This window comes from Lactuca saligna, chromosome 5 (assembly GCF_052625555.1).
Source record: "Lactuca saligna cultivar CGN05327 chromosome 5, ASM5262555v1, whole genome shotgun sequence".
NCBI classification, from domain to species: domain Eukaryota; kingdom Viridiplantae; phylum Streptophyta; class Magnoliopsida; order Asterales; family Asteraceae; genus Lactuca; species Lactuca saligna.
In genome coordinates, this window is record NC_136421.1 from 263,088,387 (window position 1) to 263,212,586 (window position 124,200).

General features: G+C 37.6%; 10 protein-coding genes and 3 long non-coding RNA genes across 31 annotated transcripts; 6 read left to right on the forward strand and 7 right to left on the reverse strand.

Annotated features, from left to right (window-relative positions):
- Nucleotides 1-22,525: 22,525 nt before the first annotated feature.
- On the forward strand, nt 22,526-25,011 carry LOC145047649 (syntaxin-43-like). Of its 3 annotated transcripts, none has more exons than XM_078995978.1 (8): nt 22,526-22,593; nt 23,261-23,537; nt 23,646-23,735; nt 23,900-23,977; nt 24,094-24,171; nt 24,267-24,332; nt 24,433-24,513; nt 24,674-25,011. In XM_078995978.1, exons 2-8 carry the CDS (start codon nt 23,274-23,276, stop codon nt 24,779-24,781), a joined length of 765 nt encoding a protein of 254 aa, XP_078852104.1. In that variant the 5' UTR covers nt 22,526-22,593; nt 23,261-23,273; the 3' UTR covers nt 24,782-25,011. The 3 variants fall into 3 exon arrangements, with proteins under 3 accessions (XP_078852104.1, XP_078852102.1, XP_078852103.1); XM_078995976.1 differs by lacking the exon at nt 22,526-22,593 and adding an exon at nt 22,609-23,043; XM_078995977.1 differs by lacking the exon at nt 22,526-22,593 and adding an exon at nt 22,907-23,171.
- Nucleotides 25,012-25,402: 391 nt separating this feature from the next.
- LOC145046607 (uncharacterized) lies at nt 25,403-26,617 on the reverse strand. Its single transcript, XM_078994894.1, has 2 exons — nt 26,533-26,617; nt 25,403-25,827 (listed from the first exon to the last, which is right to left on the reverse strand). The coding sequence occupies exons 1-2, from the start codon at nt 26,615-26,617 to the stop codon at nt 25,403-25,405; spliced, it is 510 nt and encodes a 169-aa protein (XP_078851020.1).
- A 940-nt stretch (nt 26,618-27,557) lies between these two features.
- LOC145046608 (uncharacterized) lies at nt 27,558-29,176 on the forward strand. The gene is made up of 3 exons (XM_078994895.1): nt 27,558-28,970; nt 29,040-29,091; nt 29,151-29,176. Exons 1-3 carry the CDS (start codon nt 27,558-27,560, stop codon nt 29,174-29,176), a joined length of 1,491 nt encoding a protein of 496 aa, XP_078851021.1.
- A 15-nt stretch (nt 29,177-29,191) lies between these two features.
- LOC144997981 (uncharacterized) lies at nt 29,192-30,585 on the forward strand. The gene is made up of 3 exons (XM_078957830.1): nt 29,192-29,506; nt 29,586-30,061; nt 30,127-30,585. The coding sequence occupies exons 1-3, from the start codon at nt 29,202-29,204 to the stop codon at nt 30,348-30,350; spliced, it is 1,005 nt and encodes a 334-aa protein (XP_078813956.1). The 5' UTR covers nt 29,192-29,201; the 3' UTR covers nt 30,351-30,585.
- A 414-nt stretch (nt 30,586-30,999) lies between these two features.
- LOC144998571 (uncharacterized) lies at nt 31,000-31,640 on the reverse strand. Its single transcript, XM_078958316.1, has 2 exons — nt 31,355-31,640; nt 31,000-31,269 (listed from the first exon to the last, which is right to left on the reverse strand). The coding sequence occupies exons 1-2, from the start codon at nt 31,508-31,510 to the stop codon at nt 31,033-31,035; spliced, it is 393 nt and encodes a 130-aa protein (XP_078814442.1). The 5' UTR covers nt 31,511-31,640; the 3' UTR covers nt 31,000-31,032.
- A 441-nt stretch (nt 31,641-32,081) lies between these two features.
- Nucleotides 32,082-35,372, reverse strand: LOC145047650 (importin subunit alpha-1a-like). The gene is made up of 11 exons (XM_078995979.1): nt 34,931-35,372; nt 34,461-34,557; nt 34,290-34,381; nt 34,071-34,202; nt 33,805-33,990; nt 33,559-33,722; nt 33,381-33,459; nt 33,177-33,305; nt 32,969-33,096; nt 32,485-32,880; nt 32,082-32,381 (listed from the first exon to the last, which is right to left on the reverse strand). Exons 1-10 carry the CDS (start codon nt 35,138-35,140, stop codon nt 32,496-32,498), a joined length of 1,602 nt encoding a protein of 533 aa, XP_078852105.1. The 5' UTR covers nt 35,141-35,372; the 3' UTR covers nt 32,082-32,381; nt 32,485-32,495.
- A 10,158-nt stretch (nt 35,373-45,530) lies between these two features.
- LOC145046609 (uncharacterized) lies at nt 45,531-46,260 on the forward strand. Its single transcript, XM_078994896.1, has 3 exons — nt 45,531-45,651; nt 45,756-45,873; nt 45,915-46,260. The coding sequence occupies exons 1-3, from the start codon at nt 45,531-45,533 to the stop codon at nt 46,258-46,260; spliced, it is 585 nt and encodes a 194-aa protein (XP_078851022.1).
- A 2,047-nt stretch (nt 46,261-48,307) lies between these two features.
- On the forward strand, nt 48,308-52,049 carry LOC145047651 (uncharacterized). 16 transcript variants are annotated; one of them, XR_013682306.1, is made up of 8 exons: nt 48,320-49,515; nt 49,659-49,767; nt 49,939-50,167; nt 50,245-50,356; nt 50,432-50,487; nt 50,878-50,945; nt 51,081-51,159; nt 51,849-52,049. It is a non-coding gene; the product is annotated as an uncharacterized LOC145047651 (long non-coding RNA). The 16 variants fall into 16 exon arrangements; XR_013682313.1 differs by having other exon boundaries at nt 48,308-49,125; nt 49,229-49,325; nt 49,422-49,515; nt 50,245-51,159; XR_013682314.1 differs by having other exon boundaries at nt 48,308-49,125; nt 49,247-49,325; nt 49,422-49,515; nt 50,245-51,159.
- A 2,175-nt stretch (nt 52,050-54,224) lies between these two features.
- Nucleotides 54,225-55,128, reverse strand: LOC145047655 (uncharacterized). Its single transcript, XR_013682319.1, has 3 exons — nt 54,981-55,128; nt 54,522-54,888; nt 54,225-54,345 (listed from the first exon to the last, which is right to left on the reverse strand). It is a non-coding gene; the product is annotated as an uncharacterized LOC145047655 (long non-coding RNA).
- Nucleotides 55,129-55,288: 160 nt separating this feature from the next.
- LOC145047653 (pentatricopeptide repeat-containing protein At2g03880, mitochondrial-like) lies at nt 55,289-57,572 on the forward strand. The gene has a single exon (XM_078995981.1). It carries the CDS (start codon nt 55,694-55,696, stop codon nt 57,341-57,343), a length of 1,650 nt encoding a protein of 549 aa, XP_078852107.1. The 5' UTR covers nt 55,289-55,693; the 3' UTR covers nt 57,344-57,572.
- Nucleotides 57,573-57,782: 210 nt separating this feature from the next.
- LOC145047654 (calmodulin-binding protein 60 B-like) lies at nt 57,783-61,238 on the reverse strand. 2 transcript variants are annotated; one of them, XM_078995983.1, is made up of 8 exons: nt 60,935-61,238; nt 60,771-60,846; nt 60,641-60,693; nt 59,996-60,486; nt 59,475-59,635; nt 59,192-59,392; nt 58,974-59,082; nt 57,783-58,228 (listed from the first exon to the last, which is right to left on the reverse strand). In XM_078995983.1, the coding sequence occupies exons 1-8, from the start codon at nt 61,024-61,026 to the stop codon at nt 58,176-58,178; spliced, it is 1,236 nt and encodes a 411-aa protein (XP_078852109.1). In that variant the 5' UTR covers nt 61,027-61,238; the 3' UTR covers nt 57,783-58,175. The 2 variants fall into 2 exon arrangements, with proteins under 2 accessions (XP_078852109.1, XP_078852108.1); XM_078995982.1 differs by having other exon boundaries at nt 57,783-59,082; nt 60,935-61,236.
- Nucleotides 61,239-71,548: 10,310 nt separating this feature from the next.
- LOC144997635 (uncharacterized) lies at nt 71,549-72,849 on the reverse strand. The gene is made up of 2 exons (XR_013659876.1): nt 72,413-72,849; nt 71,549-71,847 (listed from the first exon to the last, which is right to left on the reverse strand). It is a non-coding gene; the product is annotated as an uncharacterized LOC144997635 (long non-coding RNA).
- A 12,290-nt stretch (nt 72,850-85,139) lies between these two features.
- Nucleotides 85,140-87,363, reverse strand: LOC145047656 (calmodulin-binding protein 60 B-like). The gene is made up of 8 exons (XM_078995984.1): nt 87,172-87,363; nt 87,007-87,082; nt 86,828-86,880; nt 86,263-86,753; nt 85,932-86,092; nt 85,649-85,849; nt 85,436-85,556; nt 85,140-85,356 (listed from the first exon to the last, which is right to left on the reverse strand). Exons 1-8 carry the CDS (start codon nt 87,258-87,260, stop codon nt 85,304-85,306), a joined length of 1,245 nt encoding a protein of 414 aa, XP_078852110.1. The 5' UTR covers nt 87,261-87,363; the 3' UTR covers nt 85,140-85,303.
- Between the last annotated feature and the right edge of the window lie 36,837 nt (nt 87,364-124,200).

Consider the following 124,200-nt stretch of genomic DNA (forward strand, 5'->3'; position numbering starts at 1 on the left):
AGAGAGGGAGGCGGAACCGAGAGGAGAGGGGAAGGAGGGAAGAACCGAGAGCACGAAGAGACAGAGAGGAGAGAAAGGAACAGAAGCGCGCAAGAGACAGAGGGGAGAGAAGGGACAGAGCGCGACGCGAACAGAGAAGCCGAATAGCGAACCGAGAGGCGGAGTTAGTGAACCGAGAGGCGGAGTTAGCGAACCGAGAGTGGGGGCGGACCGAGAGGCACTGAGAGGCACCGATCGCTCGGTTGGTCTCGGTTCTCTTAGCCACCAGAGGCTCGGCCTCTGGTCTCTTAGCCACCAGAGGCTCGGTCTCTGGTCCTAAGAAGCCTCTCATTCCGGTTTCGGTTCCTAAAGCCTATTTTTTCTCGTTTTCGCCCCGTTTTAAGCCGTTTTTGACCCGGTTAAGGGCCGGAATGACCCGAATGTTTCCAAAAAGTTACGGGAAACTTTTGAGAGAGATTTGGGAGAGATTTCTCATACTTGGAGAGATTTGGGAGAGATTTCACATTCTTGAAGAGATTTCCCATACAAAGAGATATTTGAGAGAGGTTTCACATACTTGGAGAGATTTAGGAGAGATTTGACATTCTTGGAGAGATTTCTCATACAGAGAGATATTCGAGAGAGATTTCACATACTTGGAGAGATTTAGGAGAGATTTGACATTCTTGGAGAGATTTCTCATACAGAGAGATATTCGAGAGGGATTTCACATACTTGGAGAGATTTAGGAGAGATTTGACATTCTTGGAGAGATTTCTCATACAGAGAGATATTCGAGAGAGATTTCACATACTTGGAGAGATTTAGGAGAGATTTGACATTCTTGGAGAGATTTCTCATACAGAGAGATATTCGAGGGAGATTTCACATACTTGGAGAGATTTAGGAGAGATTTGACATTCTTGGAGAGATTTCTCATACAGAGAGATATTCGAGAGAGATTTCACATACTTGGAGAGATTTAGGAGAGATTTGACATTCTTGGAGAGATTTCAAGTGTGGCATTTGTGAGTGTTTGGTTACGTAATGCGAGTCTCTTGAGCCCGTTAAGTCATGATTAAGGATTCCACACACTCCTAATGAGTATGCAACATGGTTTTCATCAGTTTAATTCATTGATTAGTACTAAGGCTTAGGAAGTTTTTAACACAAAACTTTTCTCCAGTGATGTTTTCCCATTAATATAGCAAGTTATACAGTACGAACATAACACAAACCCTAATACACAAGGTTTAATAGGGTTGACCGGCTTGACTTGATGACTTGACTTGACTCAAGATTGACGATTGTCATATCATCCCCCCGTTAGAGGAAATTTCGTCCCGAAATTTAAATTCGGCTGGGACTTCAAGGGTTTGGGAAAAGATGTGGATACTTTTGCTTCATTTGATCTTCACGTTCCCAGGTAAACTCAGGCCCTCGTTTCGCGTTCCAACAAACCTTCACTATGGGGATGCGACTTTGTTTTGTTCTCTTGATCTCTCGATCCATGCTCTCGATGGGTTCCTCCACAAAGTGGAGATTTTCATTAACTTCGATTTCTTCGAGTGGTATTACGAGTGTCTCGTCAGACAGACACTTCTTTAAGTTGGACACGTGGAAGATAGGGTGCACATTACTAAGTTCTTGTGGTAGTCGGAGTTTGTACGCCACAGGACCAATCCTAGCAAGGATTTCGAACGGACCGATGTACCTTGGGTTTAGTTTCCCCCGTTTACCGAAACGTATCACCCCCTTCCAGGGGGAAACCTTTAGTAGTACCCGGTCTCCAACCTGGAATTCTAAAGGTTTGCGTCGCTTATCCGCGTAACTCTTTTGTCGATCACGAGACGCTTTTAGTCTTTCCCGAATTTGAATGATCTTTTCTGTGGTTTCCCTTATGATTTCAGGCCCAGTAAGGGTGCTATCAGGGACTTGCCCTCTGGCTAGCTGAGTATCTCCAACTTCGGCCCAACACAGTGGTGATGTACACTTGCGACCGTAGAGAGCTTCGAATGGAGCGACTCCAATGCTAGTGTGATAACTGTTATTATAAGAGAATTCGATAAGCGGTAGATGGGTATCCCATGCTTTACCAAAATCTATCACACAGGCTCTCAGCATGTCTTCCAACGTCTGGATGGTTCTCTCGCTTTGTCCGTCCGTTTGTGGATGGTAGGCCGTACTCATGTCTAACCTGGTTCCCAGAGACTTTTGTAGGGACTGCTAGAAACGCGAGGTGAATCTACTATCTCGATCCGAGATAATGGATGTTGGTACACCATGTAGTCGCACGATCTCCTTAATGTACGTCCTGGTCAACTTTTCCATCTTGTCTGTTTCCTTTATTGGCAGGAAGTGCGCGGACTTGGTCAATCTGTCCACAACCACCCATATGGTATCCATCCCACCTGATGTCTTAGGCAGTTTGGTTACGAAGTCCATGGTTATTCGCTCCCACTTCCACTCGGGTATATCCGGTTGTTGAAGTAGTCCTGATGGCTTCTGATATTCCACCTTGACCTTGGCGCAAGTGAGGCACTTGCTCACGTAAGTAGCAATTTCGGCCTTCATGTTTGGCCACCAGTATAACCTTTTGAGGTCTAGATACATCTTATCTGACCCCGGATGAATGGAGTATCGAGTCTTGTGGGCCTCGTTCATTACAACGTCTCGGTACCCACCGAACTTCGGTGTCCAGATTCGATTCATGAGATAACGAGCTCCATCCCCTTTGACTTCCAAGTTCTTATCCATCCCCCTTAGTGCTTCGCTTGTCACGTTTTCTGGTTTCAGGGCTTCTAATTGGGCTTCCTTGATCTGGGTGGCCAGTTGGGAGTGGATGGTCATGGCTAGGGATTTTACTCGGCGACCCGAGTATTCTTTCCTGCTTAAGGCGTCGGCTACTACATTAGCCTTGCCCGGGTGGTAGCGAATTTCACATTCGTAGTCATTCAATAATTCCACCCATCTTTTTTGGCGCATGTTTAGTTCTTTCTGATTGAGAATGTGCTGAAGACTTTTGTGATCAGTAAAAATGGTGCACTTGGTGCCGTAGAGGTAGTGCCTCCAAATCTTCAGGGCGAACACCACAGCTCCCAATTCAAGGTCGTGGGTTGTGTAATTAACTTCATGTGTCTTCAGTTGTCTGGATGCATAAGCGATGACTTTTCCCCTTTGCATGAGCACACAGCCGAGGCCTTGATTTGAAGTATCGCAATACACCACAAAATCATCAGTTCCTTCTGGAAGAGACAAGACTGGTGCGCTGCATAGGGCTTGCTTTAGTGTCTGGAAGGCGGCTTCTTGTTTATCTTCCCATTCGAACACCACTCCTTTCTGAGTCAAGGTGGTGAGAGGCTTAGCGATTTTGGAGAAGTTTTGTATGAATCTTCGATAGTAGCCTGCGAGTCCTAAAAACTGTCGGATTTCTGTCGGCGTTGTAGGTGTTGACCAATCTTCGATTGCTTTGATCTTCGAGGGGTCCACATGTATTCCTTCTTTGCTTACTACGTGGCCAAGGAATCCTACTTCTCGGAGCCAAAATTCACACTTTGAGAATTTAGCGTAAAGCTTCTCGGTCCTTAAAACTTCCAGAACTAGTCGTAGGTGATGTCTGTGCTCTTCTTCGCTCCTCGAATAGACCAAGATATCGTCGATGAATACGATGACGAATTTATCCAAGAAGGGTCGACATACTCGATTCATCAAATCCATAAACACCGCGGGCGCGTTAGTTAATCCGAATGGCATCACTACAAACTCATAGTGCCCATAGCGAGTTCTGAATGCCGTCTTGGGGATATCCTCTTCTTGAACTCGCAGTTGATGATAGCCCGACCTCAGGTCGATTTTTGAAAAGTAGCTGGCTCCTTGGAGCTGATCGAAGAGGTCATCGATTCGGGGTAGGGGATAACGGTTCTTGATAGTGAGTTTGTTTAGTTCTCGATAGTCTATGCACATACGAAAAGACCCATCCTTCTTCTTTACAAATAAGACTGGTGCTCCCCAAGGTGAGAAGCTTGGCCTGATGAATCCTTTGCTCAATAGTTCATTCAATTGGCTGGATAGTTCTTGCATTTCTGCCGGTGCTAAGCGATAGGGAGCCCTGGCGACGGGGGTAGCTCCTGGGATTAAGTCGATCCGAAATTCGACTTGTCGTGCGAGTGGTACACCAGGCAGATCGTCTGGGAAAACATCCGGGAAGTTGCATACTTCCGGAATTTCTTTGATGTCTTTCACCTCCTGTTTCTTGTCTACGATGTGGGCTAAGAAAACCTGGTATTGCTTTCGGAGGTACTTTTGGGTTTTAACACAAGAGATGATTTGTAGGTTCGCACTAGGTTTATTGCCATAAACGGTGAGAACGTTGCCATTCGGCAGATTGAGGCGGACGGCCCTTTCGTAACATAGAATGTCGGCACGATGAAGGCTTAACCAATCCATACCAATGATTATATCGAAGCTTTTTATGGTGACCGGCATAAGGTCGATTTTGAACAAATGGTTGTCTAGAGTGAGAGTACACCCTATGTAAATATCATTAGCGCGCTCAACCTTTCCATTTGCCATTTCTACGATGTAAGAATCTTCTAGTGGTTGAGAATTTTGCTTAAACATATGTTTGAATTGGTGACTTATGAAACTCCTTTCTGCCCCACTATCGAAAAGTACGCATGCATAAGAGTTATTGAGGAGGAACGTACCAGTAACCACAGAGGGATCCTTGACTGCTTCTCCCTGCCCTAAAGTTAGGACTCTCCCTACACCCCCAGCATTAGGGGCTCGTGCCTTGGGGCAGTTCCTCCTGAAGTGTCCCGTTTCACCACACCCATAGCAGGCTTGGCTTGCTCCAGTGTTGCCAGTCGTAGCGACTTGTGTGGCGGGTTGGGTAGTCGCTCTACAGAATCGTGCAGTGTGCCCCTTTTTGTTACAGTTATTGCAGTGTAACTCTCGACAAGCACCGTTATGGTGGTAGTTACACTTGTTGCATTTGGGAAGAGTTCCTGTATACTGTTTCGGTGGCGCTGGTGCGACAGCAGTAGTGGCGGCGCGAACAGCAACAATCGGTTGCTTTTTGGCGGGGTCCTGAATTGGTTGTTTCCTTTTATTGCCCCAGAACTTCCTCTTGTTGTTCCCTCCTTTTGTTCGGTCGGTGGTGGTTATCACGGTACCACGGCTAGCCCTGTGATCTATGAGTTGTTGTGCCAATTCCTTGGCACTCTCAAAGGTAGTGGGTTTCGAGGCCAATACACTATCTTGAATCTGGGATGACAGCCCCCAGAGGTATCGTTCCACCTTCTTCTCTTCTGGCGTGACCATTGTTGGACAAAGGAGTGCTAGGTCATTGAAACGGGCAGTATAAGTTTCAAGATCAGTGCCTGTCATCCTGAGGTTCCAAAGTTCTTCTTCAAGTTTTTGTATTTCGCCCCTCGGGCAGTACTCCTTTAACATTAGAGCTTTCAAATCCTCCCAGCTGATCGCGTTAGCTACTGCAGGAGTAAGTGACTTGACTCGGCCATTCCACCAAGTAAGTGCTTTTCCAGTGAAAGTGAATGCCGCAAACTTGACCTTGCTCGCTTCGGGACAAGCGCAGATTTCAAAAACTGCCTCGGTCCTTTCGAACCATTGAACCAGTGTGATAACGCCCCCGCTTCCATTGAAAGGATCGGGTTTTCCATTCGTGAAGTCTTTGTAAGAGCACTCCCTCGTACGCCCCGTACTGTCCCCATGAATGGAATTCGTAGCTCCGGATCCAGAACCGCCGGAACCATGGGTTCCCATTTGCGACATTGCTGCCGCCACGGCTGCCGTTACTGCAGCCTGGAACATTGCAGGATCAAACTGCGGAGGTGCTGGTGGAGGCGGCACGGGGTTGTTGGAAGGCCTTGGTCTTTTCCTTGGTGGCATGGTTCTGTCATAAAAAAAATGACTAGACGATGAGACTTCAATAGTGATAACGAGTCGAGTGTTACTGGTTTCATCCCTCTTGTATTTTATCATAACTTTATTATTCGTAAACTGTTTGTGTGATCAGGTTATGATGTATAGTGCCAAACATTCAATAGATAAAACACATGCCAAATTTCATTGATAACTTTTAGTACATAACGTTTAGAGAGAAAAGTTTGACCTCATAAGGGTCTACATTACATCATTACAAAAGGTAGTTTTTGGCATTACAAAAGCCCTTTGAATTAGTGTAATCACACAGTCGCAGGGTCGACCTACATACAAGGAGTAGCACCAACGCGTACTCATAAAATTCTACTACCAAGACGGGAGAATAGCAACGAGTTCTAATCACTGCGACCCTTCTTTGACGGAGGCTGCGATGATGTCGATGCGCCCTGTAGTTCCGCCAATTTGCGTTCGGCTACAACCATTCTCTCTTCGAGTGCCATGTATCTTTCCCGATACTCTCTTGTTTCTGCTTGAGCCGCGAGAAGGTCTCGAATGAGTTGGTCTCGGTGATGGGAGTCTCGTTCCAGGTTTCTGGTGCGATCCGTAGTAGACTGTACAATGGCGCTTAACTCCCGGACCTGATCTGCCGTTGTCCTACCACGATCATCCATTCTTGCCATTCGTTGTATCGTGACGGGGAGAGCCCTATCAGCCGGTCCACCATGAGTGAGATCATAGTAACCTCGTTGGTAGCCATAAGGTGACCGTTGGCGTTGTTGTCGGCTCCATCTTTCGATCGTTGTTACCCAAGGGGGTTCAGGTCCGTTGTAACCAAAACGGTGCGCGGGTACCCTCGCGATGTAGGGAGGGTTGAATACTTCTGGTGGTTCCTCCGCTTCGTTCCCAACCATGACTACCTCATCACCTTCCTCTTCTTCCTCTTCTTCCTCTTCTTCCTCTTCTTCTTGGTCGTCTTCCTCTTCTTCCTCTTCTTCTTCCTGTTCGTCTTCCTCCTCGGGCTCCTCCTCGGGATCCTCTTCGGGATCTTCCTCGGGTTCCTCTTCGGTATTCTCCTCGGGCTCGTCTTCAATCCATCCCGCGTTTCCCTGATTGGGAAAGTAGGGGTCCCCGGGTATGTGAAATCCTGCCATGTCGTCTGCACGAGAAACAGGGTTAAGAAGTATGTATCGGAAAATAATAATTTGGCGCTATAGAAACGTACAAATACTCCTATAGTATTTTTAAATGTTTATATTTGGTTCTTAGCGTGTTCTTTATGGAGTGTTATTAGGTTTTCAGATTTGTCGCTCATTACGACTATTCCTTAGTGTGCGTGAGTCACTTCTTGGACGGATATAGTTGATCAGGCTATATCCTTCCCAGAACTGATTACACATGCTAAGGCGTATTAATAATGTTCGACTCCTCCTCTTTCAATTTATGTTCTCCTAAGTTATGACACCATGCTAGTATAGAATGCATGCAAGTATACTTTAAAACAAGAAATTATTTGTTTTCTAAAAGTACAACTCTTTAAATCACTTTAAGAATCAGAGACTTTTAGTCCCAAATGTGTTTATAGTTTGTATATCTTATGTGGTTGACATACTTAATTCACTATAAACCGTGCTCTGATACCAATCTGTCACACCCCCAAACCAAGGATGGCGGAAACGTCCGGGGGTGGAGGACTTCATGTATAGCATCATAACCACAATTTTAATAGTAATTTAAGCAAACACAACCAACATATATATAATTGAAAAAGTTACATCACTTGTATGAATTACATGTTTCCAAATCAATTACAATATGTTGTCAAAATGTGAAAAGTTTGACGCCTTAACGTCCCATCCTCAAAAGCACTTGATAACCTGATTAGTGTTTTCCTGTGAATACAAGTTGTTTGAAAAGTGTCAACACAAAGGTTGGTGAGTTCATAAGCTTTTATTAATAAATTTAGTAGAAGTATTTCACATGTAAATGTCGCGTTTGTTTCAGAAAAATCCGATATTTCCCTTGAAATCCGAGAAATGTAGCCTTATAACCAAGACTAGAGTGTATGAGAAATCATCGTTTCTTAGTAATAATGTTGTGAGTTTAATATGTTATGGAAAGTAAATTTCTTTTATCAACCTAAAACCTACTTCGGTTTTATGAAACCCCGTAAACTTCATGAATTGTTATCCCCCTAAGTGAGTCGCTATAATCATACTGTGACTATGTGAACCTGCCACAACGTTTCTCAGGCGTCGCGAAAATGAAATGACATTTGTCACCCGTAGACCTGCAGGTCCCACTGTAGCTAGCAGCAAGGTGTGGGGTGTCAAACCCAATATAGATCTATATACAAGTATCACGTTCTCCTTCAAGGAGATTCTGATTATAACTACCAGGAATTATATCCCGCACTCGGACGTACGGGGAGAGAGAGAAAGAGAGTCTCACAACATAGGTTAACAAGTTTACGTGAAATGTGTGTGAATATAAATCTTTCTTGTATGGATGTACCCTTTTTGTACGAGAGCGTTGAGTGATGTATCATAAACTATACCTATTATAGTTTATCTAAAATGTATGTAATATGTATGAATTCTTTTATGGAAATGTATTAGTATTGTTAATTTATCAAACTATACTTTTTATAGTCTAATAATACGTGTTCCAAAATGAATGAATAATATTTGATATTTAATATGAATGTCTTAGTTTCAGTTCATAATGATAATCTAACAAGGAAACACATACAAATACTAAAGCTTATGATTATACACTTTGCTCAACATAATACAAAGTGTTATGATATTTACATGCTGTTGGCAAAATTTAGTAATTCTGCCCTGTTTTGGAAAAATCATAGAAAAATCATACGAAGTCGAAAACTAGATCCGTAAATTCTGAGAGTTCACAAAATGTGTCTAGTTTGCTCATAATTTTTATCACAAATTAATACGACCTCTAACTTGGGTGAAAAAGTCCAAAATCACAGACTGGTCCGGATTGTTGTTTGAAATGATAGGCAGTTTTGTAAAAATCACCATAAATTGTAGAAAAATCGTATGGAGATGTGCAAGTAGCCATTTTAAAGCTAAAAACTTGAACTATTTGCACCTTGTACAGTTTTGAAAACAAAAATATTTAAGATGCCCAAAACAGTCCGTGAATGGAGTTGAACTTTTCTGATGAAGGCTGTTAGAAAAATTTAGATATGTTCTTAGTGTTTTAACTTGTATTTCCCCCCTGAAAACTTGAGAAAACATGAAAATGTAGGGGTATGAACTCACCTTGAGTGATTTCAGTAGATTATTGTTGAAGAATGGAAGTGTTTAATTCAAGAACACTTGGAGATGCCTTGAAGATTTTCGAGAATCTAACATCATAGTTAGGGAGTTTGTGTAAGCAACCAAAGATTTGAGTAGAATGAAGTGAAATAGTAATAGGGAGGATGAATTTTTACTTACTAAGTGTGGATGAACACTTTAAATCAGCCTTGGATCTCGAAAATTTGTGTAGAAGAGTTTGAGAGAAAAAGTGGTGTTTGTTACTTAGTGGAATGAGAGAAATGAGAGAAAATGAGGTGTGTGGTTGTTTGTTCCAGCTCAAAAACGTGGGAGTGAGTGAAATTTGAGTGTAAGGGAACATTGAAGTGACATAGGTAAGGTGGGGAGGTATGGGGTGGTTGCTTGTGTCATAAGTTAAGGCAAAGTCAACACTCTACCTTAAATAAATCCCCCATTAGATCTTTATTATTTAATTAATGATTTTTATAAAAATGTGTTTAAATTATGAATATTTAGGGTTTATTATGTTAAAATAAAATTTCTGGAGAAAATCCCGCTTTAAAATCACGAAAAACGGGCTTAAAATGTTAAAAATATCAAAAATGGGCTGAAAATGACAAAAATGCGAAACCTGGCCGAGGTTCGGCCCTCTTATGCTGAACCGAGAGAGAGAGGGAGGCGGAACCGAGAGGAGAGGGGAAGGAGGGAAGAACCGAGAGCACGAAGAGACAGAGAGGAGAGAAAGGAACAGAAGCGCGCAAGAGACAGAGGGGAGAGAAGGGACAGAGCGCGACGCGAACAGAGAAGCCGAATAGCGAACCGAGAGGCGGAGTTAGTGAACCGAGAGGCGGAGTTAGCGAACCGAGAGTGGGGGCGGACCGAGAGGCACTGAGAGGCACCGATCGCTCGGTTGGTCTCGGTTCTCTTAGCCACCAGAGGCTCGGCCTCTGGTCTCTTAGCCACCAGAGGCTCGGTCTCTGGTCCTAAGAAGCCTCTCATTCCGGTTTCGGTTCCTAAAGCCTATTTTTTCTCGTTTTCGCCCCGTTTTAAGCCGTTTTTGACCCGGTTAAGGGCCGGAATGACCCGAATGTTTCCAAAAAGTTACGGGAAACTTTTGAGAGAGATTTGGGAGAGATTTCTCATACTTGGAGAGATTTGGGAGAGATTTCACATTCTTGAAGAGATTTCCCATACAAAGAGATATTTGAGAGAGGTTTCACATACTTGGAGAGATTTAGGAGAGATTTGACATTCTTGGAGAGATTTCTCATACAGAGAGATATTCGAGAGAGATTTCACATACTTGGAGAGATTTAGGAGAGATTTGACATTCTTGGAGAGATTTCTCATACAGAGAGATATTCGAGAGGGATTTCACATACTTGGAGAGATTTAGGAGAGATTTGACATTCTTGGAGAGATTTCTCATACAGAGAGATATTCGAGAGAGATTTCACATACTTGGAGAGATTTAGGAGAGATTTGACATTCTTGGAGAGATTTCTCATACAGAGAGATATTCGAGGGAGATTTCACATACTTGGAGAGATTTAGGAGAGATTTGACATTCTTGGAGAGATTTCTCATACAGAGAGATATTCGAGAGAGATTTCACATACTTGGAGAGATTTAGGAGAGATTTGACATTCTTGGAGAGATTTCAAGTGTGGCATTTGTGAGTGTTTGGTTACGTAATGCGAGTCTCTTGAGCCCGTTAAGTCATGATTAAGGATTCCACACACTCCTAATGAGTATGCAACATGGTTTTCATCAGTTTAATTCATTGATTAGTACTAAGGCTTAGGAAGTTTTTAACACAAAACTTTTCTCCAGTGATGTTTTCCCATTAATATAGCAAGTTATACAGTACGAACATAACACAAACCCTAATACACAAGGTTTAATAGGGTTGACCGGCTTGACTTGATGACTTGACTTGACTCAAGATTGACGATTGTCACAAGCACAAAACACGACCACCTCAACCCAGCCACACAAGCAAAACCATGTGCGCATACTATCATATACAGGCATATATAAACATCAAACATATATGTCACACTGATCATAAATCATAGAATTCTCCTTTAACTAGAGTACCGACCTAGCAGGTCACTAACATACCAATCCCTATGGATCATAAGAGCATAACATACGGTTTACCCTGATTACGATTTAATAGATCATAACCACATGTAGCATACCATAGCAATAACAACTAAAAGGTCGGCCTTGGTGCCGTAGACCCTATCGATATATTGAGGATAACTCACCTTACAGATGTCGACTCGAAAGGCAAACTCCAACTCTCGGTTCACTTGACACAGGCCCCACCACCTATCGTCATAGCACAACATACTCATAAGTCCTTAAACTTATAAGGTACTCCATAACCTACTAGTCAACCCCTGGTCAAAGTCAAAGTCCTCAGTCAAGGTCAACAGTCCATGTTGACCTTAACTCGACGAGTACCCTTGGGTACTCGTCGAGTTCTCTGAAGCACATCCAACTCGTCGAGTTCCTTCGAATCTCGATCAAACCTTAAGGCCACCTGTCGAGTTCCCTCCTTGTAACTTGATAGATATACATGCAAACGTGTCCTGGTTAAAACTCATCTGACTCGCTGAATTGCTCTTCAACTTGTCGAGTCTTATGGCAATCTTCAGCGGACTCGCCGAGTTGTTCATCCAACTCGTCAAGTTCACGTCCATCTTCATGTGACTCGCCGAGTCCATTCAGTTATTTTATCATGCAGACAACTTTTAAGCCATGGCAAGGCCCCAAATTGTAGATCCAAATTCCTAAGGCCTGCTTATCACGTAAAGTTGCAAACTTTACGTGCACGCAAGGCCCCAATGTCTCAAAAAGCCCAAACTATGCTTGAAATGGGGTTTTACACATGGGGAGGGGCTCAAACTTGCCAAGGCTAAGAACTTTATGGTCCTGCAATCCATAGAGAGTTCATATCTGAAGTTACAACTTCAGATCTTGGCTCATACTCTAGGAAATGACTTTATAACCCAACCAAGAACCCTAATCTCCAACCAAGGAGGTCTATAACGAAATAGAAAAGAGGATAATAGCTTGATACCTTCCCAAGAGATGATAACTAGAGTAGATACGGATTTTCCCCAAGCTCCTTGGTTCAAACCACTTGCTTCCCAAACTCTTTTCACCAAAAACCTCTTCCAAGGCTTCAAACACACAATGGGCACACACACACACACGTATTAGGTTTTGCTAAGAGACTGCAAAGAGGCTGAAAGAGGTTTGTGTTCCCTTAAATAGGGTGCACAACCCTGGGATTTAGGGTTTCAGCTGCCAGCTCCTACTCGTCGAGTCCCAATATGGACTCGTCGAGTAGGTTACTTAACCCGCGATCTTTCCCGTTGCTACTCGACGAGTAGATCAACCAACTCGTCAAGTAGGGCTTAACCCAATAACTCATATTTAGACAATAACTGAGAATTGGGGCGTTACAACTCCCCCCCCCCCCACTTGATCTAGACTTCTCCCTCGAAGTCCACTAGAATAAACAATGTCAGGTAATTCTCGCGCATCTCCGCCTCCGGCTCCCATGTCCACTCAGATCCCTTATGATGTTCCCACTGTACCTTTACTAAAGGTATTTTCTTGTTCCACAGAATCTTCTTCTTCCTTTCCAAAATAGCCACAGGCCTCTCCACATAGTTCAAGCGTTCATCGACATGAATGTTATCCAACGATACCACTGCCTCCTGGTCCATAATGCATTTTCACAATTGCGAAACATGAAATGTGTTGTGGATCCGGCTAAGCTCCTCCGGAAGCTCTAACCTATAAGTCACCCTACCAACCGTGGCAATAATCCTGAATGGACCAATGTAACGGGGACCCAATTTTCCCCTCTTCCTGAAGCGGATCACACCCTTCCAGGGTGAGACCTTCAGAAGAACCATGTCACCCACCTAAAATTCCAGCTCAGATCGGCATCGGTCGGCATAACTTTTCTTCCAATTCTGAGCGTTCTGCAGTCGCTGTCTAATATGCTGTATTATTTTGGTAGTTTGCAGAACTACCTCTGTCCGACCCATTACCCTGTGCCCAACCTCACCCCAGCAGACTGGGGTCCTACACTTCCACCCATACAGCAGCTCGAAAGGCGGGGCACCAATACTGGAATGATAGTTGTTGTCGGCGAACTCTGCAAACGGTAGGTGGGAATCCCAACTCCTACTGAAATCAATAATGCATGCCCTCAAGATATCCTCAAGGGTCTGAATGGTCCGCTCACTCTGCTCATCAGTCTGCGGATGGAACACCGTACTAAAATGCAGTCTCGTACCCAGTTCCTCGTGGAACTTCTGCCAAAAACGGGAAGTAAACCTGACATATCGATTGGAAACGAAAGAAACTGGAACCCCATGGCGAGAGACAATCTCTCTGACATACAGGTCGGCCAACTTCTCTGCAGACGAACTCTCCTGTATGGCTAGGAAATGGGCACTCTTGGTCAATCGATCCACATGGACCCATATAACATCGAACCCCCTCTCCGTCTTCGGCAACTTCATGATGAAATCCATTGCGATTCGTTCCCATTTCCACATAGGAATCTCCAGAGGTTGCAGCTTACCATGCGGCCTCTGATGCTCGGCCTTGACCATCTTACAAGTCAAGCACCTCTCAATAAACCAAGCGATATCTCGCTTCATGCCAGGCCACCAATAACTCGAACTCAAATCACGATACATCTTGGTGGCTCCCAGGTAAATCGAACAACGAGACTTATGAGCCTCCTCCATCACTGTCTGCCGGACCCCTCCGGACATCGGAACCCAAACCCGACCATAACGGGTCAACAACTCGCGACTATCCTGAACAAACCGGGCTCTTTCGCCCTTAATCCTCTCAATCTTCCAGTTCTCTGGTCTCATACCCTCAATCTGAGCATCCCTGACCAAAACCACCAGCGGGGAATCCACGGCTATCCTCATACACCTGGCTGGGGTCGAGGACCCAGCTGACTTGTGGCTCAGAGCATCCGCAACCACGTTCACTTTACCAGGATGGTAAAGGATCTCACAATCATAGTCCTTGACCACATCCAGCCACCTGCGCTGCCTCATGTTCAGGTTCGGCTGATCCATGATATGTCTCAAACTCTTGTGATCCGTGTATATAGTCCAACGGACCCCGTACAGATAGTGCCTCCAAATCTTGAGAGCGAAAACCACTACTCCCAACTCAAGATCATGTGTAGGGTATCTCGCCTCATGCGGCTTCAGCTTCCGCGATGCATAGGCTATCACTCATCCCCTCTGCATGAGGACTGCCCCCAAGCCTGTGATGGATGCATCACAAAATACCACAAAATCCTCCACTCCCTCGGGGAGTGTCAACACTGTCGCCTCGCATAAACACTGTCGGAGGGTCTCAAATGCCCTCTACTGCTCAGGGCCCCACCGGAAATCCACCCCCTTCCTCGTTAGACAAGTGATGTGTACGACAGTCTTGGAGAAATCACGAATGAATCTCCGATAATACCCTGTTAAACTCAAGAAACTCCTGATGTCTGAGGGAGATTTCGGAGTCTCCCACTGCATTACTGCCTCCACCTTGGCCAGATCGACCAAAATCCCCTCCTGGTTAACGAGATGTCCTAGGAACTGGACCTCTCGTAACCAAAACTCGCATTTTGAGAACTTGGCATACAACCGTTCTCGCCTTAGAACCCCCAACAGCTCCCTAAGATGCTCCTCATGCTGCTCTCGAGTCTTGGAATACACCAAGATATCATCTATGAACATGATAACTGAGCGATCGAGCATCAGTCTGCAGACTCGATTCATCAGATCCATGAACACCGTTGGTGCGTTGGTGAGCCCAAACGACATCACCACGAACACGTAATGACCATAACGAGTCCGAAACGCGGTCTTCTCCACATCCTCCTCCCTCACCCTGACCTGGTGATATCCTGATCTCAAATAAATCTTGGAAAACCAAGATGCACCCTGTAGCTTATCAAAAAGATCATCTATCCTCGGGAGTGGATAACGGTTCTTCACTGTTAACTTGTTCAGCTCCCTATAGTCAATGCACATCCTGTGCGAACCGTCCTTCTTCCTGACGAAAAGGATCGGTGCTCCCCAGGGTGAACTACTCGGACGAATAAACTGCTTGCCCAACAGCTCCTGCAACTGAGATGATAGCTCGTGCATCTCAGGCGGTGCCAGTCGGTACGGTGCCTTGGCGATAGGGGCCCCACTTGGCACTAAGTCGATCCTGAACTCAACCTGCCTCTCCGGAGGCACTCCGGATAACTCCTCCGGAAACACATCAGCAAATTCCCTCACCATCGGGACCTCAGAAACTGAGAGTTGTTCTCTAACTCGCGTATCTACCACATACGCCAAATAACCAGCACACCCGTGCTGAATATACTGTCGAGCCCTAGCTGCCGAACAAAACCCTGATCCCAACCTAGTGCCCTCACTATATACTACAAGTTCTCCCCCACTTGGGGTTCGAACCACCACCTGCTATCCCTCACAGTCGATAATGGCGCCAAAACGGCTAAGCCAATTCATCCCTACAATCATGCATACATCCCCCATGGGGATAGGAATCAAATATATCAGGAAGGACAACCCGAAAATCTCTAACTCGCATCCCTGGTAGACCAAAGAAGTAGAAACCCCATGCTTGTTGGCGATCGAAACTCGCAACGTACACACAAGATCATCTATCGGCACACTGAACCCTCTAGAGAAGAACTGAGATACAAACGACCGACTAGCCCCCAAGTCAAATAATACCAGAGCGGGCAAAGAATTTACTAAAAACGTACCTAATCACTGGTAAAATCAATAAGTATAACACAAATACAATAACTGAGACAAAGAATAGTAACGTACCAGCAACCTATCTGGTGCTGACTTGGCCTCCTCGGTCGTGAGTTGGAAGGCGTGACCCTGAGCCTTCGGAGGTCCACCTTGACTGGCCTCCCGTCTCCAATCCTCACAGTAGCAGGAGCGGAACCCTGCGCCGTCTTGGCGGCAAGCTGCAGACAGTTGGTCTTCACACGACCAACCTGATGACAATGGTAACAAATCCTCATATCTGCGAGAGGGCAGACTAACGGTAGTCCCTGGCATAGTGTCCGTCCTTTCCACATTTGTGGCACCCACCTCCTGCTCTACAAACTCCCAAATGAACCCTACCACACTTTCCACAAGTGCGGCTCTGCTGACCCCAGACCGTGTATCAGTGTCCTTAGACCGCTTAGGCGCCAGCTGATACTGTGTCGGTGCCAGACGTTACTCATTCAGCTGCCACTCTATCTCCAACTCACGCTGCCTCGCGGCTTCCTGAAGGTCCAGGAGGGTATCACATCGCTATGTAGACACGAACTATCGAATATCAGTCTTGATCATACTCAGATAACGAGTCATCTGAGACTGCTCTGAATCGAACTCCGGGCAAAACATAGCCCTCTCCGTGAACATACGAGTAATCTCTATCACAGACTCCTCATCCTGTCTCAAGGTCAGAAACTCCTATGCAAGCCACTCCTACTCAACGCGTGGAACGTAGCGGGTGCAAAACATATCTCTGAACTGCTCCCAAGTAACAGCAGCCCGTTGATCATCAGTATACGACCCAGTCGTCAGCCTCCACCAGTCCTTTGCCCCAAGCCTCAGCAGGTTCAGGGCACACCTAACCTTTTAGTCAACAGGACATTAGCATGTGAAGAAAGATCCCTCCACATCAGACAACCACCACATAGCACTAATCTTATCATGCGTACCATCAAACGTCGGGGACTTCGTATTATCAAAGTCCCGGTACAGGAAAGCCCTGTCGGCTCCTCCTCCAACCCCTACCGCAGTTACAGCCGAAGTAGCTGCAGCGACAACTGTCTCTGCTAGAGCTGCATATCGCTCACCAAAGTACTCCCCTATCGCAGTCTTAATCGACCCAAACATCCCTGGCAGCTGCGCTCGGAATGCAGCAGCAATCTTGTCGTGCATGATCTCTCGAATCCTGGCATCCAACTCCTCGGTCCCTATCTGACCCACGGTCTTAGGTGCTACCGGCACCTCCAACCCTCCGTCTCCCGACCCCTGATCCTGATGCGGATCCCGAAGCAACACGTCTCGTCACCACCATACTGAATATATATATATAAGCCATCAGATAAATAACATAATGTCGGGAGACCAAAACCCCAAACCCTAGGGGTTGTGATTTCCTTGCTACGCGTATGGGTTCTGTGCTTTCAGTAGTACGGGCCCATACTACCTTCCACACCTACCCATATTTGTCTCAAGTATCACCACAACTCCCTAACAATATCATTAATATAGAAATGCGCCGAACCCTCACTTATTGAGGAATATCAACTATCTCGCATCTAATCTCACCACTTCTCATGACTTATACATCCATGAAACTTCCATCATCCCCTGCAGCGCTAGTGCATGCTATGTGACATCCCCAAAATCTCGGCCAGAAAAAACCGATTTTCATTTATGCTTTTAAAATAATTTCAGAGTAAATCCTTTTGATTTCAAAGAGTTGCGGAATTTGTTCCCAAAAACAAAACGTGATAAAATAATATTTACCAAAGCATTTCATAAAAGAAATGTATTTTCATTATATAATCAAAACTCGGGATGTCATGTTCCGATACAGACCATAACGCATAAACGATAACATTACAAGTCATTCAACAAATATATACATATACAGACTTGTAAACAAAACAACTTGATGATTCATCCATCTTATGCCCTTGCGCCACTTCCTGTAATACAAATAAAACTGAGTGGGTCAGGCTTGGGAGCCTGGTGAGCATATAGGGTTTTCAACCCACAATAAATAATTATATTTAATTCCACCATTCAACAATAACCCAATTACCCATTCCCGTTATTCTCACTTTACGTCCCTAAAACAACTAATACAAGGGACCTAGTCTTAGAATATTTCATCGGGGCGATAACACATGCATTCGGGGGTTTTCGGGCAATATATGTCAAATAAGGCAACCATGAGGGGGATGGAGTACAACGAATGAACACCCAAGTTCATTAACACCTACAGGTGGCGAACCTGCTAGCGTTCCACAGGACTGTCTAGAAAAGTCTGTGGTCGTCATCTAAACTCCGCTAGATGACAAAATCAAAAACAACATCGAGGCCTCTCATCTGTTTATCACACAACTATCTACCCATTTTCTACCCAACATATTAGTAGATAAAAATATATATTTTTGTACATAGTTTAAAACCTCTATAGCATTCTCATTCAATACATATTCCAAACAACAGATGAGACACATACACATAACACGTATTCCACAGAGAATAAATCATATCTTATGAGATAGAAGAAAGTGAATATACATTCACACATATAACAACAAAATATACACATAACACGTATTTTGTATAAAATACTTCATAATTATGCATTAGAAGAAAGTAACCACACACTCACTTGATCAGAAGATGATCGGACAGCACTAAGGCTTATAGAAGTAGTATTCTTCGGCAGATCTGGAAGATCTTCACAAAAACTGGACTCCTCGCGGGCAGTGCTTCGGCTCGGGAATCGCACTTCTCGGGATCTTCGGGGTTTCGGACTTTCTTCAGGGCTCGGGAATGATATCGGGGCTTCGGGATAATTCTTGCACGAAAAACGACGCAAAAACGCGAGAAAAATGGAAGAAATAAGCAAAGAACTCGGTTGCCCTCGACATCCTTTTATAGGGGGCTGGAACTTCGATTTACGTTGGGCGTAAATTGAAATTACGTTGGGCGTAATGAGGATAGGGTCGCTGACTCCCCCCCCCCCCCTCTTTCGGATAATATCGGTATTTTATATATAAATTAAATATCGAAAATATTTAATAAACTTCAAAAATTCATATCTTCCTCATACGAACTCCGTTTTAGATGTTCTTTATATCCACGCGTAGGTGAGACTACGCTCTACAACTTTCGCTTAGACTCCGTCAGCTAATTTTGATATTATTTTTATTATTTATTTTTAGTAGGCCAGGATAGAAAAACTCCGTTATAAATTCATAACTTCTTCATCCGACGTCCGTTTTCGCCTATCTTTTTATCGTTTTACTACTATTAACGAGACCTTCGATTCTCATTTAGATTGTTTTGGCTAAAAACTGCTCGATCTGAAATCGAGTATTCAGGCTGCATATTGCTAAGTCGAAACTTCGAAAAATCATAACTTCCTCATACGAAGTCAGATTTGGGCGTTCTTTTTATGCACGCTCTCGGTTTAACGAACTCTACGAATTTCGTTTGGATCACTAAGGCTAAATATTTCTCTAATGTAAATTTCACTTTTTACGTCATTCAGCGTTGTCGGTTCTGTCGCGAAACTTCGACAGGTCATAACTTGTTCGTTATAACTCGGATTTTGGCATTCTTTATATCTTCGGGATCCTTGTTTCGACCACTACATCTTTATGCAAAGATATAGGGCTTATCTCGTACTTTAATTTTGATGCTTATTTTATTCTTAATTCATTAAATTATAATAATTAAGAAAATAAACACATAATTCACGTAATTCACATAATACTCAAATATTTCATCATTAATACTTCAAAAAGAGTTACAAGGGTTAACCTAGACTATTACATCAATGATAATGTCTAACCTATAAATGCGGGCGTTACATGCTAGCTTCACATAACGTTGGACCTAATAGACTTTCGAATATCCAATCCTACCCGAAGGCCGAATCAACATTCTCATGCTATAAGGTCTTTATTATGCACAGTCGTGATGCATACACTAAACATCCACAGTTATGATGTCAATTCCATGTACAAGAGACCCTAGGCTAATAGGCATCATGCAATCAGGCAAATCTATCATATGATTCCTGAAGATCCCTAGCCTAGCAATAGCATGCTGTTCTAACATATCAGAATATCAAATAACTGCATGGTATTTTGGGGTTTACTTACAGGCTCCGGCTGATCGTACCCTTTGCATCCTCCATCCTTTATTTTGAAAAACATTTTAAAACTTAATTTCGAAAATCTCCTTGATTTGAGATTAGATTCACACGAGTGTTCCTCCAATTCACTCAAACTAAGGCTCTGATACCAACTTGTAACAACCATAAATTTTACGCCAAATTTAAACTTTTTCAATCGTGAATAAAATCAAACAAAGTCTGTTTACAAAAATGTTTTCAAATCCAAATCCATCAGAGTGTCCCAAAACCATAACATTAGGATGAGGAGCGGTACGGTCTCGCCTTCGCCTTTCCACGACCTCCTGAAGTACCTGAAACAATAAACTGAAAACTGTAAGCCCGAGGGCTTAGTGAGCTACCCCTAAAATACCAGTACCACACTGACAATACCATATTAGTAATAATCAGTCAATCAACATGCATACTGGGTCATCGGCCTGACTGGACCGCCCTACCGGGCCTACAGTCTATCTAAATCTATCCCGAGCCTTCAGTATGACTGGTCCGCCACGTAGGCCTATAGTCTCCCCGGACTGCTCATAGGGTATATTGGCCTTCAGCACAAAACAGGACCGCCTCAACCCAGCCACACAAGCAAAACCATGTGCGCATACTATCATATACAGGCATATATAAACATCAAACATATCTGTCACACTGATCATAAATCATAGAATTTTCCTGTAACTAGAGTACCAACCTAGCAGGTCATTAACATACCAATCCCTATGGATCATAAGAGCATAACATACGGTCTACCCCGATTCCGATTTGACATAATTTTGAAATTGACAATTTCTACCTAAATTATTGTTAAATGTGGTCCGTGAACAAAGCTAAAAATTGAAGATTTTTTGGATTTTCCGGATTGAAGCAAAATATTTATGCCATGTGTTAAGGGGAAGTTTTAGATGGAAAAATTCCGAATTGAGCGCTTTCTCATTTCCTTTTTGGTTTTATAATCATCTTTCGATTATAAAAAGGGAGAGAGATTTAGATATGTAAATTCGAAATTTGAATTTTTGTAAAACAAAAATCAAATTAGAAATTTCGATTTTTTATTTTGGAAAATACCAGACCATTGGTTTTTTATTTCGGTTTCGGTTTTTCATTTTTTTAATATATTTTGTTGGGGTTTTTTTTTATTTCATAGATTTTTTTCATTAACAAATGTTGCTAAAATTTAACAAAAATAAATAATTTGCTAAAACATAATACAAGAGGAAATTTATTCACATTTAGACATTAAACTTTTTTAGAGGGAAACAAACTTTTGATTTTGTTCACATTTAGTCACTAAACTTTTTTATATTATCTATTTGTCACTGAACTATTGAAACTGTTCACATTTTACCCTTATGACCAGTAACAAACAATCATAAAGGTACAATGTGAACAATTTTAATAGTTCGGTGGCAAATAGGTAACGAAAAAAAGTTTAATGACTAAATGTGAACAAAGTCGAAAATTCGTTACCCTTTCAAGTCATTATCCCTTATTTATAAGGTTGTGATCTGTTCTCGCGTTCTCAACCTTTTAGGTGTTCTCATTTGATCATACTCCTATATATATATATATATATATATATATATATATATATATATATATATATATATATATATATATATATATATATATATATATATATATATATATATATATGTTAATGCGAAAACGCGAGAACATATTTTATCTTATAAAAATTAAACACATGTACTATAAAAAATAAATTTATTAACAATAAATTAAAGATAATAAGTTTACATTGGATTGTGTTATAATAATATAGATTTAAAAACGTTTTTAATAATTACTTTTTTATTTCACGTTCTTTACCATTTTTAAATTCACGTTTTCATAATAAAAATGTCAAAAATCATATTTTGTTAATATGTCTAAGTTTCTCATCTATTATCGATTATCATAATGTATTTCAAAATTTGGATGAATTATTGTCCAAAAAGATGATGTTGAGGTGGCATAATCTTATAAGTTTTTCTTATTTTCGCAAATTATTTGTATTTTCGTATTAACCCTTCTCTCTCTCTCTCTTTATATATATATATATATATATATATATATATATATATATATATATATATATATATATATATATATATATATATATATATATATATATATATATATATGAGGTTCATGTTATTTTCTCTTATGGTTTTAATTTGTTCACTTAAACACTTAAAAATATGTTTTTTTATTTTTATATTTTAAATTTTAATTAAAAACAGAAAATTACGATACAAATATAAAAATTAAAATATATTATTTTTAAATTGTTTTTAAATGGATAAATAAAATAAAAAATATGATGAACATAAAATGTTAGTTATGTTTTGTATCGATTTTTATAACAAAACATAACGAAACAGCAAATGAGTTTATGACGAGGTGTGCGTTTACAACCGAGGTATCTTATGTAAAACATAATTGAAAACAATTTCTTCTTAATTTCATCACTGTTCGCTCCTCACCACCTCTTGATTTTTTCAACAATCACTTACGTACCAAGGAATTTTGTTCTCTGATCACTAATAAGATCATCGCAATTCACCCTTATATTGTTGTTCATCGACTGTGATGCTTATTGGAATCGTGGGATTTGAGGGCAGTTTTTTCGTATGCATTGAACTACTCATCGTTTTCAGGGAGGCTTTTTTTCTTCAATGGCGACAAGGAATAGGACATTTCTTTTTAGGAGGTACAGAGACGCATTGAAAAGCGTTAGGGTTCCGTCAGGTCGTCCCGCGGTTTCCTCTAGCTCCGACGGTGGTTCGGTGATCGAAATGGCTGACGGTTCTCTGCTTAAGCAAAATCGTTCTTACGCTCCTCTTAGCACAGAGGATCCTGGAACTTCCTCGTATATCCTTCGCGCCTCATTTGCTTTTCTGACACTTTATGAAATATGAAATATCCAAGCTATGGCTTATATTTTGATCTTCAAATTTCGAAACAAAATTGTCTTTCTTGTGTACTTGCACATCAGATGTATACATTTCTGCTTATTACCTTCAAAATTGTTGCTCTCATGTGCTTGTGAACCCCATTTAGTGAAGTTATGTTGTCCATTTTTGCAGGGTGGGGACACCAATGGTGGGTCTCCCTCCAGCTTGGGTTGATGTATCTGAAGAAATAGCAGCAAACATTCAAGTTGCAAGGTCAAAAATGGCAGAGCTATCAAAAGCTCATGTGAAGGCTTTGATGCCCTCATTTGGGGATGGTAGGGAAGATCAGCACAGGATTGAAGCACTTACACATGAAGTAACTGCTCTTTTAAAAAAATCAGAGAAGAGATTAAGAAAATTATCTGCTGCTGGATGTGCTGAGGATTCAACTGTCAGGAAAAATGTCCAGGTATAATAATATAACGCTAACTTTCATCGTGGATTTGAAGTTTTTATATTAATTTTTTAATAAACAGAGTTGTCATATGAAACCATGTATGTTATGGTTTTATGTCAGCGATCTTTAGCCACTGATCTTCAAAGTCTTTCAATGGAACTTCGAAGGAAGCAATCGACATATCTGAAACGCCTTCAGCAGCAGAAAGAGGTTTTCCCTAATTATTCTCTTTTAATTATTGACTATTGGAATCCATGAATGAATGGAATGAAAATAAAGTTGTTTGTTTTGTGTGGTGGAATCAATGGAATGGACCATTGTGGATGGAAAATATGATTCCTTCAGTTGAATAATATGTGGCTTTTTTCATGTAGGGTTCAGATGGGGTTGATCTAGAAATGAAATTAAATGGAAAGCATTCTATAAGCGAGGATGATGGTTATGATGATTTGGTATGTTCATTGTTTTCCTTTTTGCATTAATCTAGCTATCTAGGGTTTTAATTTCACAGATTCTACAATCCTTCACTTCTAAACAGGCTTTCTTGACTTGAAAATTATTTATCTAGGGTTTTAACAAACATCAAATGGCCAAATTGAAGAAAAGTGAGGCTTTCACAGCAGAAAGGGACAGAGAGATTCACCAAGTAGGTGCATGAGATTTGTGTTTATTTTTTTTATTCGTTCAAGTGCATTGCAATTTTTGCATTTACCTAACTCTCTCTTTCTCTCTCCTCCATAGGTGGCAGAATCAGTGAACGAACTGGCACAGATCATGAAGGATCTTTCTGTCCTAGTAATTGACCAGGTCAAAGCCAATAGTTTTTTTTTTTTTTTTTTAAATAGTAACACTTTTGCCATATAAAGGCACAATGTTTATACTAATAAGACTTTTTTTTGGCAAGCAGGGAACAATCATAGACAGAATAGATTACAATATTCAAAATGTTGCAGTATCTGTGGATGAAGGACTTAAACAGCTACAAAAGGTTTGTCTCTATCCTTCATTTCACCTTATGAAATGCTGCTTTCTGCATTAAGTAAATAACAAAAACTCAAACACCCATATTATATATAGAGTTTAGTGGATTAAGTCAAAAAGAAACAAGAGGTACTAGAGCTGTGATGATGTTGGTATGATATTTGCAGGCAGAGAGAAACCAGAAACAAGGCGGAATGGTGATGTGTGCTACAGTGCTTGTCTTCATGTGTTTCTTAATGTTGCTTCTTTTAATCCTCAAGGCGATTCTCTTCTGATCCACGATCCACATGCCGGATGCATGGGAGATCTCTGATTTATTTTTACACAAGGGTCACATTGGTGTGTATAATTGGGTTAAGTTGCTTTCATTGTATAGAGAGAATTTTATGTTATCAGCTCTTTCCCCTAAGAAAGGTTTTGTAGTTTCAGATGAATTAAGGTTTGATATTCAAATGTAGAGTTTACTAAAACAGTGATTTATAACAGGTGTCATCGTTTATAGAAACTTACTCATACTTATAACATGTGTTCGTCAAGTTGCAGATCAATCCAAAAAAAAGGTTGTATTAGGCTGGAGGGAGTGGTGCCACTGAAACCGCACTTCCTCCCCCGCCACATCAGCGTCATGTCACTTTTTACCACTCAAGTGTGTGGTGCCACACTTTTCATTTCTTTTATTATTATTATTTTTTTAAGTATTTTAATTTAATAAAACTTCTTTTTTTAACTAATTTAATTTAATATACCTTCTATTTTAATAAAAAAAATAATAAAAAAAAAACATAATTCTTCATTACTTGAAAATTAAAAAAAAAAAAAAAACACAAACACACACACACATGATATTTAAATAACCCTAGAAACTTAAAAAGCATAAATAAAATAACTAAAGGAAACTACATAAAGTCGTTATCCGAGAACTCGTCTTCGGGGTCATCCGGTGGATCCAAATTAAGGTTAATGTTTTGAATCCCATAAATGTGTTCCACCAAGTTATTGCGAAGATTGTGAAATGTTTCAGTGCAATGTATCTCTACTTTCTTGTTTATATACTCTTCACCACCAATTTCTATTGGCTGTGTCTCTGGTATGATTTCTTCATCGTCAAACGTACATATCACTCTTCCTTCGTCTTCAATAATCATGTTATGCAATATAATACATGTAAACATGATTTCTTGAAGTTTTTCCTCGCCCAAATAAGCTACTGGTTTTTTCAATATGAACCACCATTTCTTCAGAGCTCCAAAAGCACGCTCAACATCCTTCCTAGCTCTTTCTTGAGCTCTCTTGAATTTCTTTCGTCTAGAACCATGTGGAGCTGAAAACGATTTAACAAACACAACATACTCAGGATAGATTCCATCGACCAGATAATAACCATACTTATATGGCGTTCCACGCACTTGAAAAGAAGAATCTGGTGCGGATCCATCATATATGTTGTTAAATATTGGTGAACGGTTAAGAACGTTGATGTCGTTAATCGAACCAGGAGAACCAAAAAAAGCATATCAAATCCACATATCTTGTGATGCAACTGCTTCAAGTATTACTGTTGGGTGACCATGATCACCTCGGGTAAATTACCCATGATATGCTGTAGGGCAATTTCCCCATGCCCAATGGAGACAATCTAAGCTTCCTAGCATTCCAGGAAACCCATGCACACTAACATGATGAGCTTGCAATTGCAAGATGTCATTACGTGTAGGCTTATGTAAATATTTTGGACCATAAAACTGAATCACAGTTTTGCAGAAAAAATGGAGATTGTCTCGTACTATCCTAGCAGACATCCTAAAACTTTCGTCTAACGCATCAGACGGAATGCCATATGCTAACTGACGAAGTGCGGTCGTGCATTTTTGTAAGGGAGTGAAACCGGGTGTACCTCTAGCATCGTAGCGTTGTTGGAAAAAACTGCACTCCCTCGTTACATCTTCAACTATACGTTCGAATAAACCTTGGTAAGTGGCATTCTCTGCAAAATAGTCTTGCACCAAACGTTGGTTGGCTTATTTACGATTTCTGTAAATATATCTTCGTGTTCTCTGTTGAGAACTTGCAGCTGCGTTGTTACATACAACGTTGCATGTTTGTTTCGCCATTTGAACACACGTAATAGCGGTATCAAAAATAGTCTAAAATTCTTCAGAAGATGAAGAAGATGACATTTTTTGGAGAGTGATTATTTAAAAAAAAAAAAAAATGAGAGAGAGAAGATTGTGTTTTGAAAAAAAAAATTAAGTTTGATATGTGTATATATATAGGAAGGAAAGAAAAAGCAAAAGGAAAATAAAATAAAATAAAATAAACGAATATTGCATTGAACGGTCAAAAAAATGACCAATCAATCACATTTCACGGTCTTCAAAGGCCACACCGCGGTCTTAACCGCAGGAAACCGCACCCTGGGGGCAGTGTTCCCTGCTGACGTGGCAGCCAAGTGCGATCCCAAACCACACCACACCGTGCAGCCTTATAAATTGGGAAAAAAAAAATACTATAAAATATTGTTTCATAAATATGGGTAAGCTGATTTAGTTATGACTTGTAATTTAAAAAATCTCGGGATAATCACAAAACTTTATCATGTGATTATAGATAACATAGGAAATGACCGGATTTATATTTTGAATGATGGACTGAAAAATAAGTTGGAAAATATTTCAGAAACCCAACAAACAAATCCAAACTTTCAAAATATTATCATAAAAAGGTGGCATTTAGTTGAAGGGATAATGACTTCAGAGGGTAACATACTTTTGATTTTGATCACATTTGGTCACTGAACTTTTTTTCGTGCTCTATTAACCCTTTAACTTGTTGATTTGTGCAAATTTTCCCCTTATGACCGGGTTTAGCCGGTTTTAAACGGTTTATTGATCCTACGTGTATTTTTTTATCTTACGTGGCGAAAGAGGTGGCATGTAGGGCCCGATTTTTCGTCTCCGTCTCATTAAACCACACCCCGAAGTCTCATTTGGTCCTTAAACTCGACTAGGTCACAAAATTCTCCATCGATCATTCATCTCCTTCAACCGTTCTATGGCATCATCTCCAAATCCTACTGATCAGAACTTCATTGTAGTGGATTTCCACTACAATGGTCAGTTTGCACCCAATCCCTTAGTTTACTTTGATCCCGACAGAGCATCAGTGCGAGATGTTGACTTCAGTGGGTTTGGGTATGAGCAATTCATGGAATTCCTTCACAAGCTCACCAAATCGAGAAGCAAAGACATCTATTTCTGCCTTCCACAAGAGTCTTTAGGTCTTGGAATTCATACACTGGTGAACAACGGTGATTACAAGGAATTTTTGGATTTGGCGTATGCTAATGACAAGAGAATGAATGTATATGTGGATCACCATAATGAACCTATCTTCGACTGGATTAAGGCTGAGGAAAGTGAAAGTGAAAACGAAGACTTAGATGAAGATGAGGATTCAGTTATTCAAGATTCATATTTTGTTGATCATGAAGAAGATGATGCTACCTATCCATTTCCAGCAAACAAAACTGCACGTGATAGATTTTTAAACATCCTTTGTGAACCTATAGAGAGTGAAGATCAAGATGATGAATACGTGCCACCCCAGTACCCTGTGTATGATGAGAGACAGCCATGGGATCAGATGAAACCAATTATAGGTATGCGATTTTGTAACCCTACTGAGCTTAAACATATGTTAAGCAATTATGCAGTTGCTAATGGGTATGATCTATGGTTTGAAAAAAATGACTCTGATAGATTGTTAGTGAAATGTTGCAAAAAGAATAAGTCACCATCTTGCCCTTTCAGACTATGGGCCTCCTGGATGGGTAAAGAAAAGACTTTTCAGATCAAATCTCTAGTGAATGAACATAATTGTTGTAGGGTGTTTAAGTTTGGGTCAATTGTAACTTATAGATGGATAGGGAAACATTTTATGAGTCAAATTATAGAGAACCCAAAAATGAGTGCAAGGAAGATGAAAGCTAAAGTGTCAACAACATTCAACATAAATGTGAGTGTGGGGCAATGCAGAAATGCAAAGAAATTTGCATTACAAGAGATTGAAGGAAGTTTAATTGAACATTATGGGAGATTGTGGTCATATGGTGAGGAAATTATCAGGTCAAATCCTGGGTCTACTGTGAGATTGGATGTAGACATCATGCCAGATTCCACAACTTTGTTTTCTAAGTTTTATGTGTGTTTCAAAGCTGTAAGGGATGGTTGGTTAGAAGGGTGCAGGCCTGTAATTGGGCTTGATGGTTGCTTTTTAAAGGGTATAGTTAGAGGAGAAGTTATTTCAGCTGTTGGGAGAGATGCAAACAACCACATCTACCCTTTAGCATGGGTTGTGGTATGTGTTGAGAATAAAGAAACATGGAAGTGGTTCATAGATTTGCTTATGGATGACATTAATGGTGGTCTTGGTGCAGGCATTACCCTTCTTTCTGATGGACACAAGGTTAGTACTAGGTCATTTTTATGCTTCATTTTTATGCTTTTTCACTCATAATGATGTTGTGATTTGTAGGGGTTATTACAAGCAGTTAAGGAAAAATGTCCAGAAGCTAAACATAGACAATGTGCTAGACACATTCTGGCCAATTTTAATAAAAGGTTTACTGATCAACAATACATAAAGTTATTTTGGAGGGCTGTAAGGGCTAGTACTGTCGAGAAGTTCAGAGGTGTAATGGAGAACATCAAATCTATTGATACTCATGCTTATGATTACCTTATAGACAGAGATCCTACTACCTGGTCTAAGGCATTCTTTCAAGAAGGAAGAGACTGTGATGCAGTGGAGAATGGGGTCAGTGAGAGTTTCAATTCTGCTATTAGGCATGCTAGAAGGAGACCTATAATCACTATGCTGGAGGAGATTAGGTTATTTGTGATGGAAAGGATATACACTCAAAGAGTTGAAGGAATGGAATGGGATTTGCTTATATGTCCAACTATTAGGAAGCGTATAGAAGATCTGAAGGTTAAACAGAGGTAATTATTTTACTTTAATATGCTTATGTTAATTATGAGGATGTGTTATTGATTCACTGATGTTAATATGCTTAAACAGATTGTGGGGAGTTACTCCTTGTGGTTATCAAAAGTATGAGGTTAGATTCACTGATGTTGCATATGGAGTGGATCTAATTGCAAAGAAGTGTGCCTGTAGAATATGGCAACTTACAGGGATACCATGCTTACATGGAGTGGCAGCAATATCTTACTTAAATCATGATGCTGAGGCATATGTGTCCCAATCATACACTACTGAGGCTTACCTAAAATGCTACAAATATAGCATTAATCCTCTCAATAGTAGTGAAATGTGGCCAGATGTTCCATACCATAAGCCTTTGCCTCCCAAAAGAAGAAGATTACCTGGTAGGCCATCTGTGAAAAGGAAGAGGGATGCAATTGAACGAGAGTTGAGTGGATCAAGTAGACAAACTGTCTCAAGAAGGGGTAGCATAATAAAGTGTGGTATTTGTAAGGAACCAGGTCACAACAAGAAAAAGTGTCCATCTAACCAACAAAGCAATACATCAGGTGAATATTTTTAAAAAAATTACATCATTTGAACAAAGAATTGACATTTTAATTTTTGTTTGCAGTACCAAGTTCATCCAGGGGCAGTGGAGCAGACCCAAGTTTATCCAGGGGCAATGAAGGACCACCACCTCCTCCACCACCACCTGCAGCCCCCATGCCAAGAAGAAGGGTCCCAGTTAGTAGAAGTGGAAGGAGGAAATATTCTGAACGGATTATCAAACAAGCATTAAGGAGGCAGATACCTGGGGTTGGGAGCAATGCAGATAACCCTTCAGTTATTGATTAATTTAGGGGATAATAGTGGGTGGGTAGGAATATCTTTTGTAAGGCAGTTGTGATGTAAAGACAAAGTAGTAGTCTTTTTATTATGCTTTTCTATGGTACTATCAAGTAGGTGTATGGGCACATGGTGGCCCTTCTTTTGTCTATGCAGGAATCTTTTGTGTTACCTAGAAACTACTTTTGTGTATGCAGACAAAAACTTATATAACTGTAGAATATTAATGGCGTATTACAATGAATCCAACCACCACATTCACTTACTTTTTTTATTATATGTATTTGTTATATGTATGCTACTTTGTGATTCCATTCCAGTCAAAACTAATTCTTTATATGCATGCTACTTTGTGATTCCATTCCAGTCAAAATTAATTCTTTATATGCATGCTACTTTGTGATTCTATTCTAGTCAAAATCAAATATGTATTCATTGTTATATGTATGCTTCCTTATGATTCCATTCCAGTCAAAAATATTTCTTGGTGATTCCATTCCAGTCAAAGTTACTTCATTCCATTCTTTGTGATTCCATTCCAATCAAAGTTAATATGTATGCAGTTAATATGTATGCTTCTTTATAATTAAATTTTCCATTACAATCAATGTTACTTCATTCCATTCCAACAAGAAGTTAAGATAACAATTCTATTCTATTCAAACAACATCTTTCAATACATCATGTGACTTCATTTCATCATATACACGATGATCAGAAAAAGAAATCCAATGGTAAACTTATATATTTTCTCCTTCATTGCAATGGCATCAGAGTACTTTTCCTTCTTCATTTGTTCCATGTCTTCCTTCACCTTCTCTACTTCGGTCTTCAATGCTACTAATTCAGCTTTCATTCCCTCCACCACTTCCATCAGAGGCATCTGTACAAGTTCTACATCCAACCATTTCCAATATTTGCATTTACCCTTCCACAATAAAATTTCAAAGTGAGATTTCAAATCTGGAATAAATGAATCAGAAAAGAGGGGAAATTTAAGTGAAATTGCTTACCTCATTGCACACCATGAAATGCCTCCCTGGATTCTTTGGTGTTGTTGATGTTAGAATACGTGCAGGGAACCCACAATCACAAGTTTTTGGATCATTCACTGTGGATTTCTTGCTTGATCGATTGAGGGAGGATGAGATGCTGTAGGAGGAAGCCATCGGGTATTAGGGCAACGGGGTATTAGAGCACAATAAATGAACAACAAACGCCCCTCCTTTAATAACAAGAACCCTAGATGCCAGTTAGGATCAAAACTGACACGTAGGATCAATAAATTCATTGAAACCGGCAAAAACCAGTCGGAAGGGGAAATTTTGCACAAATCAACAAGTTAAAGGGTTAATAGAGCCCGAAAAAAAGTTCAGTGACCAAATGTGATCAAAATCAAAAGTATATTACCCTCTGAAGTCATTATCCCTTAGTTGAAAACTAGTAACCCTTTCGGATTTACAAGAATAAAGAAATTTATGACAAGACATTTCCGGAAATGAATAAGAAATGGTTCATTCACATTAATTCTCCATAATCACGTGGTTATTTTTGTGACTATCCAAAAATCTAGCATGTCTAACATAAAAACGTAGCACCGTTAAAATGATATTAAAGATTAATGACATAGGTATTGTTAGCCACACTAATTACAAGTTATTAGGCAGAAGTTCATTTTACAATTCCAAAGCCATAATTAAAACGTCAAAAGGCGATAAAGCTAAAGCTGTCAACAGAAAGTAGACCCAAAAAGTGTCTTCATAACTATAATCTTGACTAGTACATATAGGGAATTGGTAATTCTCAAGTAAGTGGCAAATAAGAAATACAAAGCAAAAACGGGACTAAATCCATAAATCCCAATGTCAAATAATCAAACAGAAATCTAACTACTTTACATAATTCATCAAGACTCCAGTCATCACTGGTAAGATATTGACTCCAAACAGTTAACAGAAACCCTCAAAAGTCAAAACTATAATAATACTGGACCACCACCCAGGTCAAAAAAAGAGCCCTACTTCAGAAACGATGAATCACCTGAAAGAATGGAAAGAAACATCAAACATCATGGAATGAACCATTCCATTCCTTCCCTGATTCCATAATATGAAAGTAAAAGGAAATGTACATGTATATATACCTTGACTTGAATCAGTTAAAGGTGAATCCACCAGAGGGAACGGAAACATCAGCACCTCCAAAATGGAAAGCAGCAGGCTGAGGCTGAGGAGTTGCTTCGCCAGGTGGCATAACATCATCCTCTTCATCCAACCAATACGTCTCAAGAAGCTTCACTGCTTTCTCATATATCTCATTGTTATCATGACTCTGTAAATTCTCTATTTTCTCCAATCCTTCAGCATCATCAATCATTTGTGCATAAACATTTACATCCCCAGATTGCCCCAAATTCTTTTCAGCTTCACCAACCTTTAAAATGTTCTCAAGCCCCTCTAAACACACTGTCACTATCCGTGGGTCTGGACAGATCAGCAGGTCACACAAAGGTTTGATACACCCCTCACTAACTAAATACCTGCAAAACACTCATCATTTTATATTAATATCTAGAATAAAAAAAACAATCATACAACAAAAAAAAAAAAAAAAAAAGTTTTTCTCACTTAATTTGGTCGTGGGTTCCACCTGAAGTAGCATTTGAGATGGCCCATGCAGCCTCTTTCTTGATGTCAAATTCAGCAGTTTGAAGCAAAAGAACAAGAGGACCAATGATATTTGCTTCAATCACTATCTGTAAAAAACATACAAATACCAGTCAAGAATGCAAAGCTAATTAATAATATATACACTTAAATCTGGACAAAAATTTACCTGAATCTGCTCCTTATTGCCAGCAGTGATGTTTGATATAGTCCAGCAAGCTTCCTTCTTAATGCTCTTTTTGTGATTACCAATTAACAGGTTCAGAAGACAAGGCAATGCTTGAAGATTGATTATATACTACAAACACATTACAGAGTGAGTGTCAAATAATAATATTCTTTAAAAAAAATATATTACAAAATAAACACCTACCTGAGTTTGCATATCATCTCCAGTAACAATGTTCCCAACTGTACGAAGAGCAGGGATAAGCACAGTTGGAGAAGCACGACTGAAGATACAAAAATATATGCATATAACAGAATGTTAGAAAATAAAAAAGGATTCAAGAGATTCTAACTTTATTAAAAAAAACAAATACCAGACTCACTTCAATAGCTCAACCAATCTTGGACATACATTTGCTTCAATAACAGCTTGGATTTTATCATTGGTGCCATCAGAAAGATATGAAAGCGCCCAACAAGCATCTGTCAAGACTTCATCGTCTTCTGAACGAATAAGTTGCTGTAGAGCCGGAAGTGCAGGTTTTGTCTGAAAAACTCAAAACAAACCAAAACTATTGATCAGGGTTTATGGTTTTAGGGTTTAGGGTTTAAGGTTTTGAGAGACTAACCTGATCAAAAGAAGGTTGTGGTTTGCCCCTACAAAAATTGGAAAGTGTCCAAGTGGCATTTCGCAACATAGATAGCTTAGCCTGTGCGTTTAATTGGGAAAGTAAAGGAATCAAAGCTCCTTGTGAGAGTACAAGGTCACGACATTTAGGGGAATCACCAGCCACATTCCCTAGGGCCCATACAGCCTACCATGTACAGAGTAACAGACAATCAGATATTGAGTAGATAGAAATAGAATATAAAAAATTAAAAACAAGAAACATACCTGCTCCCTAACATCATCACTGGGAGATGCAAGAAGTTTCACAAAAATCGGGACAGCTCCATGATCAATCACCACCTTTGTGTGTTCAGATGTTCCAGAGGCAATATTAGTCAAAGCCCAAGCAGCCTCAAACTATAGAATACAGGAAGTGTATATTGTTATTATACAAGAGATATGAGATTCTTGTTTGTATTTCTGTTTTATGATGTTCTATTTCACCTGTAGTTGGGGGAAATCCTCCCTCACAAGAAACTCAACAAAGCGAGGGACAACACCAGATTGAATAACTTCTTCGATTGGAGGGCTGCGTTCTGATTAAGAAAATGTAATAGAATTAGCAATGTAAGAAGTAGGAGCAGTATATTGAGATAAAAATGATAATGGTATTACCTATTGATAAGAGTTTACGAAACTGAGTAGTGGCCTCAAGCTGCATATTGTTATCATTAGAGAAAACTCCAGCAACCATTGCAGGAAGATTTTCCAACTGCAATTTGAATAATCACAGTAAAATTCAGCGCATAACATCAAGAGCTCGTACTAGTACTTAAAAGCATTTTCTATCTGCAATCAGTATAGAGCTAGGGCATAGGGTACACTCAGGAAGTAATGATGCTACAAAGAAATACTATACCGACACAACTAAAACCATGTCATTCGGCCATGTTTATCGGCGTAGACTATATCCTAAATACAAATTCCAAACGTCATCCGAACCAATGTCGATTGAGCTACAGTTCCTAACAGCAAGACAAACAGAAAACCCTAAAATTCCAGACACAGCACAACAGAGTAGCGATACTACAACGTAAATCCAGCAAAATTGCATACAGTATGACCGTATTACAAAATCTAAATACCTTCTTTTCGGCGGCGGAAGCAGACTGAACGGGCATGGCGAACTGGCTAACAGTGACTTCGCGTCTCTTCTTCTGCAAACTTTCTTCTCTCCGGTTCTTACGGATCTCGACCATATTGTCTTCTCGCCTCCGGCGCCCTTCCTCGGCATCAACCGCCACCTTGTATCGGTTCCGGCGAACCTCCGTTCTGGCGCTAGGTCTCAGCGACATCGTTACAGTTCCTAGCGATAAAGAGAAAACCCTAGAAATAGGTCAAGGGACTAGAGATCCTTTGTATGTATATCTAATACCAGGAATTCAGTATCGATCAAATGTCGAGCGGCAATGGTCTATAAAGAGCGAGTGAGGGTTTGGTGTTTTCCGCCGGGGAGAGATAGAGGAAGAGAGACGGGCGGGCCAAAAAGAAAGCTTTATTCGTAGGGCTTTTTCAAATTTTGAATCACCAAACATGTACTACACTCATTAAATGTAGACTTTCTTGAGGTGTGTTGTTTAATTTTTATTTAATAAACTTAATTAAGATAGAAAAAACTTCAAAAACGGTCCCTGTGGTTTTTGAAAATATTAAGTTTAGTTTCTAAGTTCAAAGAACCTTACGGATCGTCTCTGTGGTTTCAAAACTTTTAATGTTTAGTCCTTCCGCTTAACTCCGTCCGTTTTCTGCCGTTAAGTGAGGGGCATTTTCGTCATTTCAATACCAGGGATCATTTATGAGGTTGTTTCTATTAAAAAAAGAATATATATATATATATATATATATAATTATTTAATAAAAGGGCCCCACCTTCTCTCTCTCTCTCTCTCTCTCTCTCTCTCTCTCTCTCTCTCTCTCTTCTCTCTCTCTCTCTCTCAACATCCAATTGTTCAACCATCTCGGTAAACCCGTTTAACTCAACGAGTCAAGCGAGCTTCTTACATAATGAAAGTCAATTGGCTCAGCCCCATAATGCGATTCCAACCTTATCCCCATTTTGATCTCGCTATTCCCCGGAAACGACTGAATCTTTTTCATCCCTCTCAAGTATTTCACATGAGGAGCGTATTCATCGTTCACATGTTCAGTGGTGTTAAATTCATTCATGAACAAAATCGCATTCGGATCAATTTTATGAACTCGATTGAAAAACAACGACGACGTGTTCTTCCCGAGTCTTTTCTTGAAGAAGTTATGATGCAGATTCTCGTTCATCACATCCCAACCAATCAACCTTCCTTTATATCGATTCACCACCGAATCAACTCTTTCTTCTTTCTCGATGACAAGCTAGCTAAATAACCACTGATATTTGTTGTTGTTGCCTTCCTTTTTCTTCTTCAACTTTAATCGAGAAAATCTCCAGCAGAGTTGGGTTTTTCCGACATTCAAGAGGGCAACAACCCCCTCCCATTTGACGGGAATGGAAAAGATGCAAACTGAAGAAATTGACGGGACCTCCGGCAATGGTTGAGCCAATCACAAAGGGAGGGAGAGACACCAATTTGTGGCAATAGGAAAACGGAAGGGCCCAAGTGGCAACGATTTCCGATCAAGGGGGTGTACCACCGATGCTTGATCCGATTGAAGAGTGGAGAATAATGGAAGTGACAGCTATCGTTGATTTCTTCTTTGACTTGGGCTATTCCGGCAGTGAAACTCGAAGGGAGGGGGCAGCTGCAGTCGCCGATCAAAGTAGGGTGTTTGGGGGTTAAGCTTCGATGGGAAAGGTGGATAGGGGGTTAGATCGGAGGCGACAGTCCCCATTCTTCTGCTTCGTTTTTCCGGTGAACCAAGGTTGGAAGGGGTGATGGCGAACAACATCGATTCTGCTTAAAACAGTTGTTGAATTCTCTCCCTAACGATTTCTTTTCTTCCTTATTCGAAGATTATTGGAGAGACCTGCTCTCGCCAGACCGTCGCCACCACCACCGGAGGAGCTGCCTCTCTATCCTAAATTTGTAATGCTATCCTCCCTTGGAATCAGCTAAATTCGATTCTACTAGTATCATACAATAAACCATTTCCTATGAATAGAAAAGGGAATGGATGATTCTAGTGTCATGGGGTTTTTCAGTACATATTGTAAATGGAAAATGGAATCCCCTGAACGATTTGATACTATTGTGGTGTTAAAGAAGGAAGATAGTCTTAACCTGATAAATCCTTGTGAACCCATCAAAGTTTTTGATTAAGATGATGAAATATGAAACAGATTGAATAAGGATTTGAAAGAATGGTAATCAGATTATGTTTTTTTACCTGATACCCAATTGGAGATTAAGATTCTTGATCTAATTCTATGGCGTCCTTGTACAATATTTATCGAGATTCCAATTTTGTTCAAAGTGTGTCTGTTGGTGTGAAATGTATCTAAGTTTTTGTTACGAAGAAGATGATCGTGTGTATGAGAGAGAGAGGGGGAGTGGGGCCCTTTTATTAAATAATTATATATTTTTTTCTTTTTTTTAATCGAGACAACCTCATAAATGGCCCTTGGTATTAAAATGACGAAAATGCTCATCACTTAACGGCAGAAAGCTGACGGAGATAGGCGGAAAGATTAAACATTAAAAGTTTTGAAACCACATGGACGATCAGTGAGGTTTTTTAAACTTGGAGACTAAACTTGATATTTTCGAAAACCACGGGAACCGTTTTTTAAGTTTTATCATTAAGATATTTAAAAGAAAATGATTTATGGAGTTGTTAAAACAACTTTAGTTTTTTTTTTTCGTGGTATACTTTTGGATTGTTCCGGATTATTTTGGTCCATTCAATTTGAAAATAATATCATATATCTTTATATTTATTTTTTATTTTTTGTATTTATGTTAATGTTTGTGACATCCCCATTTTCACGGCCAGAAAACACCGATTTTGTTTATGCTTTATAAAAAACAAAGTTCTTCTTTTAATAAAAATGTTACGAAATTCGTTCCCAGAAAAACACGATAAATACGTTATTAAAACATTTTCGAAGAAACGTATTTTATTCATTTTAAAACGTTTGGGATGTGATCGTCAATACACGAACATAAGCATAAACAGAACTTACATTTATTTACACTAGTGATCTACATCTCTTTAATCTCTCAGTGTAATGTGACTTCATATCAACACATGTGATACAAATAAACTGAGTGGGTCAGGTTGGGAAACCTGGTGAGTACATAGGGTTTTCAACCCACAATAATGTAATTATTATGTTTAAACAATAAAACAATCAACCCAATTACCCATCCCCATTATCTTCTTTACTCTTAAGGATTTATCCTAAGAGTCATCTATTCTGCATTCGTTTATTCCGAAGTCCCTTACTTCCAGGGTTATAGGACTGACACTAAATCCATAGCTGCCAATGTTCGTTCATAAAGCACTAATTCCATAGCTGCTATAGTCTATTCATCGGGTACTAAATCCATAGCTACCAGTGTTTATCTAATAGGTACTAAGTCCATAGCTACCAATTCCTTAACAGGTACTAAATCCATAGCTACCGGTGTTTGTCCATAGTTGTCGATGTTTATTAGTTAGACACTAAGTCTATAGTTGCCAATGTTTACTCACATCATCTTTTATCTCTCATCATTCATCTACCCGTATCATACCCAACATATTCGTGTATATAAAATACGTATACAATTTAAATCATCTAAAACATGTATAAAAGCGTTCATCCAACATAGACAACAAGTATACATATAATATGCACACATAACACGTAGTTTATATAAAATACTTCATATCTATGTGTAAAATGAAAATAACTATGCACTCAGTTGAAAATGTGGTGATTCCAAACTCAGACAACGCTTCACTTCTTGAAAAAAAAAAAAAATTCCTTCGACGAAACCTAGTATTATTACCACTAGAGTTTAGTCTATTATTCACCGAGACTAATTAATAGTCTAGCTATTATTACTATTATATAACCGTTAAATAATACTTATATAACCCATAATAATAGCCCAATTACTTATTTCTTAATAACGTTAATATAATTAAATAAAAATTATATTAAAAATAGCGTAGGCGTAGCTCACTTACAACGGGTTTTATAGAAAACCAGGCTTTGCTTGGAGCAGCATTCCCATGCGGAAAAGCTCTTCTTCTCGGAGCTATCGAGCACTCAGGGGCTTCCGCCTTGTGCTAGGGAGGTTCCCTAGGCTTTCCGGGGGGTTTCGGGGCTAGAGAGAGGTTCTAGAGAGAGAGAGTAAAGAGAAGAAAGAATGAGAAAAGTGTGAAGAAAATGAGGGTGGGAGAGGTTCTATTTATAGGGTGAAAATGGATGAACTTGGTGCCACATGTCACCATCTAGTGGCAAGACTTTGGGAGAAAGCAATGGCCAAGATTGTGTCACATCACCCATTTTCGCACAGCACACTTCCGACTTCTAAAATCCGTAACTTTCACATACGACCTCCGTTTTTGACGTTCTTTATATCCACGCGTAGGTAAAAATAATATCTACAACTTTCATTTTGACTCCTTTGGCTAATTCTCGACCGATCTTAAATTTAACAGTACGAGGCGCTTAGACTGTTAAATGACCGCGAAGAATTCGTAACTCCTTCATACGGACTCTGTTTTCGTCTGTCTTTTTACTGTTAAGTTCCTATTAATGAGATCTTCAACTCTCATTTAAGTCACGTAAGCCAAAAACCGCTTGAACTAAAATTCGAGTTTCGGGTCGTGCACTGCTAAGCCGAATCTTATAAAAATCATAACTTCTTCATACAAAGTCAAATTTGGGCATTCTTTTTATGGATTTTCTCGGTTTAACATATTATACGACTTTCATTTAGATCACTAAGGCTAAAAACTCCTCCATTGTAAAATCACTATTTACGCTTCCCGGTGCCGTGTTAGTTCCGTCGTGAAACTTCGATGGGTCATTACTTCTTCGTTATAACTCCGATTTCAACGCTCTTTATATGTACGAAAACCTTGTGACATATTCTACAACTTGGTTAAGATTATTTATTCTAAATAATCTTTTGTCGAAAAGTCATTTTCGACCCCTATTACCTCTAAATTGACTAACACTACAAGAAAAAGTCGATATAGCCACGGAAAAATTCCATAGCTAAAACATGATATTCCATAGTTAAACATGATTAGCGATGGAATTTGCTACAGAGCAATTGCGTAGTTAAATTCTTCGTTAGTAAACTTTCGTTATGGAATCCGTAGCACCTTTGCAACGAAACTTGCAGCGGACTTATTCCGTAGTAAAATAGTTACAGACTACATCCGTAGAAACATGGTAAGAAATTAACTACAATTTTATCTGTAGCAAGTCCATAGCGAATTAACTACGCTCCGATCCATAGTAAATCTGTCGCAAGTTAACTACAAACTAACTTCGTCGCTAGTTTCCGTAGCAAAAATTCACTATGGTTAATGGCGTAGCTAATACCCCGTAGTAAATTTAGTACGACCTAATTCCATAGCAAATATTTTGCAGTAAATGCACTACGCTCTACTTCCATAGCAAATATATTGTAGTAACTTTACTACAACACACCTCTCTTAGAAATGTTTTATAGTAAATTTACAACAGTTTACCTCCATTGCAAACTAAATGTGACGAAATATATTCTGTAACAAAATCCATAACAACTCCATAAAAAGATACACAGAAACTCCGTAAAAATAACAATAGAAAATATTTATGACATGATTAATTCTATATCAAAATGCATACAAAATGACTAAAAAAATTCCGAAGCAAATTTATAATAAAATCAACATTACGAAATTCCAATAAGAAATAATAAAAATTACATAAGTTCTTAATAAAAAGAAATAGTTTATCATCGAATGAAATACTACCTTGTCCAAAACACTAATAAAACTAGTCTAGTGGCCAAACTCAACTAGAAATCCTAAATATGCAATAAAAAAAATTTGTCACTGGTTACTTGTACTTCTTATATCATTTATCATGTTTCTCACATCATTCAAGTCCATCCTTTGTTGCTCTATGGTTTCCTCTAGTTTCTGAATCTTGGTCTGAAGATGATGTTTTTCAGAAGTTGTATCCGGTGAAGTGAATGTTTGAGAAGAATTTTCACGCAAAATGGACCTGCCATATGATATGATCCAAGCCCATAAATTATTCTCTTACAGTCATGTCCTCCGAAAACTGTATAAAATAGTTCATTTTCATCAACTTCCTCTCCCAGCAGTGCCAAATCCGCACGTCGTGACACAAACAAATCCTACAATGTTATTGTTGCATTAATATAGTAAGATTTTTTAAGTCCTGATTATCAAAGAAATTAAAATTAAGCTTACATGAACTTCTTTAGCTTTGTCAACTTGAAACGTCTTTCCATCATTGATTCTTGAATACATCATAACATGATGGAGCTTGTCCCGTATATTCCTCGTACGTTAATACAATACGTATGCCAAATCTCACCACAATGGGGTGACAACTTGCACACTGTTACCAAAAAGGAGCTAACTGATATTACAACCTCTGTCAAGCGTATAAGATGATAGAAAAAAGGAAGGGGCAAGATCGATCTATATTGTTATTAAGAAATACAAGTGTACCCATAAAAAAACATGTGTAAGGAATCATATAAGATGATCTAGGGAAAAACAAAACAGAAGAAAAACGATGTTATAATTCGTTATGGTCTTTTTTAACATTTGAAAGTCGATGGTTGATATTGTTTTAAAAAAAAAAAAAAAAAAAAAACATCTGGTTGTAAATAAAGGTCTAAACGCTGATTTTGGTCTATTGCTTATTTTTGTTTTTGATAGCTAAAGAAGATGATCAGTGAAGAATATAAAAGCGGAAAAAAACATACTTGCTATCACAAGGCCTGGAAGCACCGAACAGTTGAAGCAGAGGCACACAACAAAGGATGTATAGATGAATAGTGAAATTCTCCTTTGCGTGGGCAAGTTATGCCTAAGTAATGGGGGAGCGGTTTTGAAGGGAGTGGATATAGGGAATTCTGTTTTCCCGGGAGTGGGATACGGAAATAAATTTTTTTGAATATTTTGGAAGATTTGTTTTGCCGAGTGTTGAGATAGGAAATTCAAAAGTATATATTATTTTTTCACTAATGTACAATAAATGAGAGAAAATATATAAGGGACAAAAGTAATTTACGTGGGCTAGATATACATGGAAAGGATTTCACATATATGAGGAATATATGTCAACTGGTCAAACCTTAGGTGTAGGGTAATTTCGTCCATTTAAGAAAATAAAAGATTATTGTGGGATAGTCGACTTTTATTGGAGTAGTTGCATTTTTCTTGTTTTGGGAGATTGGAAATATGGTATACTGGGATCGATAAAGGCAGGAAATGGAATTTTATGTTTTGGGTTCTCTTTAATCAACTTCCATCGACTTTTGAAGCAGGGGCAATTCAGTCAAAATATGAATGGAAAAAATGTTTTTTGTCTGTTTATATCATGTTCCTTTCCTGTTCTGTTAATGAAGAAATAAGAAATAACTATGGGTATTTTGTTAATGTTTGTATTAATTAATTGGATCGAGTAAAAAATGGGTTTTATATCAATTTCATTTGGGATTTAATGGACTATAGGGCAATTTTGGAATTTTCTGCACTGGTGGATTTTCGAGTTCTATATTGTTGATTTTTGCAAATCTTTATTGTTGGTTGAGATTTAAAAAAATTGTTTGTTACAATCAGGTTTCAAAAGAAAATTGATAAACATTATTAACAAAAAAGTCATATATATATATATATATATATATATATATATATATATATATATATATAAATAGTTAAAAAAAAACTAGAAGTTTTTGAAAAATATAAAATTTTGAAATTATACCTATTCATGAATGTCATAATGAGATTAATCTTCGGATCTCTTTAATCAACTTCCATTCCATCGCATTTTGAAGCAGGGGCAATTCTGTCAAAAAATGAAAGGAAAAATTGATTGTGTCTGTTTATATTATGTTACTTACCTGTTCTATTAATGAAGAAATAAGAAATAACTATGGGTATTTTGTTAATGTTTGTATTAGCTGCAAGTATTTTATTATGTGAGATATTAAAAAAATGGTGTATCATAATATCTAAAGAATTTGAGGTTTTGACTAAAGGGTATTTTGGGTATAAGTTGGATGGTGTTGTTCTTTATGTATATTTGTAGCTCAAGGGAGATTTTTTGATCTAATTATATATCCTGTTTACTGCACCAGTCAGTAAAAAATGGGTTTTATACCAATTTCATTTGGGATTTAATGGACTAAGGGCAATTTGGACAAAATTTCAAAAGGAAAAGTTTATTGGTATGTTGTTATTCATATTCCTGGATCATGAATGATAATAAGAAGAGAAGGATCTTTAAAATGTTGTTGATTGGATTGAGTTGGAATTTAAATGCTGGTGTAATTCTTTGTTTAAGACTACAGGGCAATTTTGGAATTTTATGCACTGATGGATTTTTGAGTTCTATGTTGGTGATTTTTTTGGTTACTTTAAAAGGAATTAATGGGAATTCGTTTGGTAATTTCCCTTTTAAAATTACTAAGCATTTATGTTTGATCATGATTTTCTTAAGGATTTAGCTTTTGAAGTGATTTTTGTCAATCCAAAAATTATTTTTGAAAATGTTCATCAAATTTAACGATATGCATCAATTGTGAACTAAGAAGAGCTATAAGGAAAAAGAAAGGGAAAATATGTAAAAAGTTAAGGTTTGAATACAATAATCAAGATTTTTGACTTAATGTGTTAAGTAATTCTACTATAAACCTACTGAACAAAAACGGCCAAATAAGATTTAGATTTGTTAAAATCTTTTTTTTTTTTATAATATAGTCACATGTCTACTATTAACGTTTAAAAACATTATTATTATTATTATTATTATTATTATTATTGTTGTTGTTGTTGTTGTTATTATATATTATTTAAATTGTAAACAAAATTATATTTGTATAACAATTTCCAATTTAGTTTAAGCAAAATTCAATTCAAATTTGGGTCCGGGGCGTGGGTGTACTAGATCTAGGTAAACCGGATATTTTACCCGGAATTGAGTAAAATAATTGGACTTGTTAATCGGGCTAGAACCAGGTTTAAGAAAGACCTAAAATTGATAGAGTTTTTGTTATGGTACGTTCAATCAACCTATTAGCCATCAGATACCCACAAAAAAAATATTTCAAAGAAATCTTCACTATGATCAACGAATATGACTTTTTGTTCCTAAAAACCAATACACTGCCATTAATCAACATAAGATTTTTAGGAACTAGAATAAGAACATGGATTGAAGTAAAAGATAGAAAATCATTAGCCTCTTATGAACAAACCCATAATCGGTTCTAATTACCTATTTTCAATTCCAACTAGTTCCGTACGCACTTTATCCGGTCCGATACCCAGAATAGAACCGGAAGAGGCTCCCCTATACTCGTCCGATTTCGGGATTTTTTAGGTCCTATCCCAATCAGGTCGGGTTCGGATCCAGTTTCATCCCTACAAACGGTAGTTGGTTTTAAATAAGTCATTCATGTTAGTCGACATCAGTTCATCTGATCATTCGTGATCGTTTAATGGGTTTGTACTTTTTTAGAATACCTCAAACACTTAAAAACTTTATTGGAAAATTTAGTACAATAATAGTTATGGGTTTTTATGTAATATTGAATAAGTAAAATTTTGATTCTGTAGCAAACATTGTATCAAGTTGGGTACAAACATTGATCTATAGAAAAAGTTCATAGAAAACTAGCTATGGATTTTGATTCTGTAGCAAATTTGTAGCTAGATAACTATGGCCTTCAGTTCTATATCAATTTTGTAGTAAATTAGCTATGGATTATGATTCCGTAGCAAATTCTGTAGCAAAATAACTACAGACTATCACTCGTAGTAACTTCTGTAGCGAAATAGCTACATATTATGATTTCGTAGCAAATTCCGTTACAATCTAACTACGACTTCTAATTTTGTAGCAAAATTCCGTAGTTATTCAATTATTACCTACGGAATGCAATTTTGTAGCAAAATTACTACGGATAGCCATTTCGTAGCATATTCCATAGCAAAATAGCTACGCATTATACTTCCATAGCAGATTTCCGTAGTTATTTAGCATTTTTCTAGTAGTGTAACCCGGATCTACGGGCGTTACAATGTTTTTTATTAATGGAAAACAATGTAAAAACCTTCGATTAATCCTAGGTGGTAGGCAACTAATTAGGAGGTGTATACTAATTGGGAGGTGTATACTAATTAAGTAGATTATAACATGCGGTGTGAAAAAATTAAAAATAATCCTAACTAAATTATAACTTTCATAGCTTAATTATTGAGCAATGATTATAAAAATTTAATAATTAATAAGTATATACGTTTTGTCAATAATATCATAATGATATAATGATTTGTTGAAATTACGAAAGTATAATGGTTTGAATATCCGATAGATAATTTGTATTTGTATATATGTTAGACAGGAATTATATAGTGACAATGGGGTATTGGGTTGGAATCCAAGAACCAATTCTGTTTGCAAATATTTACGGACCACAATCTATATCAGACAAAGTAACCTTGTGGAAGGAGTTGACATAGTTAAAACAAGACAAAGGTAGGATTTGGATATTGATGGGTGACTTCAACGTGGTTCGTAGACCAGACGAAAGATTCAATTCGATTTTCTGCGCCAGATCAGCAAGCGGTTTCAATAACTTCATTCACAAGAGCGGGCTCATTGACATGAAAATGGGTGAGCATCGGTTCACTTACTTTGTAACGGTGATCTCAAATTAAGTAAGCTGGATCGTTTTCTTGTTTGTCTAAAGTTTATCGATCTCTTCCCATCTGCAACAGTGACAACATTATCCGGGGAGATTTCAGATAATTGCCTTATTCTACTCTCCACCTCATGGAGTGATTTCACCCCCCTCCCCCATTTCAAGATGTTTAATTTCTGGCTTTCAAGAGACAGGTTTGAGAATGTCTTCATCAAAGCATGGAATACCTTTGCAGGATACGGCATCCCATATTTGTATATGAATGCCAAATTAAAGTGCATAAAATAGGTGATATGGGCTTGGCATTAGATCAATCAAAAGAAGAGGCAGAATTAAAAAGACTTAAAGAGGTGGTTCATAAACTTGATATAGAGGCTGAAAGCAGGTTGCTCTCCGTGGAAGAACTAGAGATTCGAAGGGTGGGTTACAGGGATATTATTGAAACGGAGAAGAGGGTGGTGATGGACGCAAAACAGAAAGCAAAGATATGGTGGGTGGCAGACGGGGATGAGAACTCAAAACTGTTTCACGGGCTCATTAATAATAACAACAAAAGAAACCGCATAAATGGACTCACATGATGGAAATTGGTACACTAACCCAATCATGATCAAAGCATAAGCTTTCAGATTTTTTCAATCCAAATTTCATGAAAAATGGCCTAACAAACCCATCGTCCACAGTAACTTGTTTCGCAAAATTATAGATCAGGAAAATTGGTCTTAGAAGCTCCCATCACACTACAGGAAATCAAAAATGCGGTTTGGGCTTGCGGGAATGACAAAATCACCAGGACCTGATGGGTTCACTTTTAAATTCATAAAAAAATATTGGGATATTTTACTGGGGGATATTGCAGTTGTGGTGAAGTATTTCGAAAGATATGGCAAGATTGATCCTTATTGTAATTCTTCCTTCATATCCCTTTTAACTAAAATCAAAGACCTGCAACACTTACATGATTACCGTCCAATAAGTTTGATTGGGTGTCTTTACAAGATTCTTGCGGTAAGAATCAAACAGATTATGGGACAATGTATTGACGATGTATAAACAACCTATGTGGCGGGACGAAACATACTAGATGGACCCTTACTCGTTAATGAAATATGCTTTTGGTCAAAAAAAGAAAAAAAAGAGGATTCTACTATTTAAAGTAGACTTTGATAAAGCTTTCGATTTCGTTAATTAGGGATTCCTTGACAACAATCTAATTTAAATGGGATTTGGTGAGAAATGACGAGGATGGATAAAAGGTTATTTAACTTCGTCAAAAGTGTCGGTATTGATTAATGGAACCCCCACGGACGAGTTCACATCTAAAGGAGTTCGTCATGGTGATCCATTGTCACCATTTATTTTTATCACAACAATGGAAGGATTAAGAGTTGCGATGAAAGAAGAGTGCATTAATGGAGCTTTTCAAAGACTGTAACTACCAAATGGAGGTCTAATAATATCACACTTGTTATATGCCGATGATACATTATTTATCGGCGATTAGACTGACCACAATGTAAAGAACTTGGTCTTAATTTTAAGATGCTTCCACATATCTTCGGGGTTAAAAGTCAACTTCAATAAATCAAGAGTTTTTGGTTTGGGGGAAATACGGATGAGGTGGCTCGATGGGCATGTCCTCTTGGTTGTGAGCCCGCAAATCTATCATTTAGTTACCTTGGGGTGCCCAGTGGTGCTAACATGCGACTAAAGAAACATTGGCAACCGATGATTGAACGGTTTAAAAAAAAATCACTTTGTGGAAATCAAAGACTTTGTCGTTTGGAGGAAGGCTCACACTCATAAAATCGGTCCTTGGGAATCTTCCACGTACTTCATGTCTCTCTTTGTCGCACCTGCTGGTAGAATCGATAAATTAGAAAAACTAAGGCGTAATTTCTTGTGGGGTGGTTCGGATGGCAAGTCCAAGATACATTGGGTATCTTGGGACAAGGTTGTCACTAATAAGAAAGCAGGGGGACTTCGAGTAGGATCAATATGGGCAAAAGCCATTTCATGCATACATAATCTTGCGGGTAAACCGAACCATATATTCTCAATGAAAACTTTGACTGGTGCATGAAACGATATTGCAGGCTCACAAAAAGATTTGGAGAAATATGGCATCACAACTGGTATGGTATTGGAAAAACAATCCGTCGGGAATAGTAGATGGTGGTGTATTGGTTCACATGGAGTTTTTTAATGAGTTAGAAAATAAGGAAGGAAAAAACATATTAAGGATGGGTGGATAGTGGAAACCCAGGGAGTTTTCATATTATTTTTATTTTTTAAATAATAAAAATGTAATAAATTAGTTAAAACTAAATAAACAAATGTTATAATAGTTTTTTTATGTATATTAATGATCAAACAACCAAAAAAAATATATCATAAGTAGGGGTGTTGATCGGTTAATTTTTCGAGTTTCGGATCGGATAATTCAGGTTTTTCAAGTTAAAAAAATTACCCGTTGCCTGACCCAAATTAAATTCGGATAGTGGGTCGGGTTTGAGTAATTCGGGTATTACCCAAAATATATCTTTATCTTTTCTATATTATTAAACATATTGCATATTTCTTGAAATTTAAAAGGTAAGACACATCTAGTAACACATCCTTTTGATAATTAAGCTGGGAATTAAACAATATTTCATTCCTCTATTTTTCCTTTTCCCAGACTCACAATTATTCACCAAAACCCTAAATCAGTCGTCGTCTCTAAAAACATAGCACCTCCTCTTGAACCGATGCTCACTCCTCCTACTTCCTAAACTACAATCGCTCTAGCAACATCTCTTATATCACCTCTACTCTCTTCAATCTCCAGTATCCATCCGTTACCACAACCCTTTTGACGCCTCTGTTACTACCACCCTCCTGACATCGTCGTTACCACCACCGGTGTCCGCAACCCCCTATGTCTCCCTGCTTCTACCTTACGTTGAGACGAGAAACACTAACCTTATCCCGCTGCCACCGTCAGACACCATTCACTTGAAACCCTAACCCTAAGTTGTCTCCACCATCACCACCATATGTCACACACCATAAACCAGAAAAAAACCCATCATGAATTGATTCTCACTCCCCCTTTGTCCCACGCCACCATCACACTAACAACGCAACGCCACCCATTTTCCACCATTACACCACCAACAGTCTTTTATCGACGTCTTTATGCAATATATGTCGTCACACTACTTATCCGTCTACTGAATACCACACTGACGATCCTTTTTTTTATTCAAAATCTTAAAGATTTTGGTTTGGATTCTAAATTGGTTCTAAAAATTTATGAGACTTTTTTACAGTAAAAAATGCCCCTACGAACTAAATGGCAGAGTCACTCCGGTGTCCTTCAAATCATGAGCAGTTCCATCTAGCTACACGGACCCTTGCATCGGCTTTGTTAACCAAATTTACCATCCAAAAGTGGATGAAATGTGAGTGTTTGCTTGAACTCGTTATTTTGAAGAATCTATGAACTTGTTTTGGTTTCAGCTTATATCTGGATTCAAGAATATTACGTATTTTGATTTTTTTTAGTAAGTGTTTCTGGTTCAGTTTGCTTGGATGTGATTAATCAGTCATGGAGCCCCAAATACCATGGAGCCCCATATTTGGTACATGAAGATAGCTTATGGTACTACCATGTTTGGTACATGAAGGAGTTGTTTGTGTGTTATAATAATGAAAGTAGTTAATAACTTATTGACTACTCTTTTATCCTATTTGTAAGTGGGATGGTTTGATCCTCAAGGTTTCTCAACCTTTATTTCTACCAATTGGAGCACGACTGATATCCCTTACTGACGGTCTTCCTAACTCCTAAGGTATTTCATATATTGTGTTTAACATGTGTAACCAGCAATAATATATGTTTTATTATTAGTTTTTTATCAGTTAGGGGATGTTTTTATCAATTTTTAAGATATGTTTTAATCATTGTGTTTTGATTTTATAACTCGATTTGCAGGTTGAAAAAAATTATGCCCCTGATGAGCAAAAGAAGTCAAGACCAAAAAAATGTTTTATTGTCTCCAACGTACAGAATAACAACTTGAAGCCTTTAAAAACGCCCCACAGTTTGTATTCTATTTCTTTATTGTTGTAATAATCAACACATATTTTTAGCATTCTATTTCTTTATTGTTGTAATAATCAACACATATTTTTCGCTTTTTCTAGCATCCTACATTTGTATTTTCTATAGCTTATATCCATGAATCTTATTATGAATTCTTCAATCTTAACAGGTTTGAGGTGGGTGTGAGATTGTGAGGTGAGACAGTAGCACCAAGATGCAAGTTGTGAAGAATTGAGGAGAGTTAGTGGACTCGAAATAGGAAGAAGGGAAACAAATCAATGTTCTTTCTTTTGTGGTTGTGTGAAAATAGTTCCTATCTTGGAGGGCCTAACTCAAATAATGTTACATCCATGGTGCAATCACATCCCTTTTGCCTGATTTCATGCTTGCAGATCAAGGTGTCATCTCTTTTATTTTATACTTTTGTTGCAATATTTGCACATTACATTTAAAACTTTAATATTTCATATGTCAGAAACCTCTATCGATTACATAAATATTGAAGAAAATATATTAGTTTTTTTATTTCTATTGCCAAGACAAAGAAAGTAGAATAATCAACGAAAAAAGGACCATCTTTTCCCTAGGTCTGTGTTCTTTTCTCTCTTCTTTTCCCTAATCTCAAAACACCTTCAATCATCTAATTCATTCACCAATTGCAGCCACTTTTTACCTTGATTCACGTATCAACGAAGCTGTTCTGCTTCGATTTCAGATGGTGAGGATCTACCTTCCGTTCCATCCTTATTGTTCAATGTGAATGATGGTGTGATAACTAAAGGAATTGATACCAGAAAACCAAGTAGTGGTTATAGGAAGGTCTAAAATCTTATGTTTTTTGCTTTAATATGTTTACACTTTACATACACAAATACTTTTAAAAAATTACATAGTCTTAAAAAAATTGATTGTTTGTGATTGTGTATATGGAGATGCTCTTTTATTGATATTAATTCCATGGAGATTCTTTAATTTTTAAACTTAAAAACATATCACTTAATATCTCTTGACAGAATCCTCTTTACATTATTTTATTTGTTATTTATTTTCTTTAATTTTCAACCGACTACGTTCTTATCTTATTCTTTATTGTCAACCATGATTGAAGAGAATGAAAGGTCCTCTATCCCTTAACGTCGATAGCATGGGAAAGGAAAAACTATTGGTTTAGTGACCGTAAGTTGGTCTTCTTACCTTGCACTTTCCCCCCTAGAAGCCAAAAACAGAGTTGAAGTTTTTTTTTTTTGAGAAATGTTTTGACTTTCTAATTATCGTGTTGACTTTTGTGGTTTTTTAACTATCCGTATACAGGTCATGATTTGATGATTCACACAGTTTCATCTTTCCAAGTACTAACTCGGAAACAAAAGATAACAGATGTCCCTAATGAGTAAGTCTTCATATTATTTTTATTTTGTTTATTTGTATGTATATGTATGCTACAAAATTGTGGATATGTTGGTAATTTTTAATTTATGATTATCTTATATGGTTGCAAACCATATAATAAAGTGGTACAGAAATTGAAACACATATTCTTTTGTATAAAACCCGTCCATGTTCTGTTGTTGCTAGTTAAGTTCCATTAAGTATGATGCATGCTTCAAAATTATTATTTATCGAGCTAAGTGATATAAGTGATATAAATTATTTTAGAAATACAACCTACTCAAGTTTAATCAAATTCAGAAGTTATTTCTGAGTTCTATGTTACTCTCTATCAATTTGTTCATAACTTCAATTTTTTAAATAACTCTTAAGTATGATAAGTTTCTTAGTTTTTATTAACTCAAACTTTTTGTTTTTGGATGTATATTGATATAGATTTTCCTGATTGCTATATATATATATATATATATATATATATATATATATATATATATATATATATATATATATATATATATATATAACCACACATGTATGTGATATTTTCTTATTGACAAGGGTTAAAACCAGTTGAATTAATTATATTTTTATGTTTTGATGATAAAATCCTTATGTCAAATGCAAAGTTGATTAATTCATCTATTAAGTGTTATAAAATCTGTACCTTCTTTTTCCAACATATCTTTGTAGAAACATAGCCATGGAGTATGAAGCAAGAATCAGAAGAAGACGAAGGTTCTCAAAACAAGGAGAAAAGAAGTATGCTATTTTTTTTTTGTTTTCAGAAGTGCATGTTACATATGCTTGTACTCAATTGCTTGTGTTGTGTAATTTAGTATAAAGATTAATGTAAGTATTTTATTTAGTATGCATGAATGCTTAAGATCTAAAGTCGCATTGCCACATAAGGTCGTATATATTTTTATCGGTAAATAACATCGTTAGAGAGGCCTCATGAAACAAAAATTTCAAAGATATAAAAACTCTAGGCATCGAGACAAAATAAATACGTTATTTGAAAAATAGTGTATATATATATATATTGAAATTTATGAGAAAAAACAAAACATATCTCTTTTATTACTATTAGATTCTTAGCTAGATGTATAGATAATTCTATTATTACCCATCTTTTTATTATTTTATTGACTGTTATGGCCTCATAACTAGGAAAAAAGCATTTTCAAAAATTATAAAAAGAAAAGGAGTATTGTTGGTATACTAATAATATAACTAGATTAAAGTGTAAGGGGAAAATAAATGCATAGAATGTAAAGGAAATGGTCTTTATTTGATCAAATCTTAAAAAAAAAAAAAAATACACCAAAGGGAAAAATAACAATATAGTTTGTGTAGTTGAAGCTTGATTCGGTAGATTTGCATATTTGTGATTTTTTGTGTGTATGGTAAAAATTGATTTTTTTTATCTATTTTTTATAATTATTTGTCGGTCATTTTACGCAAAAGAACTAATCGTCTCGAAAACTAATTTATCCGTATCCATTGTTTAGCGCGGCTAAACGGCTATTATGTGTGTGTGTGTATATATATATATGAATTGCACCTGAAAATAAAATTAATGAAATAAATACTTCGTGCTTTATTAGTAGTGTATATATACACAAATGTTAGTTAATAATACTTGAGATATTAAATAATATTTTAACAGTTTAATCTAATACAATAAGATGCTAAAAAAACAAATACTTAAACATCTTAGTTTAAAAGTTTAAAATATTTAAGATAATTGTAGCTATAAGTTTTGTCATGTTTTGAAGTTTTGTTAAGATAATGACTTTGTTAGTTACAATAAAAACTAAAATTTAGAAAACAATTAAGTTTTAAAGAACATGGTGATATATAAACAATTGGTTTTAATATTGTTAGTTTCATACTGTCATAATAATAAAGATTCATGTTTTACGATAATTAGTTTAAGTGTGATCAAATATTTGCTACTGAGTACAAGCTCCACAAAAAAAAGAATTTTTAAACTAATTCGGGTATACCTGAAACCCACCAATCGTACCCTATACCCGACCTGAAAAATCGGGTTACTCGAATACTCGAAAAACTTTCCCGTTACCCGACTTACTCCACCCGATACCCGAGAAAATCGGGTGGGTGATTTGGGTATCGGGTAATTTCGACGGGGCTAATCATAAGGACTGTTCGAGTTAAAAAAATCGAAATCAAACACGCAAATTACCTCAAACCATAGAGACCATCTATGTAGTTTACTCTAAAACCTGCTTGATGATGTATTAATGTTGTATTAGTCATACTAATGTATTTTGTTTTGATATTCGTTGTGTTTAAATATTTCATACTAGTAATGTTAATTTTTTTAAAAAAGTTAACTAATTTACTATTTAGGTCCCTGCTAATTGTCTACTAACCCTCGACTAATCTCGTGTCTCTAGTCAACAGGCTTATCAGGACCTGAAAGACATATAAGCAGGTGTGTTTGTTTATTTTAGAGTAAATTACTGAAGTCATTACAATGGTTTGGTCACAATTGCACGTTTGTTTTTTAATATATATTTTTTTTTGCACTCGGATCGTCCATATGGTTTGATTTTGTTGCGTTTTTCATCCCTTACATACAGAAAGTTAGAAACCAAACGTGCAAGTTTGACCAAACCATAACACGAAAAACGCAACAAAATCAAACCATATTTAAAAAAATAAAAATAAAAAAATAAAATAAAATAGAGACGAGGCTGTGCTCTCGATTGTTGCTGCCGTCCGCTGTGAAGCCACCGCCGTTAGCCGTCTCCTCCCCACTGGCCGGAGATCGTCACAGCCCACAGCTGCACCGGAGACCTTCGTTCCTGCTTCTTTCGTCTTTTTTTTTTCCCTCCTGTTGTCTCTTTCATTCGTTTTTTTTTTTTTTTTTTTTTTCCTGTCTAAGCTTCCTTTCTTCTCCCTTTGTATTCTGGTATATGATAGAATTAGAACTCAATAACTCTTGGCTTCTTTTTTTTGATGATGATGGTGGTGGCGGCAATTTGATGGAGTGATGAAAGTTTGAAGATGAGTAGTTTATGGTTGATTTTTAGCTTCGTTCGGAAACTCTCATGGTTTCTTTCAACTCCTCAAGTTTCTGAATTCTAGAGCTGTCACCACCAAATAACTTGCCATCCAATCTTCATCTCTATCAGCGACTTTTGACTGATATTTGCTTCTACAATTGTCAATTTTAGCATACAACTGGATTAGGGTAAACATTATGTTCATATCTTTTCTTTACGTTTCAATTTTGGCAGCCAAAACAAAATCAGGAATCACTTTTTTTTATCGTTATGATGTTACTTGTATATTATTGTTTATTTTATATAAATAAATACATTTAAAACTTACACTTTCTTTATCTGTCTTTAAGGTATTCTGTCCATCCTGGAAAGATCTGTTCAATTTCTGTTCCTCTAGAAATGAAGTTTAGCATCAGACGATATCCAATTATTGAAAGGGCAAATGTCAGAAAAGTATAGTCCAATTGCCATAAAAACCTAAATATAAAGTTTGTGCCTATTAATTAAAAAAACATAGTCAAAATTCAATTCCACCATAGACATTATACAAGAATACCTTGGAATCTAAAGTGCAAACTTGCCAGCTTTCCACGTTCTTTATCAAGTTCCTCTTGTAATCCTTTTATTTTTTGGTCATATGTTAATTGAAGTCTTGCAAGAGATTTGTTTTTCTCCTCCAGCAAATCAGATAGCTCCTAGAAGTTATTCATATATCTGTCTTTAAATTCATTCATTCATTATTTACTTATACTTTATCAACACAAGTGTATGAGCATTTATTTGTTACCTTTTCATTGCCTTCACTGCTTGAATTCCCATTCTTATTCGAGTGTGAAACTCCATTTCCTGATGCATCTTCTTTTAACATCACACCATTTTGCACCACTCTCTTTCCAAAAGAATGATTTTTCTGCTGTCATTTAAGTAAGTTAAAAGAAAAACAACCAGAAACTAGTTATCCATATAAAATGAAAATAAATATATATGTATATTTAAACAGGTTGGCAGGTTGATTTCATGTCAAAATTTTCCCTAACCCAGCCAATTTGGGAATCATAACAAAAATCAGGAATGGAATTGTATTGTACTGATTCTTTGAAGTAAATATGTATCACAAATTAGTTTTTATTTTTCTGCACTTATTGAGCAATTTTATAATTTCAAGAATTAATTGGGTAATTTTTTGAAGTAAACTCAGTTTGTATTTTTCTGTACTTAGCTTTAATATTGAGTGATTTTAAGTGATAAAAAAACTATTTTTTGCGTGAAATAACAACATACATTCAACCATTATAATATATTATTGTTTTTATATTATATTTATTGAAAAATAATATAAGAAATGTGGACGGTTTTGAAGATTTACTGATTGGAGAGCAAAAGCGAACAGGGGAGCACTCCTGTCTAAGGTGGTTGGTGGGATGACAAAGGTTTTGAGGCTGAATGTTTTGTTTTTAATCTTGGAATTTGAGAATCGAGTTGGGTAGACTGAATAATTTGATGTCAATGCACTCTCTTATGCCAAAGTGGAACCAGATCCCTCGAGCATCTTGGGGAGTGTTCCACAGTCAGTTGCTCTTACAATCACCGAAACTCATTTCCCCTGCATCTGTATGCCTGATATTCACTCTTTCGACCACCGATCTCATTCAAGACTATATCCATGATGGAAACATAAACGCTGCTCGCAAACTGTTTGATGAAAATCCCGCATCTTGTAATACAGTCGCTTGGAACTCCATGATCACTGGCCACATCAGACACAACCAAATGCAGTCCGCTCATGAACTATTCGATAAAATGCCCATGAGAGATGTCGTTTCATGGAATACCATGTTGTCCGGTTTTAACAAGATCAAAGATCCACACAAACTCCACCAACTGTTCTTGCAAATGAACAAAGCTGGCGAAAGGCCCAACCAATTCACATTTTCAACCATAATCAGCGGTTTCTTGAACACGTTTGATGTCTTGGTTCCGCAGCTTCATTCTCTCATTCTTCACTCAGGCCTTCATTCCAATGTCTTCGTGGGGTCAGCATTGATGAGGGGCTATACCCATTTAATGGATCGATCTAGCCTATGCCGTGTGTTTGATGACATCCTTACAAAAGATATCAGTACATGGAATGCATTGCTTGTAGGCTACATGGATTTGGGCTTCATAGCCGATGCACAGATAACCTTTGACATGATGCCTGAACTTAACATCATTTCCTGGACCACCTTAGTCGATGGGTACATCAAAAACAGAAATATCAACCAAGCACGCCACATGTTCGACAAAATGCCACAAAAGAATGTCGTCTCCTGGACTGCAATGATCAAAGGGTATGTCCAACAAGAAAACTACACCAATGCCATACAACTATTCATCTCAATGCTAAATTCCAACACGTCTCCCAACCATTTCACCTTTTCAACTCTCCTAGACGCATGTGCAGGTTGTTCCATGTTTCTCCTTGGAAACCAGCTTCACTCATGCATTTTAAAATCAGGATTATGTCAAGAACTCGTCCTCTCAACCTCCCTCATCGACATGTACACCAAATGTGGCGACATCAAATCTGCATTCACCATATTCGACTCCATGAAAACCAAGAACACGGTTTCATGGAACTCCATCATTGGAGGTTGTGCAAGGCATGGATTGGCACACCAAGCTTTATCTGAATTCAAGAAAATGACTGAAAGTGGTATGAAGCCTGATCATGTGACTTACATCAATGTACTATCGGCTTGTGTGCATGGAGGGCTTGTTAAAGAAGGTGAACACCATTTTCATTCAATGGTGGAAAGATACGGAGTTGAAGCAGAGATGAAGCATTATACTTGCATGGTGGATTTATATGGGAAAGCAGGTGAAGTTGATAAGGCTGTGAGATTGGTGAAGGAGATGCCTTTTGAACCTGATGTGGGTGTGTGGGGTGCATTGCTTGCTGGTTGTGGGTTGCATTCGTGTTATGAGGTTGTAAATGGGCTTCAAATTTTGGGAAGAGACTATTCGAGTATTTATAATATGTTAATAAAGATACATAGTGAAAAGGGTTCGTGGAGTCATGCAATTGAGATGAGGGACAAGGTGATTGAAAGAGGTGGTAGGAAGCAAAAGGCTGCTAGCTGGGTCGAGTTTTCCATTGGTGAAAGCTAATTAAAAAACATGGTAAGAAATAGTATTTGACTATTTGTATATACTTTCTATCAAAAGGTTTACTTAGGATTGTATGTTAAACAAAAACATTAGGAACAATTTAGATGATTGTAAAACGTCTTAGAAAATTGCATAACCTTTTGTACCAAGAAACAAGGAGTCAACGAGGCACTCTCAAGCCTTAACTCTTAATCAAAAGTTTGAAACATACACCATTTGAAAAGCAAAACACTTGGGTGTAATTTTATTCATGTTAGATATTTTATGGAGTCGTTCCCTAAAGGGTGTGTTCATATTTCAAGATAATCACATGTTGCTGGGATTTAAAAAAAATGACAACTAATATTGTGAAACTAAGGTCACAAGTTCGAGTAAGCTCGCTTTATCTGACTTCTAACAAATGCTAAATGAACAATTTGACGTAAAAAAATACCAAAAATATAAAACTAGTACTCATTCATTAACAATTTCATATAAAGATTACAAGAAAGAAAAAAAAACACTAATATTGATTTTGATATCATCATGGCATTCTACTTTTTGTTTGTCGTTTGAGAGAGGTACTTTGGTGGTGGGGTTTGGAATGACATTCACCACTTGTTGTTTGGTTTGACACTTGATGGTGAACAACAAAGGATATTTTGAGAATAGTGTTTGCAAATCAGATCAATATTCATATATCAACATAACTTTGCAAGTTACATGAGACTATTATGAGTCACTTTTTTAGTATTCTTCAATGCCCTTTATCGCTTGGAAACAATAACATTCTTCGTATCAGCAATGAGAAACTTACCCCTTACTTTCTTCACCTCAATTAATCTGCCATTCTTTATTCTGAAAAATTAGAAAATGGATCCAATTCTGCCATTCTTTGTAGTTGATCTGTAATAAGGTTTTATAAGCAACAATAGATACTATATATAGTATACCAAAAATCAAAATATCTACAACAAAACATGAATGATGAGAATAAATCTAAACTAACTAGCAGTTCTAAGGCAACTCTGTTGGATATAAAAATGTTGTTTTAGTGTGAAAATGTATTCCAACCAACCATTAAAAATGATGTTTTAGGAAGGAAACCATTAAATTCAATACAAAAATAGTAGGATCGAATTGGTGAAATATTATTCATCACACAAAAACACAAAAAAAAAAGGGTTTGAATAGTTTCCTTTCATTTTGTGGGATATTATTCATCAGAGACCCTTTTTTTGTTAAAATAATAGTATTTTAGTTGGTTTGTTATTTTTTTTTATAACTATTATAATTATTATATTAGAATTTATATTATTAAAATATGATTTTAGTATGGTTGCAAAATTAAAAGTGTTTTAGTATAAATTTTACATAAAAATAATGCAAATTTTACATATTGCTCCGGCGTTTTATTTAAAGAAAGAAAAAAAGAAAGCAGGATGATTGGTAAAAAATCATCACCCATAAGTTTAGTTATTGGAAAAAAGAGAATATAGAAAAGAACGCAAGATTTATACTAATCTTCCTTCCTCTCTAATTGGGAGGAATTGGAGAGAAAGATTATCCTCTTCCTTTTCTTTTCTTTCCTTTAACGAACTCGAGAGTGGAACATTAATGTTAGTGTTGGAGTTAATTAGTCTAAGATCACCATGAAGGTTGGTTGTTAGCACCGGTGTTGCAACCATTGATAAATCCTCCATTGGTAACATCCCCTCCAAATCTTTGTAAATTTGTTGCTTCAACGCTTCCACCATAGACTGCAAATCATAATAGAACCATCAGTTTAATTTTACAAAATGACTAGGGTTTACTAAAAAAGAAAAAAGATTATAAAGTGTACAAAGTCTTGAGGTATGAAATACAAACCTTCTGGAAATCAGTAAGCTCATTCATGGAGACATGATATTCACCATCAAAGGTTGCACCCACAACCTCCAAAACAGAATTGAACAAAATCCCGATCCCTTCTGCAACACAGCTGTACATGTACAGCTTCTCATCTAAAACACAGGCTTTCGCGTGTTTGATAATCGTCTTGCAGTTGTTGTTATTCGGCCCTCCAAGTAGCTTTATTATCCAATTTATAATTATAGTCATATTCATCCATGACATGATTATCCAAACAAATATGTAAAAGAGTATCACTTACCCCACATACTGAGGATTTTTTGGTGTTATACATCTGTAGGAAGTCTTTCACAGTATATATTTTGTGTGATGCCAATAGCCCTTGCAAAACTCCATCTTTTGCTATCCTTTCCAAGCGCCATATATCATCACCCAATGTTGGAGGATGGTGCTTCTTGTATGCTGAATCATGCAAAAAAAAAAAAAATAGTGATTCCTCTTTAATTTCATGGTCGATTGTAAGAAAGAGAGGACACCCGAGAAAGATAGCATGCATTTATAGCATATTTTGTGGACCCAACTGAATCAAAAGGGGACACCTTGTTATTCCGAGTTGAATATGCTCCCATAAATGGAAATATTGCAAGCGTAGTGAGTCTTAAAAGGGGTATTATAATAGTATAATACTATAATCATATGCAATACTTTCCCATATAAATCATTAAATCAAGAAGCTCGCACCATTTTCATATATATAGAAAAGCTTTAGAATCTAAAGAATGTAGAAGAGATCGATGTATAAAATATAAAACGGGATCTTACACTCTCCTCGCTGGTCTTTTACCACGAAGGCTTGGCTCTTAGCTTCCTTAATTCTGACTCCATGAGTGGCATTTTGGACTTTTGCCCCTAACCTAAACGTCCTGTTCCTCCTCCAGCATGAATTATCAGTAAAAACGACATCGCCTAAATCAGCAACCCCATCTTTCAGAGTCGCTACAAGATCCCCAGTCAGCAATGGCCTTTTGCCATCTCTTGCAGATACAACTTTGGCATCAAAATAACTCTCAGGCCAATCTTCCTCATCATCAAAAGGGAAATCACCATCAAGAGGAACAACCACTATCTTCTGTGAAGACAAGGGTCCAAATGACACCATCTCATTGGAATTGGTATCAAATAACCCTAGTTTTATAGCACCCCTGTCCTCAGATTCTATCCTATTTCCAGTGAAAAATGTAGGAAGCAGCCTATTGAGGAAACGAAGCTGCAAGGATGGTGTACTAGACGTATCAAGTGCATCAGAAGGAGATCTATAGAAAAAAACAAGAAATACACAACTTTTACATATGCCAAATAAACCATTAATTAGCATCCATCAAAATCTTATATAAAGATAGATAATATCTGGAGATGACAAGTGTACACCCCCATATGAACAACATGAACATGAGATAGAGATACAACCTTGGAAGTGTACCAAAGAAATTTTGAAATGCAAGCTGCACCCCATCTTGCACCTATCAAAAGAAAATGTAAATGTGTAATGAATTCCAAAACTGTTAATAAGTTCACAAAGAAGACATGATCATAGTACCACTCCTCGAATTAATGGTTCCAGTCTTGCCTCAAATTCTTCATGAGAAAACATATGCATCACATTTCTAACATTGCTGCAAATGAAACATATATCAAGGAGATTAATTTGCAAGTCAAAACTCGTAAAGTTATTGGAAGTTGTACAGAATCTGAATCACTCACCTTGAAGACCCACTTTCATTTGATTCCGGATTAGGAAATCCAGAACTATTTCCTTCTTCCTCCTCCTCACTTAAGGGTCGTTTTGGTACCATAATACACCAACAAGTTATGACAATATTAGGAATCAATGCGATGTTAACTGTAAACTGCCAAATAAGGGTCTTTTATAGGGAGATGCATATGACTGGAAGATTGTATGAAACTTCCAAGTAAATCAATGTGTACCTCAGATGCAGGTGACTGTTTGTCGTTTAATGAGTTTAAGGTGTAGTGTCCAACACCATATCATTTTCTTGTTTCTTTTTTATAACAAAATATATGTCTCTGCACGCATGGTTAGTCAACATACACTTTTCATTTTTCAATAAGTACACTAATAAAAATTCTCATAGCTTTTATATACACCCTTCCATTCCAAAAAAAAGCGTCCTTTATATAATTTATGCCATTTTAACATTGAAAGTTAATCTCAGATGAGCCAAAATTTATTAATATTATATTATCGGACCATGCAAACACGGAAAGGGACCTTCCCTAGCACTTAAGTCCCATATACAAACGAGTAATGGGGTCTTCTTTTCTTTCTAAAAGTAACATTATATGAAATTAAGTAATAACTATGAAAGTTCCAATATTTCGTAGATGATGTATGGTAATTCCTTCGACCCAGTAAAGACAGAAAAAAAGGGTCAAAACCGTCTTATCATAAAAATAATGTAATGTACGGTTTGAAAATCGGAATCCACAGCCCTAATTATTGGCCCCACTAAAAACAAGTAATCGGCGGGAAACAAGTGTAGAGGAGAATGAACGCGTAGATCAACGAGGATTGCACTATTATGGTTTTACGAAGAAGTTTAGTAGAAGTTGCAGAAACGCGTAGGACTAACTATTTGCATTTGCATTTGAACTTCCTTTTTTACAATAAATACAAAAAGCTATGATTAAAAAAAGTGTTAATAACTTAGGCATCAACAATTCAATCAACCGTTTAATGATTATCACATCATATTTTTACGATTTATATAATTCTATTATTATTTTTTTATTACAATGAATTGAACTCCACAAAGTTCAATAGAATGTAATTTATAAAATGTAATTTATAGTAATTATTTAAAAATTTAAAAAATTTATTTTTCTTATTGAAAAGTTTAAAACTTCAAATCCATTAAATGCCAATATAACATCTCATAATGATAAAATTTCATCTATTGAATGACACATAGACCTGCCACATCGTTCAACTCTCTCATTGAACTCACTATTGTGATGCTCTTAATATCATAAAAACCCTATACTGAGATTTTTTTTAATTAATCCAAACTTTTTTTTTCTTGTAAATAACTTCATAATTTTTTATTTTATTTTTTGGATTCGGTTTTCTCAAGGTATCCGTAAATTTTCAATTTTAGACAACAAAAAATCCAAAAAACCCATTTGTCTTTTTTCTTCGAAAACACCCTTAACTATTTTCCCCCAAAACCATTCCCATTTGACAAACTTTTTATTTTGAAACAACTTTTTGTTGTGGCTCATAATTCTTATGGTTTTTTATATTATTTATGATGTTTTTAATGGTTTTAACATTAAAATCTAAAGGAAGCATTTGATATTTTTTCAAGACAAGAAGAAATATGTTGTTTCCAAGTTTTATTAACAAAATGTATATCAAAATCTGTTTACGTAATGATCAAAGATTGTAGCATGTGGAGAACATATGTCTAGTCTGGTCTTACTATGTTTCTAACCGGCTAAAAACATTATGAACACTATAAATAACAACAAGAAAAAAATATTCGAATTATGAGTAAAAAATGTTTATTCAAATGAAAACAAAAATTGAGTATCGGATGAATATGATGTTATTATTATGGATCAAAACACTTCTAAGATTAAAAATGTTTATAATGTGCAACACATGAAAGTTGAAATTAGATTTCATAAAAAAACTTAATGAATTCTCCAAAATACCACATATTGCAGTATACATACAATGCATACAAACCAATGGCTAGCGACCTCATGTCGTTCTGTTTTACTCACAGCCTAACGCCATTATGTCATCAACAGTTGACTCATAACCTGACATCGTTCCGTCATCAACAATGAGTATCAACGTTGGCGACCCATTGTTGTTCCACCACCAACCGCTCAACAGTCATATAAACACATTATACAACCAATCAGTCAACAAATAAAGACTATACTAGCCTAATCATTCATTTATACTTTATCCGTACTCTCAGCCAACATGAAAACTGTATCGAAGCTACTGCTAACATTGGCGGGTCGCCTTATAAATGCGTAGTCATATGTAGTCGGAAATAAGATAGATAGTTAAACTATTATTCCTACCCAAAAGCAATATACTAGACAAGAGCCATGCAATAAAGTCATATAAAGAGTTTTAAGGCTATTTGATTATAACTACGTTCAACTCGGTCCTAATACATTCACTTAATGATCTATCAATACTAACATATACCTCAACCAAACAAAATCTGGTAGATATATTAACACAAGGTTATCCTAGTTTATCAAACACTACTAGAAAAGAACCCTTTAATGACGCGCAAACAATGACACAAGCTAATAGAAGACACAAATTTGTGCGCGCCCTAAAAATTAGTGCCAGTTTTCCAAAATTTTAAGGATAGAGGACACGCATTTATGTGTGCCCTAAAATTAGTGTCCAACAAAAAAATTACAAACACGGAGGGTGCTTTATCTCAAATGTATGTCCTTTACACATGCCACTTTATAATTTTTACCAAACCCACGTTTTTATCACAAAATCGCAGGTACTATTAATTCTAGGGCTTCGATCATTCAAAACCAATTTCTGATCCACATGAGAGCTTTGTAGTCGACGACCTGATCAACCTCGCTTAACCTCGCCGGAAACCTGTGTAGCAAGGGGAAAAAGCGAAATCCCAAATTTTTTGAAAACCCTGTCTCGTTCTCTTTTGCCTTTGTTCTCCATATTTTTTCTGAACATTTCCACATCACCCAGTTCAAACACGATTTAGGTTTCAAATTCAAGCAAAAGGATGGGAGAATTAACAATTGACTTTCACGATAATCTCTGGTCTATCTCTTCCAACTTTCCCCGATTCCATCGTTATCACTCCTCACAAAAATCTCCATCGATCATGTTGAGTTTTCTCCACCGGGTAGTCCTCTCGAAGATTCTATGTTAATATCGGCTTATCTGTTCACACGCCATGACTTGCCTCTCTTCTTCTCTACATATCTAAATAACGACATCTACAGGTACGATTTACTCCATTGCTAACTGGAATTCCTTCAACTTCTTTTGAATGTACTCATTTTGCATCTCTATTATTTTTTATTTCATGGTTCTGCAAGTTAGGGTTTAATTATGTTGGGAAATTTTCATGCTCAGGGAATATTCCAGATGTTATGTAGCTTAACTGTTATGCAAAGGTTTGTGTTATTTTGTTCTTTCTCCTAATTCCCAAGTTCAATTGATTTCTTATTATAAACATAAAGGTTATATATCCTTTTAACTACTTTGTATCGGCCGTTTTTAGTTTTTTACAAAATTTACTTGATCTTTTTCAGGAGCCTGATACATAAATTTGTCTAAATATGTTGGATGCTTTGAATGAATGTCTACAGGTTGGGTCAATAATCATTGTCTTTATTTTAGTATGTTATTGATGCTTTGCAAGCAGTTTGCATCAAGGAAGCTGTAGGAGCGAATTCCTTGAACTCTTTGGAAGAAGAAACAAGTCTGATTGGGCTTACCTTTGGGGGGTTATCTATGGTCTAAGGTGATTTTTGAGTTTGAGATATAAATTTAAATAATTACTAGACTCTTTGTATTTATTTTAGTTTTGGATTAGATCATTTGCATCAAGTGTGGAGGCAAATCAGAGATGCATGAATGGATGATGGATCTAACAGTTGAAATAGAAGGTGATATAGGAACTTTGGAAGAGGCTTTGGATAGGTTTACATGTATTGAGATTCTGGATGATAATGCCAAAAAAGAGAGGAGTCATGAAGAACTGAATAAGCTATATGAGACACATGAAAGGCTTCTAGATCTTGTTTCATTATTTTGTTATGTTCCAAGAACAAAGTATCTACCTCTAGGGCCAACAAGGTAATATATTATTGCATTAATATCATCAACTATTGTATTTTTTATATTGAATGTAGCAGAAGCTTATTCATTTGTGTTTCTAGATCATCTTTCTACTTCCTTCTTTGGTTGTTACTCACCTCACAGTTATACTGCTATAACAGATATCTCCTAAGAAGAAGTGCTCTAAAATTGTTTATGGTTGACCGGTCAAATTTCTTCTTTGATTTTGGGGTATTTACCATCACAATTTCATCTTTATATGTTTCTTGGTCAACTATACTGGTGACATTCTACTTATAAAGTGGTTTAATGTTTCTTGCTTCAGACTATGGAGGGTAGAAGGAGTGCATATTGAGCCATTGTTCAAGCACATCCTTCTCATTTGAACAATATATACTTGGCTACCCAGGTTTTTATGTTTTTTCCTTTCTACGACTTGGACCATATATGTCAAATTGTTAACCAAATCGAGACAAATTATATTAGCTTTATGAATCATTAATCATGAACTTAATCACACATAAAGTTTCTAAAAATAAGCATTCTACTAATATTTAAATAGAATATATTGTTGAGGATGGTACCCGTTGTCTTGTCATATTAATTGCTTATTAAGACTTCAGATGATACTTCCAATGTAACATCCCAAAAATACGAGCCAAAAATTTTCATTTTTAAAACACATACTTAGCAAACATTAGAAATAAAACATTCACCGATCATATCATTTCATAAAAGATGTGCGTGTTTGGAAACCAGTTTATAAAAACATAACAAAGTCAGAGTACAAATCCCCAGGAAGATCTCATAATGTAGAATACAAGTGTGTGTGTGATGTGCTGCTACCGCTCCAGCTCCTTCCCTTTCGAAGAAGCGGTACCTGAAACCAAAACTGAAAACTGTAAGCACGAAGCTTAGTGAGTTCCCCCATCATACCACATACCATACAATCACATATCATACATATTGTCGGGCAATTCTGAGGTACCCGACTTACCTGGTACGGCCATTCTGGGGTGCCAACCCACCCGTGTTAAGCCGTTCTGGGTGCTGACTACCCATGTCAGTCCATTATGGGGTGCTGACTACCCATCGGTCCTAACGATCGATCTTCGGGGACTATTTCACCCCTACTGTTACTAGCACATATATCATAACATAACATAATATCAGACATATCTGGGGTGCCTAAACTATCCTTCGGTCCTAACAACCGAACTCAGGGACTAGTCCCCTCCTACTACCTCTATCGCATATAACATAACAAGCCAGCATGCGAACATATCATCACATACTGTCAGACGTACCTGGGTTGTCTGACTACCCTTCGGTCCTAACGATCGAACTCTACTACTATCACATACAACATATCGTGCTAGCATATAACATATCAGGTAGTAGCAAACCTAGATGATTTTACAAAGACAATCATCTATCATACATCTCCTACTGGTGGGCCGGCATTGTGGCCTTGGACCCACCGCTACTGGAAGGTAACTCACCTCGAAAGTAACAGCTGAAGTCTACTAGCTGAGTGTCTGACTGCTGGATCGCAAATCCTCCGGCTATAAACCATAAACATAGGTCAACTCCTTGGTCAAAGTCAATATCCATTTGACTGGACTCGCCGAGTCATGGCATAGACTCGCCGAGTCCTTTTCCTATTAACCCGGTTCTACTCGACCAGTCATTCTTCCCACTCACTGAATCACCCTTAACTCATTACTTGGGACGATTGAACCGACTCGCGACCCGAATCGCCGAGTTTGAAGAACAACTCATCGAGTTCCAGGCAATCTTCATAGGACTCGCCGAGTTGTTCATCCAACTCGCTGAGTCTACGGCCATCTTCATGGAACTCGCCTAGTTCCTCCTTGGGACTCGCCGAGTCCCTATGACCCATTTCCCATATAGGCCAAATCTGAGACATGCAACGCTTCAAAACCATAGATCCATGTTCCTTGAGCATGCTTATCACGTAAAGTTGCAAACTTTACGTGCATGCATGGCCCTATAAGCTCTTAAGGCCAAAACCAAACTCTTAATGAGGTTATACACTCAATGGGGACGTCAATCACTTCAACCACAGAACTTTATGCTACTAATTCATCCAATAAGTCTAGATCTGAAGTCCTTTCAGATCATTAAGCTCCACACATGGAGTTTGGTGTTTTAGGGCTTGAAACACACCAATTTGGGACAAAAATGGTAACTAATGACCTAAAGATAAAGGTAGGGACTTTTCTACCTGAATGGAAGCTTCTCCCTGAGTAGAGTTTGGATTTACTCCTTTCGTTGCACTCTTCAACCACCTCTTTCTTCTTCTAAGCTCCAAACCTCCTTCACAAAACCAAAAACACTCTCAAGAACAATATAGGGGCTAGGATCTCGCTCTACTGATCTCTGGAAGTGTTAGGGACAAAGGAGGCCAAGTTAGAGTGTTTAAATAGGGTGCAAACACCCGGATTAGGGTTTTTGCCCAACCAGCGCCTACTCGCTGAGTCCGATGACCGACTCGCCGAGTCCAAGGTCCAACTCCCGTGCCTTGTCCCACTCCTACTCGGTGAGTTGGCCCATCAACTTGCTGAGTCCAAGGCAAGATGCATTATTATCATTTATATATTTTTAAACGGTAATTAGCAAGGAGTACGTACCGGGAACCAGGTGCTACATCCTATTACAACATTGTACATTGAGAAATCTACCTGATTATAGCAACGCTATGTAGAAAGAAACTGAGTATAATGCCTTAATAAAAAAATTGAAAAAAGAATGCTTTGTAATAGAAAGCAATTCGAATAGGATGCTATAATAAGCATATAAATGAAAGTACATTGCTATTTCTCACCAAAACTTACTTTATTTGAGGACTCATATGACTGTGCTTTAATCTTTTCCTTAGAGACCGGATCAACTTCTCAGCATCAGAGAGGCGTCTTTTAAGGGATGAAAGTGTGCATATGGTTGGTTGTCAATGGCTAGAAGAGTGTTTTGAGAAAGATGAGATGCTTCAAGAGGATGAATATATTATGAAGACAAGTGGTTTGATGGAATCAACATTATATAAGTAAGTTCAAATATTCCTTCTTATTCAATATTGATAAACTATAAATTTGAATCATGCAGTTGATGATATTGAAGACATGAAGAGACAATAAAAGGCATAATAAGAAAGGAGAATCTACATTTTATGTTTATTTAATGAATATAGCATACTACTCATTGTTACAGAAATGATCATTTTTTTATAACTGAAACATTATATGCAATTTTTTTTCTCAGGTTGGGGTTACAAACTTCAATACACAGGTGATGATATTGATGAAATCCGTGAAGAATGATCGAACTTTTTTACCGACTTCATTTACCGGTGATATTTTGTATCCACAAACAATATAACAATGAAATGTTAGGTAACATTTGTCTTTTGACATGTGATGTACAATGTTTTTGTTAACTGTGTGAAATATTACGTAGCATCCTCTTTTGACATGTAATGTACATACAATGTTTTTAATAACTTGTTTAACATTTAGATGAAATTGAATGTTTGGTATATGGTATTTTGAATTTTATGCAATGGATTATATTTTTTGTATATGATATTTTATTTTTATTATGATAAATTAAATGCAAATTTAATTTAAAAATTAATAAATATATAATTTTTTTTAACATTTAAATTTACGATATGCAAAAATGTGTGTCATCTTCATTTATGACATGGCCTTTCTTCACAGGGGTTTTAATGATACTCATTGTGTGTCATAAATGCGTGTCTTCTATAGACGACGCGCAAAAGCGTGTCGTCTCTCGTTATGGCAGGGCCTTCCTTGACACACATTTGCGCGTCATCTGAGCGTTTTACGACACACATTGCACGTTGTAAAAGGTTGTTTTTCTAGTAGTGACATAATTGTATATACTAACAATACAATTACATCATATCATACAAAGGATATATATTGTTACACGTAATATAATGAGAAAACTCACTTGAATCTAGCAAGCAGAAAGTCAACAACACTCCCCGTAACAAAACAAACCACAAACCACCTAAGACCAATCAAAAGTCAAACCTCGATCCTTAGTTCAAATCCATCAAAGTTTAAACAAAAGTCAAATTGGTCAAAAAGCCAACAGGTCAATGCGTCGCAACCTAGCTCTTGGTCGCGTCACGGGCACTAGGCGAAAAATATAATCGTCAACCCAACCTCATAGCTGCATCGCGCTTTTCGAGCAGAATCCTATTTCTTGTGAAGTACTTAATCCTTCAAGACCAAAAATCAAACTTTCTAGAACTCTTCTACGGAGGGTCTTAATGGATGACTTTTCTCAAATCCATGGCTCAAACATATCCAACTCTAAAACTAAGTCCAAAATAAGTCAAAAAAATGCTTACAACTTCATGTATGGAGGAAATGGGAAGATAAACATGCACTCAATACACCACAATGGGTCCAAAATATCAAACCCACCTTTGGACCTAGAGTTTTCAAAACTCCATAGAAAATCATGATAAAAGGAACCAAATAAGATTATAAAGTTAGATCTAACAATCATAAACCATAAACTTTAAGACTTGATCACTTACAGAGCTTGAAAAGGTAACTAAAAGGTAGGAATTCTTTCGATCTTGCTTCACTAGGCACCATGGAGCTTGCTGTTGGAAAGAGTATCTAAGGTCATTAACCATTGGTAATATTTCTAATAATAACAGGGTCCTTTCGGGCTACCCTCAAGACCCAACTTGAGTAGAATTAATAAAGGAGAAATTGGTTTATTAGTTATTAAGGTTTAATAATTAATTATAAACTAATTAGAAAATACATTAGAAATTAATTAAACAATTTAATTAATTAAAGGGTTGAATATTCATTAATCAATAGTTGGTTAATCATGAATATTCTAGAACCCTTATGTGAGTAAGGGGTGGACGAAATCTCTCTTGGATAAGAGAGGATTTCGAAATTTTCATATCATCACACATGGGGATGGAGAATCTAAGGCTATAAATAGTGCCTTAGGAACCTCTTTTTTTCTTGCTCATTTAGCTTGACTTTTTCGCCACTGTGACAATTATAGAAATTAGGTCATCATTAAAGGAACAATGTTAACCTAATCACTGCTGTAATAGACCTAATAGGTAATAAAGTTGTGGTTTTGTTGGTTATAGGGTTTAATACTTTGAAATACATCTGAAATATCAATCAAGTCTTAAATTGATATGAATCCCTAATAAACGAATAGTTTCAGTATACATAAGGAATGGGTTAATGCATATGATTGAAATACATATATGTATTATAAATTATTATGTGGTATAAATAAGTTCATCAGCCAATCCATGAAAATAGGAAATTTTGGACATAAAGAACGTCGAAAACGAAATTTGTATGTAAAGTATACAAGTGTTTTAAGAATAATAGTTCACCGCCTAATAGGTGTCAAAATCCGACTTTAAATGAAAAACGAGACGTCTTAGGAAATGAATTTTTATTCCCGGAAAATTTCCCATGAGTCTCATTCAGTTTAGGAAGTTATCATGTTCCTAACTTTTCATGCCCGAAAATAACCCGAGCTGTTGAGGACACGGTTGAGCGGCTAAGGTTCGCCTTCTACCCTAGTAATCTTCGTACGACTTGTAGAATCATTATCGAGTTTCGTATTGAAAAGTTACTTATATATTACGAATTAGGTTTTGATGTAGTATTTGATTCAAGAGCTAACTTTTCCATCACGCGTCATATCGACTCTTTTACGAAGTGAAAGTTTGTTACTGTAAATGGATAATTTCCGAAAACATTTTCAAACGCTTAGTAAAGATAGCTACACTATTTCTTCGCGACGAACCATTTTATTAGAAAAATGTCTAGCATTTGATTTAGTTAACGAAAACGTCGCCACTCGAAATTTCCCGAAAGCCTGTCGCCTAGATTGGATAAGATTGAAAACTATGATTGATTCAGACCGTCAGACTGCTTTCGTTCTTGGCCCTTGGAATAGATTGGAGTTTACTATAAATAGAAATTAGGTCTCCCTAATTCCTTGCACCTTACCCTCTCTCCTTCTTAGTTACTGAAACCGTCGTGAGTCGTCGTAGGCTGCCAAGAGTCGTTGCACTGGAAAACCACGAAAAAACCTCGATGACCGGTTGCCATTCCTTTTTCCTTCAAGAAATCTCCAGCGAAGCCTTGTCCGATTAGCCTACTCCCTCCAGCAGCTTTCGACAAGCAAAAGAACGCTGACAACCGCCGTCGCCAGAGTAGTTTTCCGGTCACATTTGAGTGGTCTTCCGATTAAGGGGTTGTTTGACAAGATCTGAATTTTTAAGAGGTCTGAATTTTTAAGATCTTAATTTTTTATTTGTTGTTAGGTTGGAACCTCTTAGTTAATGAGTTGAATGATGAAAATGACCGTTTTACCCTTATGTATTATCTTTTGCTGAATTCAATATTTCTGATTTATAAAAATAACTCAACCAACGCCTTGAATAATTATAAAAAAATATAAACACCATAAAAAAATCCAAATCAAACATAAATATTTTCAAATCCACCAAATAATACCATAATCCAAATAAAATCCTACAAAATCCGAATCATAATAATATATTCTCAAATCCATGAAACCAATGGATAGTAGCCTTTGATTTAACAACTTTTGTGACTGATTTTGTTGAACCATTCTTCCCGAAACTGTGGCTGCTAATGTTGTTTTGAAGCTTGGATATTTTGTCAACGAAAAATGTCTTTTGATCTACGAAAAACTCTTGCCAAAATCATTATATATGCACCTGTGACATACAAAAGGAAATCTGGAATCACAGAAACAACAAAACATTTGAATAGAAAATTTCCATATCATTCTATACAAGAAACTCAAGAACTTGTATCAATTAACAAAAAAGATTTCAAGCAAAAACACATACAGATTCAGATCTCAACATCAGATTTCAAACAAAAACACATACATATTCAAATTTCAAGCAAAAAAACATGCAAATTTCAAGCAAAAACATATACAGATTTTAGAAACTCAAGAGCTTGCATCAATTACATATCATATTTCACAGCATCTCCATGTCTGATTTTAAGAACTAGAAATACTAACATAGAAAGTTCAATGTACTCATTCATTACACTACCAAACATATTATAAGAAATCTCATATAACTAAAACTTCATGAATTTCCAACATCAGCTACATAAATTTAAAACCCCAAATTACATATATAAAGTAACTCATTAGCAAGAATTTGTAATTGAACACACATCACAAGTATTGGGTACTGTAAAAATCCAAAGTGAACACATAGGTTTCGGAAGCTAGATTGAAAAGTTAGGTTTTCCAGAACTCACCTATAGATAAAACGCCACCACCAGAAACAATTCAATTGCAAATAGATGATTCTCCCCCCTTTCTATTCTTTCTCGACCTTCCTTGACCGCAAAGTAAACAACACCACAAACTCAATTAACTCAATGGGTCGAAGCCAATATTGGGGTTAGCGACAAAAGAACGAATACTAGTGATAACATCCACTTGCTGGCAACACAAACCCTAGGCTAGGGTGTGGTTGCAGATCGGAGAGGGATTGGAGTGAGAAGGTGGCGTGTGACCATGACATGCGATGGTGGTGCTGTGCGACGACCGATGCCTATGTCCGACGAGATACAGGGGAGAGGATGGAGGCGGTTCTTCTTTGATGGCTTCAAGAAAAGAGAGAAGGGTGTGACGAGGGTATGATAGGAAAAAAATACAAACGCGCACCTTCCTTTTTCTTTTTAGATGCATAGTGAAGTCTGAAAAAATAAGAGGTTATTATCGTATTAAGAGGCAAAAAATAAGACTCCACCAAACGGTATGAATCTGAACTTTTAAGAGCATGCCTCTTAATTTGTCAATTAAGATGCTAACAAACAGCCCCTAAGTTGGGACTGAGTATTATTCATATAGGTTGACAACACTATTCATCGGTTAAAGTTACTATTTATCGGAGTGTGAAACTGCTAATTGCTGGAAATTCATATTCTCTTCGATTTGTCATACACACTTCAACCAAGTGAGTTCACGACCCCATTTAAAGCCTTTTATTGTATTCGGGGGGGAGGGGGAATACATGCAATAACTGTTTTATTTCTATTAGGTTTATAGAAATGATATTTAAACTATAACGAGAATCTATTTTAACCAAAAGATATAGTAGGTTTATATTGTAATAATGCTATTTCATTACCCAATATAGTAGTCTTACTGTGGAACCTCGAATTAAGGAATATTTGTAGTATTGTATATTGTTGTGGGATTGGTAACCTAAAACTTTTTACTAAAGTTAGAGTTATTAATAAACCTCAAATTCATGTGAACCTTCTATTCATAAACCTAAGTATCACTATACTTAGAAAGACCTCTAGATTATAACCGTAAGTTGCAAGAGCGGGAGAATCATGTATAGATCTATATGGGTTGACACCCCCACCTAAGGTTGCTAGCTACAACCTTGACGATCGAGTCACACCGGGTGATAATTATCTTATTATTGTGGGGCTCTAATGAAGCATCGAGAGAGGCATATCAGACTGAACTAGTTGGGTTATGGCACTCACAGTGAATGGAATATGTATAGGAAACTTGAAATACCTATAAAGAATATCTTTTTATCAAGGATTTAGTTATGAAAAGTCAGGATGATAAAGATACATTATGTATACCATAGGAAACTATCTATATATCCAAATAATGCATTTCGGTCTCGAATAGTACTTATCAACTCTAATATAACTATACTTTAGGGAGAAAGTATGTTTTAATTAAGTTATTATAAACCTGTAAACTCACCAACTTTCTAGTTTACACTCTTTCAAAAGGCATGTATTCTTAGGAGGTTACACTATTTGAAGACATACTACAAGGTTAATCATGGGATTGCAGTCGTCTATTATTTTTCAGTATTTCCCTTGTTGCCTAACTGTTAATGCTTGTTTTATATCTTTCATTTTTCGATACCCTAGACAAGGGAATATTGTAACCTACTTTTTTAGTGAATAAAAGTATTTATTCTACTACCGTATTGTTGTATGTTTAATGTATGCTTATTATTGTGATCCATGATGTCGTCTCACCGCGTGGTGTTTCCGTCGTCGGTTGGGCGTGTGACAGCCACCTTTCTTTGTTAAGGTTTGAGAAATTGAAATTTCTCCTATTTACTTTTATTCCACTCTTTGATAGAGGGATTCTGCTTTGGATCCTCTCATCCAAACAACTTTAAGGAGGACTAGATCTCAAGCATGGAGATTAATGGCTATATAAGAGGTATGGTTCCTCCTTTGTATTCAAGTTTTTCATAGGGTAACAGTAATTAGTATGAAACACAGATCCTTAGGCTGCATGTCCACTTAGGTATATCATAGAATGATTTTTCTGATACCTAGTTTAAATGTATTTGATGCATAAAAAACCCAAAACTTGCTTATTCTTCAAGAACCACCAATAACACCAAATTTCAAGGAAAAAAAGGCAATATAGGATAGGGTTCATAAGTTAAGGATTCTTTGAAGATGGAGGTTGTTAAATGGAGAAACCCTAGAAGTTAGTGTCCTTATATAGGGCTCAAGGCTTAAGAATTAGGGTTTGAGCTGATTGCGGCCATGCATCGCTACCCTTAGTTAGTCATGTCGTTACTTATAGTGTGGCACGCATCGTATCCCATCATTAAACGCGTCGCGAACTAGGGCTTTTCCCAAAAACCCACTAACTCATTTTCCTTAATATAACCAACTAAGCATATACAGAAAACAGGCGTTACACTGGTTTTTATGACCTTCAAAGGCAATTGAGTAATGATGTAAGTCGTCGTAAAAATGCATTCTTCCTAGAACTATGTATCACGTCTATTTCAAACCTTAAGGACTAAGCCATTTCAAGCAAATGCCGATGTTTTCGCTCTACTACCCTTTTATTGTGGTGTGTGTGGATAGATGGTTTCCAACATAATTCCATGCTCAACATATAAGTTTTTCATATAGTTTGATGTCAACTCGCCTCTGTTATCACATCTAATTTTCTTATTGTTTTTCCCATACTGATTTTTTATTGATTTTGTGAAAATTAATTAATCAAACAACATGTTTGTGTTTGAGAAAGAAAACTTACATGCATCCACTAAAATTATCTATAATTGTCAACTATTTGTTTTTTTTAACTCATCAGAAAATGTAATCTAGTATGTTTTTTCTTTACAAAAAAATCACATACTTTATTTTAAACTTAGGGGAAACATTTTTCAAAAACTCAACGTGACAAAATTTTGAATCAAAAGTGTGACCCAATCTCTTACGCCGTGATGCAATATCAACTATCGACATCATATCCTTCTTTTCAATTGCTACCATGCCCATTATATATAGACCTCATTTTAATTTACACACATCAATTACATGATAAAAAAAATCAAGAAAAATTGTTATTTCACATTGGATATCATTCGTAATTGGCAAATAAATAGTAAGTTGCAAATTGCAATTGAATTTTGGAAATGTATAGAACTACTTTAATTTGCATGCTACCCAACAAGGTGTAATCGGTCTTTCCCTCAAAAGGAATAGTATCAATGTTGGTTATAATGGTGGGTGTCTCATTAGCAGTTCTCGTATTTCTTTCAAGTGAACCACGCTTACATGTTATGTGTTTGTTTACACCCTAACACCCAACCCAAATATTATTTTGATCTAGCTTATCGACCATGTTTACGGTTGGTGTTGTATTAAACATGAGTTTGTTTTCATCATTTGTAAAAAAAAATAACCTTTGACATTTATCGGTTGTTAGCCCCATGTATGGGGCTTGATCCCACATGAAGCTCTTGGTTTTTCCTTTTCATTCTTTCCTTTTCCTAGCTACCACTCCAGATAACTAATTCTTTTTTGTAACGCCCGCAGATCCGGGCTAGTCAATTTAGAGGCAATAGGGATTGAAAATGACTTTTCGACAAAAGATTATTTAGAATAAATAATCTTAACCAAGTTGTAGAATATGACACAAGCTTTCCGTACATATAAAGAACGCCGAAATCCGAGCTATAACGAAGAAGTTATGGCCCACCGAAGTTTTACGGCAAAACCGGCACGGCACCGGGAGACGTAAATAGTGAATTTACGATAGAAGACTTTTTAGCCTTAGCAATCTAAACAAAAGTCGTAGAATATGTTAAGCTAAGAACATCAATAAAAAGAACGCCCAAATCTGACTTCGTATGAAGAAGTTATGATTTTTCTAAGATTCGGCTTAGCAGTGCACGACCCGAAACTCGAATTTTAGTTCGAGCGGTTTTTGGCTTACGCGACCTAAATGAGAGTTGAAGGTCTCATTAATAGGAACTCAACGGTAAAAAGACAGACGAAAACGGAGTCCGGATGAAGGAGTTATGAACTCTTCGCGATCATTTAACAGTCTAAACGCCTCCTACTGTTAAATTTGAGATCGGTCGAGAATTAGCTGATGGAGTCTAAACGAAAGTTGTAGATCTTGATTTTACCTACGCGTGGATATAAAGAACGTCGAAAACGGAGCTCGTATGCGAAAGTTATGATTTTTCTAAGTTTGAAGGCTGATACGCGATAGGGGGTGACGTGGCACCACCAGAATTGGACACGTGGCACCACCAGATGGCCACCACATGGACCAACTCGGCGAGTAGGTCCCCCCTACTCGGCGAGTAGGCCAGTCAGCACCCCTATAAATAGAGGTGCCGGGTTCCATTCATTCTCACACCTTCAACCTTCTTCTTTCTCTCTCTATACTCTCTCTCTAAGCTCCCTTAAGCCCCTAAAAGCCTAGGTAAACCCCCTAGCACCCAAAGGAAGCCCCGAGGCTCCTGGAGTCCTGAGAAAAAGGGTCTTTCGGCTTGGGAACGCTGCTCCAGCGAAGCCCGACTTTGCGAAAAACCCGCTGTAAGTAAGCTATGCCTACGCTATCTTTAGTATAGCTTATGTTTTAATATAGTAACATTATTAGGAACTTATAATGAGTATTTGGGCTATTATTATGAGTTATATTGAGTGTTATTTAACGCTTATATAATAATAATAATAGTCAGACTATTAATTAGTTACGGTTATCGTTAGATTAAACCCTAATGGTACTGGTACTAGGTTTTATCGAAGGAATATCGTTTTGAGAGTATCGAAGCGCTGTCCGAGTGCTGAGTCACCACCTTTCAGGTGAGTGCATGGTCCCTTTCATCTTACACATAGATATGAATTATTTTAATATAAATTACGTGCTATGTGTATATATTGTCAAAATACTTGTTGTCTATGCTGGATGAATGATTTATACATGTTTTAAATGATTTAAACTGTATATTTATTTTATATCTACAAATATGTGGGGATAAAACATGGGTAGATGAAATAGTTGGTGAGTGATGAAATAAAATAATGAGAGATAGGTGATGATAGATAGGTGATTATGAATCGGTGATGTAGGATACTACAACCTTGTCCGACAATTTGGAGATGTAGTCATCTACCAGAGTATAGATGGCGACCGCGGACTATTATAAACAACCCCGTGGAAACACCAGCAGGCTAGTAACCTGTAGGTGATGAATTACGAGTTCAGGCGATGTTGTAACTACGTATTCATGCGATGATAGTCTAATCCTTATTATGAATTACGAGTCCAGGCGATGTTGTGGCTACGTATTCATGTGATGATAGACTAACCCTTATCATGATTTACAAGTCCAGGCGATGTTGTGGCTGCGTAATCATGCGATGATACCCTAACTCTTGCTAGACACATATTGAGGGAGTAATCCTCGGATTAGTATTGTCTATGCAATGTAGGCGATGATCCTTAGGTAAAGTTCGTAGGAACAATCATGTAAGGAAATACGATGTAAGGAGATGAGAAGTAAATATGATATAGGAGATGACCCTTGAGATAATATCTTTAGGGAAGACTAAAAGAAGATAATGGGGATGGGTAATTGGGTTGATTGTTTGATTGTTTAAACATAATAACTATATTATTGTGGGTTGAAAACCCTATGTACTCACCAGGTTTCCCAACCTGACCCACTCAGTTTATTTACATCACAGGTGGCGATATGAAGTGACATACTGAGAGATTTAAAGAGATGTAGATCACTAGTGTAAATAATTGTAAGTTCTGTTTATGCTTATGTTTCTGTATTAACGATGACATCCCAAACGTTTTAAGATGAATAAAAATACGTTTCTTCGAAAATGTTTTAATAACGTATTTATCGTGTTTTTCTGGGAACAAATTCCGCAACCTTTTTATAAAATGAAGTACTCTGATTTTTATAAAGCATAAACAAAATCGGTCTTTTCTGGCCGTGATTTTGGGGATGTCACATTTTTAAACATTAATCATAGTTATGTAAGTCTCCCATAAAATTATAGTGTTCAGTCTCATCGATGTTTTTGTGTTTTGCATCTTTTTATGTGGTCTTATAGTGTTATCGGGTAACAGTTCCATCTTTCAACTTGGAACAAAAGATTGGAAAGAAACAATGTTTGTTGGTGGCCTTTTCATTGTGAAATAGCCCTTTACTACTCATCATTAATGTACAAGTGATACAATGTGCCCAAAATTGGCTTTGGTTTCATCACAAGTATTTGTATTCTTATCCTGGAGATGTCTATACCAAGTCCCATTAAGAACTCACATAATCTTTCCTTTTCTTTGGATTCATTTAGCCATCTTCCAATGTCGCTTGTACTACTACTACATGTACAACATGGTGTGGTCTATATTGATTGAATTGTGTCCTACTAGTCTCGTAGATTGGTTTAGGAAGCCGACACTAAAGCTACATTGATGTGTAAAATGTAGTCGTTAAAATAAACTTGAAATACAAATCCAGTTTTAAAATTATGAAACTGAACAAACCAAACTAAGACTATCAACACTAGGAAGTGTACCTAACCATGAATAGTATAACTTAGGTAAATGATGTGACATCCCCAAAATCACGGCCAGAAAAGACCGATTTCATTTATGCTTTTTAAAATAATTTCAGAGTAAATCCTTTTAATTTAAAAGTGTTGCGGAATTTGTTCCCAAAACAAAACATGATAAAATAATATTTATCAAAGCATTTCATCAAGAGACGCATTTTCATTATATAATCAAAACTCGGGATGTCATGTTCCGATACAGACCATAAAGCATAAACGATAACATTACAAGTCATTCAACAAATATATACATATAAAGACTTGTAAACAAAACAACTCGATGATTCATCCATCTTACGCCCTTGCACCACTTCCTGTAATACAAATAAAACTGAGTAGGTCAGGCTTGGGAGCCTGGTGAGCATATAGGGTTTTCAACCCACAATAAATAAATTATATTTAATTTCACCAACCAATCACTATCCCGATTACCCATTCCCGTTATCCTCACTTTACGTCCCTAAAACAACATCTATCTCAAAGGACCTAATCTAGGATTTTCATTGGGACGGACATTACTGCTAAGGGGTTTCCTCAACAATAGATATCCTAAAGGCAACCATGAGGGGGATAGAGTACACCGGTGAACACATCGTTCACAACACCTACAGGTTATGAACCTGCTAGCGTTCCACAAGACTGTCTAGAAAGAGTCTGTGGTCGTTATCCATACTCCGCTGAATAACTAGATCAACAACAACAACAACATCGATGTCTCTCATCTGTTTATTACACATCAACTATCTACCCATATTCTAACCAACATATTAGTAGATAAAAATATATATTTTCATACATAGTTTAAAACCTGTATAGCATTTTCATTCAATACATACTCCACATAACAGATGAGGCACACCCACATAACACGTATTTCATAGAAAATAAATCAGATCTATGAGATAGAAAAGAATGAATATACATTCACACATATAACAACAAAATTATACACATAACACGTATTTCGTATAAAATACTTCATAATTATGCGTTAGAATAAAGTAACTACACACTCACTTGATCAGAAGATGATCGGACAGCACTACAGATTGTAGAAGTAGTATTCTTCGGTAGATCTGGAAGATCTTCACAAAAACCGGACTCCTCGCGGGCAGAGCTTCGGCTCGGGAATCTTACTTCTCGGGATCTTCGGGACCTTGGGACTTGCTTCGGGGCTCGGGAATGATACCGGGGCTTCGGGGTACTTCTGGCACACAAAATGATGCAAAACGGGAGAGAGAAGAAAGAAAAAGAGCAAATGAGCCGGCTGCCCCCGCATCCTATTTATAGGAGGCTGGAGCCTCACAGTACGCGGGGCGTACGCGTCCGAATCGTCATGGCATGTGTCATCCGAAGAACTTGAGTGCGAGGGACGTCACGCTTCGCTGTACGTTGGGCGTACTTCGGATGAGTCCGATGACTCCTCTTCGGATAATACCGGATTTTATAATTAAATTTTAATATTAATTATTTAATAAACTTCGAAAGTTCATATCTTCTTCATACGAACTCCGTTTTCGATGTTCTTTATATCCACGCGTAGGTGAGACTACGCTCTACAACTTTCGTTAAGACTCCGTCGGCTAATTTTGATTTTATTTTTATTAATTATTTTTAGTAGGCCGGGACAGAAAAACTTCGTTATAAATTCATAACTTCTTCGTTTGACGTCCGTTCTCGCCTAACTTTTCATCGCTTTGATACCAACAACGAGATCTTCGATTCTCGTTTATATTGTTTCGGCTAAAAACCGCTCTCAAATCGAGTATTTCGGGTTGCATACCGTTAAGTCGAAACTTCAATAAATCATAACTTCCTCATACGAAGTCAGATTTGGGCGTTTTATATATATTCGGAAACCTCGTTTCAACTACTACAACATTATCCAAAGATAACGAGTTTATTTTACACTTAAATTTTGACGTTTATTTTTATTCTTAATTAATCAAACCACATAATTAAACAATTAAGCACAAAACACATAATACTCAAATAATACACTTCTATTATTTCAAAACGGGTTACAAAGGTTAACCTAGACTATTATATCAACATTAATGACAGCCCCAGAAACACAGGCATTACAAATGAGGGTTTCAGGCACATGGGGAACGAAGATGTACTACTATTTTTAAATATAATTATTATTCAACCTCAAAATAAAGCATCTAAAAGGAAATTTATGATAAGTCACTCAAATAAACTAGCAAATAAATAAGCATGGTTGACTGTATAGAAAACATATCCGAAGGTATTCATATTTTGATTTAACCATTCCCTATTATATTTATGACTTCTATTATGTGTAATAGATATAAGTTTGTTGTTTACCAATTCCTAAAGTAATTAATTCAATTTACATATCCTTAATCGTATGTTTCTAAGTTATCTGTCATCAAGGATAATGTGACATCCCTTATTTTCCAGAACAAAATAAAACTTTTTTATGCTTTAAATTATTATGTTGCCTTTGTTGTGGAAAATCTCAGTTTAATAACACATTTTGAAATAACAAATACTGTTTCAAAATACCAAAACACTAAGGATGTCATCATTAATACCCAACATATGTTATAGTGTAAAGAGATAAATGTCTTGAATACTATTACATGGTTGTCTCTTTATTCACTCAACATCATATTCAAATTCTAGCAACCTTAGTACCGCTACATGAGACGCCCATAATTTTTAGTTGGTCAGGTTTGGAAACCTGGTGAGACATCATATTCAAATCTTCTTCTCTTAATGCAGTACGGTTGTGTTATAACAGTTTTACCAATTTTATTCACTGTTTACATTACTAATATGGTAAAAGAAACTCCAAAAATTCATATCGCATACCAACTTTTCATTGTAAGTTCATATACATGTGGATTATGTATTAAAATGGCACTACATAAATTCATCCTACATTTCAACGTCAACCCGACTAACCCGATTAACCCAACCCTACTAACCCGAAACCCGACTAACCCGTACCTTACTAGGGTCGGGTTTCAGGTGAATATTTTTTCTAGAAAAACCCGACTAAACCGACCCGTTTAACCCGAAACCCGATTAACAGCCCTATCCATATCAGCCTTCCGAATGATATCGCCTAAGGACCCTCAAAACGACATTCCTTTATCGTTATCATTTGATATTATTGATATTTTCCCTCTAAATCATCTGAATACTCATTAGGTCGAAATTAAGGCTCTATTTCCAACCAACTCGAAATCGTGACGTGATCTGAAAATCACGATGTGAAATTATAAATTTGGCAATTGTCTTCATAATCGTCTAATTTCTTTCTTTGCTAAGTTTCAACTATTTTTCTTGTTCAATATTCAACGAAAATATACTCCAAATTATCCTTTTTAGCTTCTATTTCATCATGTCATTTGCAGGTGCAAATATAAATATAAAGCAATTAAGTATTTTTTGATCTATGGTTATCACTAAAACATTCATAAAAGTATTTGAAATGTCCCTTAAAATATATAATTTAGGACACATCACCCATCTTGATGCGTGATCTTGAGGGGTTGTTTTAGTTTATATGTTCGTAGAGCACTTTCCATCATAATTTTTCTCGTAGATTTGGCTATATCTCTGTTGCAGTGTTTGAGTATTTGACACTGCTTCTAATATCTTTTTGCGTCATCATGGTTAATCGCCTTTTTTTCATGGCATCACAATGCATCCATGACATGTAGTTTGGTGATGTTTCTTCCAATTTCTTTGATTGTGCCATTGATGAACCTTGCGTTGTTTTTGGCAAACAAGAAGTTCATCATCTCTTATACCCAATCATTGTAGTTGTTGTCTTTGAGGACGTTGTTCACATTCATCTGCCTTGGGTAATCAGAGGCATGGATGTAGTATGATGAGTTGGAGTTGATGGGTTTTGGTCATAAGATATCCTATGTGCTCATACAAACCCAAATGCTTGGATCTAGGTTTCTCTATTGTACATGCTTTGAATCCAAGACTATAAACCCTAATCATATTAACATGAGAATAAGTTTATAGTGTTACCTTGATTGTTATGCAGCAATAACAATCCCAAATCTCCTTGTATTGACTTTGGAAGGCTTAGAGTCACAAGTGTCACTCCTCTAATGGCTTACAAACACCAATAGCGAGAGGATGAAGAGGAGAGAGGTTGGAGGCTACCAAAAACGTGTAGAAACACTAACAAGAAGCTTAGCCACATTTTTTAGCCTTAAGGGGTTTTTATATAGTTGGGCTATTAGGGTTATCTAACAAGGAAACCCTAATTTGGATGCTTAAGCCTTTAGCAACCCATAGACTCCTTTTAATCAAGCCCTTGGACGATTTCCTTATGGGCTTCCCCATAGAATTCGTCCAACCCTTGATACAAGGCAATCCATGGCCCAAATTGCAATTATCTTATAATTACAATTTCAGTCCCTTAAGTTTAATTAATCTCTTTTAGTCACAAAACTAATTACCAATTAATTATTGACTAATATTAATTAAACAATATATTAATAAATCATATTTAATCCTTTCTCTCCATAATTCATCCTATCAAGTTGCTTTGGAGATCTGGATACCGCTTGGATCGTGTGAATACTTTCCGAACTGATCTTTCTACATTATGTCTGGGTTGCAAGAAATTCAGCCTAGAATAATCGAAGAGAAAACTCATGAATCTAGGCACAAAAATCGTAAGCCAAATTGCTAGAAGGATTCTTTGTTTGTTTGAAGAAAAAGAGAGCTAATAATTTTTGTGTATATATTCTCAAAGAGAAGAGTCGTTTATATAATAAACGAGATTAGGGTTTCTCTTAGGGTTAGCTGTCAACGAGACTTCAGCCAGGGTTCTACCCCTAGACCCTGCCAAAGGGGTGCTGCCCCTTTGGAAACCCCAGACCCAGGGGCGTTGCCCCCAAACCCCCGACTTGTCGTCGAACCAGCTTCTAATTCGATCTTATACATGCGTGCACTCCGCACAAACCCGTATATATATATATATATATATATATATATATATATATATATATATATATATATATATATATATACACACACACACACACTAATTATGAAGCCTCTTAGCTCGCATGTTAGTTCTAATTATATAAAATAACATGGAGACACTAAAATCACCAATGCATCCATACGTTTGTTTGTCTTAAAAAATTAATTGGTATTTGAAAAAATAATTATGTGTGTGAGGTGAAGCAAGAAAAACTCTGGAACTTTACTAGATAAAGTCATAATGTTTTTTTTTCTTTCAAATTCATGGATCATCTATTGATATCTCGAACACTAGAATTTATGCCGTAAGACAAAATTGAAAATGGTACCCGGGCAGCGATGCTTAAGAGCACCCACCTGGGTGCAATGTGGGTGCAATTTCAATATTTTGCAAAACATGTCACATAAGAGCATTTCAATAAATAAGTAATTAACTATTTATAAATGTGGGCCATCTTTTTTTGCAAGGCTTTCAAAACTTGAAAGAAGTAGGTGTGTGTGGCATATAAGTATTATACAAGTGGCATTGCAAGTTGCTTGAAAGATAGCGATTTGGATAGTGTAAATATTGCTACTTAAAATATATTATTGTGATTCAATTCAGACGAAGATTAATAAAGAAAGGATATGCACGGTTAACTCTTATAACAAGACATGTTTATGTTTTGTTTTTATTTTTGTCAATTGGTGCATAGAAGACCTTTTTATTAAACAACAATTTTTTTTTTTTGAAAAAAATCTTAAATAAATACCCTTAATTATCAATCCAAAATATTCTTCAACACACTTTACTTTTTAACTAAACAAACTATCAATAAAATAAACTTAAAAAAATGTTTTCTTCAACATGATGCGCAGTTGGTATATTTTTCTTCTTTTTTTTAACTAACCTTATAAAGCAACTCAATCACTGTTTTTTGCAGTGGTTTTTTAGAATGCTAAGTATATATACCCACTAATCTACTTCGAAATCTACACTTTTATACATAAAACTGATTTGTAACTTTGTAAAACTGATTTATATACTATCACCAAACTCATGTGTTGTAGGAACACTGAAGTTTAGTCAATCCATTTTTTTTCTTCTTAACAGACTCAGAAGGAAGGGTTCTTGCGAGCCAAAATGTTTCTCATATGATACACTTTAAACATTATTATCCATGGAAATTCACAAAAAAAAATCCAAAATGTTTTATCATATGATACACTTTAAACATCAAGATCAAAATGATGCATGTAGGCGAAACTTCTTCACCTCAACTCTACCATTCTTTATTCTGAAAAATTAGAAAAGGGATCCAACTCCCCCATTCTTTGCAGTTGATCTGTACAAAATAAGCTTCTCTATAAAGCAACAACAGATACTAATAATATTATACCAAAAAAATATCAGCAAGCTCATACCTAAACCAGAAGTTGTAACAGGGTCAACATGAAGATTATTTTCAATCACTGATAAATCATCCATTGGTAACATCCCCTCCAAATCTTTATAAAACTGTTGCTTCAATGCTTCCACCATAGACTACAAACATAACATATTAGAAACAATTAATTTAGCGCAACAAAAGCAAATGACTAGAAAGACTTGAGGCATGAAATTATAATTATAGAAACCTTCTGGAAATCAGTAAGCTCATTAATGGAGAGATGATATTCTCCATCAAAGGTTGCACCCACAACCTCCATAACAGAATTGAACAAAATCCCAATCCCATCTGCAACACATCTGTACATGTACACCTTCTCATCTAAAACACACGCCTTTGCATGCTTGATAATCGTCTTCCAATTGTTGTTATTGGGCCCACCAAGTACCTTTATCATCAAAATTTAAAAATAAAATAAAATAAAATACTCCTTTATCCTTAACAGGTCTGGAGAGATTCTTTATTCTTACCCCATATAGTGAAGACTCATTGGTATTATACACTTGTAGGAAGTCTTTCACTGTATATATTTTGAGTAATGCCAACTGGCGATGCAAAACCCCATCTTTTGCTATCTTTTCCAACCTCCATATGTCATCACCCAATGATGGAGGATGGTGCTTTTTGTATACTGCATCAAGAAAATACTGTTCCCTTTGAATCAAGAAGCTCGTATCAATACAAATATAATAGCAGGCTGTATTTGATATGTCTCTTAAGATTAATATCAGACTTAGAAGCCTCTGACTCAATGTAAAGACATTAGAAAGAGAGAGATATAAACATAGAATGGGGGCTTACACTCTCCTCGTTGGTCTTTTACTATGAAAGCTTGGCTTCTTGCTTCTCTGATTCTGACTCCATGAGTGGCATTTTGGACTTTTGCACCTAACCTAAACTTCCTGCTCCTCCTCCAGCTTGAATTATCAGTAAAAACTACATTACCTAAATCAGCAACTCCATCTTTCAGAATAAACACCAGATCCCCAGTCAGCAATGGCCTTTTTCCATCTCTTGCAGATACAACTTTGGCATCAAAATCACTCTCAGGCCAATCTTCCTCATCATCAAAAGGGAAATCACCATCAAGAGGAACAACCACTATCTTCTGTGAAGACAAGGGTCCAGATGACACAATCTCATTGGAAATGGTATCAAATAACCCTAGTTTTATAGCACTCCTGTCCTCAGATTCTATCCTGTTTCCAGTGAAAAATGTAGGAAGCAGCCTGTTGAGGAAACGAAGCTGCAGGGGTGTTGTAGTACGTGTATCAAGTGCATCAGAAGTAGATCTATATGAGAAAAAAGAAATGAATACATGCATCAAAATCTTATAATAGAAATGAAAATGAGATAGAGATACAACCTTGGTAATGTGCCAAAGATATTTTGAAATGCAAGCTGCACTCCATCTTGCACCTATCAGAAAGAATCCAAATGTTTATTAAGTTAAAGGATCTTGTGAATTATGATAAGCAGATGATTTGCAAACTAGATTCATAAGTTTAGACAGAAGACAAGACATGGTAATGGTAATGGTAGTACCACTCCTCGGATTAATGGTTCCAATGTTGCCTCTAACTCTTCACGAGAAACTCTCTGCAACACGTTTCTGCCATCACTGCAAAAGAAAGAAACACATCAAGAAGATTTGAGGATAATCATAGCTTGTGAAGTTATTGGAAATTCTACAAAATCTGAATCACTCACTTTGAAGATCCAATTCCATCTGATTCCTGAGTAGAAAATCTAGAACTATTCCCTTCTTCCTCCTCACTAAAGGATCGTTTGGGCACCATCAAACACAAACAAATAAAAACTAGTTTAGGAATCAAAGCAAAATGTTAACTGTAAACTGTCGAATAAGGATCATACTTTTATATGGTGAAAATGATAGGAAGATTGTTTGAAACTTCCAAGTAAATTACCTCTGTGTCCCTCAAATGTAGGTGTGGGTTTGACATATAATTGAATTTAATAGTGTAGGATCCAACACCATATCATTTTCTTGTTTGTCTTTAAAACAGAATCTATGTCTTTGACACGTGGCCTGACATCAAAATTTCAGAAATTCCTACACTTTTTTTGTAAATTAGCAAAACTGAATTGTCATAACTTTTATAAATATCCTATCATTCCAAAAAAATGTCCTTTATAGATTTTATGCCATTTTAACGCTGCAAGTTAATATACGGTGAGTTAAATTGTTAACATTATATCATCAGACCATTTGCAAACACCGAAAGGAACCTTCCCTAACAGTTGAACAGTTATACTCCAATCTAGAAACGAGTAGCAACAATGAAAGTTCCAATAATTCATACGTGATGTATAGTAATATCTTCGCTCGATAAAAACAAAAATATCGTGAAAACCGTTTTATCATACAAAAAATGTATTGTAGGGTTTAAAAATCCGAATCCGGAGCCGTAATTGACCCCACTACAAACAAGTAATTGGCGGGAAACAAGTGTAGACGAGACTGAACGCGTACCTGTTGCGTAGATCGTCGAAGATTGCAGTGCTAGGGTTTTACAAGGAAGTTTGTTGGAAGTTGCAGAGACGCGTATATTCAAGTCTCTGATTTTTAACTCCATTTTTTACAAAGACGAGTACATTGTATCAATTTTTAACACATAAAATGTAGTTTTAATTAAATTAAAATATAATGTTCGATAAATTATATATAATTATGTCTTATCATATTTTCAGAAGAAATTTATAAAAATAGCCATTTACACTAATAAAAATTACAAAAATAAATCAAAATTACAAAAATAGCCTACGATTTCGCAGATGAGAAGGTCCCATCTGTGAAATTACCTTCTCATCTGCGAAAGTACAAGCACCTAAAGCACAGCTGTGCTTTAGGTGTTTGTACTTTCGCAGGTGGTTTTAATATATTTTTTTAATTTTTTTGCTGTATATATAGGGGTAATTTCGCAGATGGAATAGGTCCATCTGCAAAATCCTCTGACTCTATCTGCGGAATCGTTTTTTTTTTTTTTTTAGGTTGACTATGAAATGGTTTGGTTTCAATCATTTTTTGAGTAAATTGTAGAGAGAGTTCGTAAACAAATATCAACCAAAATGGTATTTTTTCTACAAAACTATTTATATAGCAACCTGATTTCGTAGTCAAACCAAACCATTTCATAGTCAACCTAAAAAAAAAAAAACAACGATTTCACAGATAGAGTCAGAGGATTTCACAGATGGACCTATTCCATCTGCGAAATTACCCTTATATATACAGCAAAAAAATTAAAAAAAAAATATTAAAACCACCTGCGAAAGTACAAGCACCTAAAGCACAGCTGTGCTTTAGGTGCTTGTACTTTCGCATATGAGAAGGTAATTTCATAGATGGGGCCTTCTCATCTGTGAAATCGTAGGCTATTTTTGTAATTTCGATTTTTTTTGGCTATTTTTATAATGTTATTAGTGTAAATGGCTATTTTTGTAAATTTCTCTATTTTCAGTGGTTAACTTCTACAAAACATTTTATTTTTATAACATCCCTAAATTTAGGACCTGCGTAAAACGCGATAAACATATAAATTTATAAAAAATCGACACAATAAAAAAAATAAGACAAATTAACATAAAGAGACTTTGTATTATTGATTATATTGAAATGTCTAAAAAATAAAATGAAATGTGTTATCTATAATCGTTGAATGACCTATTTGTAGATAATATTTTTTGTTTTATTGGTTGGACGACCTTCCTCGTCACACGTGGGTACCTTCAAGCCTTTTTTTTACCTGTCATGCGAAAAACAGCTACATATAACTGACCATGAGTGAATACAAGTCTACTTAAATACAATTCAACAATTGATAATGATTTTCATTAACTCTTGTTAATGGTCATAGCAAACCAAGCAGCTACGGGTAATTGCATCTAATGAAAACGAAAGGGGATTCTTTTATCAGATAGAGTTAACTTAATGCGAGATATAAGTAGTATCATTGAAGAATCTACAAGTTATAATTTGTGCTTTAATGACATGTTTTCCAAGCCTAACAATTTGTAACCTAGTACCATTGCATAGACCTTTGGATTGGTCGATATTACAAAGCAACATGATCGAAACACCTGTTTTTGGTGTAAGCTTATGGTTGGGAATTTCAGATGCCTTAAAAAAATTCAGTATATCTGAAGAGTAAACTGATTCCTCAAACCAATTTTTTGACTTTATCTCACATGAAGAATCTGAACTCATATAAGTTTTCCCTTCATATTTCATCAATCCTAACATGTAGTCATTAATAGCATCAACTTCTTCATTTGTAGGGACCAAAACAGTTTTATCTTGAAAATATGATAGATTATCAAGATGGTTTTCAAAAGACGGATAAATGATCGATACAATTGAATGAATACAGTCACTTGTTGTCACAGCTAGTATTTTAAGGCTAGGAAATTATGTCCATGTGTAATTAACTTTTGATGTATCTGGTAACCCTAAGTATGATGTTATGCATGTCATTCACTTAAAAATGACAATTCAAAATCAAAACTCACTTGTGCAAACTCTAAAACTAATTCAATACGCTACATTCACTCAACTTTAGGCTTGTAACCCTAACTTCCTAGTTCAAACCTATTGTGGACCAAGATTCACTTATTGGGCCTAATGGGCTAGTAACCCGTCAACTTGGTTCTTTTGGGCCAAGAATCCTTATTTGGGCCCTAATTGGACCCACATTCATTAAGCAATAGTATTTTGGGGCCATAAGACTCTTCATGGGCCTTATTTGGCCGAAAATCTCACCTTGTCTCAGTGGGCCAAAAACCCAATTCTTCTACCATTTTGGGCCGTAAACTTCTAATGAGCCCTAACGGGCCGATGTAACAACCATAAATTCAAGCAAATTTTAAACTTTTCAAAATATTTAAAATTTAATAATTAATACAACTTGTTTTTCAAAAACAGTCTAACATCAGAGTTTTTCCCAGAAACATAAGCAAATTATGAGGAGCTGTACGATCACGCCTTCGCCTTGTCGCGATCCCCTGATGTACCTGAAACAATAAACTGAAACTGTAAGCCAAAGCTTAGTGAGTCCCCTAAAAATACCGATACACTGCACATAACACATATACAAATAACAGCATAAACTGGGTCCACAACTTTGCAGACTGGATTACCCTTAGTCCCACAGTGTGAGTTTGGATTGCCTTCCGGACCCACAGCTCACATCTGGATTGCCACCAAACCCACAGTACGAGTCTGGCATGCCCCACCTGGCCCTCAACTCGTATTTGGAATGCTCCCGGGTTTGTTCGTTACCGCACGAGGCAGTATCCTCAACCCACCAACATATAAAACAACTAATGCGCTTACAGATAAACACATAGTAACACAGGTAATCCTACAGATCTACCTAACTATCATATCAACTATCATATGATACTGACTCATACTCAACATGCTACCAACTGTTGGGATATCATATCCAATGGGTTGACTTTGGTGCCTTAGACCCCTTAGTATAGTGAGGAAACTTACCTCGTAAGTAGTGCTGAAATACTAAAATCTCTGGTTGTTGACTCACCGAAAATCCTGAACTGTTACATAATGAAATTACTTGGTTAATACCCGACATTATTTCCTTAACTAAGTTTCCTCGTTACTTAATAAGTACATTCCTTTTTGTTAGGCTAAAGGTCCACACCAAATCCCTAACTTGATGGTCCAAGTCATAATCCACTATTTGGCCCAATTTACCAAATTGGGCCCAACCTCCTTATTGGGCCTAAACCCATGATAAACTACCACTAATGGCCCATGACATTGTTGGATTAGTGTCTAAGTCCATAACTATTTTGGTATGTACTTGACCCGATGGTGCATGGTCCTTTTGGGTTGCCTTCACCAAAGCAACTTGATAGGATGAATTGCGGAGAGAAGGGATTAAATATGATTTATTAATATATTATGGGGATAATATATTAAAGGAGAAATCATATTGTTTAATTAATATTAGTCAAGAATTAATAAGAATTAAGTTTGTGACTAAAAGAGATTAATTAAACTTAAGGGACTGGAATTGTAATTATATGATAATTGCAATTGGGCTATGGATTACCTTATTATATAAGGTTGGACGAATTCTATGGGGAAACCCATTAGAAATCATCCAAGGCCTTTAAGGAAAGGAGTCCATGGGTTGCTTAGGGCTTAAGCATCCAGATTAGGGTTTCCTTGTTAGATAACCCTAATAGCATCACTATATATAGAACCCTTATGCCCCAAAAACGTGGACAAGCTTCCTTCTAGGGTTTTGGATGGTTTTGGGCAGCCTCCTTCTATTCTCCTCTTCATCCTCTTTCTCTTAGTGTTTGTAAACCATTAGAGGAGTGACATTTGTGACTCTAAGCTTTCTAAAGTTATTACAAGGAGGATTTGAGATTGTTATTGCTATATAACAATCAAGGTAATATCTTAAACCCATTATTATGTTAATATCGATTATCATATGCTAGGATTAGGGTTTATAGTCTTGGATGAATTGCATGTACAATAGAGAAACCTAGATCCAAGCATTAGGGTTTGTATGAGCACATAGGATGTTCTTATGACCAAAACCCATCAGACATCTTATTTGTTAAGCCTAATAAAGGCCCAACCCCCCTAGTCCATAAAACAGCCCAAAACCCGAAGCCCAAATGTTCATGGTCCAACAGAGGTCGTACGCGGGGCGTACTCGACCAGAGGTTGACCACCGTCGGGGTGGTTGACCCGGTACGCTGGGCGTACCGAATCTACGTTGGGCATACTCTATTACCTGACAAAACCTTATTAAGTGCTTAATGGCGTAAGCCCTTGAGTTCAAAACTTAAATCCAGTGACTTAACATGCCCATGGTCCATAAAGTCACGACCTTTTTCCCTTTAGACATCCATAAGGTCCTAAATGTTTTGTCTTAATCCATTAAGACCTTATTCCTCTTGCATGGGACACTTATAACTAATGAGACCTGATTTTTATCACTCAAAGTCCTCTCCAAAGCCTAGAAGGACAGCTCTTTACGTTCACAACACAAGATACACCATTTTATGGCTTTTGGGACAAAAGATGTTTCTAATAAAGTAAAATGATTAGATCTAAGCATGTATGCATAAAGTTTAGAACTTTATACATTCAGAAGTTTCTTGAGCACAAACCAACTTCAGATCTATGAACTTAAGCTTCTTTTCCAACATTTGAGTGCAATGATCTTCTCTTGAAACACTCCAAAACACACCAAAAAAAAAACTTACACCCACACTGAAGGGCTAGGGTTTGATGAAGAACGAAATGTAGGCTGTGAAGGCTGAGGATAATCAGAGAAATGAGTTATAAGGTTGTTTATATAGCCCCCAACCCTAAATAGTAGGGTTTTCTCCTGACATGAGTACGCCCAACGTACATGAGTGTATGCCCAGCATACTAGGGCGTGCCCAGTACGCTCAGCGTACCCTTATGTACGTTCAGTGTACTCCTTCTTGACTCAAAGTGGCAACTTTAGTCCTCGCACATTTCATGGGCTAACTCCCCAACTCCAGGGACCTCAATTGATTCTTATAGAATAGGAGGGATTCAAATATACCTGCGGAAATTCAGGATGTTACAGGCGAAAAGATTTTTTATTGGGCTTTATAGGTTCGGTTTCTATTCAAAATTCCAAGTCCAATGTTCTTTTTCTTTTTCCCTCTCCTAATTCTCGGTCCTATACTTATAATGATAAAAAAGATAGAGATAGATGGATGAAGGTTTAATCAAGGCATGACAACACATGATTAACCTTCATGTATCAAGGTAATCACATGCATCTAGGAGCTTATTACCCTCTATGCAACAATGCTTAATCCTTTCTCTCTCTCTCTCTCTCTATCTATCTATCTATCTCTCTCTATATATATATCCCTCTATCTCTATTCTCTCCTTAAATGTCTTAGCCAAGAAACATACCACTCTCCACCTCACTCACTTCTCGTTCCAACTCTCACTTACATATCCTTTCCTCTCTAAACTCTCAAGAACTCTCTCACTTTTTCCTCCAATAAATTGTGAGTTAGTGTGTGTTCAAGGAATTCTCTTGAAGCCTTTCATCCACTTGGTAAGTCTTTAACTAAACTCAAGTTGATTTATTCCATTTTATGATAGATCATTCCTCATAAACACTTTGTTTTCGTGATCATGCTCTTAGAACTCTCTAGGATTCGAAAACTCATATAAAAGAAACATCCAAGACCGAAAACACCTTCATTCTCTTTCATTTCTTCATCAAAACTGATTCATCACCAATGTGAGCTTCATACCCCCTAGTTTTCGAGTTTAACTATCTTTTGGGGGAGAATACAAGCTAGTTTTGTGGTTAATCTTAGTATTATGCATGTATGTGTGTATTTTTCATGTTATATGTTGTGATTATTCCATGAAGACATGTTAAACTTTCATAAAACTCGAAATACCTATCAAGTCTCGGTGATGTTTGTAAACTAAATTACTTGAAGTAACTCTACATAATGTTGAAAAGATTTAAGATGCAAAAGTTACTAGAAAAACAAAGAAATAATGCAAAAGGGCCATTTTTTACAATAAAGAAAAACAAGATGGACTTTTGGAGTCATTTTCATTTTAATGGGCTTAAAATGATGATTTTTGGTTTTATTGGGCCTTATTTTTCAACATACGGTTTTATAGGCCCAAAAGTGCCATCTTTTCTAAAAAAGAGGGCCTTAAATGAAAACATTCGGTTAATTTGGGCCTAAAGTGTAAATTTTCCATAAAATTGGGCTTTATTTGGAAACTCACGATTTCATGGACCAAAAATGTATTTTTTTATCAAAAATGGGCCTTTATTGTAAATTTCGGCTTAATGGACCAAAAATGTAATTTTTAACAAAAATGGACCTTTATTGTAAATTATTGGCTTAATGGGCCAAAAAAATCATTCTTTACAAAATGGGCCTCAAATACTCATTTACATGCTTATTGGGTCTTACGTACTCATTACGTGATTATTGGGTCTTATATACTTATTACATGTTTATTAGACTTTATATACTCATTTCATGTTTATTGGGTGTGTTATACTCAATTTCATGTTTATTGAGTCTCACGACACATTCTATGTTAATCGGGCTGATAACAATAAACAATTGACATTTTTATAAAAACAAATGGTATTTTTATCACCAATGTTTTGTAAGCAAATATATACTCAAAACATTATTTAAAGCGATAAATAATGTGATACATTGTTCGCATAAATTTAGTTAAGGCTTTTGGGAGACATTCCTTCATTCGGACCTACATAGTGTACACCGTAAGTCCTGTAGTTATAACCAGAGTCTCCTGTAGGGAGAGCGAGAGTTTGTGTATAGATCTATACGACGTTGATACCCCACACCTGAGCTGTTCGCTACAGCTAGACTAGGCCAGTCTAGGGTGACAAATATCCTACCTTAAATGCGACGCCTGAATAACGTCATGACAGACATATCAATCACATCAAGCATGGTTATAACGACTCACATAGAGATTAACAACACAATAAATTTACGGAATACACATACTATACTCTTGATACATTGTACGAGCTATACATTTACTACATTACTCGGGTCTTATGGTTTTAAGACTACAATGCTTTTACAAACAAAAAATATCGGATTTTTTGGAAACTTCATACTACACACTACAGTTTACAAACAGTAGAAAATATAGGATTTTCTGGAACTCTCTCTTTTATTACATTGTCAAAACAAAACACACATGCTTTAGTATAAGATTTTAAACAAAACTCTCAAACCATTTTTTACAGGAAATATCGGATTTTTTGGTGTTTACAAAATGATACAAAGTTTTTCATACAAGCATGCTTATGAACTCACCAACATTATATATGTTGACATTTTTAAAATAATTTGTATTCTCAGTGACACAGTAAACAGGTTGGTCGTCAGGAAAAATGTGGCGTACAAAGTTTTCCATCATCTCGTCCACCGGCTCCCACGTCCACTCTAAGCCCGTCCGGTGCTTCCATTGCACATTCACCAGCTCGAACCTCTTGTTCCTCAGATCCTTCGACTTCCGATCGAGAATCGCCACAAGTCGCTCAATGTAATTCAGGCTATCGTCAACCTGAATATCCTCCAGGGGCACCACTGCCGAGTCGTCCACCAGGCACTTCCGCAGCTGGGAGACGTGGAAAGTGTTGTGGATCTGACTGAGTTCGACTGGCAGATCCAACCTGTACGCCACCTTGCCCACCCGGGCTATAACCGTGAAAGGTCCAATGTACATGGGGCCCAACTTACCCTGTTAATTGAATCGGATGACGCCTTTCCAAGGTGACACCTTCAGGAGAACCATATCCCCGACCTGGAACTCCAGGTCTGAACTGCGCTTGCCGACATAGATTTTCTGCCGACTTTATGCAGTCTGGAGCCTGCTCTTGACCTGCTGAATCCTATTTGTCGTCTTGAGCACCACTTCGGTGCTCCCCATGACCCTCTGGCCAACCTCACCCCAATATATCGGGGTCCTGCACTTTGTCCCGTATAACATTTTAAAGGGAGGACGATCGATACTCGCGTGGTAGCTCTTATTGTAGGAGAATTCAGCCAATGGGAGGTAAGTGTCCCAACTACCACCAAAGCCTAGCACACATGCCCGCAGCATATCCTCCAAGGTCTAGATGGTCCGCTCGCTCTAACCATCCGTCTGCAGGTGAAATGCGGTGCTAAAGTGCAGACGAGTACCTAACTCGTCGTGGAATTTCTTCCAGAATCTGGAAGTAAACCGCACATCTCTATCGGAAATCACGGAGACTGGCACTCCATGCCGACTCACCACCTCTCAAATGTAGATGTCGTCCAATTTCTCGGTCGAGATACTCTCCTTGATCGGTATAAAATGCGCACTCTTGGTCAACCGATCCACAATGACCCATATGGAATCCACTCCCTGCGCGGTCCTGGGAAGTTTGGTGATGAAGTCCATGGTAATATCTTCCCATTTCTACATGGGAATATCCAACGATTGCATCTTGCCATGTGGCCTCTGATGTTCGGCCTTATCCTTCCTGCAGATCAAGCACTGCTCCACATACTATGCTACATCCCGCTTCATGCAGAGCCACCAATAGTCAAGATGAAGATCCCTATACATCTTTGTCGCCCCGGGATGGATAGAAAACCTGGATTTGTGCGCATCCTCCATCAATGTCTGACGCACGCCTCCATGAAAGGGGACCCACTGTTGGAATAGTGTCTAAGGCGGCAACTATATTAGGCAAGTATTTGACCCGATTGTGCATGGTCCTTTTGGGTTGCCTTCACCATAGCAACTTGGTAGGATGATTTATTATGAGAGAATAGATATTATTAATATATTATGAGAATAATATAAGGAATAATAATATAGTTATTTGATTAATATAAGTCATAGATTAATTAGTATTAATTTGGTGACTTAAAGAAATTAATTAAATAAGAGGGTATAGACTGTCAATTGTTTGATAGTTAAACTTTAGACTGTAAATCCTTATTGATAAAGGATTGGACGATTTCTAGGGCTAGGATAAGCCAAAATCGTCCAAAGGGTTATCAAGGAAAGGATATGGATTAACTTAAAGTCTAAGTTATCCAGCTAGGGTTTAAGTTGTAACCCTTAAGGAGTCTACAAGTATAAATAGACCATATGGCTGAGGGAATTCGACACTTCATCTAAGGTAGAGAACCCCTGGTCGAATTTCACCTCTCTCCTCTCTCTCAAATCATCCTCTTTGCTAGTTGGTGTTTGTAAGCCATTAGAGGAGTGACAATTGTGACTCTAGAACTCCAAGACAACAAGATCAAACAAGAGAATCAAAGGTATGTTTCTAGATCTGATTTTTGTGTTGTTCATACACCTAATTAGTCATTAGAAGTCTTGGATTCAAAGCATGTTTAATAGAGAAACCTAGATCCGAGCATTAGGGTTTGTATGCGCACTTAGGAATTTTCTTATGTACAAAACTCATCAGTGGTATCAGAGCCTTGATTGGTTTCTATTAAATTGATGCTTGAATGTTTGAATCTTAACTGAAAAATTCGATTTTATGTTTCCGAGTCATGGACTCGGCGAGTCCCATAGTGGACTCGGCGAGTCCCATAGTGGACTCGGCGAGTTGACCCGACTCAGCGAGTCCAGTGTGGGTACTCGGCGAGTTCGAGCGTCAGGATTAGCCAAAAACGGAATTTTTTCATATTTATCTTATGGAAACTTACCTTAATCATATTAGATCAATCCTAATCCGATTTTATGATATATATGACTATATTTTTGATCTAATTGAAGATAATTATCAATTAATAAAATATTTAATTTCCTTATATGATAATTATTAATCAAATATGGATAATTATGTGATTAATTGTTAATTTAAATTATTTGTTATTTGATCCTTTATGTTTTAAATGTTTAAAACTATTCCTCAAGTTTTGAAATTTATGTTTTGTGATTAAAAGTTTAATTTAGACAATTTAAATTTCAAACCCTAGAATTTTACAAGTTTAAAATACAACCATATACTAATATAATATTACAAGATTAATATATATATATATATATATATATATATATATATATATATATATATATATGTATGTATAACTTAAATGCTAGTCTTACCGTTAGTAGGTCTCATTCACAAAGTCGGTCTATAAGGTGGGTATAAGGTTGCGGCCTATAAAATGGCGCTTAATGGGTGTACACTCACACCCACCGCTCGCTTGATTGGTGGAGGGTCGTTAGCCGAACGGGTAGGATAGGGCAACCTCATCCTCTCATTAAAAGTATAATAAGAAATACAAAGTAACTACATGTTTTCTTAAAAACTTCCCAATCTTAGTTACTTTAGGAAAAGTGAATTGATGCAATCCCATGAAATTACACTTTGCACCTTGCTATGAAGTTAGTGGAGCGTGTGTGGTTTACCGGCACACTAATTGGTTCTAAGCGAAGGTGGCAAAGGGTGATTCATTGTTTATCATAGTTCGATGAAGCGTGTGTGGTTTACCGGCACATCGAATAGGTGATCGTTACAATGAAGGCACCATGTGAATTTGCATGGTAATTGACACCCGCTTTGTGATCCTCGGTATCACAATCACAAACAAGAGGGGCATATCGAGATTTAAACATGCCATTGAAAAGTTTCAATGAATCTCATCCGAACCTAGGAATTCTCAATACATTTAGGACTTAAAGTTATGTTTTTCATGGTGGAGAATTAGTGAATCGTCATTCACTTACCTTCAAATTGTTTGCATATTAGATTACGGCATCCCTTTTCTAATGTGTAAATATTGTTGTTGGATCCTAGCCCTAATTTTCTTATTGGGTGAATATTAGGGATTCATATTCTAATCTATCTTTGTCCTTTCTATTTATAGATGTCGAACGCCAACAATGTTGCTGCGAGTTCTTTCACTTTGATGAGCCTTTGTCAAAAGGTCACCTTTGATGGAACGAACTTTAGCGAATGGATAAGATACATTCACACGATTGCTCGCTATGAGGATAAAGAGTATGTCCTCGATAAGAAGCTCGAGAAAATCAACCCCGAAATTGCTACTCTCGCCGAAATCATTACTTTCGAAACTCACGAGCGTGATGCAACGAAAGTGCATTGCATCATGATCGCGACAATGAACTCCGAATTCCAAAAGTCCTATGAGGACATGTATCCGTACGAAATGTACCAAGACTTATTGGAGAGATACCATCAAAACACGAGACAAGAGCGTTATGAGATTTTCACGAACATGATTTCCGCTAAGATGGGTCATGGAGAGTCTCTTACCGTGCACTTGCAAAAGATGCAAAGGTATGTCGACCGCCTTCGCAAGTTAAATGTTGACTTTGGGGAAGACTTGGCGATCGACATGGTGCTTCACTCTTTGCCTCCGAGCTACAATCAATTTATGATGACCTATCACATGAACAAAGAAGAGGTCACCCTAAGTAAACTCCAAGGTCTCTTGAGGGTCGCTGAGAACAACTTCAAGGACAAGTCTGTTGCACCAACTCCCAATCTGCCCGCTGCTCCTATCTTGGCAATTGGACAAGGAAAGGGAAAGAAGAGGAAGGCTTCGTCATTGAACCATCACAAGGTGAAAGCCCGAGATGGTGCCTCTTCTAGTGGGACCAAAGTTGATCCCGCTAAGCCTTGCTCTAATCCGAAGGAGGCAGAGTGCCACCATTGCCACAAGATAGGACATTGGAAGAGAAGCTGCCCGGAATACCTGCAAGCCATCAAGGAAGGAAAGATCAATCCATCTTTCATAGGTATATATATACAATTAAATCTAATGATTCCCACAATACTTCTTGGGTTCTTGATACCGGTTGTGGTTACCACATTTGTTCTAATGTGCAGGGACTAAGAAGAAGTAGAGACGTGGAGCATGGAAGAATAAATCTAGTCATGGGGAACAGAAGATCGTCGCCTGTGACCAAGATTGGAGTGTATTCTTTATTGCTTAGGAATAGTTTATCTTTAGATTTGAACAATTGTTGCTATTCGCCATAAATGGATAGAAACATCATTTCTTTTCATGGTTTGTTTAGACAAGGTTTTAGATTTTCTTTTAATAATGAGAATGGTTCTATTTTAGCTTATCTAAATGGTGTCTTTTACTTTGAAGCTATACCATGTAATGGAATTTATGAAACTGTTATGATTGTTGATAACTTAGGAAATGATGTTTTGTACTTGGATTCTTCCAATAGTATGGATAAGGCATCCTTATGGCATTATCGTCTTGGACATGTTAACAAGAAACACATAGCCCAACTCCAAAAGGATGGAGTGTTGGAGTCATTCGACCTTAGGGAAGATGACACATGCGAGTCTTGTTTACTTGGAAAGATAACTAAGTCACCCTTCGCTGGTACGTGCGAAAGGGGTGAGGGTCTATTGGACCTCATACATACCGATGTGTGTGGACCGTTTAGATCTACCACGAAGGATGGTAACCTCTTCTACGTGACTTTTACTGATGACTATAGTAGATATGGGTATATCTACTTAATCAAGAAAAAGTCATAAACTTTTGAAAAGTTCAAAGAGTTCAAGAATGAAGTGGAGAATCAATTGGGCAGGAAGATCAAGATGCTTCGATTCGATCGAGGAGGAGAGTACCTAAGTCTTGAATTCCACGATTATCTCAAGGAGCGTGGAATAATTTCACAATTGACGCCACCTAGGACACCACAATTGAATGGTGTGGCAGAAAGGCGTAATCGAACCTTGTTGGACATGGTTCGCTCTATGATGAGTCGTGCTTCACTATCTATCTCTTTTTGGGGGTACTCCTTAGAGACTGCCGCCCATATCCTTAACCGAGTCCCAACTAAGATGGTTGCCAAAACACCTCATGAGATGTGGACGGGGAAAGCTCATTCGTTAGCACATATCAAAGTTTGGGGTTGCGAGGCTTTCGTAAGACGAGATACTCACGACAAGCTCGAACCTCGTAGTGAGCGATGTATTTTCATCGGCTACCCGTAAAAATCCTTTGGATATCTCTTCTATAGACCGAAGGACAATGTTGTCTTTGTTGCGAGAAAAGGAGTTTTCCGAGAGCGAGAACTCATAAGCCAAGGAGACAGTGGGAGGCAAATCGATCTTGAAGAGATTCAAGAATTGATAGATGAAGGAACCTCTACCGCTAGCGCTCAACCCGAGGAGGAAACTCCGGTTGAACCGATTGACATATCATTACCTCTTAGACGTTCCGAAAGAGTTAGGTTTCAACCCCAGTTGTATGGTTTTCATATTACTACCGAAGGGGACACGTATATTAGTGATAGTACACTAATAAACCTTGATGAACCTAATAGCTATAAGGAAGCCATGGCAGGCCCGAAGTCTGCGAAATGGAAAGAGGCAATGGATAGCGAGATCCAATCCATGTATGATAACCAAGTTTGGAATTTGGTTGATAATGTGCCCGGACGTAAGACCATTGGGTGCAAATGGATCTTCAAGAAGAAGACCGACGTGGATGGAAAAGTACACACGTATAAAGCGCGATTAGTTGCGAAAGGCTTTACTCAAACTCCCAGAGTTGACTATGAAGAGAAATTCTCACCAGTTGCGAAGATAAAATCTATTAGAGTGATGCTAGCTATTGCCGCATTTCATGATTATGAGATTTGGCAAATGGATGTCAAGACCGCTTTCCTTAACGGGAAGTTGGCTGAGGATGTTTACATGGCTCAGCCAGAGGGGTTTGTGGATCCGAAGCATCCGAATAGAGTGTGTAAGCTTGAGAAGTCCATTTATGGACTAAAGCAAGCGTCTCGCAGATGGAATCTTTGCTTCGATGAGAAAGTCAAAGAGTTTGGATTTGTACGAAGCGAAGATGAATCGTGTGTACATGTCGAAGCCAGTGGGAGTGTAGTAAGCTTCCTTGTTCTATATGTCGATGATATATTACTCATAAGAAACAACGTCCCGACTCTGCAGGAAGTTAAGTCCTGGCTCGGGAAGTGCTTCGTTATGAAGGACCTCAGAGAGGCTTCCTATATTTTGGGAATAAGGATAGTAAGAGAAAGAAGTAAGAGACTAATAGGACTTAGTCAGAACACTCACTTAGAGAAGGTACTGAAACGTTTTAGTATGGAAAACTCGAAGAAGGGAGAATTACCGATACGAAGCAATGCCAAGTTGAGTAAGACTCAAAGTCCGAGTACCGAAGCCGAGATAGCTGAAATGAGCCGAGTTCCATACGCTTCCGCATTTGGCTCAATCATGTACGCTATGACTTGTACTCGCCCTGATGTAGCCTTTGCTTTGAGCATGGTTAGTAGATATCAAGGGAATCCTGGAAGAGCCCATTGGGTTGCGGTGAAGAATATCCTTAAGTACCTTCGGAGGACGAAGGAATGGTTCTTAGTCCTTGGAGGGAGTGATGACTTGAAGGTGCGAGGGTACAGTGACGCCAGTTTTCAAACCGACAGGGACAACTACCGTTCGCAGTCGGGCTGGGTCTTTACCCTGAATGGAGGAGCAGTAACTTGGAAGAGTTCCAAGCAGGAAACCGTAGCTGATTCAACGTGCGAATCAGAGTACATTGCAGCGAGCGAAGCGTCGAAGGAGGCAATATGGCTAAAGAACTTCATTGGGGATCTTGGAGTTGTACCTGCCATAAAGGAGCCCATGGAGATTTTCTGTGATAATGAAGGTGCGGTTGCCTTGACCAAGGAACCGAGAGATCATGGTAGATCACGACATATCGACATAAAATATCACTTTATTAGACATCGTGTAGAAGAGGAACAACTCGTAGTGAAGAGGATATCATCAGAAGATAACCCAACAGATCCACTTACGAAGGGACTGAGTAGGGTTAAGCACTTGCAGCATGCTAGGAGTATTGGGCTGAAGGATGATATTAGTGTAGATTAGATAGTATTAGAAACGTGTAATAGATAAATGTAATTAACATTTGATGATTAAATAAAGGAGTTTTATTTATAAGTAATGTTACTGTCTTATGTTAATTGTTTAACTATTGTTTCACTTTGCATGTTTTGACTTCCAGAATAATTGAGTTTATTAAGAATAATCGAATTGTTCAAATAGTCCACAATCGTTCATATGTCGGAAGTAGATATGAATGAGGATTGTCATGAATAGGTGTGTAGAGTGTCTAAATGGTGTTAGACATAGCAAAAGATTGCTACAACGTTCATGAGTGCTTATGAACTAGGTTTGAGCATTGGAACAAACCCGCACTTGCTGGAATCACCTTATGGAATGTGATAGTAAATGGGTGATCGCAAGACGATAATATCATATAGTCTTAAAACCTAGATATATGGTTTGTTATTGGTTAATTGATTGTACATTGATAATGCGAAAACGCATTGGTAACTCGATGTTATAAAACGCATTGTTGTGTGTAGTTGGTTAATGAATAAGTAAATGCATATAAGTCGAAGTTTATCTGTAACTTTTATCCTAAGAAGGGAAAAGTGATATCTCGGCCGCTCGATGATTTGATTTGACTTATGTGCCGGGCCTGATCAGAACTGAATTGATGTGTTCGATTAAGTTCTATGTCAAATAAATCGGAAATCGAGAAGCCAAATGCTAGACTAACTATTCCATAGAATTGTCAGCATGATATCTAACATAGGACTGTACGATCCCTTATCTAAAGGACAAGATTGATTAGATCAGAGTTTGACAACGTCTTTGAGAGCTTTGATTGCAAATCGGAATGTACCTGCGCATATAGTTACTAGACTTATCCAAGTGGGAGACTGTTGGAATAGTGTCTAAGGCTGCAACTATATTAGGCAAGTATTTGACCCGATTGTGCGTGATCCTTTTGGGTTGCCTTCACCATAGCAACTTGGTAGGATGATTTATTATGAGAGAATATATATTATTAATATATTATGAGAATAATATAAGGAATAATAATATAGTTATTTTGATTAATATAAGTCATAGATTAATTAGTATTAATTTGGTGACTTAAAGAAATTTATTAAATAAGAGGGTATAGACTGTCAATTGTTTGATAGTTAAACTTTAGACTGTAAATCCTTATTGATAAAGGATTGGACGATTTCTAGGGCTAGGAAAAACCAAAATCATCCAAAGGGTTATCAAGGAAAGGATATGGATTAACTTAAAGTCTAAGTTATCCATCAGGGTTTAAGTTGTAACCCTTAAGGAATCTACAAGTATAAATAGACCATATGGCTGAGGGAATTCGACACTTCATCTAAGGTAGAGAACCCCTGGCCGAATTTCACCTTTCTCCTCTCTCTCAAATCATCCTCTTTGCTAGTTGGTGTTTGTAAGCCATTAGAGCAGTGACAATTGTGACTCTAGAGTTCCAAGACAACAAGATCAAACAAGAGAATCAAAGGTATGTTTCTAGATCTGATTTTTGTGTTGTTCATACACCTAATTAGTCATTAGAAGTCTTGGATTCACAGCATGTTTAATAGAGAAACCTAGATCCGAGCATTAGGGTTTGTATGCGCACTTAGGAATTTTCTTATGTACAAAACCCATCACCCACACCCTACGGTAGAGGGTCAACAACCCTCGACTATCATAGTCGAAAGAGGAAACTTGTCCCACAATGCACTCGCTCTTCCGATGTTCCTCCTACATAGCCTCCCGTTGGGCCTCTCGGATCTGCTCTAGCAGCGGAGTCACCACGGTCATTCGCATGCAGATATCCCTGATCGGCGCTGCCTTGCGGCTAACCGTATCGGTCACCACATTAGCCTTCCCCGGGTGGTAAAGGATCTCACAATCATAATACTTCACCACATCCAACCACCGACGCTACCTCATGTTCAGATTCGGTTGGTCCATGAGATACCTCAGGATCTTATGGTCTGTGTAAATGGTACAACGAACCCCATAGAAGTAATAGCGTCAAATCTTGAGGTCAAAAACAACCGCCCCAACTCCAAATCATGCGTCTGGTAGTTCGCCTCATGAGGCGTTCCCTTTCCAGCCTTGTTGGGAACTCTCCCGTTGGCTCGGCCTGACGCTCCCTTGCCACCCTTGTTGGGGACTCTCCCGCCGTCCCGATCTGGCGCTCCCTTGACAGCCTTTCCTAATGCGCGCCCACCATCCTTGCCTGGGGCGCACCCGATGCCTTTGGGCGGCCTCAACTCCTTGCTAGCTAGGCCTAAATTGGGCAGGCCCAAGGCCTAACCTAATTCCCCTTGATGTAATTGTCCCCTATATAATGAACAGTACCTCCTCCATGGAGGGGGATCTTCCCTTTGGCTCAGCCGCCACCCTAGACTCCGGCCGAGTGGCTCAGCCCGCCACCCTCCGCCGTCAACCATCATACACCACCAACACCAAGATGGTTCTATCAAACTAAGGAGAACCATCTCAGATCTACCAGATGATCTAACTTGACCGTCGGAGTTCGCTACCGGGGCATAGTCCCTGGTGCGGCTCTAATGCATCTCTCTGATTGTGACTAACAAAGCTCCGCCGTAGCAGAAGACCAGAAGACTCGTCGTTGGTCGATGTCACATCATTTGGCTCCATCCCAGATTCGAGCAAGTAGCAAAAGCCTCAGTTGGTTTCAAGCTCATTTTTCTCTCATATTTGTTCAGATTTGTTGTTCTTCGCATCAGGTTTGCTTATATTTGTATATTTCTAATCACATTGGTTCAGATCTTGTTTCTTGTCAAGATCTTTCCAAACTTGCTTCAAAATCTTTTAGATCTGTAGATCCATTTTCGTTTTTAGTTCAGATATATAGATCTACATGATTTTCTTCACTCAAATATTCCCAGAGTTTGCCAAAACCTTATGAGATCCGTTTTTGTTCACATTTTGGAGGGTTTGTTGAGCAAGTTTAGAAGAAAAGAAAATTTTATAAGTTTTTATTTCATTTTCAGCTCATATATTGTCAGAAAAACAATTTTAGTTAAATATTTTCTATGAACAACCTCACTACTTGTATCAGCCGAATATAAGCATGGCTGAGATATTTGTGTATTTCACAAAAAAAAAAAATCGAATTTTTATCCTTTTTTTTTTTCATATTTTTGGTGTTTCCTTTAAGAGCTTAAAGAATGAAAACAAAATTTTTCAGATCTGTTTTCTTGTTCATATTTTGATATCTTGATTTTGATATCTTGTTGAGTAAGCGTAAGAGAAAAGAATGTTTCAAATCCGTTTTTGTAATTATGTTGGGATTTTGTCAAAAAGTTTGAGAAGAAAATAATTTTTCGTTGTTAATTTGATGTTTCTCTTTAGAAACTTTGAAAAGAAAAAGAACGAAGTTTTATGGGTTTTTACCCACGTTTTTAGAAAATCTTATTTAATTTATGATTTTCTATGTACAATTTGATTCAAGTAGTTTAGAAATTTGGAGAAAGAAATAAGTATTTATGAATTTTTACCATCTTGAGTTTATATAATTCATTTCTAAAAATGATTTTGGACGTACAACTTGTTTAAGTTCGCTTCTAGATAAAGTTATAATGTTTGTGCATCTTAGGCTGGAGGGAGTGGTGCCACCGAAACCGCACTCCCTCCCTCGCCACGTATGCGCCACGTCACAATTTACCACTTAAGTGTGGTTTCTTGCCACACCAAGGGTGTGGTGCGACAGTTTTAGTTTTATTTTATTTTTTGTTAACTATTTTAATTTAATAAAACTTATTTTTTAATAAATAAAAAAAACATAATTTTAAAAACATAATAGTTCATTAATTAAAAATACAAATACCATACATTGCCTAATTTAAAAAAAAAAAAACCCTAAAAATTTAGAAAAACAAAGTAGAAACAAAAAACCAACAACTTTAAAAAAAAAAACACACAAGAAACCATTAAAAAGTTGAAAAAAAAAACTAGAAATTAGCCACGATTCATGTAACGGTTTTTCACTTCCTCCTTCATCGCCAAAACCGCTTCAAGCTCCGCCCCGATCATATTCGACGTGTCCATTGCTAGTATTCACATGTCGCTCTCCCTTTGTTTCCGAAGCTCTCTTTCAGAAGCAATTTTCAAAATCTTATCCATTCTCTCTTTTATATCCTTCATGTCGGTTCCCATTTCTTTCAAATCATCTGAATCCGACGCTTTGCCTTTGCCTTTGCTTTTTGATTTGTCTCTTCCCAATGGTCGGGAAGGTGGTGAAACTGGAACATGTTCATCTTCGTTCAGATCAAACTGAACACGAGCATCTGATGTAGTGTGGTCGGACTCAGATGTTCTGTTGCGTTTTGACCCACTGTCGATATGTTGGTCAAATGTTTTGCTACTCAACCATTTCCTGTTATCTTTCAAAAAATGCCAAACTTCCAGAAACTTGAAAGCCTTCAGATTTTCTTGTTAATACACTTTCAACGCTTTCTGCAAAATGACTTCATCGTTTTCCCCACTTTTCCATTGACGTTTCATGTTGTTCCACAAGTCATTAAACAACATGACTTCCTTGTTCATCTTCCCCCATTTGGAGTACACTTGATGTTTTGAACGGTATTCTCCACGGCTCATTCCTTTATGGAACCTGTGTAGAACGCGAATCCAAAAGCGGTCATGCTTTTGGTCTTTTCCAACCGTCACGTCTTCTGAAATATCGATCCAAGATTGTGCCAACACCAACGCTTCCACAGGTTCCCAACATCTAGCCTCCGCCTTCTCTTTTCTTTTATTCGTTGCTCGAGTGGGCTGAGTTTCTGTAACGAATTCTGGTTCAGAATCAGAAACGACCGTTTCTGGTTGTGTTTGTGTTTGTTGCACAAACTCGGGTTGGGACAAAAAACCAAATGGATTAAAATCTGGGTCGGGTTGTGGTATTGGTGGTGTTTGTGGATGTGGTTACCCTGGTCGTTGTGGAAAAGAAGGAAACATATCGCCACAGTGTTAATACGGAGGTGAGAAAATCGGTTGATCAAATGAAGGTATTGGGGTGTTGGTGTTTCTGACTGGTGTTTTTTCTTTGCTAGGTCTTTTGGAAGAAGACATTTTTTCAAAGAAAATTGGATAAAATGATTGTATTTTTATGTGTTTAAAGGTTGTGTGAATGTGAAAATGGTAACATATGTATATATAGATGGAGTAAAAGGTTAAAAAAGAAAAAAAAAAAAAAACACAAGTGCATGGAACGAATCTTTGAACGGTCAAGGGAACAAACCAATCACAGCATGCGGTCTTCTTTTTTTTTCTTTTTTTCACATTCACATGAACCGTGGAGACCGCACTACGGCCATAGAAGACCGCATGTTGTGATTGGTTTGTTCCCTTGACCGTTCAAAGATTCGTTCCATGCACTTGTGTTTTTTCTTTTTTTTTTTTTTTTTTTTTTTTTTTTTTTTTTTTTTTTTTTTTTTACTTTTTTAACCTTTTACTCCATCTATATATACATATGTTACCATTTTCACATTCACACAACCTTTAAACACATAAGAATACAATCATTTTATCCAATTTTCTTTGAAAAAATATCTTCTTCCAAAAGACCTAGCAAAGAAAAAACACCAGTCAAAAACACCAACACCCCAATACCTTCATTTGATCAACCGATTTTCTCACCTCCGTATTACCACTATGGCGGTATGTTTCCTTCTTTTCCACAACGACCATGGCAACCACATCCACAAACACCACCAATACCACAACCCGACCCAGATTTTAATCCATTTGGTTTTTTGTCCCAACCCGAGTTTGTGCAACAAACACAAACACAACCAGAAACGGTCGTTTCTGATTCTGAACCAGAATTCGTTACAGAAACTCAGCCCACTCGAGCAACAAATAAAAGAAAAGAGAAGGCGGAGGCTAGATGTTGGGAACCTTTGGAAGCGTTGGTGTTGGCACAATCTTGGATCGATATTTCAGAAGACGCGACGGTTGGAAAAGACCAAAAGCATGACCGCTTTTGGATTCGCGTTCTACACAGGTTCCATAAAGGAATGAGTCGTGGAGAATACCGTTCAAAACATCAAGTGTACTCCAAATGGGGGAAGATGAACAAGGAAGTCATGTTGTTTAATGACTTGTGGAACAACATGAAACGTCAATGGAAAAGTGGGGAAAGCGATGAAGTCATTTTGCAGAAAGTGTTGAAAGTGTATCAACAAGAAAATCTGAAGGCTTTCAAGTTTCTGGAAGTTTGGCATTTTTTGAAAGATAACAGGAAATGGCTGAGTAGCAAAACATTTGACCAACATATCGACAGTGGGTCAAAACGCAGCAGAACATCTGAGTCCGACCACACTACATCAGATGCTCGTGTTCAGTTTGATCTGAACGAAGATGAACCTGTTCCAGTTTCACCACCTTCTCGACCATTGGGAAGAGACAAATCAAAAAGCAAAGGCAAAGGCAAAGCGTCAGATTCAGATGATTTGAAAGAAATGGGAACCGACATGAAGGATATAAAAGAGAGAATAGATAAAATTTTGAAAATTGTTTCTGAAAGAGAGCTTCGGAAACAAAGGGAGAGCGACATGCGAATACTAGCAATGGACACGTCGAATATGACCGGGGCGGAGCTTGAAGTGGTTTTGGCGATGAAGGAGGAAGTGAAAAACCGTTACATGAATCGTGGCTAATTTCTAGTTTTTTTTTTCAACTTTTTAATGGTTTCTTGTGTGTTTTTTTTTTTTTTAAAGTTGTTGGTTTTTTGTTTCTACTTTGTTTTTCTAAATTTTTAGGTTTTTTTTTTTTTTTTTTTTTTTAAATTAAGCAATGTATGGTATTTGTATTTTTAATTAATGAACTATTATGTTTTTAAAATTATGTTTTTTTTTTATTAAAAAATAAGTTTTATTAAATTAAAATAGTTAACAAAAAAACAAAAAAAATAAATAAATAAAACTAAAACTGTGGCACCACACCCTTGGTGTGGCAAGAATCCACACTTAAGTGGTAAACTGTGACGTGGCGAGGGAGGGAGTGCGGTTTCGGTGGCACTACTCCCTCTAACCTTATAAACCAAAGACAAAAACCCACGAGGGACCCACCTGGTCCACTTCTCCATACACAGAAAAGACAAAAGAAGCGGACCCACCATATGATCTTTGTCGATGAACCATCATTAGCTCCCGTACCTCTCGACGACGCACCACCAATACCAACCACATCCGTTGCCGACAGCAACCAAGTTGACCACAGCAGTTCCGACTCAAAACCATCGTCGGTCAATCGCCATCTCTAACTTCGATTAGTGCTCATTTGTTGGACTCCGATAACGACCTTCATCCCCTGGCAGTGATCACCGACCCAACATCCCCTGATCGTCGGTCGCTCATTAGCGCCCAGCGACAGCAGCTCCAGCTGTCTACCACCGCCAATTGTCGCCATCTGTCACGATAAACCTCCTTCAACAACAGTACCATCTCCGCCAACTAAAATTGGATCCAAAGCGCCACCAGCTAGCATCGAACAGTCAAAATCAGACCATGATTAGTTGATCCCAACTACCCATATGACCACCTATCGCGATCATCTTCAGGAAGCGAGTAAACAAACCATCATCGCTGTGGAAACTCGGATCCAAAGCGCCTCCGATCCTTCGTTTTCTCGATTCGCCGCCACCAGTTACGCCCTCGCCACCTGACGACCACAATAGCCTCAATGTTGGTCGTTACTGCCTCCAGACCGCCTGTCATCGCCGATTAATCTTTGAATCATCAACAATCGCGATCGCGGATGTCATCTTCTTGAATCGCCGATGACAGCTGAAGCCAATCCATCTCCGGTCACCAAAAGCATTCAAATGACAACAACCAGACCTAGTACTGCCAGCGAACTCATAGCCTCGTTTCCCTCTATATCCGGCGAGTTTCGACGAAGCAGCCGCATCTCCAGTCGCGTGTCTTATTCATTATTCTGGGAGTCTAACAATGAGAGACGTAGGGATCCCTTTTTCCAAAAGTGATGAAATAAAATATGGTGGGCCCATAAGTATTGCACGGATCGAACAAAATCAGCACCAGGCTGATCAATTAATATGGACTACCAAGGCTATGATTTGAGCTTCCCATATATTGGTACATGGGTCGTCTAATTCACTTTTGGCATCTTGAGTTCTTCTTGAGCCAGTTTTAATTCCAATGGGTTGAAAGGAAAGAATGGGCTTATTCTTGCTACATAAATTCAGCTAAGCAGACGTCCAATCCCTTGTGCTGCGATTTCATCCAACAAATCCAACATTTTCAAATATATATACACACAGTGGCGGACGGTAAGAGGGGTCGAGGGGGCCATGGTCTCCCCGGTTTTCAGCTTCCTAATACATGATATATAGATAATTTTTTTATAAATGAATCCAACAATCATTATATTTTGCTATTTGCTAATTTGGCCCCCTCTATTTTGAGCTATGTTTTCTGTTTTATATATAATGTTACAAAATTTGGTTATTAACCCAAAAAATCATCCGAAAATCACTGATCAAATAAAAAAAAATCATTGATAAAGTCAAGGGAGAAGAAACCGGATGATATTAGGAAACTAATTAAACTAATAAACTATCTTTTCAACTCTATAAAAGAAAAGAAAAACTCTAATATGAGATACAAAATTTTGAACTCAAAGATTTGAGTTTAAGAAAACAATAAAGAACAAAATATTTCGACGCCAGAAACCGTCATAATCTCACCGGAATAACACCGCCACCGCCGCCCAACTGCATCTCCCACATCGGTTTCTTTCGCCACTCGTCGGACCACTGCTTCTCCGTCGTCGAACTGTAGCTTCTCCGCCTCTTTCTTTTTTCCGTTGTGTGCTCTACTCGGTGCCGGCAAAATAGTGAATGCTCTCCCTCTCCGATACCCTCTTGACCTCTTGATCTCCTCTCCACAATGGTGAACAGGTTTTTTTTTCTCGTCATGTTTGCCCCTCTCTTTTAACTCTCTTTGGGTCTTTACTTTTATTTATTTATTTATTCTGTAAACTTGTGGAGTGTAAGATTAATATATAGTGATATAGTGTAGGCTGACAAATTTACTTTATTAATAATGATAACATCTATTTTTAATTTATTATTTTTGTAGAATTATAGTATGCAAAATCCTTATGTAAACTTACTTATTTTATATATTAGCATATAGTGGAATTAATAAAATGATAACATACAAATCCATATGTAAAACACTAAAAGTCTAAAACGATTGTACTCATATTTTATAAAAATATTGTTGCTTGATATAATAGATTTGTCCTCTGTTATTTTATTTTAGTACTATATATTGTTATTTATTAATTGCTACTATAATACATATCCAACATGAAAAAACAATGGTCTATTAACGAGTTATTTAAAATGAATGTGTTAATTTTATCTATGAACATTGTTTTGGATAAAAATACATTAAATGTCTAGCATTCCTATTGCAAGACTTTAAAAATAGAAAAAATCAATGACTTCAATTTTGAAGTGAGACGTAAAAATATTTCGTTACTAGTTTTCTTGTCTTAATTTTTTATATGTCATCATTTTGAATATTTTATATATATATATATATATATATATATATATGGTTTTGTTTTGAAGTTTTAATTCCGGCCCCCCTAGTTATAGTTCATGTGTTCCGCCCCTATATATATATATATATATATATATATATATATATATATATATATATATATATATATATATATATATATATATATATATATATATATATATAACGTGAACTTGGGCTAATCATTTCTTAAGTGGGGCTACATCAACAATAATAAAATATAGGCTACTTCTACAAAGAAAAATCAACAATTTAATGCTCGTTCGCTCACCAGAAAACGTGTTGCATCCCGGACCACTCAGAATTTCCAAAAAAAAGTTGAATGAAAAAAAGGGGGGAGGGGGAAGAATAGTAGTGTACTACTACTATTTGTGAAACATTTCGAAAGAGCCCTAGCAGAAAATCAATTAGTTTATGATTTAAAGAAAATTCTAACTATTTGATCGAGTTGTCTTTTCAGATAATTGCTCCAGCGTCGCGACACTCATAATGCGCCAACAACAAACTCGCGGAGTAAAGCTCAGTCTGTAAAACATTTACAGGGGACTTGCGAAGTGTGAACCGCTGATAATCACTCAAAGTTCCCATTCAGCGAGCATAGAAATATAACTCCCCACCCGATGTTGGTTGTGGTTCTCGTCCTCCTCACCGGGGTGCGCGTGCGACGCTCAGAGCGTCTATTTCTATTAACAACTTTCAACTGTGACAGGAACGCGGGAATCACGGGCCAAGTACGTTGTATCTATTTACCGACTTTGGAGCTCGACAACGGTCTTAGAGACTGTATGGCGAGGTTACGCTTCTTAGCTACCCCGGCCTGATATTTTTCGACATTAGTGTCGCGTAACACTCTTTAGCAACCTCGCACTCCTCTCAATGAAGGAGTACCAAGCCAGATCAAGCTGCATAAGCAATGTTTAGCTCATCACACAACCCCACAGCTCTCGTGGGCAAGGTTTGGTTATTTTCTCTATTATTTAATGTATTGGTGCTTTATCTAGTTTGATCCGATTGTCAACAACCCAATCGCATCAGTTAGGGGGACTTGACGACGCACAATTTATATGACTAAGTCCAGTCCAATGTCACTGGTCGTGTACCAATAACATCCGACTGGGGGACTTGATGATATATGGTCCATTAGCATGGCCTAGACTACTCTAGCGCGCCAGCCTGGCCTGGCGCGTTCCTGCCTGGCATTCCCTTGGCAGCCTTGCTGGGGACTCTCCCGCCGGCCCGACATGGCCCTCCCTTGCCAGCCTTGCTGGGACTCTCCCGTCGGCCCGACCTAGCACTCCCTTGCCAACTTTATTGGGGACTCTCCCGTCGACCCGGCCTAGCCCTCCCTTGACAGCCTTTCCTGGGGGAGAATCATACCCGTCACCATATCGGGTGCGGTGCGTGCCTCCTCGATAGTCAACTGGAAGGCTCAACTCCTCACCACTGGAACCTCCGCCTTGCCCTGCCGTCCATCTGTAATTCGCAGGGTTGTTGGAGCTGGCGCCTTCACTGGCGATGTTGCTGTCAACTGGGGTCAATTGGCCTTCTTATGGCCCCTCTTGAATGTCGGCTCGCAGCATGTCATGGTAGCGGGTCCTCGTCATGTCCTCATCTCCCACATATTGGGGCACCAACAACGCCCTCTTCCAAAACTTGGCGATGATCTCCGCCACAGTCTCCGTAGTCTGTCTCATATCCAAAAACTCTCTGGCCAACTGCTAAAGTTCCATCGTATGTGCGAACTCAGCCCTGAACCGGGTCACAAAATTCGGCCATGTCATAGCCTCGATAGTCGAGGCTCCCAAAGAGTCACAAACCGACTCCCACCAATCTCTAGCTTTGTCTCTCAAGCATCCTGTTGCATATCTCACCTTCGACCCCTCGGGGCAGAAGCTGGTCAACTTAGCAGACTCTATGTCCGCAATCCACCGTCTGGCCATAATGGGGTCCTTCGCCCCATGGAAATTCGGCGCACCACTACCCCTGAAGTCCTTAAAGGACAGTGTGTGTGATCCTGACTGGCTGGTCTCCATGTCACTCATGAACACCCTGAGGCGATCCTCCATCAGCTCGATAATCCCTTCCTTGATCGACCCAAAGATGACCAGGGTCGCATCAAGGATTCCTCTAGTGATCTCGGATGCGATGAACTCGCGTAGCCTCTCATCTACTGGTTTGGAACCTGAACCTGAACCCGATCCCTCTTCTGAACTACCAACTGTTAGCCTCGGATGTAGCACCACCATTATGCAATACATAATGACAACTGTCAGTGATACTGATGGCCTCGGTCTTGTCTCAGCCTTCCTTGACTCAAGCACGAATCATCTGCTTCTAGTAGTACGGGCCCATACTACCTTTCACATATATTCGTACTTTCCTCAAGAACTGCCTTGACTCCACCAAGTCCCTTCTACTACTGTCGATCTCTATTACTCTCATCCTAGGCTTGCCCTAGGGTACCTATAACTCCACCAAACCAGTCCTCAACTGCTGAAGGCCTCTTTGCAATTCCAATTAGCCATCATATGGATACAGTCACAAGCCACGAGGCTTAGATAATCCTTCGAGTAAGGGACTCATCCCTACAACGGTTAGGACTTAAAAAAGAGCTATGTAGTAGGGTCAAATCCAACACTCTGATATTATTCAACCCTAATAGCATGTAAGCTAACATACCCACCTAATAGCTAACTCCCATTACTCCGAACCCCATATAGCACAAAGCAAGACGCATTCAGACAAAAAGGAAGTAAGCTCAAGCAATCCTATCCACATAACAGGAAACTGTACTAGGATGTGATATAAGCTCATATAATCAGGCATAACCTAAGCAGGCTATCCTAGCTCTGTCAAATCATCACTATCATGCAGCGTAAAAGCACATATAACATGCACATAAGGCATCATTTCTGTAACATCCCAAGTTCAAAAGCATGAGTTCAAGGGTGTAAAGTGTTATTAGGAAGGTGGACTCGGCGAGTTGGAGCTATGACTCTTCGAGTCGAAGCGTGTGAAGAGCATGTGATTTAGTGGCCTCAGCCGCCGAGTCGATGTATGGACTCGACGAATTAGTGATGGGAAGAGAAAACCCTAAGATTTAGGGTTGTCATCCTATTTAAAGGATCTATTGTCCACCCCTCAGCCCCCTTACTACCCTTTTGAGATCCAGAAACCCTAAATCGTGAGTGAGAGTCCTTGGAAGCAATTTGGAGGCTAGATAAGTGATTTTGTGAAGAGATCCTGAAGATCAAGAAGCTTGGATCAAGGAGATTTTTTGGAGATTCGGATTATTCTTTAGTGAGAGGTCGTTTTGGAGGTGGTGGTGTTCGTGGCGGTGATCGGGAGTTTTGATTCTATCTCTCTAGCTCGGCAAGTGCAAGGTGAGTTATCCTCACTATATCAACAAGGTCTAACGCACCAAGGCTGACCCTTTATCGGATGGGAATCCGAGTATTTGTTTGATATGTTATTGAGTTGCTAGATCTGCATCCTGGTAATTAGGATGGTACTATGTTAGTGACATGGTTAAGGTCGGTATCCTGGTATATAGGGTAATGTTATGTTAGTGACCGGTTAGGTCGGTATCCTGGTTAGGATGTTGTTATGTTGTATGATTTGATTGAACCGTTTGTTTGGCTGAGGATTATTATATGATTAACTGTTTTATGTGCACATGGTTGTTTGATTGGGGTTGGGTTGAGGCGGGTCCTGCTTTGTGCTGTAGGCCAACATACCTAGGGCGAACCAGATAGACCGTAGGCCCAACGAGCGGTCCGGATAGGCTGAAGGCCCCAAGAGGGCGGTCTAGACATCCCGAGGCTCGGAGAGTGGACCAGAATGACTAAAGGCCCGGTGCGGGCGGACTAGTCATACTGTAGACTCAGAGAGTGGACCAGGTGGATTGAAGGCCCGGTGCGGGCGGACCAGTCACACTGTAGACTCGATATGCATGGCTGATCTGTATTGCGATATGATATGAGTACGGTTATATGTGGTTAGTATTTTGGGGGTAACTCACTAAGCTTTCGGGCTTATAGTTTTAGTGTTTTGTTTCAGGTACTTCAGGAGAACGTGGCAAGGCGAAGGCGTAATCGTACCGCCCCTTGTTTTTTTACACTGATGTTTCTAGGATACTCTATTAATAAACAAACTGAAAACTTTTTTGTAATAATTAATAGATTTGGGTTGTTTTTGAAAAGTTTAAATTTATTGTAAATACTATGGATGTTACACTTCCTAGATGCTGTTCTACTGAAACTGATAATCATAACATAAACTTGTATGGGTACTTTGGGGAAAATTTTACTTGAGCTCGGCCGATCGTGCACATCACACACCTCGTTCTTTCTTAAAACTTTTTAACTTAGCTTTTAGAAAACCATTTTCTTCGAAAAAAATCTTTTAACCGCTCAGTTTAAGGCCATACATCCCCGAGGGTGTGTCTGAATCCCTCAAACCATGACTCTGATACCAACTTAAAACAACCCAAATTTCACATCCAAAAATTTAATTTTTAATTAATGGATTTGCAAAACGTTTATAATTAACAATGTGAAATCATATCATCACATAAATAATGTATCATGTCTGAAAACCCAAATACTGAAAATAATATAATGTCAGAGTACAATCATATAATATATCATAATGCGGAAGGTAGCGAGAGAGTGTATGATGTGTAACTACCGCACCGACTCCTTCCCCTTTGCTGAAGAGGTACCTGAAACCAAAACTGTAAACCGTAAGCCCGAAGCTTAGTGAGTTCCCTCAACATACCACATACCATAAAATCACATAACATGCATATACTGTCAGGCAGATCTAGGTGCCCGACATACCCCTTCTGTCCTCTCGACCGAATACTGCCTAACATATATGGGTGTTGGCCTCCCCTTCGCTCCTCTCGAACGGATACTGCCTAGCATATATGGGTGCTGGCCTCCCCTTTGGTCCTCTCAACCGGCTACTGGGGACTATTTCACCTCTCTACTACTACCACATAACATGTAACACATAATCGTATTATATCTAGTATGACTACCTCCTTTGGCCCTATCGACCGGAAATCTTGGGGACTGTCTCCTATACTGCTACTAACATATAACATCATATCATACTAGCACATAACATAACAGGTAGTAGCAAACCTAGATGAATATCACAAAGATAGTCATCTAACATACGACTCCTACTGGTGGGCCGACCTTGGTGCCTTAGACCCACCGCTACTGGAAGGTAACTCACCTCGTAAGGTTGACTGCTGAAAAGCTGATCGACAGATGTCTGACTGCTGCTTCGGTGATCCTACAACTATAAATCCATAAAACACTTAATCAGACACTGATAACTACTCTTAGGGGAAATGACTATTTTACCCCTGACCAAGTCAAAGTCAAAGTCAACTTTCAGTTAACCTGACTCGCTGAGTTGGGCCGCCAACTTGTCGAGTCCCTATCCTTTCAACTGCCCTCATCCACGCTTCTACTCGTCGAGTTTAGCAATGAATCGATGAGTTCTCCTTCTTTACGAACCTCGAATGATCCTTCATCCGACTTGCTGAGTTGTATGAGCAACTCACCAGGTTCATCTTCAACTGTTGAACAAGTCCTTGACCTTGAATCGCCGAGTTGTATGAACAACTCGTCAAGTTCATCTTCATTTGCTGGGAGATGGCCTTGGACTCGCCGAGTCTACTCATGTACTCGTCGAGTCCTATGAACTCCAGGTCTATGGCAAAGTCCAAAACGTTGGGTCACTCCCTTGGACCCTTTAAAACCCTTCTAACACTCAACTGGGTTCCTTTGAACCCTAACAGAAAAAGGGAAGGCAAGCCTCAGACTCACCGAGTCCCAAGAACAACTCGCCGAGTTGAGGTTTTCCAAGTCTCATTTCCCGATTTCTGATGTACAACACTTGTCCAAATGATAGATCTAGGCTTTTAAGATCGATCTAGAACGTAAAGTTACGAACTTTACGTGTATGCATGGGACTTTAAGCTAAAATGGTCATAAAAGAAGCTCTTGAGTTGCATGGGGCTTTCCATGGGTGCAAAGGCAGTCCCTTTATGCCTTCTAACTCCTTAAAGAGCCTGGATATAAAGCCTCAACCCCCAACCATGCTTGCAATCATGGGTGGTCACCAAGAATGGCTTATAAAAGCCCTAAATCTCCCTAAAAAGGATCTAATGCAAGAAGAAGCAATATGTCGACTTTATACCTGCCAAGAACTGTAGATGATGCACAAGCTTGACTCCTCTGGCCAACCTCTTGGTTCCTCAAGCTTTTCCTTCATTCTTGCCACCACAAACCACTAAGAATCACCAAAAGCCTTTAGATCTTCACAACACGATTAGGGTTCTGTATGGAGTGTTCTAGGAGCATAAAGGTGCGATGGAGGCTGTATAAGGTCGTTTAAATAGGGTGCAAACCCTCAGATTAGGGTTTTGTCTAGACAGAGTCTACTCGTCGAGTCTTGCTGCCGACTCGACGAGTCCGCCACTTATCCCCGGGGTCCAAGTCGCTTCTACTCGACAAGTTGGGCCTTCAACTCGCCGAGTCCATGCCAAAATGTGAAAAAAAAAAAACTTGAATGAGATACATACCAGGAACTGGGTGCTACAGAATGTATGAGGATCCCAATGAAATCTATTTGTAACTTTCACTATGGGTGTATTAATACCCACATCATGAACATTGACAGTGTCCATTGGGTATATGATAATGAATGAAGAAAATTCTAAAATTTCACCTTAATGTTAAATCAATAGAAAAAAACAGGTAGCATGAATAGCAAACAAAAATGCATACAAGTAGAAGCAAAAAACAACTAACATGAATAGCAATCAAAAGATAATTATGAGTTTTCTATAGCACCAAAAGTTACAAGCAACATACAAGTAGCATCAATGGCAATCAAAAGAAACTTATGATTTTTCTGTAACAACAAATCAAGGATGAAGAAAAAAGAAGAAATAGTCCATGTATGTCGAATGTTCGTCGATTAAGCATGATGAAAAAAAACAAATCTGTGATCGACAATTGTTCCGGATTGTTGCTTCCAGACGAAAAAAAAGCAATAATCAATTGCCTGTCGATTGATACAAGACGAGAGAAAAATGAACAAGATGCAAACCTACCTGGTCGTCACTTGCTTGGCACGTCGAGCAAAATAGCGGATGATAGATGTGCAATGAGGGGTTTGTTGATTGACAAAGAGTTTATGGCTTACGTGTCGTTTTTTTAGGGTAATTTGGTAAATTTTCAAATCAATAAAAATAAACAATAAGCAATAAGCATCCTCCCTCATTGCTTATTAAAATCAACTTATTTGACTTATTCATATCACAATAAGCTGATTTTTAAAATTTTTTATCCAAACACTTAAATTTGCTTATTGTGGTAGGATTAAACAATAAACAACCTATTTTTTTTTCCCCTATCCAAACACCCTCTTACTTCTTATTTTACAAATTTATATAGAAAAAATTGCAAATTTGGTCCCTGTGGTATGCCTAAACTAGCATGTTTGGTCCAAAATGGGTTTGGCTTGCAAAGATGGTCCAATAGTTTCTATTTGTTGCGAGTTTAGTCCAATGGCTTAACAGCCGTTACCAAGCTCCCGTTAATTTACCCATGCCCCTCTCACTTAAGGGTATTTTAGTCCATTCATCTAGCCCCTTTATTATTTTATTATTATTTAGTCCATAAAGAGACTACAACGTATCTATTCTCGTCTCCAGCAACAAGCCCTAACTGTCACTCCCTCTCTGATTTCATCTTCTCCATCGATCACCCCCCTGTGATTTCATCTTCTCCATCGACAATGGTGATGTGCGTCTGCAGAAAGTGGGCGATAGTTCGGACATCGTGGACAGATAACAACCCAGGGCGCCGATTTTGGGGATGTCCTGACCCGGTAAGTGTGTTAAACTTTATTTTGAATACTACTCCCTGATGATCTAATGTTTCTTTCTTCTTTTTTTCAAGAATTCATCATGTGGGTTTATTGGGTGGTATGATGAACCCATGTGTGCTCGTTCCAAAGTTATAATACCAGGGCTGCTTAGGACAATCAATAAGCTACGAAAAGCAATGGATGATACAAAAGAACAAGCAAGCAAGCATGAAAAAGCAATGGAGAAGATCAAAGAACAAGCAACTATGTTGAAGTATTACCTAGTCTATAGTTGGATTTTTTTTGTTGTTGTGTTGGTGTTCCTGTTGTAAGTCCACAGGTTGATTGTGGTTATCTTTTGTAATAGGATAGGGGTATATGTGTCTGGTTTAAGTTTTTTTTTGCTAATGTGGAACATTGTAATGCAAAGTAATGGTTAATGAAAATTTGGTATCTATTGACCAATTATGGATTTGTTCTATTGTTCATACATAACCTTCTAAAGATAACATATAATGCATCCATATGTATTTAACACAAAAGCATACTAAAGACATAATACCTATTACCATCTTCAAAATACATGTCATAAGTTAATTGAAAACAAAGTTATTGCAACAAACGACATCCTGCATCTAGGAATCAAACCAAAGTTGTTCAATACAGTCAAACCAAAAGATAAAACCAACATAGACCATCAAGTCCCTCCCTGACCTTTGCATGTCCTGGAGTTGTGCCCTTTGTTTCCACACTTACTACAAGTCACACTAACAAACTTTCTTGTTAGTTTCCCACCACCATGTGGACCATGACCATGAATCTCACTGGGACCAACATCTGACCTTTGACTCTGACTTTGACTCTTGCTTTGACTTTTCTCCTCCATGGATTGCCTTCTCTTCCTCTTGGGTCTCCCAGGTTGATTACAGTGTGGGGGAGGTGTGATCTGCATTGGACACTCACTTCTAGGCCACAGTGCCCGACCTTTAATTGGTTCCACCTTGTACCCATATGCCGTTTTCCAAGTTTGTAGCCAGTGCACCTTGTGGACATAAGTATGGAGCTCTTGTACACACTCACCATGATCTGCTTTGTTATACAACACAGAAATCACATGTCTGCAAGGGATACCTGTTAATTCCCATTTCCTGCAGCTGCATACCCTTTCATGCATATCAACAACATGTTGATCATTCCATGGGCCTTTGACTTGGTATTTTTCATCACCACACCATTCTGCAATGTACTGAGTAGCAGCTGCTTCATTCTTCTCCATGATCTTTGTTGCTGTTGGGGTGAGTGGGCCTAAACACTTTTGCTGCACCCTGAGGACATTGCATATCCTCTTCATCATATATTCCCTAATAAACTCCAAACAGCTAATAATTGGTTTGTCTCTCCCATCAACTAGCTTTCCATTAAACACCTCACAAAGGTTGTTTAACAGCATGTCTGTGGTTGCTCTCCCTGTATAGAAAAGGGTAAAAGTGTCATAATGTTATGTGAAGGGTAAAATGGTAAAAGGGTAAAAGTGTCATAATGTTATGTGAAGGGTAAAATGGTCATAATGTTATGTGAAGGGTAAAATGGTAAAAGGGTAAAAGTGTCATAATGTTATGTGAAGGGTAAAATGGTCATAATGTTATGTGAAGGGTAAAAGGGTAAAAGGGTAAAAGTGTCATAATGTTATGTGAATGGTAAAATGGTAAAAGGGTAAAAGGGTCATAATAGCTTACCTGTGAAATGGATTTTTGCCCAATGTTGTGGTGGTATTGACTTCAACCATTCATATGCTGATTTGTCAAATAAACTGAATTGGTGCATGAAATGGTTAAACTCTGGCACTGTTGTAGCTGTGGCACAATCCCAAAGGTGATCTTTATATTCCTTAGTTCTCCATTGTTTCTTCATGTTCTCATGTATATGTCTGAGACAGAACCTATGCTCAGCACATGGGAACAATTGACTAACTGCTTGTAGCAAACCCTGGCAACAAATTACACATGATTAACAAAATAAACATTAAAAAAAATAAATAAACAACCATTACCTTTTGTCTGTCACTAACAAAAGTGAAATTAGACATAGCATGTAGATCCAAGTCATCACCAAGACATTCAAGGAACCACTTCCAAGATTCGCAGTTTTCAATCTCTACAATGGCATATGCAAGTGGGTATATGCCATTGTTGGAATCTAATCCAACTGCAGTTAAGATCTGGCCTGGATAAGGGCCTTTCATATGAGCCCCATCTAGCCCCAAGAAATCTCTTAAACAAGCTTTGAATCCCTTCTTCATCCCCCCTAGACAAACATAAATTCTTTTGAAACATCTTGAAGTGCAATTCACCAAATTAGATTCTGAAACATCTCCAAGTTCTAATTTAACTGTGGTATCAGGATTGGTTGACTGCAACTCAAGGATATAGTCTCTCAGAACTTCATACTGTTTTTTGTAATCACCCACTACAATCTTTTTTGCATCTGCTTTAGCTCTAAAAACTTTATGGATTGAGAAGCCCACTCCATACTTCTTCTGTAATTGTTCTTGGAGAGCTTTAACTGGGATAGTAGGGTTGGATTCTACTTGATCCATGATTTGTTTGGACATAAACTTCACTGTTGCAGCTCTCACCTTCCTTGTATTCATACAAGTGTGTTTGTCTTCATATGTTTTAATGTACCAGCTGCTTGCATCTGTAGACCTCGAGGCATGTAACATCCAAGGACAAGAAGAATCTGCTTTTTCCTGACTTGTACCACCTTGTTTGTCCTTTTCTTTACTTTTCCCTTTACTTTTCCCTTTAATTTTCCCTTTACTTTTTTCAGCTTGGGTGGGTCCACCAACTCCATCATTAGTAAACGCCACAACTCCATTACATATGGCCCTCAATCTAGATTTGTCATTTTTTTTAAATGCAATATTCTTTTTTGTTTCCAATGCATGCATTTTGATTTTCTCTTTCAACTCCTGCTTACTGTTATACTTTTGACCTATTTTAAAATTACACTTATGAACCTCACCTAAAGAACAACTTTTTTCCTTACTTAGTTGTTTCAAAACTGCTCTTCTCTTCCTGTCCTGGTCAGAATCCTCATCCATGGAATCAAAAGCATCATTGTCAATGACATCTAACTCATCTGCTTCTTCATCACTCTCATGTTGTCTAGGATTCCTAGCCCTTTTATCTAAGAACTCTACTTCTGTATCAATGCTCATGTTAAAATCCCTCATGTCAACTTCAATATCTTCAATTACATTATCTTCATCCACCCAATAATCACTATCATCACTATCATCTTCCTGCTCTGTTTCACTTACATTTTCTTTTCCACTACTATCCATGTTAGACTGAGGTTGGTTTTCATCCATCTGAGCTTGGTTTTCTTCATCCATTTGAGGTTGGATTTCTTCATCCATCTGAGGTTCATTGACATCATGCATGTCAGTGCCATTGACTCCATCAACTTTGCTTTGTAGTATTTTTTGGTAGAGTCCAATATCAAAATCAGTAGCTGCCTCAACAAAGTCTTTGGCTATCTGTTCAGTCTCACCAATATCATCAAAGTAAATTTTCTTACTGCAAGATGCCATCACTCCATCCTTGCTCATACCCCTTCTCCTATTATATCCAGGTGATAAGGATACGACTTGAACTATTTCATTAACTTGGATTTCAGGTTGGTTTGCTTGAGTGGGCACCACATCAACTAAATTATCAGTAGGTGTAGTCATCACAGGTGTTTCCTTTGATTGGTCATCAGGAGCTTCATCAATGTGTTGCACATCCTCATGTGGTTCATATAACTGT

Coding starts and splice junctions, on each gene's coding strand:
- LOC145047649 (XM_078995976.1), top strand. CDS start 22,850: ATGGCGACAAGGAATAGGACATTTCTTTTTAGGAGGTACAGAGACGCA. Junction 23,044..23,260: donor GAGGATCCTGGAACTTCCTC/GTATATCCTTCG, acceptor CCATTTTTGCAG/GGTGGGGACACCAATGGTGG. Junction 24,333..24,432: donor CTGTCCTAGTAATTGACCAG/GTCAAAGCCAAT, acceptor TTTGGCAAGCAG/GGAACAATCATAGACAGAAT.
- LOC145046607 (XM_078994894.1), bottom strand. CDS start 26,617: ATGGCGAAACAAACATGCAACGTTGTATGTAACAACGCAGCTGCAAGT. Junction 25,828..26,532: donor AAGATATATTTACAGAAATC/GTAAATAAGCCA, acceptor AATCGTTTTCAG/CTCCACATGGTTCTAGACGA.
- LOC145046608 (XM_078994895.1), top strand. CDS start 27,558: ATGGCATCATCTCCAAATCCTACTGATCAGAACTTCATTGTAGTGGAT. Junction 28,971..29,039: donor TTCTTTCTGATGGACACAAG/GTTAGTACTAGG, acceptor TGTGATTTGTAG/GGGTTATTACAAGCAGTTAA. Junction 29,092..29,150: donor AGAAGCTAAACATAGACAAT/GTGCTAGACACA, acceptor CAATACATAAAG/TTATTTTGGAGGGCTGTAAG.
- LOC144997981 (XM_078957830.1), top strand. CDS start 29,202: ATGGAGAACATCAAATCTATTGATACTCATGCTTATGATTACCTTATA. Junction 29,507..29,585: donor GATCTGAAGGTTAAACAGAG/GTAATTATTTTA, acceptor ATGCTTAAACAG/ATTGTGGGGAGTTACTCCTT. Junction 30,062..30,126: donor CCAACAAAGCAATACATCAG/GTGAATATTTTT, acceptor TTTTGTTTGCAG/TACCAAGTTCATCCAGGGGC.
- LOC144998571 (XM_078958316.1), bottom strand. CDS start 31,510: ATGGCTTCCTCCTACAGCATCTCATCCTCCCTCAATCGATCAAGCAAG. Junction 31,270..31,354: donor ATTTCATGGTGTGCAATGAG/GTAAGCAATTTC, acceptor TTATTGTGGAAG/GGTAAATGCAAATATTGGAA.
- LOC145047650 (XM_078995979.1), bottom strand. CDS start 35,140: ATGTCGCTGAGACCTAGCGCCAGAACGGAGGTTCGCCGGAACCGATAC. Junction 34,558..34,930: donor CTTCCGCCGCCGAAAAGAAG/GTATTTAGATTT, acceptor TTCAAATTGCAG/TTGGAAAATCTTCCTGCAAT. Junction 34,382..34,460: donor TCGTAAACTCTTATCAATAG/GTAATACCATTA, acceptor TTTCTTAATCAG/AACGCAGCCCTCCAATCGAA.
- LOC145046609 (XM_078994896.1), top strand. CDS start 45,531: ATGGGTGACTTCAACGTGGTTCGTAGACCAGACGAAAGATTCAATTCG. Junction 45,652..45,755: donor GCTCATTGACATGAAAATGG/GTGAGCATCGGT, acceptor CATCTGCAACAG/TGACAACATTATCCGGGGAG. Junction 45,874..45,914: donor TTCTGGCTTTCAAGAGACAG/GTTTGAGAATGT, acceptor ATACCTTTGCAG/GATACGGCATCCCATATTTG.
- LOC145047653 (XM_078995981.1), top strand. CDS start 55,694: ATGTCAATGCACTCTCTTATGCCAAAGTGGAACCAGATCCCTCGAGCA.
- LOC145047654 (XM_078995982.1), bottom strand. CDS start 61,026: ATGGTACCAAAACGACCCTTAAGTGAGGAGGAGGAAGAAGGAAATAGT. Junction 60,694..60,770: donor AACCATTAATTCGAGGAGTG/GTACTATGATCA, acceptor TTCTTTTGATAG/GTGCAAGATGGGGTGCAGCT. Junction 60,487..60,640: donor TTCTTTGGTACACTTCCAAG/GTTGTATCTCTA, acceptor TTTTTTCTATAG/ATCTCCTTCTGATGCACTTG.
- LOC145047656 (XM_078995984.1), bottom strand. CDS start 87,260: ATGGTGCCCAAACGATCCTTTAGTGAGGAGGAAGAAGGGAATAGTTCT. Junction 86,881..87,006: donor AACCATTAATCCGAGGAGTG/GTACTACCATTA, acceptor TCTTTCTGATAG/GTGCAAGATGGAGTGCAGCT. Junction 85,850..85,931: donor ATGAGTCTTCACTATATGGG/GTAAGAATAAAG, acceptor TTGATGATAAAG/GTACTTGGTGGGCCCAATAA.